General features: G+C 40.1%; 2 protein-coding genes across 2 annotated transcripts in view; both read left to right on the top strand.

The window, feature by feature from the left end:
- The first annotated feature begins 40,371 nt into the window (after window positions 1-40,371).
- Window positions 40,372-137,590, top strand: LOC146368075 (neuropilin-1a-like). The gene is made up of 18 exons (XM_084913277.1): window positions 40,372-41,233; window positions 42,156-42,330; window positions 69,472-69,653; window positions 79,049-79,276; window positions 84,577-84,747; window positions 90,938-91,104; window positions 104,306-104,461; window positions 105,506-105,650; window positions 110,529-110,704; window positions 111,236-111,391; window positions 116,496-116,640; window positions 125,669-125,842; window positions 126,389-126,430; window positions 129,224-129,361; window positions 131,350-131,651; window positions 132,027-132,123; window positions 132,696-132,740; window positions 134,358-137,590. The coding sequence occupies exons 1-18, from the start codon at window positions 41,140-41,142 to the stop codon at window positions 134,630-134,632; spliced, it is 2,868 nt and encodes a 955-aa protein (XP_084769403.1). The 5' UTR covers window positions 40,372-41,139; the 3' UTR covers window positions 134,633-137,590.
- Window positions 137,591-142,186: 4,596 nt separating this feature from the next.
- LOC146368074 (integrin beta-1-like) overlaps window positions 142,187-144,179 on the top strand; it is a 27,386-nt gene continuing 25,393 nt past the window's right edge. Inside the window, exon 1 of the mRNA XM_084912048.1 lies at window positions 142,187-142,564. The gene's annotated coding sequence lies outside the window, so the exon portion shown is untranslated. The remainder of the gene's footprint in view (window positions 142,565-144,179) is intronic.

Here is a 144,179-nt window from a genome sequence, read left to right as displayed (position 1 = left end):
TTTGAAATGTTTTCACATTGACTGGATTTGTTTGTTTAGTTGTGTGTTCTTAGCCTTTGTATATATGCTCTTACACCTGGGATATTACACAGGATAACCACACTGCTGCTGTTCTAAGTAATTCAGCAGGGTCAAAATGTTAATTGAAGTCTTGCTTCTTAAAGCAACTGTCAATTTAGGAGAAGTGAAGTGTTACAGCTTTGCTTTTTCAGCCAAGTACCTGCAGCCCGTTATCACTGCACTGAGGCTACCAATAGTATAGCTTCACTGTTATGAGCTGCACAGGCTGACTGCAAAGTACAATTTATTAAAGCTTTGTTGAAAACAGATGTGTTCTGAAAACTCAAGTCAGTAGAAAGTCTGCCAACCATATTATATCAGGCAGATTAAATAACTACGTTTTTTGATAACTGATTAAATCTTTTGAAGGACTATCAATTACAGGAAAGTGTTGTTGATCAATGTTCTCTCTGAGATGGTGAATTATTGATCTATTTTATTGTGGCCACTTTGCTGATTTTAGGAAATGAATTAATTTAAAGCAAGCGTAAAAGTTAAATACACGGAAACAGGAGGCTGTGGAAAACAATTTAGGAATTGAATTTTATTTTATTTTTTTTACGGTACCTAAAGGTTATCTTTGGATAATTTTGATTTGTAGGCATTTTCAGTAGGAGCTCTTGATTCCAACAGATGGGTTTGGGGTTTTTTTGTAATGTGGTGAGGGGTTGTCAGAGGAACAGGACTGGCACCAGCTTAACAGATAATTGTTAAATATTCACTAAATCAGCCTTCCAGAGTTTGCCCAGCTTCTAATCAAAAAGCGTGGTGGGCATCTTGAGTAATTGATGCATAGCTAATGACTTGGTGATTAATAGCTTGGCACAGGCTTGCATAAATGCGGCTGATCCAAAGATGAGAAAAGGGGGGGGGGGGGACCTGAAGACAAAGACCCTGCAATGTTCTGTGACGCATCGGAGGCCGTGGAACATTGTCGAGGCATCGCTTTTATAAAAGCCATCTAATTAGCGGAATAAAGCTCAGTGCTGGTTGTGTTAATAAGTGATGGGTGTTAATTAGGTTTGTCCAGGCATATGGAGATTTGCTCCCTGGATTAGCATGCCTGTGAATGACAACAAAGAGGGAAGACACAGTTGGTTAAGTCTGCTGACTCTCATTGACTATAGGGCTTCTGTGATGGCTGAGCATCCAATCTCCGGTTTGTGTTTTGATTAATAATATTCAGTTAAAGGTCTTTTGGGTTTTGTAAAGGTCATAGTTTCGTTCCGTTTGACAGTGAGGTGACTGTTTCTGATCGGTTTCACCCTCCACTCCACAAGTACCAGCCAGGAGATGAAAAGACACTAATTACTGACCTCTGTTCACACTAATACCGTTCTCATTTAAATGAGGGTCAGTGGATTCCTCATCTGCATGCAAGCTACACCAAGCAGTTATTAAATACCAAGAGACTTTCTTTCCCAGGTCACGAGAGCTGATAAATGAAATCTGCAGCTGCATCTAAGGATCCTCCGGATGTGAGAAACAGCAGTGCATGATGCCATTATCCCATACTGTGCGCCTAACTAAGACAGATGGTCCTGGGGGACCAGCAAAGCATCGCCATCAACCTCCCTCCTCTCAGCGAAGAGGCGATTGGTGGAACCAGCCTTGTACTGGGCTAATATTAGCCACAGATAAGGACACCTACAGAGTGGGGACATTTGGCATCAGCTAGGGATGTAGGGAAACCTTCAGTAGTTATACGTAGCCTGGAAAAATGAGAAAGGGATGGCTACACGCTACATGATCTTTCACTTATTTCGAGGTCTTGAAAAATATCTCTGTACAAATTGATTCCCCTTCACAGCGTTTTTAAAACACTGGCATCTTTAATTTGAAGTGATTTTTTTAATTGTACAAGGGTGAAAGGTATATCTGTTACTGTAAGTCGATTCATTTAAAAGTGTTACTGTTCGTGTCTGATGTATATCAAACACAAGAAGATTCAAAACATGCACCGGCTTTTGAATTTGGCTGGTCTCCCTTTCAAGATTGTCTCCTTTTGCATCCCTGGACCCTTTTTTTTAATTTAACCTTTATTTAACCAGGAAGATCCCATTGAGATTAAAAACCTCTTTTTCAAGGGCGACCTGGCCAAGATAGGCAGCAGCAAGTGTCTCACAGTTACAGAAATTACTCAAATAAACACAGGCAGCAACAACAAACATGCAAAAATAAATGGAAAAAAATACAATAAAATAAAAAATTCAATAAAATTCAAATAAAAAATTAAAAAAAAAAAGAGTTAAATTGACAATCAATCTAATTGAAACAGTTGCATGTTATGGACACTTAATGAAATGAATTCAGTCATTTTTCAGTCGTTCTGCAGATTATTCCAAGCCAAGGATGCTAAATGGACAAAAGCTCTTTTCACTTTGAAAATGGAACAGAAAGCAACAGGCAACCATGCGGACAAAGAGAATACCGACCAGCGTGCTCCATTGCAAGCAGGGAACATATATAAGAAGGTAGCAACCCAAGTATTGCCTTATATATAAAACTGTATAAATGAGAGATCGTCCGACTTTCCCAAGCAGGCCATCCTACCTGAGAGTAGAATTCACAGTGGTGAGTCTGAGATTTACGGTTAGTGATGAACCTCAGAGAAGCACAATACAAAGTATCAACCAACCGTTTCTGGGCCTCTCTGGAAACCCTGTTCACTTTCATGCAGATATCTGAAATGTAACCATCAACCTCAAAACAGCAGCTTCTGTATCAAATTGATCAGCCTTTAATGATGACTGATGTAACTGCTGATGAAAGCAGTGACTTAGCCTGGACGTGGCACATTAGGTTACAGCTAAAATACGGTTGACATTCACAGGGTTATGAAGCATAAACGTATCTCCAGGAATAAGGCTCATCTCAGACTTCTACAACTCTGTCCTGGGGCATTTTTGGAAAGGCCTACAACTTCCCAAATGTCCACTTCTCCTTCACACTGGCCTCAACTTCCATCTATCCTAATCTCAGTCCTTAAATTTCTTGTGCCTCATTTTCAGATACTAAATACTGCCAGAGACATGGTTGTCATCTGTAGCTTTTCCTGCAATGTTCAGTGTTTGTTTTTCTTATTTCAAAGAAGAACCATATGATAAATAAGAACTGTGACTTCCTAGCCACTTTTGTCAGTCACTCAAGAGATTTTGGCTCAGTTGCAAGTATCTCTTGTGCTTTTGCTTATACTTATACACCCTGAGCGGCTCATTACAGGCAATAAATGCATATGAGGAATCAAAATGGATGAAATCCTGGTTTGGTGTCAAGTGAGTCATTCGGCCATAGAAGGGAAAAGACTATCAGACATTTTTTTTAACCATAAGCTTTAGTCTTTGAGTGTCAGCCAATATAAATTTTAAGCAGTTGTTACTCATTAGGAGTTGTTGGTACAAAGTGACTTTACATGCAGCTCTCAGTCCTGAGGTTAGCTTCAAGAGAAGTACAAATTTCCCTTCAGTGTCACATTATTGCAGACAGTTATTTGGACAGTCGCGCATTTTTGTTCTTTACTCAATGTTGACATTAACCATCTCAAATTAAAGTGAGGCCTGACAATTTAATGTAGCATGTTTTATTTTATTTCAAAATGAATGTGCTGAAGCACAAACCGTGAAGAACACACATTGCGTTGGGCTGACAATTAGGGTGAAGAACAGCATACGTCAGATAAATGTCCTTTCGTTGTTGTACTATCCTTAAGACACGTCACTCACAATGCACTTTTCATTACAAAATCACCTGGCTGTAGTTTCTAAGGTTGTGAGTAAGGCCTCATGGATTAGACTGCAGTCTGCAAATAAATGATGAGGCTGGAATTGAGCAACATGGTGCGGCAGGCAGCTGCTGTGAAAGGCCACTGCACTCTGTAGTTTAGTTGATCTGTAACTAACATGCACATGGATGCCAAGGTTTCCTGCCAGGACATTAGATTGTAATCGGCTGATCAATGTTTAATGTTGTCTGTTTAATGTTATGGCTCATGGGTGTACTTGATATTTGTTTTCTCTCACAGCCTGTTTAGTAGCTGTCAGTTTTAGTTCTTTCCTCGAGTGTGTGATTCACATGAGTGTGCCTCCCATCTTATATGTTATCAGTACCCCTGAGGGTTTACGTGTGTGCTGGGAATGAGGCAACCTTTCTTGTCGGTATGATTTAGAAGGTGTCTAAGTGAGAAATGGGTATGGATTATGACTTGGTTTTCCAAATAAACTGCTATTAAATTTTTTTGTGGTTTTGGCAAGATTGTGTGTAGTTCGGGCAGAACAACAGAACGATTGGATCCTGAAAACCTAATATTAATAATAATCATCATCATCAAAGTGGTGGAAATTAAAGAAATGTTACTGTAATAACAGATACGCTCCTAATTTGTTGTTTTAATATTGTTCGTCTGTAAAACCGAGTACATGGCTGAGGAGAGCTAAAGAATATATATAATGATATTATATTAAAGTCTGTAAAATGACAGAAGTGACAAAAGGCAAAAAGGCAGCACAGTAAATAAAAACTTTTTTACAAAAAAAACAAATCTCGAACCTGCCAATTCTGTGACTACATAAAGTCAACAAGTAATGTAATAATATCTAAGTTTAAAAGTTTTGTCATCCCAAAATCGGACATTTCTTTAAAACAATCGCTATTAAGATGCTGTTAAGTATAACAAAACTGGTTTGTGTGTACTTGCGTCGTGCTGTTCACATCATGGCTACACATCTTTAGAGGCAGCTAAGTAGTCTTATGGTGTCATCTTAGTCGCAGATGTATGTAAACACACGCACACATAGACACACACACACTCCGTCTGCTCACCGGCTGCTGTCATCTGCTGGCACGAACACACACCAGCTCGTGTCCTGCGGGGGGGCTGGAGGGTCGTGGGTGGTAGGGCAGGTTTTCTGGCAGGCCTTCGGCTCTTCACCCCGCACACTGGCCTGTCTGTCTGAGCCTCTTTTCTTGTCAGCTCAAGGACTCCTCTATCAAGTGTCTGTCACTACCGCTGTCTGTCTCTGCAGATAGCTAACAGATGTCTAAGTCAGAGTTGAGTGAGTGACATGGCATCACGTTGAGGGTGGTCGGATTATGCAGCATGTAAAAGGATTACAAGTGAAATGCTAGCGGATGTCTGCTGCTGTTGATGCGGCAGAAGACACAGTAACCATCTCAGATTATCAGTAATGTCAAGAGCATTTCACTGCTTTTGAGTCAAATCTACATTGACAGCCTTTTAGGGATGAATATGCCTTTTGTAAAATGCAAAGCTAATACCTTTTGAAGGGATTCCTGAATCCCTAAAGGGCCATGTAAACCTTTAAGGTTAAAAAAACCTCTCTCCTACACCCACTGCTATTTAGCTCTACATATAGGCAGAAAGACCTCTTCACAGTGCATCTCTTTCTTCAATTTGTTCAGGTATTTGTTGTAGTCACAAACCTGTCACTTCCAGCATATCACATATTGTTGATCTTCAATTAAAATCAGTCCCAGAAATTCCATCATGAAAAAATGCCACTTCTCCCACCTCTCTTCCTAAAGAGCCAATCAAAAGCCAAACTGGAAAATAAAACGTGCTGCATTGAAATTTGAGCCATGGCTAAATCCACATTCATTCAGACAGAGGATTTACAGTAACTGGTTAAATAACTACTGCCGAATGCCAAGACGTACTTCCTCCCTTCCTTCCACAATCCTGGACGCATGCATGCAGCACATCTAACAGTCATATCATAGCCTGAGATCCATGGATGTTATCAGCTAAATTTAACTGAATAATATCAAATGTCTTCCTTTTTTTTTTAACTCTTTTTTTGGTTTAAAAAAGAAAAGAGACGAAAGTTTTTTCCTATAATGAGTCTTGTAAGAGTTGTCCTTGATATTTAACCTGATATCCACTTACGAGGACATTATACTGCAACTGTTCTATCGGATTTTAAAGCGAATGTCCTCATGTGTGGATCTAATTTTTCTCAGAAACAAAAGTCAGGTGGTAAAAAATAAATAAATCTGGTAATTCTTTATTTTTACATTCATCAGGTCTCAATCAGCCCAAATAGCAAAGACAAATTTAAAATGCATGCCATGACAGAGTTCAGGTCTTAGGAGGTTAAGGCAAAGTACACACATGTTACCCTGGTACTGCTGCAATTTACATGATAAAGAGGAACGCTTTAGCAATTATAATCTGATCTATTTTACTTACTGATTATAAAGCACCAGTAAACTTGGGGTCTTTGGTATATTCTTAGAAAATAGAGGAGTAGAGACAAATATGAAAAAAAGACATGATGTAGAGCAGTTTTCATTAAACCCAACAAGCTCATACAGTGGATTATTAATAATTTTACTACTCACAGTTGCTCTATCTCTTTGGGAATTTTCTAATAGTTTTAAAAAGGCAATATTTGAGCCTGAAACCAGTTTCCATCAAATTAAATTTATAATCACAGTTTAAGTGTTGAGTTCCAAGTTTTCTCTTAAAGAGGGGAAGCAACACGAAGATATTCTAATTAAATTGTTACACATTAGCGGAGATTACAAGAAAAACAGATGAAAATCAGGATACGCTTCCCCAAATTCCAGAAACGCTTAGCATCAAGTACAGTAACAGTTGTTTTCTGTTCTTTGATGCTGTTATCTGTTGTTTTACTGGAGGGACACTGAGCATAAATATGTGGATCAAGTATGAAGGCACAACAACATATTTACCCCTAGTGTTCATTTGCTAAGAAACTGCCCATTTTTAATAAAAACGTTTTTATTTTTTTAAATACCGTGCAGTATAAATCACATTCGCTCATGTTTCATTAACTCTGTGCTTATGCAGTGCATGATTTCCAGGTTTTCTGTATTATCAGTCATTACACTCTACAAAACTGCAGATAATGGCTAAAATGTAAAAACTAAATGTCGAGTCGTTGTTATCTCTTCTGCAGAAGCTTTTCTTTGCCTGATTTTGACATTAATGCTTCATAACTATTGTGCTGATAATCTTTATGAAACCTATAATTATGTTTTGAATGGATCTTTACTCCGCTGGGGAAATCACTTAAATCTCAAAGGCTTTTTGTTTAATTTATGAGCGATGGGACTTTAATTCCACTGGCTAATGAAAACTAATGAAAACTTACATTCAGATTTCAGTCATAGATCAGCATATCAATAGCGCTGATGCAAGGCATTTTAATTCATTTACCAGCCTAGGATAAGGATCCTTTATTAAATATTACTCTCTGGCTTTTAACTTTGCATACTTTCTGCATCACTGTTTACATTTCAGGCATCCAATCCAAGCTTATACTGATAAATCTTGCCATAAATGTGAAGAGATCCTTTAGGATCTTTGATGGGCATGTTTGTGGTTGCAAGGTTTGAACTTCCAGGTCACAGCGTTACCCTCTAACCACAAACCCAACCTTTAAAGGAGTGCATTTCAAAAGAACCAATAATCTTCAACAACAAGTGTAATTTATGGGTCAGTGTAGCCAAGTCACGGTAGATTAATTCGCAGACTTGATGCAGGGCATTGCCAGTGACTGAGCTGAATGAAATGTTGAATGGACTCCCCTCGCTTGGCGGTGGGGGAAGTGAATTCTAATTCAGCCATAGTGCTGCACAGCCTACTAATACACCATTCAGAGTGCAGGATGGAGGCCACGTACGGTGAGCAGTGAATAAAGACTAGAATCAAGGCCAAACCAGACACTAAGGTTCCGACCTTGAGGTTGCAAAGTCTCCACATGTACTGACTGAGAATAATGATAACTTGCCTGTACACTGTATATGTGTAGGTCTCATTGTTGCAAGGTCTTCTGTAGTGCTGCTCTTACTTGTTTAACTAAACTGTTAACTGTCCTTGTGTGAACAAGTCTCATGCTGAATCATAACAAACCTATTCTGAGACTCCAATAGACTGTAAGAAATGTTTAACTTTAAGTGGGATGAAGATAAAAGAATGAAATAATATTGAGTGGACTCGAACCAGGGACATCACAGTTATGATCCCTAAAACAAAGATGGCCAGAAGAACTCATATGCTTTGCATGGCAGCTCCACAACCATTGGTATGTGAGTAATGAGCAGCCCATTGCAAAGCATTGTGAAGAACCACTAAAGTTAAAAGGTGCGATAAGTGCAGGACTGCTTACCATTTATTATTGTTGATGTTGTATATGCATTATTATAGAAGTTGAATGGAATCAACTGGTGAAGACCTTCTCCAGTTCACATCCCCATAAACAGAAATTTGGATTAAAAATTAATTTTTCGTAAGAATGTTTTAATTAATAATCCACATCCATTTTTTCATATTATATAATTATTAGTAATTATTCATTATTATTGTTATTATTATTATTACCAATAATAAAAAATATATATAGTTTTATGGTCGAGCATGTTTGTAGATTCCATTGTGATCTGTAGTGAGAGTAGCGAGCAGGTGGACAACAACCTGGATAGGTGTAGGCATGCTTTGAAGAGAGGTGAAATGAAAGTCATTAGACACAAGACAGTTATAACAGTACAGCTACAAGGAGTAGAGGTAGTGAAGGTGGATAAGATTAAATATCTGGGGTCAACCATCCCAAGGACAGTACATCCTCTTCCTAACCTCTCTTGTGCCCTGACCCCAGGTATTTAATCTTATCCACCTTCATAACATGCATGCATTCTGTCTTACGTCTTCTAACTTTTTTTCCTGATTGATTTGTGACAGAAAGATAGCAGCAAGAGTGAAATTGATTCACAAGATGGTAGGGATCTGCTTTGAAACGTGGTTTCGAGATGGTGACACTGACAAAAGAGAGGCAGAGCTGAAGGTGGAAGAACTGAGATTTTGTGACCAGGATGGACAGGATTAGAAATGAGTACATCATACAGACAGCTCAGGTCCAGCACTCTGGAGATAAGTTGGCGAGGCAAGGTTGAGATGGTTTGGATATGTACAGAGAAACGATAGTGAATACGGTGGACCAAGGAGAAGAAAAAGAGGAAGACCTTAGAAGATGTGATGGACGAGATGCAGAGGGTTGGTGTGACAGAGGAGGATCCTAGGCATAGTGTGAAATGATCCGCTGTGTCAGCCCCTAAAGGCAGCAGCCAAAAGAAGAAGAGAAAGAAGCAGTTACAGTTATGTAAGGGAAACGACTATCTCTATGGAGTTTAAACACTTGGAGTAATAAAATAATTAGTCCTGTCAGCGTTAATCTAGTTAAAATGAAGTTAACGCCATAACGCTATTAGCTCGTTATTAGCTTGTTAGCTTTTGGTTAGCTATTAGCTCGTTAGCTAGCATTAATGAGCTAACAGCGCTAACGCGTTGACGCCGTGCAGCCCCACGAACGGGGCAATCCGCATTAACTCGCTAACGGAGATTTGCCCCGTTAATGCGGTTATGGCGTTAACGTCATTTTAACGAGATTGACGCTGACAGCACTAAAAATAATACACATTTTCCTTGTAAAATCTATTTTCTTTCCACATTCTGACTTAAAAGCATGTGAACACCCTGAAGTCAAAGAGAATGGCTTCCCCACTTGGGAAACGGCAATGCAGGAGTTTTATCCCAGTTCCTTCAGTAAATGAACTTAGATATTATTGAGTTCACTTATAATAATTAACTTACCCATCTCATAAACAAAAAATGCTAATATGTTGCTAATATAATACCTATCTTTTATCATGCCAGAGTTGAAATGACAGAGTACCATCACACAGGATTGCAAAGCACTCAGAAAATCAGGGTAAAACTCTGTAAGCAAACAGTGTGGCACACATAAAGAAGGTCTATAACATATTTTTATTAAACCCTATTGTGATATGCTGATAATTCAAACAGTGAATTTACTTCACGTAAGCAAAAATTGATGGTATTTCTTTCAAGTCATGTGTGAAAAGCTTTTTTACATGTACATCCTGTTTCCACATGCCAGTAGCGTGCAATAGCGTAGGTAAAGAATTGCCACCACATTCATTCATGTTGCATGTTTGCACAAAATATTTTCTGCAGTAAAGCCTGAAGCAAATACCTTCAGCTTCTTGCCAGTACCTAGTGACAACATTTCTCTTCGTGTTTTCATTGTGTGCACAAATTTATCTGTGATAACCATGCCCACATGTGCTGGATGATTTCAATACAGAATCCATGTGTGTTTGTGCAAAAACGTGCAGACGCATATTTTTTTTTTTTTTTTTAGCCATTCACAGTTTCCAGCAAAAATACGTTGACATATTATACTTGACAGTCATATCTCATAAAAAAATGTGTATTTTTGTTTAATACCTGTGACATTTGTTTGCCATTTGAAGCCGCCTCCACATCGTTCTCACACAGGACGTACAGGAATCAGATCAGCCATTTATGGATTTAAATCCCAGGATCAGAGTGTTCCTCTTAAAACACCCTTGAGTTGAATTCTCAATGACATTTACATCTTGTGATTGCTATTTTAGATAGGCCTGGCCCCTAGCACATTATTTAGATGTCACTGGGATAGTGGATAGCATTTCAGCTGAAATTTCCCTTTGCCTCTTCCAGATAACGTTGAGGAAATATGAGCTTCCCTAAAGCTGCCTGGCAGAGTGACATTTCCATTACGGGTAGTGTTGTGACAGTGGGGAGTTGGGTGCAAATGAGAGCACGCATATGTGAGACTTGATCATGTACATGTGGATTTGGACAAGGCTCAGAGAGTGTAAGAAGTGTGCATGTGTTTGGATCTTGTAGCAGGTGTTTGTGTGTTTGTTCATGCCTTTATTTGTGTTTACATGTCCGTGTCGTGACAAATTATTTGAAACATGCACAAGCCTGTTCACATGTCCATTACTCTCACACCAATGGAAATGCGCATTCGCCCAATGGCAGAGCAAACTGACACTTTTCTTTTTTTGTGGTTCATCTATTTCTTGAATGGCAACTAATTTTTTGACTTTATTTTGTTAATAGCGAGAATACAAAAAACATAGATTTTGTTATTTTATTAACAAAATGTGTGGATGTGTATCTATGAGTAAAATACCTGCCCTGCCCACACTTAAAATGTGTGTCAGTTTAAGCCATTCAGTTGTTTCTTGGCAAGTATTTTGTAACAGAAGAAGAGACGAAAGGACTCAGTACACTACAGGCAGGCTAAAGTTCAGACTTACAGTCCTGAATCAACAGTCTAAGGCTTCGTCCACACTAATACGTTTTCGTTTGAAGACTCATCTTTTTCTCTCCGTTTTGGCCTTCCGTCCACACTGAGACGGCGTTTTTGGTCAAGGATAACGGAGCTTTTTGAAAACGCTCTCCAAAGCGGATATATTTGAAAACACTGTTTTCACTTCGCAGCATAGACTGCGTAAACGGAGCCTTTAGGAAACGATGACGCATTTAAGACACATGATGCAGTCATGTGACCAATTAAACTAAGAAGGCAGAGGGCATTACACAGCAGTTGTTTTGTTTACAGCCCTATTAAAGATTAATATCAGTCTGTACATGCTCCAGATAGCCTTTCTTCAAATTCTTTAATTCTCTCTCGCTTTTGCAGCTTTGTACTTTTGTGTTACTCGCAGCAACAACTCCACCTCATTGTCAGTCCATTTAAAAAATTCGGTGCTTTTCCTCAACATTTTTGCTGCAAAGTTTCAGAGAGCCGCAAAGTAAATAAACGGCAGACAGAAATGACGCAGGTCAAATCGTCTTACGTTTCACGCATGCGTAATACAGGAACGTAAGCGTTTTCAGTTGTTTCAGTGTCGATGAACAACTGTTCGGAAACGATTGAAAACGAGAGTGTGGACGTGGAGCGTTTTTAGACAAAAACGCTGTTTTTAAATTTATCTGGATTAGTGTAGACGTAGCCCAAGGTCATCCACACGTTGGCAGTCAGCAAAGAAGAAACAGAAACTAGAAAGTCCAACAAGGAAAACTGAAATTTGTCAAATTCAATGAGACAAAAGATACATAAAATAAGAAAACAAACGAAAATGCCTGGAAAGTATGACTATTCAGGGCCCAAGCTAAATCTTCACTGGAATAAAAGAGTGCAAGAAAGTGTATAAAGTGAGAGGGCTGATTGAATAATTGAACATACTGATCCACAGCAGAGCAAGTAATCACAAAAGGCAGGATGTGAAACAGACTGGCAGCAAAATGAGTGAAATGACCCAGAAGGCTCCGGCACGACAGCCATAAAAAGACCCGATCAAATTCTCCAAATGCAAAGGAAAGGTGCTTCACTGTTTTTAATTAGCAGGGGATCACTTTAATTTTAGCTAAGCACAGGATCACTGAATGCATGAAAAGGAAAGGAGACAATGCCACCACACAATTCAAAGCACCATCTGCAACTACATCATTAGCCTAATTGATTATATATAAAGTAACACAGATAATCATGTAAAGTACTGCTGCTTCCATCCTAGGCCATAACTGCTAATATGCAGACATGTTTTTGAACTTCTGAACTTGTTTAACTAACAGGCAATCTACGTATGAAGGCTCATAGCTACTTTATTAATATCTGCATGTTGTAGCGTGATAATTAGCCAGGTTTAAATTATCAAAGTGAAGGTTTTAGTAGACTTGTGTTTGTGCAGGTAGATTCCCTGAGCACTGTGGTCCCTTTGAATCTTCCATTACACCTTTTAGCCACCTCAGAGGTCTTTCCCTAATCACTTTTCTTTACCCTCAGAGGAAAACCTTAAGTTTCTTTTTTAATGCAACCATGCAAATAAATGGAACACAACACTAGACTTGGGGACAGCATGGTGGAGCAGTTAGCACTGTTGTCTCACGGAAAGAAGTTATCGTGCTTCCTCCCACAGTCCAAAGACAGGTAGGTGGTTAATGGTAGTTAGTGGGGTTAGGTTAATTGGTGATTGCAAATTGGCCGTAGGCGTAAATTTAAGCGTGAATGCTTATCTGTTTCTCTGTGTTAGCCGACAGCCTGGCAACCTGTCCAGGGTGTATCCCGCCTTTCATACAGTGGCAGCTGGGCTAGACTCCAGTCTCCACCACCCTCACAACCCTGAATTGGATAAGCGGAGGAAAATTGATGTATGGCAATGGACAGAGCCATACTCTAAACCGGCCTCACTTGTATCACTAACCATGATAAATGTACAAAGATCCATCATACTTATGATATGGTTGATGACAATACATCATACAGGGACTGCAAGGTGTCGCAGGCAGAGTTCATAAACGGCGTGCACAGAAGACCGTCTCTATCACAAACATAGTTTTTAGATGAAACCATCAGTTTTACAGCATTTCCCAAATCCAACAGATGATGGACGAGTACCCAGAGGATCAACCCAATAAATTAGCAGAACGGCAGCCTAATCATGTTAGCAACACCCACAGACATCTGGTAAACACTTCAGCTGGAACCATGCAAATGAACTCTGGCATAATGGTCGCCCAATTATGGATTTGACTAATGGGGGGAGCACAGGGTGGTGGGTGATATGTTTGTGACTGAAATGATGACTGCGATAGTGTGTATATGTTTGTTTTTTCTAATAAAAAAAACCCCATACTGCATTTATTTTTACATGTGCATTGAATGCTTGCATGTAGCATGTAGGAGGTGTTTGTCTGTTTTCATCTATGCTTCTTTTTTTGTGTCTGAGGCTCATTCTGTTTGTTCATATCCATTTATATTACATTCTTTCATGCATGTGTGATTATGCAAATCTGCATCGTTACACATATGTGTTCATATTTTTTTTGTCTCGATATATTCAGAGAGGACCTTTTGTGCATTTTCTCTATGTGGGTGTACACATGTGCTCCCCCCTGCGGACTCCCCCCATCTCTGCCTGACAGCGTGACAAATTTACATTACGGAGCTCACCTGTTGACATGCAGGGGGCATGAAAGATAACTATCGATATTGCCATGGTAACTGTGGCCCTGCTGTTACCAGAGACCTACAATGCCACGATGCAGTGTATGCCTGAGTGTGTGTGTGTTTGTTTGTGCCAAAGTGTATGTATTTGTGTGAAAGAGATGGAGTGGGGGGTAGCTGTTGCTTACAGGGGTTGGATGTTCTTTTCCAGAGGTATAGTCGGCGACACAGCGGGTAGGTGACAGGGATTACAGCCGCAGCCAGAGGTAAATAATATGACCACGCTGCTCGTCCCTGTGCAGAAAAGCCTCTATATTTCTGAGTGGTTGCCTTGGCAACTAGGAGCAGAGAGTGGCCCTAATTTTGTGTTGGACTCCCTGATACAGATGAGCTGTTCAGCGTTTTGCAGAAGGTTCTTATTGAATGTTTTTTGTTTGTTTGGCAAAAGGAAAAGATAGTGAGAGATACAGACTTTGTGTTCGGTGAGCTCTGCTGCTACTAAGTGAATATACTATATGCATGATGCCAAAATCCTTCTAGAAGTAAGTCTTGCCACTTGGCAGCCATCCCACCATTTGAAGTGGGCTAGCAAAACCAAACCCTTAATTAAATGCAGTTTGGTACAATATACATTATAAACCACCACTCGTATCTGATGAGCAGTGCTTTAAAATGCTGATGACATATACCAGAATAAGATTTAAAAAAACTTTTCTTGTGGGACAGTTGTACTTATACTCTGAATGCACAACATTTCACAACATTGCTGCTTCATTTCAGGTAAACGCCCTGCTGATTGACATTACAGGTACAGTAAGCCAAGAAAACAAAACATACATTAACCGACATGTTTCTGATGACATCATCTATGTGGCTGCGTCTGTGCAAGAGCACGATTGCCAAATATGTTTTGCAGCTAACCTACCTTAAAACAAATGACTTCTTCTTTTTGGGAAGAGGCAGGACCACCACCATCACAATTTGTCTTGTGATGCTTTATTTTGAATGAAATTTTTATTTTCACCCATACTTAGAGCTCACTAGTCACTAGTCTGGCTATAGCTAAGTGGGACTAGAATTCAATTCAGTTAAATTTATAAGGTACCAGTTAGCAACCAGTTGCCTCAAGTCAGAGTGAAAACCCAAAAGATCCAATGAGCAGCAGTTGGTGATGGCGTGGAGGAAACCACCTTTTAACAGGAAGAAACCTCCAAAGAATGAGACTCAGGAAGAGAGTAGATAAGTTAATGAGTTGATGGGGAGTGAAAAGACTAACATTACACTTAAATATTCTACTCAGAGTGGTGTGTTGTTTGTGCTTTTTGATTAAATAATGCTTCTTTCTCACTTTAATTATTAAGGCTCAACTAATAAAAGTGAAACTGCATAAAAATGCAAAATAAATGGGTGGCAATGGGTTACTCTATTCACAGAACCTGGATCCTACTGAAGTGTCCATGAGCAAAGCAACATAAAATAACAAAATAAAATGGGAGAATGGTGCATTCCTAAAGCCCCATCATCATGCTGCCTTGGCACACTGCTGAGCTTTATAGACGCACTTTTAATGTTTTTTGTTGTTTTTTTTAAAAAGCAACTCAAACACTGAAAATGCATGAACTACTCTTGTTCCTGTTTTTGGTTCCTGAGCTTTGCCCTCAGAAGACAGATAAAAATCACAAAATCAAATAAAACCGTCCAATGTACCCACTCTGTGTCTCAAGTCACATAATTGCAGACTTCACTGGCTATTTTGAGTGCACGAGTGTGGTCGTGCTGACATTGACAGCGATATAATGCACTCATAACACACTTACAAAGCTTATTTTGGATTACTGTATGCTTCTAACCCTCAATGGTCATCATACTGCCAATGAAGAAGAAGGACATGAACCACAGAGCAATTTTCTGTTAATCAGTGAGGAGTTGTCGTCTCTGAGAGCAATTCCAATACTACTTACAGTATTTTTTCTTTTTTTTGTTTTTTGGTCAGGCTTTAATGGTACATGTGTTAAATTTTTGGGGTGTTTGTGTGCTGAATTGCCATCTGTAACATAGAAGATGTGTGGTCAGAGGCTCAGCAGATTGTAAATGCTCACAAAATGTGGCATCTTAAATGTGAGAATTTCTGCGCAACTTGCCATGTTTGGTTTTAAACAACACCTGTTCCCAATGCACGTAGAGCGGTACAAATATGACTGTATGCAGTTTACTGCATGGAAATGTACAAAGTGAATTATCTAGATTGAGACACAATGATTATTCTTATCATTTGTGCATGTTTAATGTTTGATTTTTGTGCTTCTTTTGGATGTCACCCAGAAAACAGCTACTGTTTTGCAGCACATCAAGTGATGTATGAGTGCTAGCTGCAAAACGTCTTATGGTGGCATAACAGACATAAAGAATGCATCATTGCTTTTCATCTGTCTCACTAAAAGGACTGTGAGGCATAACAAAATCACAGATTTACATGTGTTTTTGCACAAGTAAACACAATGTGATGCCATGCTTGTGCATGTTTGTTATGCGCACAGGTACATCCTCAACAGGAGTTGTGAGGTCCCTAAAACAAAAACAAATATGCTAAATAAGATAATGATCCACATGCTGAGCCTAAACTGAAAGTGTAAAGGCGTGCACAGAAAGATAAACCGTTTTGCTGCTCTCGTCTTCTGTTACGGGTGATCAGATAGAGAAGCCATCCCTTCCATAGAGACTAATTAGGATTCTGTAAACGAAGAATGACCTTCATCACATTTTTGTCCAAATGACTGAAAAAAGCAAACTAAAAAAATGTATGCCTAATTTAATTTTCAGAAAAGTCAATATGTTGCAGAGACAGTAATGCACTGCCCAGCATCTCATCTCCCACACTCAGTAATTCATTTGCTTTATAGTCATTAACAAATGACCTCTGAAAACTCTGAGTTGGAAGTGAGTCATTCTCTCAGTTCATCATTTCAAAAATGTGGACTTTGTGTACTTTTAGAGGTGTTTTTTCCCCCCTATATTGTTTTTACACTCCATACATGCTCAAAAAACAAATACAGTCAAGTTCTGACGATGACAACAGCAACAACAAACCGTTCAGGAACATTAATAACATCTTTCAGTTTCTGTCTCTCTTTCCTGGCTCGATATCTTTTTGTCCCTTTTTCAGCATCTTTCACTCGGTCTCACTGTCATGTGGTGGACAATAAATCAATACGGCATCATTGAAGGAGACGTCTGTGGGAAAGTGAGGAAATAGGAGACCTCAGGGTTGAGAGAGGAAGGAGGCCGGGCTGTTGGATTGTCAAATGAAGTCTGTCCCTCTCCCACTGGGTTACTGTGTGTACGTGTGTCTGCATCAGTGTGTGTGTCTGTCAGGGTGAGCCATAAACTGTCTCAATAAGATATGAGATAAAAATTTTACTGGTGTGTGTGTGTGTGTAAAAGGGAGAGAGTGTGAGAGACACCGACCCTCTGTGGCACAAACATGAGCCAAAACTGTCAAACTGAGAGATGAGTTAAAAATTTTACTGCTGCATCTGTGTGAGCATGTGTGCATATACTGGTATGTCTGCATTTGTGGGGACCATTGAGTTTTATACTATCAGAGAGAGGATATTTGAGGAGTATGAGGACATTTTATGCCAGTTTTTATTTTAAAGTATTGTTTGAGGGTCAAGACTTGATTTTACAATTAGGTTACCATTTTACATTTAGATACGAGGGGAAAGTACGCTTAGCCTGGAACATTTGTTTTAAAGAAATATAAATTTTATATTTTGTTGTTGAGAAATACTGCATGCACATCCACACGTTACTCTGTGTCCATGCAACTGATATGCCTTTCTGTGTTATTTTTTTTTTTTTAATGGAAGGTGGGCTTCATTCATAATGTATCATGGAGACGAGTGCGTATAAAACATTACCAGACTCCATCAAATTCCAGACAGTAAACTGTCTGGCAACTGTCCCACTAGCACTGCCCAAGGCAGCCTGACACACACACACACACACACACACACACACACACACACACACACACACACACACACACACACACGCATGCATGTGAGGAAACTCACATGTGAGTAAACCAAAGCACTCCTATTCAAATATTGATCCGCAGCCTTCTGTTTTCAATTCAGCCTCACTTATGAAATTCTCTTACAAATCTACTTCAAAGGCAGCAAGTGGCCGAGGGTGACGGTCTGCAACAAGACTGGCAAAATTATGCTGCTTAAAATGTGGGTGTGTACTGTATGTGCAGGTTTTTACTTTAATTTGACTTTGCATTTATGAGCGGAGCAGCCCTTTGTCTACTTTTTTGTTAATCCTTTGTCTCTGATATGTAAAATATTAATATAACCTCTGTTTTAAGCAATTTGCCTGATGTGTTGACACTGAGTTTGTGTGGCTATAAAAAAGTGTCATAAGCTTTTTCTTTCTTTCTTTCCAAAACCAAAAATATACAAAAGTCAAAATCAATGAATCTTATTGTGTGTGGTTTTGGTTAAAATTGACCAAGATCATTGTATATCAGAGTACCGATAGCAGTCCTTTTATTCTTTTCTTACTCAGTATAATTCATCATGCCTGAAATCCTTCTCTTTTGCAAAAAAGAAATGCATTGAATATGTGAAATAATGTGCCTGGAACAGATAATGATGTATTATATTTAATTAAAAAGCAAATCACTAAGCATACTAATTGTACATTTAATTTTAAGCTAGTATATATAAATATATTAGAGATTAAGTTAAAAATGTGAAAAAATAAAGCTCCTGGTGTTGATTGGGTAGATATAACACTGTTTACAATAGTTGCTAAGTTGATAGCTGTCTGGCTATCTGTCATATTGTAAAACATTATTGAAGGAATTTGCCCATAAAGCATGGAAATGTGCTTAGTATTTCAGCAGCAGAAAAATAGTATGTCATGTTTTTGTGGATCTAATAGTCATCCGATAAGTTTGCTACCTGTTTTGAGTAAGATTATAGAAAGAGTTGTTTATGAGCAGATTAATTGTTATTTTTGTGGGTATACTAACAACTGAATTTCAGCATGTTCATAGAAAAAGATATTCTACAACTACTGCTTTAACTCAATTGACAGATAATTGGCAAATTATAGAAGACAAGAAAATGGTTGGTGTGGTACTGCTGGACTTCACAACAGCCTTTTAAATAATTGGTCATGATTTACTGTTGAAGAAATTAGAATGTGGATGAGGAGTTATTTGAGTGATTGGAAAAAATCTGTTTATTAATATGAGTAATTTTTAGATCTTAAAGCTGTAGACTGTGGAGTACCTTAAGAAAGTTGTCTTGACCATTGTTGCATACATTACATAGTTTCTGTAGTGTATTAGTGTAGTGTGTAGTGTACCCCAATTGGTCGTGGCAGATGGCCACCCGTCCCTAAGCCGGGTTCCGCCGGAGGTTTCTTCCTGTTAAAAGGGAGTTTGTCCTTCCCACTGTCGCCAAAGTGCAAAGTCATAGATGTTGTATGATTGTTGGGTTTTTCCTCTGTATTATTATTGTAGGGCCTACGTTACAATATAAAGCACGTTCTACGGAGCACTTTTTACAATGACCCCAGAAAGAATGACTGCAGCTAATGGGGATCATAATGAAATTAACTGAACTAACAGCCATTATATGCTGTTATTTAGAATTACAAGGTGATCTATCTCTTCTTAGTAATATAAAAATGTTTGTGCTCTTCCATTTGTATATCTTCTACGGATTATCAACCAATTACTAAACTAACTTTGGACTAGCAAATATACACCTTAAGCCTCACCCTGCTTATGTTAAAAGAAAGTTCCAGCAATGACTCCATAAAATTAACCAATCGTAGCTGATCTTCCTTTCAAGATCACTTTCAGTGTTTCACTTCTTTCTCCTTGCACCTTCTCCTAGTGCTAGATTAACAAGCCAGGACATAGGGAACGAAGAAGAGGAAAGCTAACAAGCCCCTGTTAGCTTTCCTGTACCAGGAATGGCATGCTAACTTTGTGAAGAAAATGTAGCTATGAAAGGCACTTGCAGGTAGTTAATCTCAAAGAAATTAGTAGGCAATTAGATGATTCATCTTTCATTCATCAGATCAGTAGCTCCTCACAGAACATTTAGCAATTAAGTCAACTGCAAGGCTCATACCTTTAAGTCTCTTAATCTTGTGAGAATCCAGATGCAAATTTTCAACCATTTGAGGAAGTTTCCTGAATAATACCTTCAATCTAAATAAACCCAAAACAGAAGACTCTCAGGAATAATGACCCTAATGAGTTTTGTTTTGCTAAGTAGTTTTAATTATTTCAGCTTTGTTTCTCTCACATTATGTTTTGCCTGCCGTTAATGGACCTAAATAGAAATTACCCATCAGTTTACACACACCATGGCAACTAGTGCAACTCATACTGATGTGTGGACAAACATGTACCTTGCATATACAGGGGATTATTTAATCAATATAGTCAGGCACAAGCAAATATAAATACATAAATAGAAAGTTAACCAGCAGCAGCAGCTTTCCATAAAATAACAATTAATCCAAGAGTCATAAAGGACATTTCATAATAAAGCTTTAATTTTTCCAAAGGGAATAAATAGCTTGAGGGTTGTTTGCAGTTCATTTAATTTAAAAGATGCATAAATCCTGTCCCACTTAGATTGTTTTATATATAAAGTGAATTTAGTATTGGATTGAATTAAACTAATGAAATTAAGATTTAAATGAGAGTGAGAGATGTAAGTTAAGCTCTAGATGATAATGAGGTGTATACTGATAAAGTGTTGAATTTTATTGAATGGTAACACACACATATGATTGTGTAGTGTTGGACATTTTGATATGGTGAAATATGTTTTGGATTATGTTCACTCCCACACACAAGCTGACCTGTTTTAGATGTGTATTATACGTCTGTGTATAGATTCATGCAAGGTTGTGCGTGACCACACTTCCTAAAATTCCAGACTGACCAGAATATGAGACTGTTTCCATTCATGTGTGTGGGTGAGCTGTGACTATATTTCGCACTAACTATTGATTTGGCCTGTAAACAATCATCAACTCTGATTACATAATCAATATGATGGATTGACAGTGTGTCCACTGACAGACCGGGGAGTTTCTGAATGAGTCATTCTGGTCTGCTTGGGCCACAGAGCACAAAGACGACATTGCAGTAAATCTGTTTTGCTCTTGTTGCACCTGCAGCAAGACCTCTGCAGGTGGACTCATATGTTTCAGCTGCTTTACCGACTTTTAAAAAGCTGTCCACATTGAACGATACTGCGATTCAAATACATTTAATGCTGTTATTCTACAAGTATGTTAGAGGGAAACTGCCTCTGATGCCTTTTAATGATGTTAACAGTGTGGCCTTGGATTGTAAAGATCAAATAATTCACAATCACTGGATGAATTGCCTTAAAAATTGGTACACACATTTATAGTATACATAGGGTAATCATACTTTTACTTGAAGTGACACAATAACTATTGACTGTAATGCGCCAAATTTTTATATTTATGAGGAAACATTGGTTTTACCTAAACTTTTTACAAAACCCTATAATCAGAATCATCAGAATACTTTAATAATCCCTAAGGAAATTATGTGGGTTACAGTTGCAGACTAACAGTAACAGACTAAACTAATTAAATACTATAATATATATACCACATTAATATTAGTGGTATAGTTTTTCTTTTTTCCTTTCCTTTCTTTTTCCCCCTAATGAATACAAGTAGTGGGAAGCCAAACAATTTTACAGGGGTGGCCAAGCTGAGATGATTACTTATATTAAAGTAATATTTATTTATTTATTTCTATAGCAAATTTCTATACTTCCAATACTCCTATTTTATTAGTCCGCCAAAACAAATATGTAATTAGTTCCCATTTCTTTTGATTAACCTACAAAGACTGACAATTTAGTAAAAAGCTGTCAGTTTCCAAAGAGTTATTGTATATAACATATTTTTATGTGACACTTAATTGTTTAAAAAATAGCTGTTACATTTATTCTTTTACTATTGGTAAAGCTCCCAAAATGGTTAAAATTTAAATTTATGGTAGCACTGGTAAAATGTGTCCTCGTGAGAAGCACAGCCAAAGAGAAATGGTTCAACAGGGCTCTAGAGTGCAACCAATTTGGTCGCAAATGCGACCAAATTTTTCAGTGGTGCGACTAAAAAAAAATATTTGGTTGCACCTGTGCAACCAACTGTTCGGGTAGCGAAAAAAAAAAAAATCTGCAACCTTCCCTGTGGTCAACAACAGACACACATTTTGCCCCTATCGTGGACTAAACCAATCAGAGATAGGAAGGGGCGGGACCTCTCTGATTGGCCGTGGTCCAGTTGAAAGTGCAGGTGGAAGTGGGAGGTGAGTAGCTTGAATAAAGCGATATCAATTCATTAAATCCTGAATCGACTTTTAAATATAACTGTGTTTTGCCAGAAACGCCAGATTCTCAGATCAAAGCTCACAAAACCATTTCAACAACAACCAAACAGCAGATGAGAGCAGGTACACGGATTCCACACAAAGACGTAAACACGGAGCGGAACCGACGCATCAGAATCAGCTTTGTCTTTCTCGGCTTTCTCACCCGACGGCCCGTAGACGGACACGCTGTCGGAGCTTAGCGATTCTGATGCGTCCGGTCCGTGCTGTGATTACGTCTTTTTGCGCTGATTCTGAGCTGCAGGTTTTGTCTCTCTCCAACCAAAATTCACCGAGCCAGCAGCAAAAGAAGCAGCAAACTGCGCTTCACATTTGATCAATGTCGTCATGAATTTTGCTGTTTTTCTTCCACGACAATTAAAATCACACTTCATGCACAGCTAGCTCTCTCTCTATCTCTCTCTGTACTTCAAGAACAGTTTCCCATCTCCAATCTCTGTTTTCTGTATTATTCATTCGCTTATTACCCACCAGTCTACCGTTGTTTACAGCGCTGTCGGCTGCTGTCTTTTTCTTTTTCTTTTCTTTTTTTCACTTAAATGACCTCGGACAAGAAAGCCTATTTTTTCTGTTGTTCAATACTGAAGAAATTTAAACTTTATATGCAGAACATTGTAGAATATTTTTAAGGTTATCTGCTATAAAAAGCCAGACCAGGAAAATCTCCTTCATGTTTTTCTGTGTTTTATTCTCAGTTACTTTCACACAAAGGCATCTGCTGTGATGTTCACAATTCTGATGAAGTCAGTACTGATAAATGATCAGAATTATAATATTTCTGACTGTCTGAGGCTAAGTTGAATCGAATCGGGACTTTGAAAACCGGAATCGAATGGATTATAGAAATCAGTGATGATACCCAGCCCTAGTGAGCAGCCTAGGCACGACAGAAGTGGATGTAGCTGTAATAGGAAAAGAACTATTGCTAACTTTTCTGTTAAGTTAAGGCCTGATCCTTCTGAAATTCATAGCCAGTGCTCTGACACGGTGTCATCAATCTTTGAATGCTGAAAAAGCACAGTGTATCCAGAAAAACACATTATATTCTAAATTATTATAAAATTTGTGTGCGCCTAACTTTTGTGCCGGTACGCCTAACTTTTTAAAGTTAGGCGTACCGGTACGCGGCAAAAAGTTAGTCTAGAGCCCTGTTCAACACAAAATGTCATGAAAAACTCCTTAGATAATACTTGTCTGCTGACCATAAATTCAGTTATTTTAGTATCTGCATAACGCTCTGAAAGGCGAGGGGGCAAGACCTCCTCTGACTTAAAGTATGTGTAGCTCTTCCCCAAATGCGGAGCTACAGCTCTGCTCCACAATAGAAAAATTAGGCATAAATTTTAACTTATTAATGGTTTGCCAAAAGCAAGCCATTAATAATTAATTTGTGAATGTCAGTTTGTGAATGTCAACCAGAAATACTGTGAGAAACTGTTCGGTTTTCTCAGTAATTCAGCCTCGATTTATAATGAAAGAAGTGGAGCCATGTCCTCCATCTTTTATACAGTCACTGATATTAGCATGTTAATGTCAGCATTTAACTAAATGCACCTTGTTGCAATCTGATTTTTCTTTTTTTTTTTTATGACATGACCAAATTAAAGACCATATGTATGGAAGCCCGTTTCCGCCACCAAATAAAAACAAAAAAGCTAGTATCCATAACTCGAAATTTCGAGAAATATAACTCAAAATTTCGAGTTACTTTTCTCGAAATTTCGAGTTAGCTCTGCCAATCAAAAATATATGTGAATGAGGTCGCTTTCTTGTTACCCGGAAGCATATGGCGCAGAGGAACGCGCTCTCAAAAACGGATCCCAACAAATTGGCGCTTTCGCGAGTACGTTTGCTGATAGTAACACCATGTGATTCAGCTAATAACACAGGGATTTCATCATTTGTGAAGCCAGGCTGAAAACACTCAGCAATCTGTGCATTCACGACTGGATGTAATACCGGTAGCTTAGCTGTAGCATTTGTAGCTGAGGGCTTCAGCTTCCGGGTAACAAGGAAATGACGTCATTCACATAGATTACTGATTGGCAGCGCTAACTCGAAATTTCGAGTTACTTTTCTCAAAATTTTGAGTTAATAAATCGAAATTTCAAGTTAATATGTCGAAATTTCGAGAAAGTAACTCGAAATTTCAAGAAAATAACTCGGAATTTTGAGAAAATAACTCGGAATTTTGAGAAAATAATTCGAAATTTTGAGTTATGGATCCTTTTTTTTTTTTTTAGTGGCGGAAACGGGCTTCCATACATATGGCAGTGTGTTGGAGCAGACTGGTGGTGTGGTGGTTGACACTGAAGTTCTTGGGTTCAAATCCACCATCCAGGCTCGCACCTTTCAGTGTAGAGTTTACCTGTTCTCTCCAAGTACTCTGGCTTCCTCCCACAGTCCAAGGACGTAGTTAGTGGGTTACCTGATGATTCTAAATTGCCCATTGGTGCGAATGACTGTCTGTATTGGCTCTTCAATAGACTGGTGATGTGTCCAGGGTGTGCTGCACCTCTCACCCTATCACAACTGGGATTGGCTTTAGCCCCCGCCCCCCCTGCAACCCTAAATTGAATAAGTGGAAGAGAATGGCTGGTTATCCACCTTCATACAGTAAATTTATGTTTGCGTCTCTGTAGGTAAATTGAACATTGAACTCCCCTTTATAAAAATGTCTGGATTTAATCTGAGATACTTTTGTTGCCTTGTTGGCACTTTGTAAGAAACCCCTGCTGTTTTGCTTAAATTCCTTTCAGACAGTGGTGTCAGATGATTTATAGTGCTCTCCATCCACCTCCAACAACCTCTACTGTTTCCCATCAATCCACATGTTGCACCTCTCTGCACTGCAAAACTTGTCAACAGGCCATTAAGTGTTAAGCCTCCAAATCCATTTTTAATTAAAGAGTTTACTAAATTAAAATGCAAATCATCTTTCAAGACAAAATAAATGAACAATGCTTACTTGAAAAACCAAATCATGAAAACAAGCTGTACTGTTGGGCGATCCAAATTTTTTTCACCGTTTATTTGTTTCTAATTCAACACCATGTTTCCAGAATTGGCTTTAATCAAATGGGGAAAGGTCTGAATGGAGGTCTGTGGAGTGATCTGTTTGTTTAATGTAAATGATGCTGAAGAAATCTGCATTTACATGTGTCCCCCCCCCCCCCAAGACAAATGTAAACGATACCAGATTAAATGACTTGTTAAGATGGATTTTTTTTCGCGAGGAGTGCAGGCTAGCTAAATCCAGAGCCTGTCTTGGGGAGGAGAACAAATCGGCTCCTTCATGGCCCAGTGAACCATCGACTCTGTAACCAGCGGAGTCCTTCAGATAGAAAAGATGCATGGTGCTTTAAACCATCGCAGGCTTCTGCTGCTCAGCCCCTCCTCCTCTCCTTTTCATTCCTTTTGCTTGGGCTTGAAACCGCTGCTCCATGACACTGGACATTACACATAGAATAAAAATGAGGTGAGGCAGCTGGAAAATTGAACATGTTGTCAGGCTGAAGTAGCTGTTTTCACTGATTTAGGAATGGTAGGCCACACTCGATTAGGGTCATTTATTTTGGGTAATGTAAATACAGTGATAGTGGGGTTGGCCATGTGAAGAATGGGAGTGTGTTGCTGAGTTTATTGGTAAATGGAAAGTTACAGCATGGTATTTTTAAAAACAGGGGACGATGGCTTTTCCGTCTACTGACTGTGATGATTATTGCAGTGTAGCATTTTGAGATATAACCGCAAACAAGTGATAAATGCTGTTCATAGCTGCCATTCTGTTGGATGACTTCAGTTAAACGCTACAGAGGGGTGCATGCAACCCTGGCAAAGTTAATGTTTGTTCAAGTGAACGGCTCAGCATATTACATACAGGTCTTACTGATCTATGACATGTACATTGTCATTTATCCTTATTCAAGCTGAGACTCCAAGCAAAGGAGGTGCAAAAGAATTATTGTCTTTTTCATCTTTAGTGGTTTTTTTGTTTAAACTCTCATTGTGCCACAAGTACAAGCAAATATCAGAAGATTATCTCAAAGCGATGGCTGAAAGGCAAGCGGCTTAGCTCCCATGCAATCTTTGATCTCTGCTTTGAATTGCTGCCTCAGTTTAACGGAAGAAAAAAAAAAAAAGAGTATTCAAAAGCCACATGTAATAAATTTCTGAGAGAAAGCTGCAGATTTGCATGCTGCCTGTGTGTTCTGCAAACATTTGGCATATGTGAACTTATCATGTTTAAGAGGTGAACAACAAGAGGTCACAACGTTAGAGGCGCATTTACCAAGACCATCAGGTAGTCATGTGACTTATATAGGTCTAAAGTAGATACAACCATCATTTTTTCAGATGAATTTTTTTTTATAGATTCTGCAAATATAAATATAAACTGACTGAATATAAAACAGGGGTGATTAATTTCAAATATTATTTGCGGATATGCTCCAACTGTTTTGTCCTTTTAATCTGTTTCATCCAGCAGATCTAAACTGTACTAACCTGCATGAAAGGTGCTACGTAAATAAAGAGCATTTTACTAAAGGCTGATAATTTTTCAGTATTTTTCAGTACAAAAACAGCAATTTGCACAATTTACTTATATATCTCTCTTCTTTTGCTAAAAAATCATTTCATTTAAAAAAAAACCATTATGATGTTTGAAGACACGTGCAACTTCACTGCCCTTAATGATGTAAAAATTATGATGATTTTTAGTCATTATCATGAAGCTTTTAAGAACTTTCCCCACTCTTTAAAGATTTTTTTTTTTACTTTATTACTTTGTATTGTTCTGCTACTAGATTTAACTTTTTCCTTTTTACGATATTGTTGCCAAATTGGTTCAGTTTCTGCATTATTTTAGGGACAGTGTAGTTTTATCCTGTTTTGTTTAGTCCTGGTTGATTTATGTGAGTTGGGCTTTTATTCAGTTGATTATACATTTATCTGATCACCAAAACAAATAAATCAGAGAGATTTGCACTACAAACAATGCAAAGAAAAGCTATTCAACAAAACAAAACTATATTTGCAAGCCTTACTTGCCTTGTCTTAACAGAAGGAGCACAGCGTGTTGTAATAGTTTCCCTAAATGCCAAACTTTAAAGGAAGGTAAATAACCTCCGCATAGCTGAAGTGACGTCTAATAAAACAACAGCCGGTGGCCACGGCTTTCGCTCCCTCGCTGATTAACGGCTCAGGTCGTTAGAAGTCAACCGAGGTGACCTCGCTGCTCTTTGACCTCTGTTAGTCAGTATGCTGTAATTGCCATGTCCTTGTCTCAGGCTGGCTGGAGCATGTTTTAAAAGGATGGCGATAATAACTAACGCACATAAACACGCACAAGCAGTCATTTCTCTCACAGTTTCCCTTCTCGTAAATCACAGGCTCAAACGCTCACACTTTCATTCTTGCACATCTCGCTCACACGCTTCCCTGCATCCGTGTTTGCAAACTGTCACGATTAGTGCAAGAGACCGAAGGAGCTGAACGTTGTAGAAAAAGTTCAAAGACCTTAATTTACACTTTTGAATTCACAACAGGTATGAATTTGCAGCTTTTCAGAAAGTTAGTAAAGTCGATATTCAAACAGTGGCTTTCAGTTTTTGTAAGTCCAGGTGCCACAGGGTCATGTGACAGGAAAGTCTTCACTGTTCCCACTGGTTGCAGCTACAGGTTGGTTATGGTTACTTTCACATGTGGAATTGCATGTAAGTCTACTTTGTTTTCCACAGATGTATTTTCTGACAACTATTCTCTCTTTCTCCACAGTCTCTGGTGCAGGTAAGGTCTCCGAATATGAGTATTTGTTTGTGTGCGAGAGGAGCCGGGCAACTTCACACCAGGACAGAATTTGCGACAAAGAGGAAAACCAGACGGCAGGTCAACCTGAGAGGACGCGGGGATCACGGCACACGCATTCCCAGCCATCTCATTTCCTAATTTTAGTTTCAGTCCTATATAAAGTAGCTACAAAGAGATACAGTAACAAAAAACAGTGTTTCCATGACATTAGAAGATGTTACTTTGACTTGCATTCATTTCCTGGAGACTTCTAACCATAACTGCTGCTTGTGTAACCCTTTCCAACACCTTAAGTCAGCTCTTCATGATTGTATTTAACCAAATTACTGTTCACACAAGGAATTTGCATACACACACACACACACAGACACACACACACACAGGCACTCCCCCTGACTGTGTAATGGACTTCCTTTTGCCTACAGCTCCAGGTCACTGATCGCACTCTGTGTGACCTTTAGGCCATGATACTCTCAGTATCCTATTTGCTTCCATTTAGAGCCATTTTCATTAGTTCAATGCCAAATTTCCTCCCATTAATACCTCTTAATGGTGTTTCTGAAAAGCATCAGCAAACATTATAATTGTGCTGAAATTAAATTGAAAGAATTATTTGTAACCATTTGTAGTTATTAATTTAAAGCGAAGGCCCAAAGAAAATGAGGGTTTTTTTTCTTTTTATGTTTTGTTTTCATTACACAACAAAATTGGTTTATTTTAACCAGGGTCAGGAAGGAAAGGTCACTTTTCAACAGCAGCTCAGTCAAGTTGGCAAAAAAATAGTAATTTTTGTTAATCTGGGGTCATTTTTTATAATAATATTTGCAGCTAAATATCACATTTTCATTTCAGCGAGCTTATTTGAAACAGGCAAATCCACATCTTTAGGACTCTTTGATCAGTGCTGGCAAGATTCCCAAACAACCGCGATAAGTCGTTCCATCCATTTACTTAACTGCTTATCCAGTTTTGGGTTGCTGGGAGCTGTAGCCTATCCCAGCTGTCATGGGGTGAGAGGGAGATACACTCATGACAGGTCAGCAGTCCATCACAGGGCTGACACAAAGACAGCTAACACACCTGCAGCCAATTTAGAATCAACTTAACAACCTATTATTCGGACTGTGTTAGGAAGCTGAAGTACCCAAAGAAAACCCACACAGGCACAGGGAGAACATGCAAAGTCCACACAGAACATGCAGGATTAATGCCATTATGGTCCCAGTAACGTCTTGCAAGCTTAGGTAAGATAAAAATAGGAATAAAAACATTCATATAGCAAGAATTTTTCTTGTTTTTATGTAGCTTTGATGATTTTTGTGTGTGTGTGTGTTATTGCATGTGGACCACAGACTGTGCGGTGTACAGAATGATGTAGTGGTCGTTTCTTTGTCAGCTGATGTAATACAACACCACAAACTGCGCCATCCCGCTTCTCACCCACGCAGAGGGAGATGTGGGACAGTGTTCTTTTCTTGACAAGCAGCTCTTCATATCACTTGACAAAGTATCAGGGTGCCTGGAAGTGTTAGATGCTGGCATTTGCACTTAAAGCCTTCGTGAATAGCTGCTCCGTGCCAAGCGAGGGCTTAGGCTAAATCGATGATGACTGTGCCAAGAGAGAGAATGAAAGGGTAAATTTTGCACAGCTGTCCCTAAAAATAATGGAGGCAAATATCATTCTGAGGAGAAGCATGTGAGTGGTCTTAGTTTCACTCAAAAACATGATTTGGATATTTTAAGAGGATCAGAACTGTGTTGGGGCAACTTTACTAAAAGCTGGGAAAAGTCACAACAAAATATGTTTCTGGTAACCTAAAAAAAGGTTTACAGAACAAATTAAATGCAGTAAACTGATTGATGTTAAGTAGAAACACAATGTGTTTGTGCTTTCTACTTTTTTCCATTAATGACATGCAATAGTAGCAGCTGAAATGCCTCATTCGATGCTTACTGCGTGACTCGGTGCATTTTGCACACATGTGGTCATCATTATTTATCAATCAGTTAAAGCAATGGGTTCTCACGTCCGTGTGTCAACAAATAAAATCTGAAACTCGGAAAGTTTTTTTTTTTCTTTGGTTGGTTTTTGTTGGAATGGGTGGATCTTAATGATGAATTAACGACACAAATATATTACACACGAAAAACGATAAATAAAATGCATCTAAATTTCACGTGTTTGCTTTGTTTATATACCTTTTGCTTAAGTTGCGTGGTAGAGCATTGGAGTGAATTATGGTCATTGCTTCACTTATTGGCTTTGACTTCATCTGATAAACACTGAATCATCCTACTGTTGCTGCTCTTGGATGAAAAACTTGCACGTGTGGCACTGTGAACCAGCTGGGCTCAAATCTTACTGAAAGGTATGACTTTCAGATGTTTCTGACGCAGTAATGACTCAGCATTTAATATCGGGGCTCTTTAAATAAGGGACGCATTAATAGACATCAGATTTTTACTGTCACGGAAATTTCTGATTTGTTCTGCCGTGGGAAATGTGAAGTTTGGTAACATCTGAAGTCAGAAAGGTTAAGTTTCAGCATTTGCGTTTACTTTTAGAGCCACATGCTATGTAGATTTTAAGCAAAGTTGACAGGTCAAAAACTTGTATACAAATCATGCTGATAACTACCATATGTCAGTACGCCAAATGTGCTACATTTTAGCAGCAAATTGCTTCACTACTGTAAGCTTTCTACCTTATTTTCTCTTGTTTAGTGATGTTTAATAGTAGACCTTGCTGCTGAGAGCTGTACATTAGTTTTGTAGGTTTCACGTTAAATAATTATAATCTCTATTATTCAGTTTCAGAAAATGTCTTTAGTCGTGGTGAAACAACTTCTAACTAAAACAAACAAATCATGTGGAGTACTTGTAGATGTATTATTATTACTAGTTATATTACTGGGTAGAGTACTCTGGGCGTAGAATCTGCTGGAGAAATCATGTATCTCATCTGGCCTGCTGAGAAGGATCTGGAACTGGTGCCTCTGTGACCCCATCACGGACTGATGGCCGGATGAGTTGCTGCTGTTAATGTTGTCATTATCAGTGTGGCCAACTCCTCAGTAAGGAAAATCGCTATTGGTTGTCCTAAAAGTCGCTAGAAGTTGCTAAATGACATCATTGCCTAATTTGCATAATTGATCATGCATATGTAGAAGAAGACATAAAGTGAGTAAAACACACCCTAAATGCATTTAGAATATATTTAGAACTGCAAATTAAATAATTTTAGCAATTATTTAAGAGGATGCAATTTCAATTGTATTGAAATATTCTAGCATAGACTTTGTCAATAAAAGGTTTCTCTTTGAGATTCCACAGGGTTTCATCTTGGGTCCTCTGATGTTTATATTTAGTTTTAATCATAATCATCTTTACCTCCAACTGTTTTTTTTATTGACTTATTTATTTTGTATTGCTTCTGTATGTACATTTCAGTAAGTTTCACTTTTATTTTACATTAAACTATGATGACTACTTCTCTGGCAGTAATAGTGCACAAACTGTAAATAAAGCATTTCTGTTCTGTTGAGTGAAAATAACCATTTAATCAGTTCTTTGTGAACTAGCGCTGAAAACCTCTGATATGGCTGTCAAGTGCGGTGGAACGTCAGTAGTGGTCTGCAGTGAAAGGTTTGAAGTTTCAAACCATGTTTTTTGCTTTAATACTAAATGCATGTACCACTTGGATTATGTGAAGGAGCCATCTGTCTAGTAAATGTTTTGTTTTAGTTGAATTTTGTACATTGATCATAGAAAGCAGCGCCCTGCTGCACATTGGCAACTTGAAGTTTTGCAACTTCTTAACTTTTTCCAGCAAACCAAAATGCTTTTGGGCAGCCCATCAACGTAGTAGCTGAAATGAGCTGGGGTTTACCCACTCTTTTATTTACAGCTGGACGATTACTATGGCGTCCTTTTTCAAATCGCCTCCTTGGTAATGACAGTAATTATCACAATCCAAGTCCTCAAACAAGGCGTTTTTGGCCAGCTTCGTCCATTTCACTCCCCAATCCAGACTCTCATCATTAGGTCCTTTGGGAAGTATAACTGGCATGCCTGCTGCAAAGCTATGTGTGTGTGTGTGTGGAGGGGGGGGTCTCACATTGTGTACCATAACCAGCTTGGCTCATTGCCAGGCAGTGAGACCTGATCATCAGTGTCATGACCTTGTGTTGTGTTGAAACATCTTCTCACTGTGTGTGTGTGTGTGTGTGTGTGTGTGTGTGTGCTGCCGTTAATCTGCACATGTATACGTGTGTGTGGAAAAAGGAGGGAGGGGGGGGATCAACACTATGAGAGTGTTTTGGTTTCACTGGTTTGTTTTCTGAAGGAAAGCTTTTGAAAAATCTGAGAGGAGTGTGTGAAGTCGAGCTGAGGGTTGCATGTGCCTCGGATATTGATATGTACTTGAGCACATTAATGCATGTGATCTTTCATGCGATTGCTTTTGCAAATTCTGCAGCATTTTTAGATGTAGGAAATAAAATTAAATCAATCAATAAGTGTGCATGTGAATAAAAATCACAAGTGGTTGCCCTGCGCTTAAACTTTTACTGAAAGTGCAAAACCATCAACATAAATAAGGATAAGAACCACAAGATGGCAATAAATGAATGGAAGAAATGGCACCATTTGCATGTGACCATATCCTTGAACCTGGGAACACCAAATGTCCTTGCCAGATGGCTCAATGATCCAGGTGTTGACTGGTCAGCTATGGCAGACTGTAAAAATTAATTGTATGTAAATGTTACTGTTTGTTTTTTGAGAAGATATTCTCACTGCAAGTATTAGCATTAATATCTGTATGCATTAACTGAAACTGTGAGTTGTGTGTTGCTTGAACCTGTTGGTCTGATCGGGTCATTCTCTCTCCACTTTGCATTTTTGCTCCATGCTTGTACGGGCTTTATCCAGGTGCTCTATTTTCTACCCACAAGACATGCATGCAGTTTAACTGGTGATTCAAAATTGGCTTGTGTGGATTTTAGCATGAAAGGGCCCTTAGATTTCCATGCCTTTGATGGACTGGCATTCTGTCCAGGGTGTACCCTACCTATCAGCTGCCAAATATCTGCTGGGACAGGCTCCAATCACCCATCCACCAGTGTGACCAGCACTACTCCTATGCAGCCACAGCTGAATATTCAGTCATGAGAATGGTCTGAACCGCATTCGTGTGTCAGAAATGCATGCATCAGAATATAAAGAGTTATAATTAGCTGTATTAATGAGTGTGTTATGGTACACGCAGATAAAAAAACTGTTGAAATAACATTGCCAGACTGTGTTTCAGATACGTGACTATCACTGCATTACACTTCTTTGTACATGTGCCCTTGAACATGTGCTCTCTGAATGCGGCATATATAGAAGCTATGTTTTATTACATGTGAACGGTAAGTGCATAATAATAGGATGTGTCTACCAGAAGCCCAGTGTTAGCCAGTACGTAGCTGCTGTTGCTCTCAGCCCACCACGGCAGACTAATGGATCACTGTCAGTTTCTCCTGTAATTACTGAGATATGACTGTGTCATTATAGAAATACCACCCCCTCCTCCATCATTCCACAGCCGTTAAATGCATGGGTGTTATTGTGTGTGGGTGTGCATGTTCCCGCTCCAGTATGCACATACACATTCAACTATACATCCAGTGAAATAAAGGGTTATTTTTGGGAATGCTTTAAACCTTTTGTGAAAGTTTGCTCTGCAAGTATCTCATCCATCAGTTCTGTAACTTCACAGGTTTTCTCATAGAAGTTCCATTGCATCGTTTAATTAATTTAATTAAAAGTGACAAATTGCAGTTTTCTGCATTATAAGATAGATGAAGGCTAAACTATTACTACCATAAATACAAAGAATCTAGTTGCAGCAATATGTTTGTGATTGAAGCTTGTTATTTGTACACTACTTATTGGTGAGCCTACTTCCTGACACTGTGCTTTAATTTAGGGTTAAATCATTCCTCTAAACATTTGTTGAAATAACGTAACTGGATTTCATTTTTTAGCATGAGGATTAATCCTAATGAATCTCCTTTAAAATATCAGAAGTGTATAATTAAAGCTCATCTAGGGTATTTTCATCACAGTAATTTCAAATTTTCAAAAAAAATGTTATCTTCATTGATGAAACATGGCAGTTTCCTGAATAATGTACATGTGCTTTGTTTATTTTATTTTATTTTTTTGACTTATTTCAGTTATTTCAACAACGATTCTAAGAAACCAGGATTTTTTTCCCCACCATCTTGAAAGGGAAAATGGTATCTCATGACCCTCAGTCAGGGAAATACCCAGTCACAATCACAGTGCTATGAAAAAACATCAGGGTTTCATTGTTGTGGTTTACAATAAAACATTGTACAGCTCCTGCTGAACAGCTGAATATTTTATTTATATTACTTGTTTATTTTTTTACAGTATTATCTTTAAGCTTATCTTAAATTAAATGACAATGACTAATTGAAATTTTACACTTTAAAACCAAATGATTTGATATATCTCACAAAAACGTGTTCATTCAAAGTCAACATTTAGTTTTCTCCCATTTTTTTATAGACACAAACGTTTTTATCTACGGCTGTTGTTCAGATAAACAGCACAGTTATCTTAACCCCTGACACAGTTACACATCGTGTAGTGATGATTTATTCTGGAGAGTTTTATATCCAACTACACCTTGGAAGCGATCCAACTTATGGTCATCTACAGTTAAAGTGCTCATAATTAAATTACCTTAACTTTGTTTTCTTTAAAACTTGCACATGCAAAACAGCAGAATTACCAGCGTGTGCAATATATGACAACCATCAAAAAAGAGATGAATATCCAAAAGATTTAGTTCAGTATATTTCAACTGAAAAAAACCCTGCATAGCAAAGTAGATTAAGCGTATTATATAACAGCTATATGCCCAAAACACATTACATTATCATATTAAGAAATGATACAAAATAACGTAACTACTGTGAATGAATACGGCACAGATTGGGAAATCACTTCATCAAAAGATGAAGGCAGCTAAGAAGGTGCTCGATGAGCTCGTTCATGGAGTGATAAATACGCCCATTGTGTTAAAGCTTTTACACAGATGAGTGTGTGGCGTCCTTTGGTGTTCTGCTATGATACACACAGTTTAACCAATAGTGAGGAGGGTCTCTTACTCCTGACTTATCACACGAAGGACACTGTAGTTTCAAACTTAGATGCATGGCATATGCATCACCTTATAATATCCATCCATCTTTCTATTTTATTAACCGCTTATCCAGTTTACAATCACAAGGGCACTGAAGCCTATCCTAGCTGTCATGGAGTGAGAGGTGGAGAACACCTTGGACAGGTCACCAATCTACTGCTTGGCTAACTCAGAGAGGCAGACAATCGCTCACCCTCACATTCACAACAATGGTCAAATTAGAGTCACCAGTTCAGTTAATGTTCATGTGTCTTGACTGAGAGGAAGCTGGAGTAACTGGGAAGAACCCGCACAGGCACAAAAGATGCAAACTCCACACAGAAACACCCTATCCTGTGTTCAGATCCACTGGTCGTTTATCAAAATATGGGGTGTAATCTTTGCTTAAGCCTAATCAACTGCCTAAACTTCATCAAACAGCAGCAAAAATAACCACAGTAAAAGACAGAAAATCTCTCTCCGCAACACCAGCAGCATCTGACAAAGCATCAGTATTTGATGAGAACATGTAGGTCAGAGGGGAGGAGCCTAGAGATTGGTTTGTAGAATGAGGAAGTTCAGGAAAATGTATGGAAGAAGAGGCTGATGAAAAGAAGTGGAGTAGTGAAAGAAGAAAGCTGACAAGAGTACAAACAGTTGTGGGATAAGGTGGGGAATGAAAAGGACGAGGTATTGTGTAAGTGGTCCGAGGATGTGCACAAAGGATGTGTCACAGGTTAGAGAGATTAAAGATGGAAACTGACAAGAAAAGAGAAGAAGGATAAGGAGTGTTTTGAGGGGATAATGAATAAAGAATTACAGGCTGCATTGTGAAGAGATGGTGGAGCTGGGAGTGTAAGTAAAGGATGAGTATAAAAAATGGGACGGTGGTTAGTCCATATGAAAGACATTGAGAGACAAAGAGGTCAACAGGCGAGATGACGGTGAAGTTTCTAAATAGAGTGTTTCGCTGTTTTGGAAATGAAGTGGATGAAGAGAGGAAATGGGCTAGTATGCTTGCAGTTCTGAAGAATAAGGGTTATGTGCAGAGCTGTAGTAAATATACAAATAATCAGCCATAGTGGGGGAGTTAGTTGTGGAAAGTATTGGAAGCTACGCTAGGATTAGTGAGATGCAGCCAAGAAGTGGGCTACAGATGCAGTGCTTGCTTTGACTTTGAGAGTACTGCTAGACAAACAGTCTTTGAGGACTTGGAGAAAGCATATGATAAAGTGCTGTGACAGGAGGTGTGGTACTGGGTAAAGAAGTCAGGAGTGTGTGACATTGGTTTATTATATGTATGAGTGTCGTGGGACTATAGTGAGGTGTGTGACAGATGGTTTTTAGGTGGAGGTGGGAATACGCCAAGGGTTGGCTCCGAGCCCTTTTCTGTTTGCAGTTTTGATAGACAGGCTGACAGGGAAGATCAGGCGAGAGTCTCTGTGGATATTTGCAGATGACATTGTGATTTGTAGTGAGATTGGGGTGACTTGCCTGGAAAGTTCAGGGAATGCTGTGGAGACAAGGTGTAATAAAATACAGCAGAAGAAGGGCAGAATAGTTGTGCACGAGTAAGAAGAAGGAATGTGGGATCACGAGGATGCAAGGAGTAGAGGGTTCAAAGAAAGTTTAAAGTTTGGGAGATGTACCGGGTCCGAATCCCGGATAAGCCCCCATATGTCTATGAAACAGCTGGGAAAGACAGACGGGTTTGGGAAGGTATATCACAGGGGCAACTCAGGTTAGTTGGTTCAGGGACACAGTAAGACAGGCAAGATGGAGCAGCCAAGCAAAAGGAAAAAAGGAATGCCAAAAAGGTTGTTTATGGATGTGGCGAGAGAGAGTGCAGGCGGTAGGCGTAATAAAGAGCAGAACAAAATGGAAATAGATATTCAGCTGTGGCGTCGCCTAATAGAAGAGGAAGATATTGTTATTCTTATTATAAATATATCTTTATATTAACACATAAACATATGGCTTCACTTTTAATAGCGCTCTCAACACTTTCTATATGTCACTCCTCCATCTTTTCACACTCACCTACATGCTGAAATTCACTTTAATGAAGCCACACTCCCCACCATTAGTACACATGAACTAGCATTAGAGTGATTTATTAGGCTGTTATTGGTCTTTTATTAAATCCTGATGAATGGCTCTGAATTCCTGGAAGCACTTTGCATTAAAATAGGAAAATGTCAAGTTGTCAAAAAATATCAACAGGCGTCAATACAGCAGAAAACAGTTGTGATCAGTCTTCAAAAGCTTGACTCTGTTGTCATAACACAAACACAAGTTCTGTTCTCGCTTTACAATCTGCGTCACTAACATGTACTTTGCCACCGATGCTATTTCAGTCATGCTTGGCAGTGTTATGAGTGCATCGTGCTGCCAACGATTTTTTATTGTCTCCACTCCGGCATGTACTGGTGCGGAAAAAATAATCAGAAGACTAAAACTAGAAACTAAATCAGATTTGAACACTGACTGGAAACATTAAAGTCTATCGGGATCTTTGGATTGTAATACAAACTGTTGAGATGAGAGTCTTGTGTCTCCTCACTCTCTGCCAGACCCACTCAGCTGCTCATTTGCTGATCTCTTACTGTGTTTTTATGTCACTCAATCACTCGTTCTGCTCGCTCTCGCTAACACTCGCTCACCCCATCGTCCTTTGTGTTTACATTGCAGGATCCATTTCTGCATGCGATTATGTTCAAGCAGGTGCGTGTAGTGCAAATTTAGTAACTGGTGAAACTGTAGGAACAATTACTTTACGTAGGCTCGAGGGTGTTTTTTGAGGCCCTTTCCCAAAAGGGAGTTTCAGTTATTTCTTTTGCTAACCTCCTGGAAGTCTAATAGTTTTAATTTTTATAGACCTGTTGCTCCTCTTGCTGTTTTTAATGGTTGCTGAATTGAAAAATAAACTTGTTTTGCATTAAAACTGGTGTTTCGGAGCACTACACTATCGCTACATGCTAAAATTAAAACTTAACCACTTAAATCCCTAAAACAGTCAAATGAATTCACATTTTTGCTGTTGTACGTTTTTTTTTTTGTTTTGTTTTTTTTAACCTCCTAAGACCCGAACTCTTCCACGGCATGCATTTTTAATTTCTCTTTGATGTTTTGGCATATTGGGGCCCGATGAATGTAAAAACAAAGAATTACCAGATTTTTTTTTTTTTACCTTATTTTTGTTTTTAAGAAAAATAAGAGCCACATATGAGGATATTTGTTTAAAAATTTGATAGAACAGTAGCAGTATAATGTCCTCGTAAGTGGATATCAGGCCCTTGTAGAGCAAAATGTAGTATTTTGGTCTAAATAACCCAAAATGTGATGTCCACATATGTGGACGCCAGGTCCTAGGAGGTTAAATTTAAATTGTTCACCATGAGCATTCATTGTGCACACAGTGCTAGAAACCCCAAGTGCAAGACTGGCATGTGTACATTTAATTTGAAACATACTTTACTGCTATTGTTATTTTTTAAATCTTCTCCAGGGACACTGACCTTAATCTAAGCAACTGCTGAAGAGATTAAATTGCACACAGCAGCTCATCAGCGAGGATGACAAACGCTGATGTTGAGGGAAACTAAACTCTTGTTTGCAAAGAGCAGAAGATTGCAAAAGTGTTTTCTTTAAGCATACAGTTGTTCAGAATTACGCTGCAGTGCGTAATTAGCCCCTCTTATAAGTGTCTAATAATCACATTTTTATCTTTATTTAGCCAGGGATGATGTGCTGAACAAGCAAGCTCTCATTAATTATAGGCAGCTCCACCTAGGACTGTTCTCCTGTTTACCACTGAGAGACTCCTGCAGGCCCAGGATATTAGAAAGGTCATGAGGTTTGAGCTATGACTTTTATTCTTCATGCATGTTTTGTAACTGTTATGCACTAGACGGTAATATCCAAAGGGCACATTCTCTGCTCCTCCAAAAGACTCAGTCGGTGCTCTTAACTCCTTCATAAGCTTTTGGAGAAAAGAGAAATGGAGTTTGTGTTCTTGTCGTAAGTTTAAGATATTCTCATTAGTCTCAATGTCTAGTGCAATGATGAAAGTCATTTTGTTGGAGAACTCCAGTGCAAAGGACTAAACATGAATGCATTAATCACAGGAGACCAGCAGTGCAGCACTAATGTTTTCTGTCTTGTGGTCAACTTGTGATTGACAGTTTAGTCAGTGCAGTGCGTCTATTATTGTAATTAAAGTGTTGTTTATCCTGAATGTTGTTACTGTAACCACGATTTGAATAGAACAAGAATGCTATAGCTAATGGCCCCTGAAATTCCACACTCTGTCCTCGTGTGCCATGACCCTGCGCTTTGTTTTAGGCCTATTGTTGCTCTTTCGTTGTCAACATTGCCTTATTCTCATTCAAAGTATTTATTTTCCTACAAGTTTGGACATGTTCTCTGGGGATTCCATGAAAGGCATTGTGGGAACTGTAGGACGTCATGCTTTACTAGATAAGACCTTTTAAAGACGTGATCACAAACTCCTGTAATGGACTTGAGTTTAATCTGAGACAGTAGTGAAGTTTCACTATATGTTGAATACTATTATACATTAGCATAGATCCATAGATATTAGTGTATATACTACTAACACAAAAATTAGGGTATAATATATTAACAGACAAAAGAACAACAAAAAACCACTCCAGATAACGCAGTTCTCTCCCCAGTCAGCTCTCTTTTCACTGAACAAGTTCAGTCTTTGTCAGTGTTATTTCCATCCACCCAAACCACCCTCATTAATAACGAAAATAGGCTAAATATGCAATAGACCTGTCCCCAATATACTTGTAATTATTTTCAGAGGAAAGACGTGTAATTTAACAATTCAAGTATCTAATATATTTCATGAACGTATCTGGTCATTGGAGCAAACTATTAAATGTGGGATGTAGGTCGCCAACAAAGGACCGAATAAACCTCCCTCCAATACTTTTCTCCTCGTGACTACGTGTCAGATGGTGATTCTCGTTGGCTCATATGGTCGCTGTCCACACCTCACCTTACACCAGACCCACATGCCAGCCTGAGTTTGCGTGCGCATTTATCCCCGCGAGCACGCGTTGGGAGCGCAAAGAGGGCGCACCGGTGTCAGTTTGCTCAAGCCCCTTTGTAGCGGTCGGTCGCTGGTGGCTGCGCGCAAGGCGTCTAGAAGCAGAAATTTGGGGAGTGGAAATTCCGCTGTTACTTTCACGTCTTCCTGACATTTCTGCTGCGGCGGTCAGTCAGTCGCTGAGAGCGGAGAGAGGCGGAGAAAGAGCTGAGCTGAAATAAGGAGTGAAAATCTGGAGAGCGGCGCTCCGATGTTCCCCGCGGCTGGGTTTCCTCTGAATACCGTTTAACTAGTGATTTCTCTTTTTCCATTTCCCACTTGGAAGTATGTCTGTCGCTCCCGTTTGGTGTCAGGAGTGAGAGGTCTGAGCAAGAGTCGCAAGCTCACGGCTGCCACTTTTGACGATCGGATTTTTCCTTTTGATTCTTCGTCTTGTTTTCTGCATTTGGATTATTTTTTTTCCAGGAGATGCCAAGTTGTTCCCTGACAGACGCAGGGCTGTGCTGCTGAAGCTCACAGGATGCTGGGGACCCTACAACAACCAGATTTCTTACTTTGAGACAAATCTCTGTTATTTTTCCTGTGTGGACGTAAACTCTGGACGTTTACCCACCCGTTTGCCTTTATTTTTTAATTTTTAATTTTTATGTTCTTTATTTTTTCATTTTAACAAATGTCTGTCTTGTGCTATCTAATAAGGATGCGTAGTGGATTGCTATTGTTCCTTTTCGCCCAAGTCTTCTTGGTTGCTTCGTTGACACAGACTGGTAGGTGTTGACGGGTTGAATGAATACATGTGGCTTGACAACAGGCAGTCTAGCTGAACGTTGATCCGTTTTACATCGTTTTGCACCATTGTTGCCTCTCACCTGTTATGCTTCGGCTCTCCCTTTGAGAGCACGTCCGCGGGGCTTCAAGTTAGACCACGCAAATACCGTTTTCAGTAGAATTCCTCCAACAGATGGAGGGGAAACGGCAATATGGATAAACCACAAAATACACGGAAACCGGATTATACTAATGTATAATATAGCGACGGAGGCGCAAATTACCTTGCAGCTGCAAACTAATACATACAGTCACTGAGGCACAACAATTCACTGTAATAAGTTTCCTTATTATAATAGAAAAATTAAACAATTTGTCTTTGAGGTCTGTTGGCTTCATCCATTCAGAGACGCATTTTGGAGCTTGGCGCTTGTTGTCATTGAAGCATGATCTTGGCTACAAGCAATTCATTAAATCATTCAGAGAGAAAATTAAATTTAATCATCCTGCCTGATTGCTGGCAAAGCAGCCCACCTCACCTTCATGGGCGTAATCACACCTTATGGTGCGGATGCAAAGGAACCTCACTTTATCCAACACCTTTTCTAAAAAAGTGTACGAGTGTAAAGTTTTAGAGAATTCTAGTGTGTGGATTTATAGTTCCGATGTGTGCCTGGCTTCTTGGCGCAAAAAAATATGTGTAATTTCTTTTTTTTTTAATTTCTGCTCTAGCGGTGGATATTTGGATTTATGTGCCCAAGCTGGAGTTGTTAGTGTCCTCCTCACTCCCACCCCTGCGGTTGCACTTAAATCTTTTACACCAGAATGCGCAATCAGTCAACATTACAGTGCAGCCTAGTGCCCAGAAATTCAATTTATCTCCTCTAACTGAACAACTTTCTTGCTTTTTTTGCGTTGTAGATAAATGCGGGGGGAGCATAGAGATGCACGCCGCGGACTACCTGACCTCCCCGGGCTATCCCAGCGCCTACCCACCGTCCCAGCAGTGCGTATGGGTGATTACCGCCCCTGAAGCGGGTCAGAAGATCCTCATCAACTTCAATCCGCATTTTGATCTGGAGGACAGAGACTGCAAGTAAGAGTTAACTCCTCTCGCTCTTCTCTCTCTGCCTCTCCCACCCTTCTTTGCTCTCTCTCCTCAATTCTGCCTGGATACAGTGTGAAACTGTGCCACCTATTGGTCAAGGAGATAGTTGTACATCTGTTCCCAGGAAACGGGGGTGCAGGGATGAGATATGGCGCTGAAGGTGCTGGCAATTACTTCAGAGGAAATGGGCTTTGATGGGTTTAGTAATTCATACATGATAAGGAGGCAGGCTGGACGGGCTTTTAGCATGATTTTAGGGGGGAGCAAACTCTGCAAAACTGGCTGCATCCGCTTTTGATTAATGAAGTTCACTTTGCTCATTGCTGAAATGGAGAAAGTGTTTACTTTTCATTTGGAAGTAGAGTTTACCTGTTTGTACTTGAAGAAGAAACGCTTTGTGTGCCTTTTTGTATGCAGCATTGGAATAATGATCAAATTTGATTTTTAAAATGGGTGGAAGGGCTGCTGTGTTGGCTTTTCTGAGGAAGATGTTGAAAGATAAACACGAGTCAGTTAATGCTTTTATCTGTAATCATGCTTCCTCTCCTGCTTTTTCTTGCGCTATTTATGAATCACAGTAACAAAAGAATACACCAGTGCATCCTGATATCTAACAAAAACATTTATTTCTTTAGGAAAGTTGCAGTTTTTGAGTTACTGTGAAGCTTTTGTGCTTTTCTTTGTCTTCCATCATAGTTAAGGAAATATATTCGAGTTTGGGAGCACTGGTCAGACAAAACAACGTAAGTGACGGGATGTTGTTTCCTGAGAACTTGTATTTTATATTTTTTATTTGTTTTTTTTTTGTTTTCCTTTTTGTGAAAATGATCATCAAAAGATAAATAAAGGTCTATTCAGCCTTATCGCTGTCACTGGAGGCAGTTTGGGTTATCGACTTTTTGAAAAAACATTCTTATAATGATACACACACGCTGGAATCATTCATGTGTGCGTCTCATGGTGCTTTCCTTTGAATTACTGTTCAGAACCTGTGAGCAAGCACCCATGCAGACACCCTTAAGCCACCCTCTTTGACAAAGAAACACACACTCAATTGTGCACGGCCGCACCACAACCCATGTGTTGCTGTTGTCCATAAATAAGCTTGTTTTTATGTCGGCTCCTCTGCCTTTTTTAAAAGCTCCATAAATGGCTCCTGTGTAAATCATGACTAGCTGTCCAGTGCTGTCTCACAGATGGGGTCCACCAATACTATTGGATCATGTTTCAGCACCAAGGGACTAATAAACCATTAGCGCTCGGGACAGATAGTGGATATCGTGTGTCTTTCGGGGGAATATACTCCGTCCACCGTGCTGAAAGCAAACAAGCTGAAAAGAATCTCCTTTGGAAGCTAATTCTGCAGTGACCCTATTTTGTGTGATAACCCAGGGAGCAGTATAAGCATGCAATAATGCTATTTAAGTACTTAATGAAATGTAATAAATCATGGCGATAAAATTTTCGACAGTGGCTGGCTGGCACTGCAGTAGATCTCGAACTGAACGTTATTGTCTCCCTAAATGACTTTTCCATAGGTTAATGTGCTGAAATAAGGCAGTTGTAAAATAAAATATTACAGTTTAATCAGGTTTTATCATGAGCAAATGGTTTTAATATTAACTAGAGACCATCTGGCTTCTGGTGTCGAGCAAAGCACCAACAGAGTGTGTTCAGGTTTTCGAAGATCAAGTTTTTTATGTCCAAAAGGTGGAAAAGTGTGAAACCAGGGGGGAAATGGAAGCATGAGCTGTATTGATCGTGTTGCTCTTCAGTGTTATGGGATTGTTCATTTTAGCCACACGTGCCTGATTCCATGTCTCGCAGTCAAGAGAGCCAACGTTTCCACATTATGATTGACGCGCCTGTGCCCGCTGAACAGCCTGACCACCCTGCAGCCACCTCAACATGTCATTTGGCTGTTTACTTAGGGGCCTCTCCGCTTTCCTTGATTGGTTTCATTATTTGTTGTGTGAGTTTATGTTGGATGATGATGGGGTGCAGCTCGTAGCTCTCTGACTTGGCAGGAGCGGTGTTGTTTTTGGGAACGAGTCAAATCTTCGAAATATGCCCGTCGAGGGGGGCCTTAAGCCTTTGGCAGCGCTGCGGTCCCACTTAAAAATTTCCTGAGATGATATCTTAGTTTTATTTCACTGGATGGATGGCACAGCGTCAGCTCCGGAGTATGATACGGCAGTTGGCGGGGGCATGAGTGGAAACAGGAACAGAATATAATGTTTTACTGTGAACTGAATGTCTGAAAAGTTGTGCGTTAATCTCTGTTGATAGACGAAGGCGGATGAGGCATTACACACCTGTTGTAGAACACCTGGGACAGCTACTGCTCACCTGAACGCCCTGTAGGTGCCATACATCACCCAGAAACAGTTTCGATTATTCATAAAATCATGTTTAAGCTAAAAATGTGAAAATGTATAAACCTGGAAGTATTTCAGACTATCACTTTAAGACTCTGTTTTACAGTAGTGAGTAACATGCTATTAAACTAAAAGCTGTAACAACAGCAATTTAACACCTTTTATCAGCCCAGTCAATAGCTGTCATCAGCTGTTATCAGTCCAATACATATGGTCAGTAGCTCTGAGCTAGCAGGCTTAGTTTGCTCTTATAATTGATTGTATTCAATGATTAGTAGATAAAAAGACACGTTATACAAGAGACCTCAGGCAGGATGCAGTGAATATGGAATTTATACAATGGTAAATATGGTGAGCTAACAAACAGAGCTTTGTAACATGTGCTTTATGATGTGAAAGGAAGCAATTTACACAAACAGTACTGTTTTTCTCACCTTAGTCTATTAGCTTTGCTGCCTTAATGCATCCAAGTGCTTTTGTTGCCAAAGCCTACCAAAGTGCTCTGACGCCTGACATTTTTTTTAAAAAGCCCCCTAACCCAAAAGACAGGTCTCAAACTCATGACTCAGTTTAAACTTGAATTGTTTATGCCTCTGCAGACTGTTTATAAGCTGGCAACACAATTCACATTACCTCTACTCAGCAGAAAGACGATCTAGAAGCAGGCAGCTTACAACAAGTACTAACAGCTACGAAAACTGATCATTGATTTAGGTCTCGTAACACACAACAATAGTAAATGTATTTTGGCTAATAAACTGATTAATTTGAAATGGTGCAAATTGCCAATTTCATCTTCAAAGAAGCCAAGATGATGCATTTGAATGGTCTGCTATGCCTAATCAATAGTCCAGAGAGCAAATTTAGTTAACTCTTAGAGGAAACAGGAAATCATCCAGTCTGAGAAGCTAAAAAGAACAAAAACGTGTTTTTCCATCTTTTTTTGTCTGATTAATGGCATAAATTAAACTATTGTCACTTACTTGTCTGCTAATCAACCAGTGTTTCAGTTTCCAAAGCACTACAATCATCAGTAACCTTCACAGCACCTTCACAGTGCTGGTTTGAAGTGTCTCGCTAACACACATTTGGAAATCCTACAAGGAAAATCAAGCCAGTGGCATTTAGGTTACAGTTTCTCAAATATCCCTGATTTTAAGATACTCTCCAAATTGAAATTCATTGTTGGAATGACAATCCCACCTCCTCCGTCATAGCATGTAGCCACTTGCCCATTTCTCCCAGTCCCATAATTAAATTATTGGACCAAAACAGAACAAACATGTTCCACTGCTGTGAAGCATGTCTGCAGTTAACTAGCCAAGCAGAGAAACCATAGCAGTGCTGTTCCACGAGCGAACGCCGGCTACATTTCCGACATCTGTGTCACAAAATATCTTCCCCGTGCAGCCTCATGACCCACGGTTTGTAATTATGATCCCTAATTACAGCATATGTAAAAATATATGTTTGTGAGCCTTGTTTTCTACAGGGGTGATTCATGAAGAAAGAAATCTGGGAGGAGCTGTGCACTAGATTTAGATGATCCATCAGTTTGGAAACAATGTACCTTTATCTGAAAAATAACACAAGTGTAACACACACCATTATAAGCTGCTGTTATTTAAAAAGAAATAAAAATGGAAGCATCTTTTTTTGTGGACTTTGAGGTCAAATAGATGGATCTGTGGTTCACGAGGCCATCGCAAGCTTCAGAAAAACAGTCAGTCTGTGGAAGTAAAAGGTCGTTGTTGGAATTATCACCCAACCTCTCAAGTGACAAATTCTGTGCTCGGTGAACAGACGAGAAGCAGTAACACTTTTTTTTCAGACACATTAAGATCCGTCGGCTCTTCTTCTGTAGCCAATCTGGAGCCGCACCAGAACAAGACTTGTCTCACGTCCACGTCTGAAATAGCGTGGCCGACAAAGTGAATCCCCGTGGAGCGTGGTAAAATAGAGCAGAGGCATGGGTAAGGAACATGCGTCGGTGGCCGGATAATTTGGGACATCTTTTTAGGAGTTGGCTGAACTGTTGCCTCCTACATGAGGCTGAACTGGCACAGCGTGCACCTCACACATACACAGCACGCACACAAACACAGGCAGCCTAAACTTTCTGTCACTTACATTAAGCCTCGTGTTCAGACGTCGATGCACGCTGCTACAGTACGCACAAACCACACATCCTCATGCGCACATTCATACTGATGCATTAAAGGTAACTTCAAAAGGAAATCTGCCATTTCTATCTCCTTTCAGTGATGGATATTGTCTTTGAGCAATTTTGTTGTTCGGCTCTCATCTTTCTTTCATGTAGATAAATGTCCAAATGCATAAAGAAAAATCACGCGCATAAAATGAAATAAATGATAGATTAAAGGGAAAATGTGAACCTAAAATCCTGGATAAGCATAAAAAGTGGGAAGGTTAAAGGCAACATACTGGGGCTCTAATTCAGTTTTGATCATTCGGATAGCAGGTAAGTGAATATCGTTTGGAAGGACAGAGTACTGAACGTGACTCACTGAATACAAAAAAGCACTGAAGCGATTCTGAGGCCTCTTTGTGAAACAACAGTTTCAAAGATTTGTTGAGTTTTGCTTCTGTCACCAACATTTTTTTTTGGTTACCAGCCACATCAAAGAAGAGACAAAGAAGAGGTCTGTCGTGGATTTCATAGCCCAATTTGGCTCAAATACATCTACAGTTATATGAAAGGGACTCACATGATTCTTTGCAGTTCTGTGAAAAAGTATGACGATGCAATGCAGTAACTTGAAGTGATTGTTTACTGTATGATTTTTTTTTTTTTTTGGCCCATTTTGCTTTACAACTTTTCAATTCAATTCAATTCAATTCAATTTTATTTATATAGCGCCAAATCACAACAAAAGTCGCCTCAAGGCGCTTCATAGATACAGAGAAAAACCCAACAATCATATGACCCCCTATGAGCAAGCACTTTGGCGACAGTGGGAAGGAAAAACTCCCTTTTAACAGGAAGAAACCTCCGGCAGAACCAGGCTCAGGGAGGGGCGGCCATCTGCTGCGACCGGTTGGGGTGAGAGAAGGAAGACAGGATAAAAGACATGCTGTGGAAGAGAGACAGAGGTTAATAACAGATATGATTCAATGCAGAGAGGTCTATTAATACATAGTGAGTGAGAAAGGTGACTGGAAAGGAAAAACTCAATGCATCATGGGAATCCCCCGGCAGCCTACGTCTATTGCAGCATAACTAAGGGAGGATTCAGGGTCACCTGGTCCAGCCCTAACTATATGCTTTAGCAAAAAGGAAAGTTTTAAGCCTAATCTTAAAAGTAGAGATAGTTTCTGTCTCCCGAATCCAAACTGGAAGCTGGTTCCACAGAAGAGGGGCCTGAAAACTGAAGGCTCTGCCTCCCATTCTACTTTTAAATACTCTAGGAACAACAAGTAGGCCTGCAGAGCGAGAGCGAAGTGCTCTAATAGGGTGATATGGTACTACAAGGTCATTAAGATAAGATGGGGCCTGATTATTTAAGACCTTGTATGTGAGGAGCAGGATTTTGAATTCAATTCTGGATTTAACAGGAAGCCAATGAAGGGAAGCCAAAACAGGAGAAATATGCTCTCTCCTTCTAGTCCCTGTCAGTACTCTTGCTGCAGCATTCTGGATTAGCTGAAGGCTTTTCAGTGAGTTTTTTGGACATCCTGATAATAATGAATTACAGTAGTCCAGCCTGGAAGTAATAAATGCATGAACTAGTTTTTCAGCATCACTCTGAGACAGGATATTTCTAATATATTTAATATATCTAATATTTTCTTCAGGTCATTGTACTTTGTGGGCATTTGTTTATGCACGGCTCTCTCTGAGGTCTGGACTTCGACTGGGCCACTTCTTCACTTAATTCTTTTCTTTCTCAGCCGTTCTGTTGTAGATTTGCTGCTGTGGTTGGGATCATTGTCCCAACCACAGCAGCATAGGATGTGCTGCAGTATCAGCCAAGTTTTAGCTGTTGGACAGACATCCTCACATTTGACTCTAAAATACTTTGGTATGCAGAGGACTTCATGGTTGATTAAGTAACAGCAAAGTGCCAGGTCCTATGGCTGGGAGGAAAAAGCCCAAATCATCACCCGTCCACCACCATGCTTGATAATGAGGTGTTTGTGCTGATTTGCTGTCTTTCGTTTTTGCCAAATATGGTGCTGCACATTAAGGCCAAACATCTCTAATTTGGTCTCATCTGTCCAAAGGACATTGTTCCAGCAGTCTTATGTTCAGATGCAGCTTTGCAAACCTGAGCTGTGCTGCAAGGTTGTTTTTAGAGAGAGGAGGCTTTTACCTGGTAACCTTTCCAAACAAGCCCTACTTGTTCAGTCTTTTTGTAATTGCACTGTCACAACATTTAACAGTCAACATCATAACTGAGGCCTCTAGTTTTTTGCAGTTTCCCTGAGCGCTGAACGGTCTGACTTTGGAGTGAATTTGATGAGATATCCACTCCTGGGAAGATTATGGCTTGTGTCACAATAAACCTGAATACTCCAGACCAGCGAACTGATAAAACTTCTGCTTTTATAGAGGTGCCCACACTTGATGATGATCAATTAATCAAATGCATTTCATTAGCAGCACCTGGCAGCTACCTGGCCTCTTAATTCTGGTTGAAGCAGGAAGGTGCAAATAAAGAGAATTCAGAGTTGGGATTTTGTGAAGTTCAGCTAGTCGCTGTTTCAGTTGGTGAACAGTTATAAACAGTCTTAACAATGCTGAGCTTAGAGAGAACAGAGAGAACCAGAAAATCCAAAACAGAGGAAGCTATCAAAGCTGTGTCACATGACCTCAAGGCTTTCCAGCACCACCAGTTTAATAAACATACAAGTGGATTTCAGTGTGATTCATATGTGGAAAAACACTGGGGTTCTTTGTTTTAGAACTGGGTTACACTCCACATCACATGCACCCTGCTGCCAGGTTTTTATCATCATGTAGATTTTTTAAGTGTGATTTACTACAAGTTCGTCGTATCGGTCTGCATTAACATGGGTTAAAAAAAATAAATGAGTGTAAAATACACAAGTAAAAACTCTCCTTTCGGTGATGGAGATGAAACAGGGTATAGGGTCCGTTTGAGTAAAAGTAGGCACGGCTAAGAAGATAATTAGAGTAGTTAATCACAGCTGCAATTTGTGGACTGCCTCGTGATAATAAATAACATTATAAGGATATCTATGTTTTTTTTCCCCTTTTCTCTACCCAGCAACACATTTAAATTTGATGCAGCTTGACATTTCAGGAACATACAGCGAACTCGTCATCGTACAGAGGAGAGGCTGGAGGGGGAGAGGAAAAAAGGAAAAAGGGAGAAAAATAGAGTTCCTCCAGAGTGTGACGGAAGGACCAGTTGCTCCTTACAGTTTGTCTCGAGGCAAAGCGCTTCATGATAAGTTAGAAAAATGCCCCAGCAGAGACACAGTCACAGGACCGACATCTCGTAGCCCGGAGGTGTCACATGAATGGAAACGTACTGTTAGAGGGCATTTGTGTTGCGTGTGTAATGGTTGGTGGAGCTCGTGTTTTCAAAGTTGATTTCATGTTCTCATTTCTATTATTATTCCCAGTATGTCTCACTTATTTATATATATATTTTGCTGAGGCATGGTGTGATGTGAAGAAATGAAGAATGGATCATTGGAAAAGCTTGTTTCTTTTCTATTTTGCAGTAACATTTATTTCAATGAGGAGAGATCACTTGGAGGAATTGAACATGATTTATTAAGATAGAGAAAATAAAGTATTTGGGGATTAGACTCCGATGGCCCATCATGGCTGAAAGGAATCCCAGCGGTGATAGGATTTAGAACAGGACCCCACGGAGTCGAGACGCTGGTGGTGGTGGAGAAGATGGAGATTATGGGTTGAATAGAGCTCTGGCTGAGGTTTCTGAGGTGGAGATGGGGAGGATGTGAAAATGACGGAGAGCACAGATTTAAACCCTGCGACGCTGAGCCTGATTGGCTCAAAGAAGGCGGACAACTAGATGATCGGACTAGAGTAATGGTGTCGGTATTGATTCAAGATTCAAGATTCTTTATTCGCCACATGCATAGTTATACAAGTATAACACTCAGCGAAATGTAACCTGACTCGCTCCTCGACTTGTGCAAAAGTACATTAAGTGAATTAAATAAGAATAGACAATCTGAACATTTTACAAAATAGACAATATGAACATATTTCAAATTAAAAGAATTTGAAATGTACATTGTGCCGGTGGGTTTAGAGTGTCTAGAAGAGAGTCTTGTCTCAGTCACTTATGGATGATGTGAGAGGGCGGGCGTGTGTGGTGTTGGGGGGGATGTTATGGTTTAGGGCCCAGATGGCTTGGGGATAGAAGCTCCTCTTGAGTCTCTCTGTCCTTGCCCGGATGATGCGGAACCTTCTACCGGATTGCAGAAGTTGGAACCGTTTGTTGCCAGGATGGGACGGGTCCTTCAGGATCTGCGCTGCTCTAGTCCGGCATTGGAAAGCCGTAGCACAAAAGCAGCCAGGAAAGCAGGCAGATCAGTGATTGTTCAGTGATTCCTTACTGAACTTATGCATAAGCTTCATTTAGTTGACCCCAGTGTTTTAGGCAACAACGAAGAAGAGTCAGCAAAACTAATATAGCTTTAAGGCAAGACCAGTAAGAGTTATATATAAGATTTAAGCTAGATCAGACAATATTATTGTCGCTTTGCAACCCACATTTTCACTCCACTTCTTCCTTTACGTGGCGTGTCCTACTTAATCATTGTCATGTCTGTCGTTACTGATACTTGCTCCATCCTGTAATGAGGTCTTGCCGCTGCTATCTCCTTCTGCATCTTTCCATTTATATGTATGCACATGGAACGGCTGGGAGGTATGCTCTCCTCCCGTAATGGAGGGTCAGGGAGGCCCCAGGACAGAGCTAGGCAGCCAGATATAAATTACTGCAGATGGAAATAACTATAGAGGTCCTGACTGAAATACACTTTATTGCAAAATAAAATAAGAGAAGAAAGTGTGATGGGCAGCGACACTGTTACACAGACTGAAGGAGTGTAGGAGAAGCTTGTTTGGGCTTTTTATTAGGTGCTTTGAGGACCTCCACAGGAAACAAACCCTGGTATAAAATAGATGGTAGAATCAAATTAATGGACGCACGCGTTTATGGATGGGCCGATAAAAGGATGGAATTCAGTGTGATGGGAATAAATGTCAGAATGGATGGATAGATTGACAAATGATTGGCAAGATATGAGTGTTTTTGATGAAAAATTACATATAGGCGACTGGGTGACTGAGAGAAGCATGACACGATTAGTGGATAAAAGGGTGTTTACCGAATATATGAATACATTTGAACGAACTTTGTTCCCTCCTCTTCTGAAAGTGTGCGTTTATACCACATCAAAACACGTCGTCTTGAATGTCATCCTTTGTTTTGTGGCTTTAGACCGAGGCGTCGCTTCACCCGCCCCGCGCTCTGAATTCTCAGCATTCACTCTGACTTTGCCATTTTCAGAGGAAAAATAAAAGCCTCCCTTCCAGATGGTTGTACTTTTCAGCTCCACAGCGACCACACAAAACAGGAAGGCTGAATGTGCTGCTGTCACTCCACGAGTGACTTGTGGCCCAAAAAATTGAGGCGGGAGCCTTCAAAAATAATTTAGCTGTTTGTTTTGTGTTTTTCTTCTATCTGTAACTTTAAAGCACAAAAGCACAATGAGGATTAAGTCAGCGTCATCGTGTTTGCATTCTGAATGAACAGTTGTAGTGTCTTATGTAATATCATTTCCATTTTTTTCAGTAATGCACAAACAAATTTGTGATTTCTCGAGTACATTTGTAAAAATAGCAGGCACACCGGGACTATTTAAACTTGTAAAGCAGACCACCTTAAAGCTTTCCTTTTACGCATCCATGTCTGGCAGTGGTTTGACTGCAGGCTGGTGGTTGTTTTTGACTGTAAAGCCAATCTCATAGTGGCCCCTGACAGCCCTCAGCCTCCACTGCAGGATGCCTGTGGGTGCAGATGGGGGCAACAAGAGGCCCCGGGAGCAGTGGACTCGCGTGCCTCGGTAGAGTTGCGTGGTAGCTACACAGAGAGTGACAGAGAGCCGAAGCCGACAACCAACACCGTGATTGCATGCCGAGAGATCCTCAGCGATACAGAGACAAAGACTTAATGTTCCTTCTACAGATCTAACAATAGCTGCAATCATAAAAACCTGCATGCTTTCTCCTTTTTTAAAAATGAGCACTAAGCTTCAATAGAAATAGAAATACACACTGAGGACTGAAGTTTGATCGTTTAATCCTGTGTGGTCAGAAAAAACGTTCAGCTTTTTATAGAAAAGGGAAAATCTGCTTCATAAGAAGAGATGAAGATTAAGCCAAAGGTTAGAGAGTGAAGTGATAAAAGCAAAGAAGGATGAAAAAGAGATCAGAAGGGCACTAATATCCTCAGAGAGACAGCGAGCGTCATGCTGGTTGGCACGGTCAGTCTGATCCTGACCTCAGCGACAGACCTCTCACTGTTTCTCTCCACCTCCTCCACCCTCAGGCTGTCCTGTCACTTGTTTGATCCAGTCGCCTCCTGCCATTACTTTCTTTTTCTCTGTCCGTCGTCTTGCTCTCTTCTCCCTGTGAACTCAGTGTGCACTTGCTATGTTTTCATCCCACGTTCTCCCCTGCTCGCCATATGCTCTCCCTCTCTGCTTGATTTGACAAATGATGGTGAACTTTAAACCGTGTGCAACCTGAGCTCTCGGCCCTGTTTGACAAAAAACAAACACAAAACGATAACTGGCCAAATTACAGCCTACCAGCATTTGCTTTTGTCTGAACCACATTATCATAGAAGACGATATTTGCGAAGGTGTAAGAATCGGCTTTTTAAAAAAGGGTCGGTGAGCACCCAGAATAACTGAGATGTAGTGGCCTTAGATAGAAATGTGTGCATACACAACCAGAAAACAGAGTCCTTATCTCTGTTGTTTACCAGATATTGCACGTAACTTCTCAAAGATCTCATATATCCATTAACTGCAAGCCATGAGAGAACTAGCAGGGGTAATCTGACAACCTAGGGTGAAACTGAGTTTTCTGTTTTCATGCCTCCTAATTAGGAGCTTAAGATTAAATTTATAAGATTATGAAGGATTTAGAAGTTTTGATAAGCTCATAGGAATCGTGCAAAATATGTGACAGCTTTAAGGACACCCTGCACTCAAAATAAAGTCATGCAGGAAAAAATACAAGGAAACCTCTACAAAGAGCATAAGGAGACACCTCAATCAAAGAACTCAGAGCTTTGAGTTATTTAATGGTGATTGTTTGGTTGATTGGATCTTTTTGAGGCCCTTAAAAGAAAAAATAAATATTTCTTTTAGGAAAAACACACCGAATGAAAGCACTTTACAATAACTGACAGTTAGATTTACAGATCTGGCTGGTGCGAGGTTTTTAGAATTTATTTAGCCGTGAATGCAATAATTGACATCCACCATTTAGTACGAACAGAGGTTAAACACTGGCGAACAAACAGACTTTCACCAGCTGACTTCACTCTTTCAGCAGCAAATATTTGTGTAAAAGGAGGAAGGGTGAACTCTGAATCCTGCTATTGTTTCTCTTATGTAAGTTAATATTGTTTAGATTTGCCTTTTTTAAACAATTACAGGCCCCGAATTCTGTGAATCAGCTCTCACATATGGAAACACTGATTCACACTGAGGCAGGCATTAAACAATAGCGCACATACCAGCTAAGCAAACACAAAGTCAAGTGCATGCACACACACACGCGCGCGCAATAAAACTAACAATGTGTTGTGAATGTAATCACAGCCATTGTGGACTCATCAGTGAACTACACACACAGACAGACACTCACACTTTCACACACAAATGAAAACACATGTCAGATTAGATCCTTAACGAGCAGATTAGCAGGGAGAGAGCTTGCAGGGGGGAGAAAGGGGGAACCTAGTCGACAATGTCACACACACACACAGCTGCAATCATAGGATTTACAGGACACACTCGCTGATACACTCCAGATGTCCTCAAAGCAACACACACTCACACACTTATACATCAGAGGGCATCAGAGGGCATCCATCAGAGTAAACAGCTGGATTTAACGGTGATGATAAAGCTTGTTTTGAACTCTTTTTTTCTTTTTTTTTCAAGCTTCCATTGGTTGTTATCTAATCTTCTGTTCAACTTCAATATAACTGATACACAGTAAGCACTAAAATGACAGATGGTAGTGAATAAATGTTTCATAAATTGCTGGATGGGTTGAATAAGTTTGGTGATTTTTATCCGAAGAGGCGTTTAAGTATAAGCATCGCCTTTAGGATTATATTTCATGTGGTGCTGGTTGGATATGGCTTCCTTTAAATCTTAAGAGGTTTTCAGGTTTTAGCTTGGCTTAAGTGATTATTCAGGTTTGTTTTGATACACAAGACTCTTCTCTGAAATGTTGGTTGCAACATAGAATTGTGTTGCAATCAAAGTTGAAATCTGCTGCTCTGTATTTTTGTACAAATGCAATACACAGTCTCTTCATTTTTGCCCTTTACTTCTGGATTATTTGTTCCTGATAGCACATAAGAATCTACTTAAGACAGTTTTTCTGGATTGAAGTCCAGCCAGAGCAGCTTTCACACTTCAGCAAAGCTCTCAGGGAAAACGGGGTCTGGCCCAGCAGTTGGCTGTGGTGTAAAAATGCCCCTGTGTGAACTTTGAGACACCTCTAAAATAGGATTCCCAGACATGTCTTTAGAGAGAGAAAAGAATCCTTGTGATTTGTTTGTTAAATGCATAAAAATCAAAGCGACCACACTGCTCCTCATCACCAAACGTAACGACTTCACTCCTCGTGCTTCAGTTTCGATCCGACTTCTGTGAAAACAAGGACAGGTCAGGCTCGGGATATGAGGGTTAGAGGTCGGTCAAGGGGTCAAACTGTGTTTTGACCCCCTTCAGGGAGGACGAGCAGCTTGAGGGGCTTTTAAATATGCGTAACAGGGAACCAGCCCTCAGTGCAGTCTGAATGGCAGTTCAGTTGCGGGATGGACAACAGCCTTTTTCTTCTTTAGCTTGTAAAGGAATGTGTTGTATCTGTCTGGGTAGAAACATCCAGAGTGACCTCTGAATGAGACACGCAGGCAGAACATACACATGCATACACATCTTGCGGGCAGATGATAAACAGACGGAAATGTGTGGGAGGCATAAGCAAAAACACACAGATATATGCACAAATTAAAAATTAGACCAATGCATGCATGTATGAATGAATGCATTCATTGTGTTGACCCAGCCCAGCTAACAGACACATTTGGGCCTAATCTGAGCTACGTGTTGCACTTACAGCTCATTTGCAGCCCAAAAGTCTTGAGCTATGTTTGACGTGAACAACAGCAAATATTTTGTGAGCTACCTTCATAAGCTACCTGACATTTGGCCAATATAAGGTGAACCTGCGGCTGAGTTAAAGCAGCCAGACCAGAATCAATGCCACCATTCAAGTTCAAATGTGGCCCCAAAGAAAACCAGTGATTTCTCCCAATACTAGTTGCTACTATCTAGAAAAACTTTGAGAATAACTTGATACTTTACTTTCATGTGAATAAACTTTAGTGCAGTGTGTCTGTGTCTTTCTTAGTTTAACTTTTGCATACATTGCAAAGCACAGTGAGTGGGGGTAGGTGACTCTGCATAATGAGCTGTAAGTAGTTTTGAATTAGACTGATGAATCAAGGAAACTCCCCAGGAAATGCTGCATTAGTCACCAGAGATATTTTGTGCTGTTCTTTGCTAACATTTAGTATAGTGCACATTTATTTGAGCAATAACAGGAAATAGTCGGTGTGTTTAGATGAACAGATAAGACACATCGGTTATAACTGCCGAACATTTTTATTATGAGAAATGGCGATTAGTGTTAATTGAATGAGGAGAATGTAGTTCTGTTTGGCTCTTTGGAGAATGTGCATCAACTTTTTGGTTGTTGAATGATGAGAAATGTTTCAGCTTTCCAATTAGAACATGCTGTTGTTTTAAAAACTCTAATCCTATTGTTATTCATCTTGCTAAAGTGTTAGCGTGGAGCTCCAGAAACAGTAATCCTCAAATAATACGAGACTCATTTGGGTGTTTATGTTTTTATTACTGAAAAGCCAATTTTGCAAATGGGCTAATCTCCATATAACTTGGTTTATTTTCCAAATGTTAGTCATTAAGTCCCAACACCAGGAGGCAGTTCTGCTCGGTATCATCTTTCTGTCAGAATGAAGACTGTTTCGCAGCCTCTGAGTGTTTGCTCTTTATCTCTCTATCTGCCTCCATGTCTGTCTGTCAGCAAGCGTCCATCGCTGCACACTGAACAATCCCTGCTAGAGTTTCTATATTTGTGTCTGAATAGGGTTGGATAATTAATCTCACATGTTTTTGGAAACTAGAGAGGAGAATGTATAGCGGGGAAAGCCTCTCTGTGAATGCAAATGAACTTGTCGAGTGCTAACGCATGTCAAAGTGCAGTGGAAGTGACAGTGTGTTTATTGCTTTGACCCTGGATCACTTCAGAGAGGTGAGGATTGAGTGTCGGTTGACAAAGGGTCTTTTTCCTCCCAAATCTCTCAGGTACAAAGTGAGAAGTTTGGAGTTTTTCAGGATTCAGACTCAGAAACGCCCTGCTGTGTTTATTGAAGTCTAAAGTTACCCAGGCATACTCAGGATGTAGCAAATTTTATGAAGCTGATTAAACTTTATCTCATTTTCTGCGCTCACAGGAAACACCTGGATTTTTATTACTTGTATAAAACATACAGGCTTTAGCTCATCTTTTTTTTTTTTTCATAAAACAAAAGCACTTTGAGCAACGGAATAACTTTCCAACTCTCCAAAATGTCGACTCTGACGTTCGTTCTTTTCACCTTTTCCACATTAAACACCGACGAGTTTGCAGCAAATCTCATTTCATCCTTCTGGGTCCCTAAACAGTCTGTCTAAGAAAGCGGAGGGGAAAACGGTGTTCTCTTTCCCCTTTCTGCTGGATTAAGGCTTCCTAAATGAGAACAAATTCCACCTCCTCCTCGCCTCCGTTTTAATTTCCCAGAAGGATTGCGCTGCCGTGGCTTTGTATCTGCACGGCCGAGGTGAAGGATGAGGATATTCATACTTTGGCTGCTTGGCCCAATTTATTTTTTGGGAAAACTTCTTGTGACTGTTTAATCCTATTGGCTTAAATTGGATTTGCTTTAATATGTTTTCTCAGTTTTTGAGATTCATCATCATACCTCAGTTACAGAGTCTCATGAACAATTTATCTAGGACCAAATTTGCATGTAGGTTCAGGGTATTTGATTAGCAGCCATGGTCATTGATCATCTAAGTCTGTTAGATGTGAAATGACTGTTGTGTGTGATAAGTGTGTCCTTAACTGCTGAATTTGAGAGTTAGGTCATTTTTTCTGATGCTATTCTTAATCTCAAGGCTGGCATAAGCTGCTGGGTCGGGTAGAAGTGATGAATTATGTGACACCACATATTTTACTTGTCACTGTAGACTTGCCAACCGCTTTCTCTAAACCCTTACATGCATAATCTTTGGACCATGTAAAAACAGGATATTCAAGAAGCAATGATACACGTTTATCAACACATCTGGTGAAGAACCAGCACAGTCTCACAGCCAGGCAATTTTCTCCTAGCTGGAGTCCTCTGCTGATGCACTGTAACACTGAGAGCAGCTTTTGTCCTGGTTAGCACAGCTTGGCATCACATTTGAACACCTTCAGCACCACTATAGCACCATCTTTCCACGTGCAGTTTGTCTATTGTAGAGTCAGCTAAAGAAGCCCCGTTAGGAAGCTTCGAGCTGAGCATTCATAGCCTAACCAGCTTAGTGACTGTCAAACTGAGGACATTGGGATTGACAAGTTGCTAGCCAATGAGCACTGCCTGGATAATCCTCATTTCTGACTCTAAAGACTTCTGACTCGACTCCAAAGTCTTCTATGCAACCAGAACTCTTTTGGCACCAAAGAAGGCGCTTCAACATTTGCTTCACTTATCACACCCAGAAAGTTCATCGTTTTCTATCAAATATCAGGTTCGAATGAAAGGAAACGGTGAAAACAAATGGTCTCTCTGTCGATAGCCGACGACACCACTATTCTGTTACGGTGAACGGATGGGAGTCGGGCGCAGACTGAAAGACTGAATTCTGCACCTGGTATTTTTATTCACAAAAATACCAGGTGCAGAATATATACAGGTGGGGAGAAGTCGGGGGTGCCAGGGTCCACAGGTCCTCTCACACTCATATTCCAAACACAGTTCCACACGCTCCTTCCACACTCGCTCGCTCCGCTGGGGGGAAATCTTCACACAGCCACGCCAAACAACTCACTCTCAGGGTTCCAAAAGGCAGGGTTAGAGGTTTACAAGAGACGGAGGTCACAACCAGGAAACAAACTCGCGGAGGAAAGCTTTTCTAATTTTCACAAAGCTGGGATTTTACACTAACGTGTCTAGCATCCAGCGAGAAGAGGCTCCAAGTCCCGGCCTTAAGACGTGGCATAGAAAGACTCAAGATCTTTCATGTATCATGTGCATAGTTATACAAGTACAACACACAGTGAAATGTGTCCTGATACGCGCCTTGACTGTGCAAAAAGAGAGAGAAAACATTATATACAGTAAGTAAGTAAATATATACAAAGAGGACATTATGTGCAGGCAGTGAATGAATTATATACATTAAGATAATTAAATTAAATAAACAATCTGGAAATTTACAGTTCAAATTTGGGAATGTACATTGTGTGAGTGGGGTGTTAAAGTGACTTGTGCCGCAGCGAAGCCAGAGGATCAGGCGTGATATGAGAATGTGATAACAACGAGTCTCGTCTCGGTCAGTTATGGTTGATTGGGGAGGGGGCATGTCCTGATTTAACACACGGATGGCCTGAGGGCATCTTGCCCAGATGGTGCCAAACCTTCTGCCTGATTGCAGAAGTTGGAACAGTTTATTGCTGGGGTGGAACGGGTCCTTCAATATCTGAGCTGCTCTGGACCAGCATCTCCTGGTGTGAATGTCCTGAAGGGAGGGGAGAGCAGTCCTGCAGCAGCGTTCTGCTGTACGGATCACTCTCTGAAGAGCTTTTTGTCCTTGACACAGCTGTTCCCAAACCAGGATGTGATGTTCTGTGTGAGGATGCTCTCCACAGCGCCTGTATAGAAAGTCCTGAGGATCTCTGGTGAGACCCTGAACTTCCCTAGTTGTCGTAGGTGGTACAGGCGCTGCCTAGCCTTTTTGGACTAACATGATAGATGCGTGATTGGAAACAGGTGTGTGGGGAAGGCAGAGTGACGAGAGAGAAAAACTTTAAAACAAACACGTCGCCTTGTAGGGCTGACCGGGCAGACACAGGGACCATGACATATTCTTTTTGTTCTACTTACTGTCTTGCATATTTTGTCAGTTTTTCGAACAGAACCATTAGCTTTGATCGTTCCAGGCATCCCCGGTGGATCAAGGCATTGACGCCGGAGCTCGAGCTTCTCTCTGTGACACTAATGGCTACTGAAAGATTACAGCGTTTGATGCACTGGGTTGAGAATACGTTAGAAGGCCAGTGGTTTGCATGCCTGAAAGGATTTGGTGGCATCTACCAGTCATGTTGCAGTTGTACCGAGTCAGTCTGTGACAGTGGGGCTGTTAAGGAATATATTGTGTCAGTTAGGGAGAACCCAATTTTTTAAAATGGACACGTGTGTTGTGAGTAATTGGATGGCATGAATGCAAGTGAGTATTTATGCAAAATACGTGAGCATGAGTAGAAGAATGACTAAGAGTATTGTAAGGAGATGAGTTGAGCTGCAGCGAGTGAGTAAGACAGCGAGCAGGAGATGATGTCGATTTCTTGATGAACACGGAGGAGGTGATAAACGCAGAGGGATGGACTGGTGTGTGTTTGTGATGACAGGTGGCATCGTAGTGTGTTTTCTGCTCACGCGCTCAGACACTACACACACGCACACACATGTGCCATCTGTAGCCTCCCAGCAGAGCGACTGGTCAGGCTGAGTTTATCGGTTAAACACAGAAACCACTCATGTATTACAAAATCGGAACATTGTAGCCTTCAGCATCCCCCTGTGTGCGCGTGCGAGTGTGTGCGCATTACTCACAAGGACAAAAATGTGTTCACAGAGTCACACTGGGAGCTTGGCTTGCATTTAGGGACGAAAGCTGTTATCAATAAGGAAAGCCATTAAATTAGTTGACTCAGTTTAGAGTTGAGGGTCAGACGTGTAATTTAGAGATTCGAGGTCAGTTTAAATCCTGGGAGAATGAGCGTAAGTCTGTTTTCTGAAGCAACAAAAACACTTGAGAAAACAATGTTTCAATGGACAGTTTTGAGTTTGTTTATTCAAGAAGCTTGTTATTGACAGACGTTCAATGGTATGCACAAAATCCGAGAGAATTTGGGGACCACGTTAGAACATTTATGTCCTTCCTCACATATTATTTTTCCAGTCAAGCTTAGACAGCACTGTGTGGTGCCCCCATTGTTGAACCAACAGGGAAGTTCTTCAATTGGCCACTTAACCTCCTAGGACCTGACGTCCACATACCAAAATACTAAATTTTGCTCTACAAGGGCCTGATATCCATTTACGAGGACATTATACTGCTACTGTTCTATTGAAATTCTAAATGAATATCCTCATATGTGGCTCCCATTTTTCTTAGAAACAAAAATCAGGTTAAAAAAAATCTGGTAATTCTTTGTTTTTATATTCATTGGGTCCCAATATGTCCAAATATCAAAGAGAAATTAAAAATGTATGCCACGGAAGAGTTCGGGTCTTAGGAGGTTAAAGTTGGTTTTGCAAATCACACAATCCATTGACTCCCATGTTAAACTGTCCACAGCAGAAACGGTCATTCTCCTTGCTTGGTACAAAAACAAGTTTAGCTTCCACAGTTTTGTTCTCACTCCATATGTTTTCTTAATGTACACGTCAACAATAATTAATAGACTTAATTTTTCTATGATTAGGCGTGTAGCCTGTTTGTTAAGTGGTATTTGGTGGGCAAACGCACTCTCACTCTCAAAGCGTAACATTTTACGCTAGGTGACAAATAGTCGGTATATTACGCTTCCGGCCACCCAACATGTCCCTATATTACGAGTTCAGAAAAATGAACATGAGAACCGTTTGGAATGAATCTACATGTACGTTTATTTTACTTCAATCACTTTGGAAAACACTATCTAACACGATTAAGGTGGTGGTTAAGATTAGGGATAAGGTTAGGGCTGGAATAAATCTATTCGATTTCATCCACAGTCCGGCGCGTAGCATAGGAACGCGGAAGGTCACCTTTCGCGTTCTCATGGAATGCCTTGGGACGTGACGAATCGTCAGTATATTACGCGTTGGGAGTGAGAACCTGTTAGGTGGGCATAAACTGTGCTAATTCAAGTCATACATCTGTATGTGATTTATATGAATGTGCAATATGAATATTACCAAATTATTTGAATTCTATGGTGGAGGAAACTATGGCTGCACCTTGCTAAACAAACTAGCATGCATTAGCTCATAATTTATTCACCTTCTTCAAGTATGCTGACTTCTGGCTCCATAAAGACAAAACAACATCAGCCAAAATGCTAAAATCAATGTGGAACTTCACAAACCAGTGAGCAACATCCATTATTTACACCTAGTTTAACTAGATACACCTCTCTGCTTTGTGAGGAAATGATGCACAGATCAAATGTAGCATTCAAGGTGTGTGCGCCATCGTTTCTGGCGTAAAAAGTTGTGAGTCCTAAATGACTCATGAACAGGAAACAGGATGTAATAGAAGAGAACTTCTGATATAAAGGCTGCTGACAATTTTGCCTATTATTCAGTGCAGTTCTTGTTTACAAAGGCAAAGGAATTTGTATTGACGGATTTTCGGGTAATTATTCAGGATATACAGTTTGGCAGCTTTAGCTGCTTAATACATTAAAAGTAGACTTGTTTGGGTGTGAAAGAAAAAATGTTGCATTATGCAATTTTTTTTAGGCCCGTTGGACAATGATGCATGACAATACCTGTTAAATTTAGAGAATAGGGCATGATACCCTTTTAAAAACAGAGTACTGTCTTAGTGTTATTGACACAATGGCTCTCAGTCTGCTGCTGAGTCCAAAAATATTTTGCTGAGGTTGTTAAAAGGCTAATGAAGGAAATCACTGGATGAGACAGGAGTAGATGGGTGCTGTCGGAGAAAAGTGGGCATGCCAAAAAGTTTATTACAGTACTTGATCAAACTTTACCACCTGAAAATGACTGAAAGAGAAGCTTTTGGAAGAACCTTTAATGTCTGGAGAGGAAGGTGGAGCGCAGACGGTGTTTGCACAGAGGGATCCAGACGAAAGGAAAGGGATCTGGTTAAAATAAAGGGATGTCAAAGAAGAAGGCGTGATGGCGCTCTGCAGAAACACTGAGTCATTCCCAGCTTCAGCTTCGCCTTGCAGGAGGTGAATGTAGCAACAGCTCAAAGTTCACTCTGTAAATGCTCCTGTGATATGTTCCAGATGTGCTGTAAGAAGTTAGCCACAGGGGTAATGCAATACAACACAGCACCATGAGCATGTTAATGAGTTGTAATGCATTTGGAGAGCAGAACGAGGGTGCATGCTTACAATTCAGCACTCCAGTAGCTTGGGAAAGAGGTGAGAAGGAATTCGGGGCTGTGTGAAAAATTCCCATTCCATGTCTGGATCTTATTTATTTTAAGTGGTAATCTGCCACATCCTCATTTGTGTTAAATTTGGCAGCACTGGAAGAACTAAATGGTCACTGTTCTCAACAGTTTTCTTTGCACTTACCGTAACAGAGATTACTTATATGCAAGGGTGATACTGTGACACGTTTATTTGTTTTGCTTTAGCTGGTTTCTCAACTGAATGGAAATTATTTCTAATCAGTGAAATCGCATCTTTGTTTTCCCAGTTAGGCCTGTTAGAAATTTTGCTAGCCGCCCCGTTTCCATAGACTGTACAGAAAAAAATGCAAGTGCATGTTGTTATTGCACATAAATAATAGACATATGGGACTAGCATAGGCCAAGCTATCCATTTTAGCTGCTGCCTGTGTTGACACGCCCAGACTTTAATCTTTAACTAAATCCACACAGATGAGCTATAACAGCAGATCACCCCCCATACGAGTGTTATAAAGGGAGAAATTAGCTACTTTGTACTAAACCTTTGTACCAAGCTGTAAACATGTTATTTTGTTGAAGTTGGGGATTTTAACAGAGGCACACATGAGAATTGTCTTAGAGCCTCTAGTGGCCACTGGAGTAACTGCAGTTTTTGACACCTCTGCATAATCGTTATTTTTTTTAGTTGCCCATTTCTCATCATTTAAAATATAGCGTTATTGTTACTGCTGTTAGGTTAAGACCACACGTTAGGTCTCAACTTTGTTTAGTTTTAAAGCCAAAAGGTGGAAAAAATAGAGAAGGGGATGCCACACCGCAAAGGGCCATAGGTCGGACTCAAACCCTACTGCACTCCGACCGTGTGGCATATGGTCACCTGCTCACCCAGCGAGCTGAACTGGCACTCACAGTCTCACCGCTTAGTCATTTTCTTTTGCAGTTAAGACTGTAGCGTCCTCGCCATATAGATTTTGTCAGGTGGTTATATATGTAAGATGAATATCTGTAAAGACTTTTCAAATGAATTCATAAACTTTCAATAATCATAGTCTCCAAACATATTTAGAAACTTGAGAAAGTGCATCCAAAATAGAGATGCAGACCAGTTTAATCTTAACCTTCAGCTTCTTTCATCTTGTAACTTTTGCAATCAAATCAAACCGTAATTATAAAAGTGACAGACCTGGCTCCTTGGGGCACACTCCCTTAATTTTCTGAGGGGGAAACTGCACAAGTATTAGCTTACACTGAATTTTGTTAAATTATGAGTTCTTTGTGCTATAGAGTGGACAAAAAAAATCGCACATTTCTTATGAAACTGTTTAATTCTTGAAGCTCCTGCGACTTTATTATCCACCTCTTCACCTCTTCCTCTGCTCTTCTTCTACTTGCTTATTAACCTTCACATGCACTTCCTGTTCTATACATGACGGTCAGTAAGTGCATCCATTAATTGCATAAAATGTTAATTTAAACATCTGCTCTTGGGCCTCCAGATGGAATGCCAAGCATTTTTGCCCTTGAGCAAGGCATTTGCCACGGACAGCTGCATTTGGAGGGCATGAATAGCCGGTGTGGTTAATGAGTGATGTGAGGGGATGGAGAGGAGGCTGCAGGGCTGAAGACTGAGAGACTCTCCTTAACTAGAGTGTGAAGAGACAGACCCACTTCATTAAACGGGCTGTCTGTGCAAACACTCACTGCCTGCAGGACTGGCTGCAGTGACTGAGGGAGTGAGTGTAGCCATCTGCATGCAGCCACACACACCAGACACACACAGTTACTGTGCGCCTCACTCTCCCTGTTATTTTATGAGCCTTTCTAGGACAAGGGAGGGAGAGGTGGAGGAGCTGGGTGGAAGTTTGATGCTATGAATAAAAATGCCATCACCTACACATCACCGTCGGCACTAAGACTTTACAAGTGAGCACTTAAGTCCATTTCTCACCGGGCATGTAAAAGCCGTCTGCGAACGCATGCAGAGTAAGACCAGAGACAAAAGGAAAATAAGTCAGAAAAGGAGAAACAGCAGATTTTGTACACCCAAGGCGAACGTATCCCTGTTTAAACACAGAAAACATCATCTGACCCCTGAGCTGTCTGAGAGCTACTGTAAATTTCACAACATTAAAATTAAAAGCATTTTTTTTAATAAAATGCTGCTGTCTTTTCATAATCATGTTTTTAGAGGTTTTTGCTGCCGTAATAGGCGTATTAGTTAAATAACTTGGGGCCTGTTAATTCACTGAGCTTAGAGAGTCTGCATCTGGGCAGCTTTGGGCTTTGACTGCGTTTCTACTTTGCCTACTGGTGTAAAATTCTGAATTTTGTGGCATTTCTTTGGCAGCTGATCCTGTATGATTTCTTTAGAAATGTGTTATTGTTAGGTGGATGAAAGTACAAAGCCAATGTCCTTAAATGTTTGCGGATTTAAACGTGTCCTGGGAGAGCCTGGTCTAAAATGAGCCTTTATTTTACCTTGTTATGCTGTGTCTCTGTATTTCCACTTTTAACCATCTAATAAAGGCAAGAAAAGCTGTTCAATAAATCCAGTTTACACTGTTAGAAAATAAAATATCCAAATGGTATTTTTTCATAATTTACTAAATTACTTTTGCTCACCTGTTCAAGACCTTACCTATAATCACCGCTATGATTTGCAAGATTAGATCTAGAAACATCCTCACATCTGTGCACACTGATACACAGCTTTGTTTTTCCCTCACCGTAAAGACAAAGAGACCAAAACAACTTTAAATCAAGTTGTCTGCATCAGATACAGGAGAGAAAACAAAGCCCTGCTGTCAGACTCACGGGGAGGCTCTTTGAAAACTACTACCTAACAAGCTCTCTGCCTGCACGCTAATGCTGTTAGCCATCAGGAAAATCATCAGTCAGCAGTCTGAGTCAAGCTAACCGTCTAGACGAGCTCCAGTCAAAACCCACCGATTGAGTTTCTGTGCGAAAGCCATAGGTGTGTTTATCGTTTCTGGTTCAAATGCATTAAACCGGTCATGGTTATCTGGGGAAGCTTGTTTTTGTTTTAAATATGCATCACTGTGGGGAAGAACTCTCATTAATGTGACTGTTATCTACAAGCTTCTGACCAACAAGCTGCTAAAGGAATATTTTCATATTCTTTCCAGCTTCCTCACGAAAACTTGTCTGATAGGTCAGAGGTCAAACTTTGCTTCAAAACAGAAACCCTAGAGCTCTTATGGATTTTCTGTCTTACTCAAGGACGGCACAGCCAATCACGTCCCACTTCTGCCGCTCTTTTATTTTACACGTATCAGCTCCGATTCTTATTATCCCAAATTGCCTCCATCGCTGCCTCGAAAGGATGAGGCTTTGTACATCATATATTACTGCTGTGCGAAATATTTGTAAAGCACTAATCAAAACAGCTACTAACACTTTCAGACACTGTAGAAATAATAAGAGATACATGTCAAAACAAGGACATGAAGAGCAGAATATAAAAAGGCCAACAAGTGAATAGTGAGTAATGATTTTTTTTTCTTTCACATCCTACATGTTCTGAGTGCCGATGCTGGAGGCAATCTGAGCAGTATAGCTGATTTCCAGTGGGTTTTCCCGCCACAACAGCCAGACAGGAAATTTAACAGTGTTTCCCACACAATTAGATTGTGTTTGTGGCGTTTAGGATGAGGCCGACCTCTGTGTGCAGCATCCACGCGCTCTTAAATTATTATTAAATCCCTTCTTTAAACAGGTTGTTTCCTTGAGTTCAGGATCTATTCCTAGAGAGAGAAACAAACTGACTTATAGATAATATAGATGCGATATACAGCTTCAGGAAGTGATAAATCAGGAATATGATTGGTAATATCCATACATATTATCATTTTAAAAACCTGTGAAATGAATAGTTAATTCCAAACTGGGTGTGAATGCCAGGTACAGAGAGTATCCGGTGTCCTGATATTCTTAATGCTATATTGGAAATCTTTGCCGAAGAGCTTCATAATGTTTCTTTTTTTCTGATGTAAAGAGGCCCATCAAACCTTTGCAAACAAGAAATCCAGTGCACACAACATTACACAGCTTCCAGGTGCACAGAGATGAATGTATAATGATGATATTAGAACTATAATAAAGTGCTGACAAAATGTGTAGATTAAACAACAATTTTACAAGTAATAAAAAAGAAAAAAAATTAAATAATACCATAAAATCTCCTCTGTCTCAGCCTGAGGCATTTCAGCAAACACTGGAGCTGGACCTTGACCCTACAGCACTCACTTTTTGGATTATCTGCTTTCTTAGGCAGTGAATTAATAATCAAGGCGTAACTGTTTTCTAGCACGCAAGGACAAAATGTTTTATTCAACAACGACTAAATCCAGTATTTTTGTGCACTATAGCTTACTCTAATCTGATCTGAAAGCAATCAAGTTGATATGAATAGAAAATGTTTCATTTTCAAACCCTGTTTTGACGATGGGCTCGTCACATTTGGTGTATGTGGTCTTGAATCTGTTCAACCAGCTTGCATCTGAGCAGACAACCTGTGCAGCTTCTTCAGGCCCAGTTATTTATTTTAGCTCCTGCATAGCACAAAGAGATGATTATCATCACATACACACACTTACAAGTGTATTCATATAGCCAGACATCCACTTTTTACTCATTTCGACCCTTAGAAGTGTAGTTAAGATGTGCAGAGTATTTCACAACATGGCCTTGGATAAACAAAAACACACGTATTACTGATTACACACTCACACACAGAGATGTTGTAAAGCGGACGATGGGTGGACAGAAGGGTATCGGCTGGTAAAGGATGAGTCTGCAGCGGTGGTGGGAGGTCCACGCTGAGGGCAGAGACTGATGAAGTCTCTCGGTGCGCTCGGTGGGATCCCTGCAGCCTCCCGGTGCTTCATCCTGCCATGTGTTCATATTCCTGTTATCTCTGCCTCTCTCTTTCTCTCTGTGGTGTCCCTCTGACTCCCAGACGGAGAAGCCTCATGTCCGATCTCATAGATTCTGTTCACGCTACAGTTTCCTGCATCTGATTCTCTTTTCATTTACCCACACATACTTGAGACAGAGCTGATGTTTTCTTATCATCGTGAAAAGAAACAACATGCGCAGTCTTTCGTTTTTTTACTCTAGATGAAGTCCAGTGACTATATGGATTGCAATGTAGGGTTAGATTTAAGTAAAGATCATTTTTATATGAATGTGCAGACGTTCTAGAGTCACACAAGTCTGATCCATACGCCGTTTTTGAGGTTGAGTTGTTTAAAATCATACTGCCTTGTGAGCTACCTATTGTTGCACAGCCCATCCAGATACCGGCTCTAAATCTAGGCAAACAGTTACATTCCTCATTAATTACAATGCTGCATCAGAGCACATTATCCAGCTGAGACCGTTTAATCCTACAACAGTATTAGTTATAAGGACAAAAACCCCAAACATTTCAAACATAGCCAGCCAGCTGAGGTGGTATTTGGGGAAACGCCTCGATTCAGTCGAAATCCAGAAGCTCAACAAAACATGTTTGAGAACGACAAATATGCTCTTCCTTTGTTGTGGTTTCACAGTATGGGCGTGTCCCCTCAGCTCCTCGAGCAGTCGGAATCAAAGTATTTATGAAAATGCATTCAGAATAGATAAATCTGTCTCAGCAACACAAGGCAGGACCTGTTCTTGCATTGTGGGAGTTTTTATTTCTGTTCCTTTTTACAGTTCCTTTTAGAGTTACTATTGTGTGCCAAACAGCAAGGAGGGGAAGCGAAGACAAATTCACTTCCCCTCCTCATTAAACATTTGCAGTAAGCTGGCAGTCCCACCTATAATCAGTAAAAAGACTCAAATCACTAATAAGCAAATCAACAGGAACATAAAAATCATCCTCGGTCTCAACAATTCAAAGTCAAAGTCGCGCACAGCTGCTGATGTTGTTTTGCAGGATCATAAATCTGAACGTGCATCTCCTCTGATTCCCCCACAGGTACGACTATGTGGAAGTTTACAATGGCGGCGATGAGTCTTCGCCCATGTTGGGAAAGTTTTGCGGGAAAATCGCGCCATCTCCGATCATCTCCACCGGCGGCCAGCTCCTCATCAAGTTTGTCTCCGACTACGAGACCCACGGGGCGGGATTCTCTGTTCGCTATGAGGTCTTCAAGACAGGTGTGTAGTTTCAAACAGAACTGCTTTGATGTCCTTGCTTTATCTGCTCAGCAGCAGTAAAAGCATGAGCTGAATGGCTCTGCTGTTTTACATAAATCCATAAATGAATGTGCTGAATACGCCTGGTGAAAAATGGCTCCTTTAAATTCAAATGTAGTTTTAGATATCCAGGTGATTGTTCTGTTGCTCTTGGATCAGTTTTATATATCACCTTGTCATACATAATGGGAAAAAGTCTGAATTGAACACCATTTTAGCCATTTAACATATTATTAGGGCGGAAAAATGCAGGAGCAGATGACAAATTGAACAAAATCGCTATACCTGCCCTCTGTGACTGAAAGGCAAATACAGCCTATATTTTATGGTAGTTATGGTAGCCACTTATCGCAGTAATTTTGCAAACGTAGTCGAATTTTAAGCTCCATTGAAGCAATCATATTATCTGAGATTGTATATAAAAAAGACCACAATCATGTGACCTGTGTGTTTGCTAAAATCATCTTGACTACGAATTTATGCTTTTGGTAGATGAATGTAGCAAGTGAGGGACACAGTGACTTTTCAGTAACAATGTAGCCATGCCCTGTGGCATACCCTGCGTCTCCTCTGTTTTACTCTAAATTAGTGCGGTCAGCGTTAATCTCGTTAAAATGACGTTAACGCCATAACGGCATTAACGCGGCAAATCTCCATTAGCGAGTTAGCACGGATCGCCCCGTAGGTGGGGCTGCACGGTGTTAATGTATTAGCGGGGTTAGCTTGTTAACGCATTAGCGCCATCCAGCCCCAGGCACGGGGCAATCTGCGCTAACTTGCAAACGGAGATTTACCGCATTGATTCGGTTATGGTGTTAACGTCATTTTAACAAGATAAACACTGATGGCACTACTCTAAATTTAACTATAATTTAGCAAATGAACATCAGATTGTATTTAATAGGATGTAAAACTAGCAACTCAGACCCTTAAACCCATTAGGAGAATATTTTTTAACATTGTAAATTAAGTAATGCACTCAGGTTTTTTGTGTATCCACATTAGTAGCCATTAGTTACCCCCTGGTGGCCTTTAGTAGGAATGCAGATTCGAGTAAGTTTTACACTGGCTCCACTTTTCAGACCCAGAGGTTATTTTTATATAATCTATGGATTACTGAAAGGAAGTAAAACGGGAAGAAGTTGGTCAAGAAACCATAGCAACCACAAGTAACACAAAAAAGCTTCCCGGTTAAAGAAACATACTTGGAAGAGAAAATAAAAGTAAGCCATTATGACCCCAACCTTGACCTAAACTTAAAACTGGACAGGAAAGCACAGTGAGTGGAGTGACCTTTAAATGAAGTGATTTACCAAAAACTCTGGAAAAAACACTTTTTTTTAATAGTGGTGTCAACATGTTTGTGACACTTGCTTTGTAAAGTTGATAAATTATAAAATCAGGAAAGTCTATTCTTACTGTGATGATTGTGTAGATGCTTCATGTGTATTATTTTTGCAGTGAGTAAATAACAATTTATATGTTAATGTAATCATGACAGTAACAGAGATAAGAAATGACCTGAAAATAATCAAAAGTATGGAAGTGCATCTATTATTAACACCAATAAGCATTAAAAGGCGTGCAACTTCACTAACCTGCTGCAACGTCAACAGTCAATAAAACCTGGAATTCACTCCCCGCAAGAGGCTTTCTCTAAAATTAGGGTTTAACAATATTTTTGTGTTTGTCTGCCTGACAGCTGTAGCTGAACCTCTGGTACAGTGACCTCTATAGCTGCAGGCCAAACAAACTCAAAGACCCAGAATTCATTGGAGGAACACCAAGTCCCAGATGGGCAGGATGCTAGCAGGATAGACCTACATAAACACTCCCTCTCAAGGAAGGAACCTTGCTCCATGTCCTACATTTGTATCTGGTCTTTCCTCCAGGGTCCATTTGAGTAGCCGCCAAAATGACAAGTCTCCTGTGACCACTTCAATTTTCACCAGTGGGGACTGGAGATAAATCAGATAAAAAGGGAACATGTGTGAGATTCCCCTTCGTTTTTTGTTTGTACCCAAGAGAGCAATAACCATTCAGAAAATAACGGCATCCAGAAATAACAATCCCCAGGTGGATTTAAGTTAGCAAGTGCTCCATTGTACTGTGAAAAATGGATAGGCAAGTGCTCTTTTGTTCTTTAACGAGGTGCACGGCAGTACTATGAGGGGAGGTTAGAGGCCCAGCTCCAACTGAAGCTCCTCCAGGCTCTTCACTTGTCTCTTCTCTAAACTACAAAGTGCGCCCCGACTCCTGACTCTGAAACTTAAAAAATATGCTCGTATCAACTTTAATTTCAGGGTACAAAGTGTAGCCGTGACTGATGAATGACAGGATGTCATTAGAGAGTCGGTGTAATAAATCTTTAAAAGTGGGTCAGCAAAGTATTAGCATGGAAGGAACACTGGTCCTGAGCATTTTTCTTTAAGGATCTTTTCAAAGATCCACAAAAAAATTGTGCTTTGATCTTAAATAAAGTGAAGATTGGGATTCGCAGGCTCTTATGAGCCGACTGCTTGAAGAACAGATACAACTTCTTATAATTTTATCTGAGATGGATGGTGGTAATGTTTTGGTTAAAAACAGGCTAGTTTTTAACACAGTAGCCGTGCGATGTCACCTATTTCTGCCTTTTGGCCGTTGCCCTCTTTTTTTTGTGAAACCAGGCATCGTGACTGAAACCAGCTTCTTGCTCATTTATTTTACACTAAAAGGCAATTTTCTTGTATTCATTCAATTAAATGTAATAACAGCCTATTTATATAGGCTGTTATTATATATCACAACAACAGTCACCTCAAGGCACGTTATATTGCATGGTAAAGACCCTGCAATAATACAGCTGCATAATAATACAGTTGGCGACAGTGGGAAGGAAAACCTCTGGCAGAACCAGGAGCAAGGGAGGAAGAATATTAAATAAGACTTAAAACTAATGAGAGAGGCTATAAACTCATTAGGTCATAATTAGGTCTTATTATGAGGCCATAAATCAAGTGAGAAGTCGAAACCGTCTCATAGGCTTCTTTTTTTGTTCCCTACTGAACATTAGAATGAACGCTGGGTTTAGCTAAACTTTGTAACTAATAACCCCAAATATATATGCCATTTAATTAAACAGACCCTTTAAAAATGGTTTGAAAAGTCTTGCACTTTGCACTGGAAACAGCTGCAGAGACGTTTCACCACAAGGTCTATTTAGTATTTCTTCTGCGGGTGATTGATCTTAATCATCACCGCTCTTCATCGCTAGGTTTTCATGGAACTGTGCCAAGAGTTTAATTTAGACAAATCATAAATCACTACCAGAAAACTGCTCGCCATCGTTAAAGAACGTGATCAGAATCTTCTCAGCAGCTACTAAACGCACCTTGCGGTGAGTATCTGAAAGACCGTTTTTCAAAATAAAATTGCTCCGATTTTTCTCATATTACTGTTACTTGTCGATTAAAAAAATGAGGGTTTAACTGTGTGATGTATGAAGCGTAGTTGTCAGATCTGTGAGTGTTGCCATGCTGCTGTTGTCCCACCTTTTAACTGTCAGAGAAACTGTTGTTGTTGTTGAACACGTCCAGCTGCCGTGTCTCGTCTGCAAGCTACTGTTCAGCACCAAGACGAATGCTTCAGAACAAGCTGTTTCAATGTTATGTTATTGCACAGCCTGCACATGCACGTGTTAACATCTTATATTACTTTTTTTGCTTCTGCGTGTGTGAAAATCAGTCTTTGTTGGTAACGCGGTGCATTCATTTGGTTTCCTTTGTGCGTATGAAACAGACAGGTGTGTGGGACCCCAGGCTCATTTAGCTAATGGGCTGTTTGTCCTTGGAGGCAACAGGGGTGACCTGCAGATGAGATGGATGCTCTGGCATAGAAGAGGGCCTGTGAAACTAGGGCACAATACGCGTGTGGGTGGGAGCATGTGTTTGTGTGTGTGTGGGTGTGCTGGCCTCAATATGGGTCCTCTACCTCCTAACAAGTTAAAAACAGCACTTGTACTCACTCAGGTAATCCCCCTGCCATGTCGCTGCCTGGCTCCTCACCACATTTAAAATCCATTACAGTCAGAGCAGCATATTGTGACTCACTGCTAAATGGAGCCACTGCTCCGAGCACTGCTCTTCTTTGTTTTCAATGCACGATTATCTCTCTCTGTTTTTGTCCTTTGAGCGCAGATCTTTTCAGATCTGTGCACCCTAAAGTATCAGAGGGACTAGATTAGGCAAAGGTTTTGGATATTATATGTAATGTAAGATGTTTTTTTCTCGCTGCTGTTATGTGCACTTCTTCATCCTCACACAATAAAATATGTGAGGATTAAAAAGGAAAAGTGACGGAGATGACGAGGTCTCTTTGGAAAGCACTGCTCCTGTTGCATTTGAATTACTCCCTGTTATAAACGTTGACCAGTAGCCAGTATTAAGTGTTCTGTGTTAAAACCTTTCAACCCAAGGTTCATTTTGAGAAAGAGGATGGGGTTTGAATGAGAGAAAATTTGAGAACAAGCTGCTGTGGTCAAAAAAATATTTTTAATGCACTCTGAGCAGCTGACACACAAAGTTCAGGTCGTTTGCTCCACATGTTCTTCCTCAGATGCCTCGGGATGTTGCAGCCTCATCCTGGGGGAAGAATTCATGGTGCACAACCTCATGACTGATTGAAAAAGCGACACTCATGACCTTATGTGCCACCTTCAGACTGCAGGTTCTCTCTCAAGCCATCCCTCAGCACCGGTGGTGATCCTGAAAGTTGCTTCAGTTTGACGCTGAAGTTGTTGTTTGCCGTCCTTGTTGGAATCACATGTTTTAGGGGATTTTCATTATGTGTTTTAGTTGCAGGAAGGTTGGAAATGGTGCAGAATTATTGACTATTTTAAATCAGCTGTGCTACTCGCACCCATGAGCTTTTTTCAGGCTTTTTTCTACAAGAGTGAAGACTAACAAGATTAACTAACAAGCTAACAAGCTGTTTGGTTCCATTTATAGTCCAAAGCCTTAACCATACCTTCAAAAACTTCAATTCTATCATGTTAATCTCAGTTTCTCTTTTATATTTAAGCAGTATTTGCATTTGAATTAAGAAAAGCATATGAAGTCTGTAAAAACAGGGGAGCATTAGCTGTTTGTCTGAACACCATGAATGGCATGTTTTTCTTTTCTTGCAAAAAAGTCCTTGTGGGTGTTCTCCGAATGACTGATTTTATCTGGATAAAAGGCAGCAGTGATGCAGTGTTGCTATATCATCATAAAAACCATTCGTGTGCAATCTGCAATGTGGGAATTTCACACAGGAAACTGAAGTTCCCTTTTTTAACCGACATCAGCGTTATTTTCTTGCACCCATGACCACCGGAGCTACTCAACATTATTAAATGTGACTTTTTTTTAAGCCAAGCAAATTAAATGAAAATAAAACACTGGGTTTTAGTATTTTCCCTTTATATGAGAGCCTTTTTGCTAGATTTGACATATGTCTCCACTTACCTTTGCCTAATTCTGTGTATCAGTCTGTGGCTTCGTCCCTCATCTCCAGCCCTCTTTCCCCCCTGTCATTAGTACAAGAAAATCACTAAACACTGCCACAAAAAGCACCAACCCTCATTCAGATGACATGTTCTGTTTGGCTTTAAAGATGGCACTAATGAGTGCTGGGCTGAAAGCTCGGTCGCATCCGTCTTTTGTAACCATAACCATAACTCCACCCTCTGCAGACCGCACAGTGCATTTCATTTAGAAATGATAGCCAAGTGAGGCCTCTTCAGTGTCCTGGAACTATATTTGTCCCAACTCTCCTGTTTCACTACAGCTTTTTCAAACCAGAAACACATGTTTGTCTTTGTGGTTTGGTAGACAAGAGGGGGGGCGATTTCTTTCCTCTCTCTCTTTCTGATGTGACCTCAAGCCGCAGCTGATTGAAGGGTCATTGATTGAAAAGAAGATGAAAGTAAGAAGAAGATGGATGGACAGAGGATGGATAAATGGGAAATGAGAGCACCATGTTTTTAAAGGAAAGAATGCACTCGTGTCAGTAACGTAGCACAGTAACACATATGCTTTTCACCAAAACATTGTTAAATATGGAAATATACACATACTGAAGGGTGCAAGGGGTTTTTGTCTTTTTTTGTCTATTTGATTGTTTGTTTAAGATGGGGTTTTCTCATTTTCAAGACATAATAGTCAAGACAACATCCAGAACTGAAAAATACAAAAAAAAAAACCTGAAGTACCAAAAACTGTAGTTCCTCAAGTGGCCACTTGAGGCTGCTTCCATGTCTGTGCAAGTAGACAACCATATATATATATATATATATATATATATATATATATATATATATATACATATATATATATGGGGGTTTTTTTTGGTCTCCCTAGCCTATTTCTGCCTCCACAATAAAAGCACGGTGGGTGAAAAATTAGAGGCATGCCCATTTTAACTGACAGCGCCATCTACAGGGCCTCGCACCCACTGAAATGATCTGACACATAATTTGATTCACTGTGTAATGCAGCCCATCCAAAAGGTTTGTGCTCTACTGTTTAATTAGTCCTTTACTAATGCACCCATACGGTTTAACAATGGCGCTTGCTAATCAAGCTCGCTAACCTCAGCTGATAACTTCACCCTCTCATGTAAAAAAAAAAAAAAAAAAAAAAAAAAAAAAGCAAATTGATGATGTCATAGTCATAGGGACTTTGCCCATCTTTTATATACAGTCTATGGTTAAGTCATATTTATTCAAACGGGTACAGATTTGGAATTTGTTTGGTTGTAAATTTGATTTTTTAACATGAGGAAATCTTAAACTCAAAGAGCACAACAGTGCACAGAGGCAGAGGAGGAGAGGTGAAAAGAGGCTTGTAAACAAAAAGGCTGGTGGTAATGGGGAAACACAGGACTAAATACTCTGAGAACTCACTGACTAATAAAACAGAAGTGAAATAAGTCAGGTTGTGGAAAACCATCTTAAAGGCAGGAAATACAACAAACGCATGCAGTAACAGAACAAAACACACTAACATAGGTGAACATAGGGAAGCGGTGAGAAGAAAAGATGGGGCGGCAGGGAAAAGTAAAAGAAAAGCAACACAAAAACACCAGAAAAATAATCACAGGCATTGCATACCATGGCAATTAAAAATAACCCACATTGATTGATGAACAAACAAGTTGCATTATTCATTTTTATCTTCATTAAATCAGATTAATTTCTGTCCTTGATCGACATACCGCAGCACAGATTTCTCAACCTAGATTTGAGAAACCCATCTGCACATTTCACACAGACACACACATAACTCATGCGCGCACACACACAATCCAAAGTGTGCCAGCTGAGCAGGAGTGAAGCCTCCCTCATCCCTCGCCGCCCATCTTTCCTCATCATTTATCATGTCGGCCTTTTAATGACACCACCTGTGTCAACAGCGAGGGGACCACTTCAGTGTGTGCGTGCCTCTCCTTGTGTTTCTATCAGTGTGTGGATTCGCGTTTGCAGGCATGCTCAGATAACATGCAGGTCACATCTGGACTGGCAACACGAGAAGCCCCCCGCGCCGCAACACACTCACGCTAACACACACACACACTTTGTTCCTGCCTCCGAGCAACGCTTGACCCGCGTCCACGCCTCGTGTCCTCCTGTCTCGCTCGGAGATCAGTCACTGTCTCGTAACCTCGCTCATGTCACTTTGCAACAAGCAAGGTGTGAACCTCCCCGCCGCGTTGACCGATGCAAGCCGACGCAGAGATTTTACATGAGCAGTGTAAACATTGCGGATGTGACTGTGGAGAAAACAGCTTGTGTACAAAAGATGGCACTGACATAACAGCTGCCAAGCTGGCCCGCTGGTCTGTTTGGATGAGCCTTGTGTCACGTGTTATTACTTTGAACTGGGTCGTCTGTGTTAAAAAAAGGTTTGTCTAGATAATGTGAAGATCTAACAGAGCATGTGATGTTTTCATGCAACTGTTGTGGGTCAGACTCTGAGGCTTCATTGTCCAGTAGACAAGAATCATACTTTCTAAAAACATCTTCCAGGAATTTAATTTGTAGTCAAAGCTTTGCTCAAATCAAATGTTTCTATTTTCCCTTTAGCTTGTAGCATTTTTCATCCTTCTAGACTATTTTGGTCGGTGTTAGCCAGTTTTGTTCTCACTTTAGATACAGTAACTGCAAAGACAGCTAAGTTAACTAAGAATAAATATAAGGACTTTAACTATTAATTAAAGCTTATTACCAGGAACTTATTGTAAAGCGTTGCTCTTTCTTAAAACCTCTTTGTCTAAATGTCAGTACTCAATATATTTATGTACTGTATGTGATTTGTGCTTGAAAATATCCACAAATGCTGTTTGCAAAACTTAAAATTAATGCATGCACTAAAAGCTTTACACATAAAACAGAAGGTAAGCAAATATGTTTAAGAAATAGAATCATAGGCTCATTATGACTTCCTCGAAAAACCCATAAAGTAAATTTAACATCTGCGTCCTGACCGTGCAAGTTTCATTATGTTATTAGTTGTGATTGCAAGATTAGTATTGTGTTGTCTGTTAGTGTGTCTCTGGGTGCGTTGCTGTTTGTTTGCCATGATCAGTCTCACATGGTCTGGGATCTTAAATAAATTCCAGTCAAACAACCCCACCCCAGTCACAACTCAGACTCAGTGGGCTCCGACAAGGGAGGGGACCAATCACGACGGAGCGCAGCAAATTGGATGGAAATTGCATGAATTTTGTCAACAAACCAAGGGGTTTGTTTTTTTCTCTCTCATTAAGAAACAGCGTGTGTGTGAGTGGGGGGCTTTTTCAGATTCTCCTCATTTTTGAAAATCATTTCCGGTCTTAGAACTTATTACTTCCTTTTTAAGATGTTAAAGCTGCAAAAGTGTTTGGAACTGCCAAAGTTTCAGACACAGGAAAAGGTCAAAAGCAAATATATTCAGTTGATTTCCAACATGTCTATCCGTTTTTTGCCACAGTAACAACTGAAAAGGTCAGAAATCCAAACTGCTGAGGATTTTGTAAACCGTGCCAACACAAACAGACCAAAAAACCACCTCAAAAGGCCCTCTGTTGAAGCTCGCGTGGAGTGATTTTGAAGCAGATGAAAAACATTCTGACATTTTGCTTCTCATTCTGTAAATGTTTCATTTTTTCTTTCTACGTTGCAAAAACATGAATTTTATTGTAAGAAATAAACTACAAAACCAACGTAAGGGCGGACACATCATGACCCCTGACTGCCTTACTGCCCCTTAACTCCACAGAGTTTACGCCGTCGTTTAGCTGAGAATTGGTCACCTCTTGACATTTTAAAGCTTCATCTGTATCTTCTCACCTCGCAGGTCCTGAATGTTCCAGAAACTTCACGGCTCCCAGTGGAGTCATCAAGACACCGGGCTTCCCTGAGAAGTATCCCAACAACCTGGAATGTACCTTTATGATCTTTGCCCCCAAGATGACAGAGATCGTGGTGGAGTTTGATAGCTTCGACATGGAGCCTGACACCACGCCGCCACCGGGCGCCCTCTGCCGATACGACTGGCTGGAGATCTGGGACGGCTTCCCTGCAGGTGAGCGGAGGGCTGGGGTGCAACGGGCAAATGTTAGTTGAAACCTTAGAGGTTAAAACATGACTGAAAAGGAATTTAAAACTGAACTAGTGCAGAGATGAAGAGAAGAGAGAGGATGATGCTTACAGCTTCAAAATAGTAATCATAAAAGAGCATTTTCTTAACTAGTCAGAAATTGTAAATGCATATATATAAAAAATGATTACCTGATAAATAATTTCTAAAGGGCATAAAGGATTTTTAATGTTTTATGAATTTCCAAGCAAGCACTCTTTTTACGCATTCATACACTTAACTTAAATGCCAGAAAATGGTCTTGTTTATGAATTAAAACATGCAAAATAATCTGGAAAAGATTTTTTTTTAAATTTACTGATAAATGTGAAAAGATGAAAGTAAAAAAAGAAAAAGCAGGGCTTTTTCTCTGCAGATGTGAAGCAAAGTTACAAAAAAAGGGGCGCAGATGTAGAAGGAGGTGAGGAAATTGGGAGGAGAAGGGACGGAGAAGTGAAGGAAGAATATAGAGAGTTGTGAAGCAGAGGAGAGGAGGATGAAAAAGGTTTGAGACAGCTTCCCCCTGTGGATGCTGACAGAAAACAGACAGAAAACAGGCAGAGACATGTGGATGTGAAGGGGAGGAGGACCGTGGAAAACAAGTATGGATGCCTTCCCTGCTGGTGAGATGAGTCGGGATTGAGTGACAGAGGTGAAAAATAGGTGGATAATTGCAAAAGCGAGATGCGGGATGAGCAAGGGGAGCAAGAACAGCAGACAGGGATACCTACAGGATATGCAGAGTGCACGTGTGTGTGTGTTTTTCTTGATTGGCTCATTTAAAAACATATTTTTTAGGCTACAGGATGAAAACCTCATTGGCCTTAACATTTAATTTCCAGTTTGTGTAGAAACACTAATTTTCACCTAGCAAAATCCAAGAATTGTCTGCAGTAGATTGTCTCATCACTTCAAAACAAAACAAGTTTCACTCACCCACGAAAAATCTTCAAAGTCACTGAGAAGTCGCTGAGTGTTAAGCCTGAGCTTAAATATGTTTAAAATTAAACCCCTCATACTCGTTGTTTTGCTGTTGCAGTTTGGTGAATCACTCTCTGTGACCTCATGCTCCCCAGCAACAAAACACATGTTGCAATGCTTCAGTACACTACAAATTATCTTCATATGAAGTACGTGTCCGAGCTTGTTCTCCTGCTTTGCACATCCCAAGTCCGGTCAGGATGATGATTATGCATTAAAGGAATAGTTTGATGAATAAAATTATTAAATCAATCTGGAGTGGCAGATAGCACCCCTGATTGAAAAAAATCTATCTATGAGTGTCATTAAACCTCAAAGGGAGGTGTATCCAGGTGTCATAGACATGCAGAAATATGAGGAACATGCAGAAGGTGACGCTTATTTGCATCTTTTGCACTGAGAGTGAATGATGCAGAGACTCCCACACATTGTTCCTTTCACATTTGTAAAATCAGCTCAGGCACAACCTGCTCTACCCTTTATTCGCGCTCCTCCCCTCGCTTTGGACAGCATTTCTCAGCTTCTATTGTTGTCTAATTAGCCGTGCAGCGTGCATATAATCGTGAGAGCTACATACCTTGGACAGGCCTGTTCCGGCTGCCAGGATGCCCACAATACTTGCTGCTGTGCCCAAAGCTTTGCCTGATTATTGCCAAGGAGGAGACTGGCATGAGGACGTGAGGGACACAAAGACTGGCACAGGTATACAGGCAGTGACATGCACTTTTAAGCGGTGCCAGTATACATAACATGCCAGGGCTTTTCCTGTCAAATGATCTGTGCGTATATTCGTGTGTTCAGGTGTCTGTTTGCATGAATGCATGTGGATGTGTGTGTGAGAGACTATCTGTGGGTGATGTTAAAGCCGAGCCGACAACAAAGCGTCTCTGCAGCAGGGTTGAGACCGGCATGTAGCTCTACATCCCAACAAACGTTCATGCGCACATCAAAGGTTCTCATTAGCCACGTTTTTTTCGTCTTTGAGGGCTATAAATCAATTCTTCAAAAAGAAGCTCTTTCTTCTGACTGGACTTAATTAGAAAAACATTCAATGGTCTTTTGTTTGTTTTTTTGTTTTCCTATTTTATTCTTCAGAAAAGATTCTTTACAAGAGATTTTTCACATATTATCTCACCAGAACAATGCAACCATTACCAAGTAAATATCTCGATCAAAGCTTTTCATCTTTATGATGAAAAATTCCTACTTTCTTAGTTTTGCCAAAGCTTTAAACACATTTCATGGCTTTCATTAGTTCCTGGGGTTTGTCCGATTGTTTTAGAAAGGCTACAAGATGTGCCTCTTTGAAAACCTATAAAAACTATGATGCAGTTTATCCATTTTATGATTCTAATGCACTGCCTGCAGTTAGTGCTTGCAGGAGAATTTGATTTATACGAGCCACATCCACCCATTCATGCAGCACTTTTTCTCTGTCAGAGACATGTGATGTGTGGTGCAGGGAATAGAAACTTCAATACGTGGGCCCAGAGATCAGTCTACCAGCCTTATGATTAGTAGACCACCAGCTGTACCTCCTGAGCCAGCTGTCAGAGCTTTACATGTGCATATTTATGTTAGATTGTTTCTTTAATTTCTTGTATTACTTGACAAATTCTTGAGAAGATTGGTGGCTGAATACCAAAACACACAATTTGAGAACTAACATCTGTACATACTCACGCATCCAAAGTGCAATTTTTTTGCAACTTCAGATTTTCTGTGATGGTTCTACGCATTCATTATTTTATAAACGTATTATTTTGGGTTACTTCAGTTTGTCGGAGAGCACAGATCATATAAAAAACTTAGAGAAACTTTGAAATAAATATTATAAAGTTGTACAAAGCTCTATTTATTTTGGTGGCTTGGATTCTCAAACTTTACAAACTGATAGCTTAATGTCAAGAGTGCTGAAATGTAATTTTCTTCCTCACTTTTCCTCGGCGTTTGCTTCAGATATAACCATTTCCTTAGATGTATATGGAGCCATATCGCCTGCAGGAGTTTCTGCTTCCAGGGGGCTGATTGCATCAACTGACAGCCTTGCAGCAAAACCATTTTCACAACACCTCCGATAAGGCTGAAGTAGTTTTAAAAAGTAATCCATCAAAGATTGTCGACTACCTGCTTTAAACTGTAACTGATAAACATAAACCATCTGAGTAGTGCAGCTCAGCATTCCTGCTGTGACCGCCTCGTGTTTCTGTTTAGCTGGTTTGCCTTTAAAAGCTGAAGGAAATTGTTAGAGAAGTATAATTTTTGTAACATATAAAACTGAATCTTGCTCCGTGGGTCTCTGGGAGATCGCTGGCGCAGTATCTCCTCAAAGCAGCAGGCAAGACTCACATTGTTTCTCACAGATAAGAAGAGGATGCAACAGGGGACCACCTGTGGATGTGGAACTCAAAGTCTTCAGACATGAGACAGTCTGTGACTGTGTGCTGTGCATAAAAACACATGATGTTACAGCGGGCGTTCCTGTGATGCTCTCATATTTTATCTTTAACTGTAAACGTCTCCTTTACTGAAAGAGGAATCCCCGAGTATGCTGGTTCTGCCTGTTGCCCAAGTAAAAACAATAGTTTTTAATGGTTTTCAGGAGCTTTAACCTCCTCAGGTCTGAATTGTTGTCACTTAAGACCCCAAACCCACCTTAACTGTAACTAGTCAATCAGAATATATCATGTTTGTTATTATTAAATTCTTCTTCTATGTCTTTGTAGTCAGGGAATAAAGAAAATGGTCATTCTAACTGGAAACCCCCCCAAAAAAGAAGAAAGTATTCACATTTTTTCCCTAAAAATAAAAATGTATAATATATTTATTTTCTGCTGACCAACTATGATAACACAAACCTAACAAAATTACACCACTTTGCATTATTAGCATTATTATTATTATTTAAAACTCACACTGTTGACTGTATCTGCATTTTTTTTCATTATTTGCCTGACTGAACGTGGTGATTAGCTACAGCACTTTTAAAGTGACAGTTTACTTTAAATATACGTATTTTTCATTGTTTATCCATCTAGATTCTGGTGTTACCTGATATTGCTTTTATAATTTAATTCTTTATACTGAAGTACACCCACCAACCAGGTAAATAGAAGGACTGGAGACTCAGTCCAGTGACATTGTAAAAGCATATAAACATGAATGGTGCTAAACATAATTCCTTCAGTAGTTCCCTAATACTTTGTGTTTCTCAAACAAGCTCAAACATGTGTTTTGTACAGAGCACACAGAGTTTGCATTTCTGTTATTACTTGTATGCATAAATCAGGGAACAGCAAACCAGCTGAACATATTTTTAAAAAGTTAAATTTTTATGCAAGCAAGGAATTGATTCAGCAAATTGAAGGCAAAGTTTCTAATTATAAATAAATGTAAATTGATTAGATGGTAAATTCAATAGATGGTTGTTTGCTGTATATGTTTCCTCATAATTAGTGTTGGTAATTACACTGTACTTTGTAGGAAATTTGTACAAAGAAGCTTAAACAAATCATTTACATTTCATGTTGTAAAATGGATGTTTAGTTTTGTGGCATGAATGTTTTAAAGTCAGCTTTTATTTATTTATTTGCTTTTTAACATGGAAGAAGAAACAGGTAACTCTTCCTCAATCTGTTCTTGGACCCTTCAAAATATATTTTTTAATATATCTGCCATATTTTGCTCCTCCCACAAAACTACAGGTAAAAGAAAGTTTTTGCATGGATTGTTATAATTTGATGTCATGCGATAGGAGTTTAAAACTTAATCAAGGTGTGATATCAGAATAAAATACCTTGCACTCACTTGATACAAAGGTTATTCATTGCTGCGCCTGATATGATCCTGTATACACACTTTACTTGGAGTGTTAGGGTAGGGAGTGTCAAAACAATACGTGGTGGGAATGAGCGTTTCTGCTGCCTGCCATCTCACCTTTATTTTTGCCCCTAAGGTGTCACATCACTCCTGAGAGGTGGGAGATTGTTGCTGACAGGAGATCAGCTCCAAACTTTGTTTGTTCAGAGCAGACTCGAGTTTTTCTCAATCTAAATCAGAACTTTTCAATCTTGGGTTCCATGCAAGATTTAACAAGTAGATTTAATTGATGTCACGTAATATTTCCCACGATAACAAGGGAAGTGTAGGACAGAGCGTATAATCAAAGAAAAAACACTCTCTGGTCGGGTGATGAGTGATGAAGCTGACATCTCCTTTTCTTTCTCCCTCCCTGTTGCCCATACTCTTCCCCCTTCTCCTCCCAGTGGGCCCTCACATTGGCAGATACTGTGGCCAGACGTCCCCGGGCCGAGTGATCTCCTACACAGGCATCCTGTCCATGACCATCACCACTGACAACGCCATCGCCAGAGAGGGATTCTCTGCCAACTACACCATCCGCGAGAGGACCCTCCCCTCAGGACACGAAGACGAGGGTGAGCAGCTGGATTAGTGAAAGGACTGCGCGATGCGGAGGGCAAAGCTGTCATCTGGTTCACTTCTTTGATATTTCTGGTCTCATAGAGAATGAAAACAGAGTAAATATGAGCCAGTCTGTAGTTTCAACTCAACCTAGTTGTCCTTGAGCACGAGGCAGTAGCTCCTCCAGCTCTACAGAAGCCGGACTCTATCCGCTGTCTGACCTCTGGCCTCTGTGTTCCAGTCAATAAAAGCCCCAAAAGACACTGCGTTATAAAATAACTATTAATGAACTATTAATGCAGTTGAATAATTAAGTTAATGGTTGATGATCAATATTTGCTATAGTCAGCTGTTGCATTTTACAGCTTAAAGTCCATTTGTTGTGGTTGAAGTCTAACAAATGGACCAAAAATACTGCTTGCCAACCTTTGGGCTTATTTTATGATAAAGCAATTTATTCTCCTGACAGCTCATTCAAATAGTGTTCCCATCTAAGACCCGTTTATTTTAATACATGATAGCCTCCTGAAACTCGGCAGTATTTAACAAGAGTGGTGCATAGATGTGGGTAAGATTATATATTACATGCTGTGTAGCTTAGATATATTTTCTTTCCTTTTAATCATCCTACAACGCCTGGGATTTACGCACGACTTTGTAGGGTGTGGTTGGAGATGCTGCAGAATTGTCGATAGCTGTTTTCTTTTTTTTTTCTTTTTTTTTCTCTTTTTTTTTTTGTGTCCCGTTTGGATCTTTAGCCATCAGAATTGTTGTCTTAAGGCCAAGAAAGATGCCAAGCGGATTTATTTTACCAAGTGGATCATCATGGCCTTGCCATATTGGTCCATTTGATTGACCTTTATTATAATTATGTATTTATTTTATTTTCGGTTGCTACAAACGGGACAGACGTGACTGGGGGATAGGACAGGGAGAAAGAATGAAAGAAAGAGAGGGAGAGAAAGAGATAGCTGTTTTCTGAGTGACTGAAAGGACAAATTTGAGTCTTTAGAATAAATACAACCAATCTTGCATATTGTTTTTGTAAGTGATAACTTACCAGAGAGGTGTTTTCTGAGAGATAAAACCAATAGTTCTATGAGTTATTTGCAACAGCTGTGCTTAAACGACTCAACTTTAAATGAACCGTTACCATCAGACACGTGAATGTAATCTTATCACATAGTTGCTTTTAAATTAATTTCGTTTAGCTTTTATCTCCAATTCACTTGATCAATTTCCCCCATGAGGATACTATCACGAGGCAAAAGTTCCTCATGCTTGGTTATTGTCTTTTTCGTGTTTGTTCATGTCCACGTGTTCGGGACAGAAGCCGTTTGTCTGCATCGGTTGACTGTATGACCTTGCTGGAATGCCTTTAGAGGTTTAAGTTATGCTGGCCTGTATGCTAACTGCACTCTGGTAACCCTGACCCCGGTCACCCCTCTGTAGGAATGTGTGTGTGTGTTCAAAGGTGAGTTTCCTTAAGGTCCCTCAGTGGCGCTTTAGGAGAAACCAATGTAAAATACTCAGTTTGCTCTTCCAAATCGATCTTTAAGTGTTTTTTAGGGTAAGATTACCGGCAGCTGCACACAGAGGCCGGTGTTATTTTTTTATATAAAACCTAAATGATTGGTTATGTCAAGACAGGAAATATAAACAGACTTGGAAATGGTCAGACACAAATAGTTTTTGGGCAAAATCACAAGCCAATTATTAGATATTTTGGAACTTTTGAGAAAATGAAATTATCGATACAGAGAAAAGTCAGAGCAATGTCCGTGTCTACACGTAAATGTTAAATATTTGAATTTTTAAGAGAAAAAGCACAAAGTCTCTCAGTTTATTGTTCTAAATGTTGAGGATAGTCTTGTTTTAAACCCCTTTAACTCCAAAGGTGATATCATGATGAACAGATCACACTCACTCTAAGGGAAATATTTCTGTAACCAAACATGTAAATCTCGAATTTCACCAGAGGGTCAAAGTTGTTATCACCATTTTTTTATTTTTTCACTCCTGTTTGTTTTTGCTGTGGGCGGAAGATGTGGGTGTTGTCAGCTTGTATCTGATGTTGATGGTGAGCATTCGAGACAGTGCGATAATGCGCTGATGTGCATGTATCAGATATGTCAATTGGTATTTAAACAGTAACGATAAGTCGCTTTACTAGCCGAATTTTCTTTTTTAGGATGTCTAACAACTGCCCTGGGTTTAGAAAAAGGCTCACACACAAATATACACATACACATGGGAAATTACTTTGCCTGCAGACCGTTGGCTAGGCTCAGCAGATTGAATCAAAGCTTCTCACCAAACCAAATCACATTGTCTTTTCTGCAGTTTTATACAACCAGGGTTAGCTACTCCTGCAGCAGGGGGTAATTCAGCAGTTGCCAAAGGGTGCGTGGACACATTTTAGGGTAGCTCAACTGCTCTGACACTAAGAAAGATTTGCACTAAATAAACCTTGTGATACAGGCGAGAACACCAGCTGAGAAACAGTTGTTGATTTTTTTTGTTTTTGATTCTATTTCACCTCTATTTAACCAGGAAGAGATCAAAATATCTTTTTCAATGAGATCTACCCAAGACAGCGCACTGTTACGAGGTTAAAAGAGTATTAAATCAAATGTAACATGAGCAGGCGTGGGATAAAAGTAAAGCAAATCAGGGAAAGCAAGTAACATGACACAAAATGCAAATTCCAGCTTAGAATTAGCAATTCTTTAGAGCTTTACAACATAGCAAAATAAAGTCCTGGCTACCTATTATTAAAAAGAAGATATCCAGAGGAGCGAAGGCTGTGGAATAATCTGCCACTACAGCTACTGTTAGTTGACTCTGTGGACTCAAGCAGACAATTAGGATTATTATGATTTTTTTAATTAAACTATCAGTTAAATTTATGGTGTCTTTTTAAAAGGCTGTAATGCCAAAGGAGTTTAGCCAGTCTGGCTTTGTAAATAAAAATATGTCAGTGTTAATGAAGATCAGGAAATCAGACTAGTCTGGATAATGAAGTGTCGGAGAAGCAGCAGGCATGTAAATAATGTCAGAGAGATAATGAAATAGCTGAAATGTGAATAAACAGTCAGTTAAAATGCACACATTTGAAACAACTGTCAGATTAGAAGCTACAGCTTTAAATGTTTTATGTTGTTTTTATGCAGATTTTCACACCAGTGCTTCGCTTCAGTTTCGTAAAACAATCCACAGAGAAGTTTTCTCCAAGCAAAATGCTTACAGTCTTAGAGGAAGCAAATGCTGACGTCCTGCAGTGAATTTGTGGGTTTCTCTCACTCTGTCCCTGCCATCAGCAGTGGCCTCCAGCAGAGCTTTTGATCAGCTGAAGCATTGGCGGGGGCTTCAGTTTGCATCCTTTCTTTCTTTTTAGATAGTGGGGTACAGGGACAGGCTGGATGTTTGTCCCTCGTATACCTGCTGCGGCGGGGACGCAGGGGCTGTCTCATGAATAAAAATACGTTTGATGAGACGGGAGCTGAGCTGAGATGGAAAGCAGAAAAAGCGAGAGAACTGGAGAGCTGTTGGGGATAAGCTTGTGTTTCAGCTGTATGAGAGTGCTTTCTTATGGTCTAGTTGTAGTTTCAGAGCATTTTCTGGCAAGATGATTCTTCTGGGGAAAGCTGAATTAGAGGATTTGGGCCTGAAAATTGTCAATTTAAAAAAATAAATAAATAAAAGATGATGAGCACAATATCCAGCTTTCTGCAGGCTTTAGGAGATGTCGCAAGCAAACTTTCTCCCTGGTTTATTTGTGGGACTTGGAATGATGTAGTGTGTTTGTGTCAGTCTGGCAGACCTTGTGTCTCCAGACAGCCCTCCCACACACACAGTCACACACACAAACACACATTTCTTTACGGCCACCCTCCCTCTTCCTTCCCCACACTCTCCTGCTGTTACAGAGTGGACACTCATGCCTAACAGATACAGATGTGCTGCTTGACATTGTCCAAGCTGCTGTTTTTGGTCCGTTTCGTAAGACCAGCGGATTGCAGAGCTCTCTAAACCCACCGAGGAGTGGATCATCCTTCTGATAAAGATTAAAACTGAAAGTCACAGAGTGTTAAAGCTGAACCAAACACAACAATAGCTGCAATATCTGCCTGCTTGGGTTTGTATGCATTTATATCTGTTTGTAGCTGAGCACATATGCATAATAGCACCTCAACAAACATTTTATTATTGGAATTATTGTCAATTTACTTAACAAAACATGTATAATATTTTCTCTAACAAACATCAGAAAGCCAGAATTATTTTACTTTAACAATCATAGGTCACAAAGAAAAGCAGCAAATTATTTTAGAAGCTGAGAATAGCAAATATACTTGAAGAGAACATTGCCCATGTCTGCAATCACTCACTGCTCACTATAATGGACTATTTAGTTTCCTTTGAGTGCTTCTGAATGTATAATGAGTATGCTACACTTGACTATAAGCATCCCACAATACATCTCTAAAGGCAGAGTACAAAAAAGTGGTTCCTAGACAAGTGTCGTATATCATCGTGCACAAATAGCAGGGAAAGCAGTGAATCACAACAAAACTACCGCATTTATTAATTAACAAAAAATCTGTTGGTATGAGGTGAATTAAAATTTTGTGTTAGTAAGTACGAATTTATTCATCGGAAAACGCCCAAATCGTCCCAACGACCTCACTATATGGTTATAAGAGGGTTTTGTTTTCATTGTTAAAGATGCATTTTGTAAGAATCTCTGCAAATTGCAACTAAAACTTTCACCACTAGAGAAGTGGCGTTATCCACTTTTTTATCGTTAATAATTTTATTTTTTGCCCTGCCTCCATTTTTTAATTTTTTTTTATTTGTTTTTGTCGCCATCTAAATAAAGGTCACTTTGACTCACTGCACCATCTTGTTGTACAGCGAGTGTACAGTGTTGTACTTTTCAGTATGTAGCCATGCCCTGTGGCATACCCTGCGTCTCCTCTGTTTTACTCTAAATTAGTGCTGTCAGCGTTAATCTCGTTAAAATGACAATAACGGCATAACTGCACAAATCTCCGTTAGCGAGTTGGTGCGGATTGCCCCGTGCGTGGGGCTGGCAGGCGCTAACGCATTAACGAGCTAACGTTAGCTTAGCCTCACGCGCCAACTCGCTAACGGAGATTTGCGGCGTTAATGCAGTTACGGCTTTAACATAATTTTAACGAGATTATTGCTGACAGCACTACTACAAACACATTCGTTTACAATAAGAACTTTGCCATTGCTATACATGGCCCATGAAAAATTTTGATTCACAGCGATGGTAAAGTACACAGCAGAAAATCAAAATTTAGTTGCAGATGTGATTAAAATGTGTTTATCGAAAATAGTAACGCCACCTGAATCCAGCTTTTAAAATGCAAGGATTTATTTAATCTGTAAATTGATTTATAGTTAGATTTTGAGTTACTTTGGACCCAGTTAGCAATATCATCTGCTTCTGTGCCATTTTCCACTATTTTGTTACATTTTATAACTTTTTTGACATGCTGAAGCTTCCAAAGCTTCACAGTAACCCTCCGTGGCCCGGACTAAAGCAAAAACACATTGATTGTTCAGTCAGATAGATTTTTATATATTTTGCTGGCTCCATATGTCTGCACATGGAGTATAGCCTGTGAATGTGTGGATGCTGCATAGACATATCAAACCAGTGCAGCAGCTCTTTGTAATGACCTCTTACTGACTTCTCTGCAGGCAGCAGGAAGCTGGGACAGACTACTTCACATTGTCTGGGCGACACTCTAATCACACTCAGGCTCACTTGTTTTCCTGCCTGACACAAACTCAAACTTGAGTAGTTGTTTTTTTTTCCAACTCAGATTTATGACTCTAACTTTCAGAGCCCGGTTCTGGAGTTTAATGATAAATTCAATCCATTAGTAATGACTGCATGCAAGAGCAAAATACCAAAAATTCAGTTCATCCAGCTGATGATGTGTGTAATAGACTTTTTAAACTCATATTATAGAAGCCGTTGGTATGATTTTGACAAACAAACATTTTCCCATCTAACCTGATGATAATTTATAGGCAAAAGAATTAATGCGTCTCTTGATTCAAAACAGTAACTTGATGATTATTTTCTCGTTGGGGGTGTTTTGATGTATACCTGTGCTGTGGAGCTTTTTATCTGAAGGATTTCTGTCTTTTTCGTCTCGTCAGATTTTGCTTGTATGGAGCCACTGGGCATGGAGTCTGGGGAAATTTCCTCTGACCAGATCACCGCTTCCTCCCAGTATAACTCCAACTGGTCCCCTGAACGTTCCCGCCTCAACTACCAGGAAAATGGCTGGACACCCTCAGATGACAACATGCGGGAGTGGATACAGGTGAGTAAATTTGTCCTTATTTTTAACTGTCATTCATCATTCATTATCGTTATGGGTTAGAGTTACTCACGTTTATATCTTTAGGTAATGTAGCGATAATTACTGCTATAATTCCACATTTGAAGGCTCAGAATAGGTTAGAGGGATTGAAATTATGTCACATTGGCTTAATTTTCAGAGTCTGATCTCAGACTGAAAGCATCCTTGTATCTCTGTGGAAAGAGTGTTCCTCAGTTTGAACTTCACTGTACCACTGAGACCATGCTCACATCTGGTCTGAATATTGTTCACTCATATGTACCACTTCTGTGCATTTTATGGGGACACTCGACAGTGAAAAAATAAACCAGTCTGCATTATTCATTGGAGCGTGCCTCTCCAGCAGAGCTGACATCTCTTATTCATAGTGAAATCTGATAAACTAGCATCCAGCAATCCCTGAATGAAGGAGCAAAACATTCTTGTGTTGAAGTTTGGGTTTTTTGACCCTTTAAAGAAGATAGAACTGTTGGGTAAATTTGTTTGGTTCAATAGTTGATCAATTTGTTCACGCTTGTGGAACATTTGACATAAAATGAATATAAACTGGTGAGGAGAAACTATTAATGCTTAGTGTGTATTCTTAAGATGACATTAGATTGGTAAATGGACTGGTTCTTATAAAGCGCTTATCTACTCTGAGAGCTTAAAATGCTTTTAAACAACTTGCCTCAATCACCCATTTATACAAACACTTTTCTATGCTTTTCCTATCTAAGTGCTTTCTAACTAAAACTCAGCAACTTGGGGTTAGCTTCTTGCCCAAGGATATTTAGCATGCAGACTGGAGCAGACGGGGATCAAACCACCAAGCTTTCTGCTTTACCTCCTGAGCCACAGCCACCCCAGATTAAAGATTTATATACAACTAATGCTGTAGGATGGTTAATGGCAGTTATTTACCACGGTATAGTGAGTTATTTTATGAAAATACCACAAAACTATGCTAACTTGTTGTGAAAATTAAGCTAGCAGCTACCCTGTAGCTACTATACTAAGCCTTTTAGTTGTTTTTTTTCCCCATATCATGAAAAAATATATATTATTATTTCTTACTTGTTTTGTTCTGCATATAAAATAATCTAAATTTTGATTCACCACCTGATATTTTTTCCACAGAGACAGTATTAAGGGTTAAAAATAGCTGCAGCTAGCTTATTACTTTACCTGTAGCTACCATTAGTTCTTTTGTGTTGCCTTCACTAAGAGACAGCCAAGTCAAAGCCTACTTTTTTTAAACATATCAATATAAATGTAGGTACTATTTTTGTACGGAAGAATACAAAAACAAGGTGAGATGAGCCACAAATGTGTGAGTCCTCAGGACAAAAGCTGTTTTTCCCTTATTTTCTAAAGAAAAATGTGGTAAATCAAATTTAGGTTTTTAACTATGATTACAGGAACTAAAATCTAATTTATTTACATTCATATTAGAACCCATTAAAGTATCATACCCAACAGACGCTCAAATTAGTAAAACTCAAGGGACCTTTTTATAATTAGCAATTGCAAAACAAAACCAGCCTGTGAATTTCCTAATATGGGTTGAACCAATAAAAACAAAATCTACTTTACATAAACAGTCCCAGTGCTGAGGTGCGGCCAGAGTCCAGCACTGTCCCATTGTCCGGGACAGGAACTTATAGAGGAAGACTCACAATGCCCCTCGCAATAAGAGCAGACCCTCACTTCCCTCCTGTGAGGCTTACAACAGGAAGCAGACAGGAAGACGGCCTCAGCAGTGGATTAGTATTAGTGGCCCTCTATTGTCTGTCTTGGGACTTGTTTTAGGTAGTGGCTCATTGCTGAGCCCTCTGGGGTGTTAGGATATGAAGGACAGTGTTTTAATAGAGGTCAATGGGTAAAATAAGAAGAGGCTAAATTTAATTGAGCGTCACTTTAAATACTACATAAAATATGTAGTATTTAAAGGTTTGCCTTAAGAGATGTTAAATATTTATTTTTCCTGATGGTACCAATTACTTTGAAGGATGTTTCATTTAGTGACAAAGTAGAAAGATGCTTGGAAATGCACTGTTAATGAGTTAAAGCCCCTTTTATATGTTTCTTAGTTTTTTTTAGGGTTTCCATCCATCCATCCATCCATTTTCTTCTGCTAATCTGGGGCCGGGTTGCAGGAGCAACTATAAATGCATTGGCTTTCCCAGGCCAGCCAAGAGAGATAATTTCTCCAGCGTGTCCAGGGTCTGCCCCGGGGCTTCCTCCCTCACCTAGGACGCATCCTTGTCAGATGCCCGAACCACCTCATCTGGCTCCTTTCGATCCTCATTTCCGCTGCTTGTATCCACGATCTCGTTCTTTCGGTCACTACCCAAAGCTCGCAACTATAGGTGAGGGTAGGGATGAAGATCTACCAGTATCTGATCGCTTTTTACACCATGAAGGACCGGTACAGTGCCCGCATCACTGCAGCCGCAGCACCAATCTGTCTGTCAATCTCCCGCTCCCTGAACAACACCCGTATATTTAAACACCTCCACTTGGTGGCGTACCTCATCCCTGACCCAGAGTGGGCACTCCACCCTTTCCTGCTTGAGGATCATGGTCTCAGACTTGGAGGTGCTGATTCTCATTTGTGCTGCTTCACACTCGACTCGGAAACGCTCCACTGTTAGCTGACCTTTAAGGTTTATTATCATTAAGTAGGCACTTGGCATCATCTTGTTGGTCAGTCTTACTGGAAAATCTCATTTATAATGTGTTACTTGAAAATGAACATAGAAACCTAGAAGATTTACTAAGAAATTATCTCTTTTTTCCATTGAGGAAAAAATTACCAGATTTAACTTGTTTTTGACTCTTAACTAAATACAATGAGCTCCCTTCACTAAAGTTTTAAATCACCAAAGAAGACTAGGTTGGCAACAGTTGTCACTTTAACCACATATGCACTGTGGCAGATCTACTAACATTATAGATGGAGGATAATATTCCTGCAGAGGAGAACTGGTTTGTTTCTGAGCCTCTGGGCAAAGTATTACAAGGCTGCCATCTGCACGGTGCAGATTACTTATTATACACACAGTGGACAGACAATGGGAGTGCAATTTGTTTATAAGTAATATGCATGTGTGGTGTATTGCTTAATTTATTTCCTTTGTTTTATTGCACACTCCTCTGTGCAGTTAGATGCTAATTTTAATATCTCAGAGAAGAAATTGGCAGTTGTTTAATGAATCATTTCTCTTTAAAGAGAATATGGTATGCTTCTGTCACATTTATGCTGCAACATTGGTGAAGTTGTATTAAGGTTTAAAAACTCTGTTTTAGACAATTTATTCAACTCTTGGCTCCGTATGATGTCTAGGGCTGCCACGATTAGTCGACTAGTCACGATTACGTCAACTATCAAAATTGTCGACTAATTGACGACTAATTAAATAGTCAACGCGTCATTTGAAGCTTTGTAAGATCTTGAAAGACGCAGGATTAAGTAGTAGGATTTAAGAGTGTAATAAAGGACTGAAGCAGAAGATGGCAGCAATGCATCTAACAAGGATGCCAGCTGCCGTTAAACACCAAAGAAGAAGAAGAAGAAGCAGTCTCCAGCATTGTAGCTGTGTCCAGCATTTGTAGGCCAATTACGTGACAGCGATGCAAGGCTGTCCAAATTCAGAAACTCCTCCAAATGCATCCGACAAATGTGTCCTCCTTTTCCCTAGATTTGAAGGATAGGTTGGGTGTATCCTTCGTGGCCCAACCTGTCCCAGAATTCATAGCGCGGCCCAGCCAATTCCAGTTTCCAACAATGGCGGCAGCTATTTAGTTTTAATATTATTCTTTCTAGGTTACAAAATAAACTTTTAAGATGTTTTCAGGCAAAAATGTAGCTGTGTAAACTTCAAATAGCTGCGCGATTTATCAAGACATCAAATATTTGCAAAAGTGATCTGACGTAAACATGATATATAAGTCACATAGATAACTTAAGAATGTTATTGAGAAAAATGTCACAGAGAGTGGATTTCCCTAATATGGTAATTACACAGCTCACTGAGAGTACAGAAGACCCTCCCACCAGATGTTCAAACCAAATGTTTACCAATACTAAACTGTGACTCATGCAAAGCTATTTCTGCATGGACTGAAAATGCATAAAAGTCGTTTTGATACAAGTGATCAAAAATACTGTTCTAATCTCATTAAAGGTTAAAACATAAAATTTGCTGATATAACAAATTTGTTTTGACACCTCTCCGGGAAGTTTGCACAATTAATGCAGAACAAGCCTGAAGCGTCAGTTCAGGTGATGTTATACACGAGTGCAATTAATCAAATAATTATTAACTGACACACTGTGAAAATGGCGCTTAGCTTTCTTAGTAATGTAGGCTTTTTAGGCAGCATGGTGGCTCCAGGAGGTACTGCTGACAATCTGAGCCTAGAAAAATTCATGTCGCTCACTTTGACACAAACACCCATCTGTGCAGCTGCAGTGCAGAGACACTGGCATTTTTCTTATTCCCATCAATTAATCTATAAAATCTGCAGGTTTTTTTCTCGATAACAAAAAAATGCAGCGGTAAAACACCTGGCTTGAATGTGCCTTTTCAGCAACATTGCTTCTCCTGTGTTTCCACCTCAGAGCAGTCTGATTGTAGGTACTGCAGGAGATGACGACACTCCTTGTGTCAGAAAGCTCTGAGAACTCTGAAAGCTACCAGGTCCAGTTTGGTGTGTGCAAGCAGCTTTCTGCACGTGTGTTCATCCGTTGCTCACATAAAGAAACATGAAGAAACGGCAGACCATCCCCCTGCCACGGTGATTTATAGCCTCCAAACCAATGCTGTTGCTTGCCCCTCTGACTCTGTGAGGTATTTGAGTTATGACTGGTGGTTTTTGTGAGGAGAATTTTCCCATTTTATTTGATTAAGTGTGGTGCGTGGCCAAGTCTGCACAGCATGGTTTGCCTTACGGCTTTCAATTCATCTTATTTGAAAAAAAGGAATTATGACTTAGTTAATTCTTGCATGCCTGCCTCCACCACTGCAAACACCTCTATTATTCATTTAAAGGCATTTATATTTTATTGATACTATTTTCAGGTTCCTACTCATAATGTGATCGGGGTGATGTTACCCGGTGGCAGTGTGGATGGCGACACACCATGAGCTCATTATCTAGCTGTATGATAAATATGTAATCATATTTTGCAGTGCCGCGTAGTGACCCATTTCATCAACATGCTGGATATTTGCAATTAAATGAGGCCCAACTCCTACAACCACATTTGCTCAAGAAGACATGCTGAAGTTTTACTTGTGCTGCAGTAAAATTAACCAAGCAGGAACTTTGCAGTCAAATGAGCTTTAAAAACAACTTTTAATAAAAAAAATTATAAACTATGAGTCTGCACTCACAACTCGTGCAAGCCCTCCAATCTCATCATGTAGGCCTTTGGCACTCTTTCAAAGTGGAAGCACACCAATATGTCTCCAACCACCATCAACAAATGAAGTGATAGCACTGGGTGGAGGGGCCCATCTACTGGCAAGATTTATAGATTTGATAACATTTGATAACTGCCATTTAATGGGCTGATAAGATTCTGCATAGGTGCATATGGGGACATTATGATCTGATTCACATGTTTTTGAATTAAATTTTAAATGAGGAAAATGCAGATAGATATCTACCTCTTATAGATAAATAACTAGTTTTGGTTTAAGCGATTAAAGTTGAAATAGTTGGAAAGCAAACATTTTAATAACTGACTGTATTTATTTTAATTTCTGGAAAACTTTTACAAAAAAATCACTACTTGGGTAAGTTTAATTAGCTCTAAATTTACTATTTATTATGGTTGTTATAAATATTTTATTGTTTACACATGTTTAAATTGGGCTCCACTATTAGAGCGGAGCCACAGCACAATGGCGCCAAAGTAATTTGTTGGATACTTGAGATTAAAAGACACTATATATGTGCAGAGCATTAAATAATTAAAAGCTACAAACAATATGTTGAGCATATTAAGAACATGTACTCGAACATGTATTCGATACATTCCTAATTCTTATAATTACTACTTACTCTATTATTAATAGAAAAATTCCAAGGCAGTTATATTGAAGTCCAAAATAAGAATCATTCATAAATAAAACAAGAAGTTATTAATGGTAAATGGAAATTCTTGAGTTGTGTTGAATTTCCTTGCCATATGGGAAACATGGTTAGTAGGTGCATCTTTACAATTGACCTGTTATTGAGGGCAGTGATGTAAACCCAGGAAAGGTTTCCTTCCCCTCCTGGCTTCAGGTATTTATAGAACCCCTGCTGTTTGTCTTCAGGATCTCTTTGACGCCACCAGGAAGAGCATCTGGAGAACTCATTTAGACATCTCGCAAGTGAGGTGTGTTACTGAAACCGGGGCATTAGGGAAGCGGAAAGACAAAAAATCATCCACAGAATGTTAACGGGTCGGCCTATCCAGAGCAGACCTCTGGAGGAATGCCACAGTGAACTTCCAAACCTGGGAAATATCATTAACCGAGACAAATAATCAGTGCACGTCAGACTTGTTAACATAGAAACATGTCCAAAAGTTGTGATGAACAGACTGAAGAGCCTTCGCACTGATTATAAATGTAATTTCTCAATTAGTGAGAGAGGAGAGGTCGAAAAAGGTGATGTTCTCATCAGTTATGTCAATCATTCATCAAAGAAAATAATGCCCCCAAACCATGTAGATCTAATTAGTCTGTTCATTAGCTCATTTTGACTGGAAACCCAAAGCTGCTAAAAGAAAAAAGAAAGAAAAGATGTAGTTGGACAGTGAGAACAAAATATATTTCTTTTTAAGCAATGCCAAGTAGTCATGCTGTAATAAGATTTTAAGGACCCCGTGGTTCTAAATGGCACTCAGTACATGCATAATTGCATTCAAACAAAAAACATTTAAAAGTGACTTTTTTTCCCCCTCCAGCAACAATTAGGGCCATTAATGATTTTGCCATTTAATGATTTTAACACTGTAAAAGCAAGCCACATGCCACAGCTTTACAAAGCATTATTTGCAGCATTAGTATAATTTAATAGTAGAATTTTAGCTGTTTGGACATCACTTCAAATTCACTTCCTCGCAGCATGAAAATCAATGAGCAGTTAATGAGAATTCGCTGTTATTTTATTATTTTAGAAGGAAACCCTGTAGTTCCAGAAATATATTTAAAATTAGAAACTAACAACATAACTTAAGAAGTGGAATTGGACGTCAACAGATGCAGCTTTATTTCAACATTTGAATATAATGTGAATATAAAAGGCCATAATAAAATTCTTTGCAACTCTTTACCGTAAATACAGCGTCAGTTTTTCACTGCTTTTTAAATCATTCTGTATTCATATACTGGACTATCTTCTCCAATTGTTCCAGGCAGCCCTTGATTTCCAATATTATCCATGTAGCATTAAGCTCAAAATAGGTCAGGATGTGCTACATGCTAAACAAGCTAGCATGTAGCTAAAGAAGCTACATGCTGTAGCTAAACAAGCTAGCATGTAGCTCGTTTAGTTACATGCTAAACAAGCATGTAGCTAAACAAGCTATCTATTGGATAAACTTTAATACATGCATTTTGGTCTGACAGATTGTTACGTTCCCCTAAAAGGGTCCAGGCGATGAGGGAAAGTAAAAAAAAAAGTGCTATAAGTGAAATACTATATAAAAACGGCTGTATGCTAATAATCTAGCCCAATCTCACCACAATTCTTGCAGGACTCTTAGTCTTGCTTGCTTTGTAATATTATGGCCATCTGATAAAGCTGAAAGTATTGGTTTTATAAGCATATTGGTTTCAATGTAGAAGGCTGTCTAAAATGAAAGTTACGCCTTCCAAAATCAAATGACTTCCCAGAAGTGAGAGATTCTCTCGCTAGCTCAGTAACAGTTTTATGAGTAAGAAGAATCTATGGGTTGTTGGGCTATGTAACCTTTATCACAGCTTCCATATGCGCTGTAAATCACAGAATAAACGTGTTACTCATTGTTGTTTGATTTGACAAATAATCAGCCTAATAAAATATCAGCTGTATGGACAAAACCTTATGCTAAATATATGAAAATAAAATTAATATTTAGGTCGTTGTGTAGTTTTCCACGCGTTCCAACCATCTAATTATTTTTTTTATCCATAAAAACAAACTGCAATCAGCTGCATCACCTCAGGCCTCCACTTTCCTAAGTAAAAACTAAAAACTTCAGATGACAATGGAGTAATTGAGGCTCATTCTTTCTCTATCACTCTAAAAGCAGTATCCTGTTTTGGCAGGAAGTAACAGAGTTTCTGTTCAATCTCATTTAGCCACACTTCAGCTCGAGTTATGTCCCCTTCCTGCATTTTGTTCCCTTCATTAAAAAGCTCTAAGTGTGACCATTTTCTGTGGCATAAATGGTAGGCACTGCCAAGTGTTGAATAATTAGAAGATGGAAGAGCAATTACCCTCGGTCGCTTGATGGAGGAAGTCTGGAGAATGGAGTTATGGCCGACCGCTGCAGAAAACATGTAATGACAGCAATGGCTGGCCAAAGGATGGCTGTAAATGGTTTTCCTGAAACACTTTGTTTAACCTTAAGTAAACGGTCTCCCTTTTCTTTAAAAGCTCTTGTGTCAAATATTGTTTTTGCCACAGGAAAAACTTTAGCACTACAGGGAAATAGCAGTCCCTCCAACCCGTTGTTATACCCAAGATGTTTGGTCAGGACCCACAGACATCATATTTTAACATGCTGTAGCATCATTTTTGAACATGCATGGTCACCAGATGGAGTTCATTACGAGTCCCTCGGAGATACAGACGCAATGAGACCGCAGCCAAAAGTGGTCTGGCAGTGTTTTCACTGCAGGACATGAAGTCACTTGTAGTGTAGATAGAAGTTTACCTTTTAACATGTGATTAAAGTTGTGAAAGGGTGTACTTTAATTCAAACCATGTACTTTCATGGGCTTACGAAAGTAAAAACAAAAGTAAAATCCCAGACAGGATTCAGACTTTTGTCTTCTGGTTGGAGGCTGTGGGATTGTCCCGTCCACCACTCCAAAAGCCAACTACTGCAAACTACTGTAGGTTCTGGTACTTCCTCCCTCACAGTGGAAATTGACACTAAGGGGGCACTTTTTGTGTAAAACTATGATGAAAAATGGCAACGTTTCCGTAATATGATTAGTTGGGAATGAGAATATGTTGATTTCTCAAGTCAGGTTTTTACAAAACGTATTGATATCTATTATGTTACACTAGAATTAACATTAAAGTTACTCTAAAATGAATCCTTTTTTCCTATTTCTGAATCAGGTCTTTATCCTACACGCAGTATTCACGACTTACCTCCTCACCTCCCAGTGTACTGACTTACCTTCTGTTTTTATTACAAGACCAGCCTTTCTTAATTTAAGCCTTTATTTAATCAGAAAGTTTCTTGAGATTGAAATCTCCTTTCTAAGGGACGCCTGGCCAAGAAAGCACACCATTAACTGCAGGCTGCTGTGGCAAAATCTCAGATAAATTTCTCCATATATGAGTGTCCATTAAGTACAAAATCACAGCTCCAGAAACACAGAAATGACTGTGACACCTACTATTGATAGTTTAGCAGAAATTAATATTTTTAAAATCCTTTCAGCACTAGCAATTTTTTTTAAAACATCTAGCTAAAATGAGCTTTGTTAAAACAAACCTTCTTTTAGGGTTATGCATTTCCTAATAATTTTAAATTGGTACCAGTTTTTCTAGTTAAGGGTGCCCTCTGACTTAACCTTCCCCGACTTGCTTCACTTCTTAAATCACAGCAGATCTGGTAGCCTGTTTGTGATTTCACAACAAAATCCTGCTGTGTAAAGCTTCTCGGTCACATACAGTATGCATAGTGTATGTGGGTGAGACGTCTCGTGGGAATTTAGATGAGAACAGAGCTGGGAGCGCCGTCAAGTAATCCCACAAAGTATCGTTTCCCAGGGGTCTCCCTGTCAGTTACACATCCCACAAAGACCTGCGGGAAGCTATTCTCTGCTCTTCTCCTTAAAAGGAAACAGTGGGAGAAGTCAAATCCTGACTTCTGGGGTCTTCCCATGTACAATATCACAGCTGCAGTGTCTCTATGGTAATATAATTACACACCATATATTATAGCCATCCCACATATAGCTTAGAGTGTATTTTGGTATGCAACTGATAATTTAGAAACTCAACAAACAAGCGACTGAGTTTAAGAGGAATTAAATGGACGCCCCATTGAAAGTCTTTATTACACATTTAAATCGTTTCCAAACTTTGGAGAAAGTCGATGTGACGAACACGAATCTGTGTGTTGGTGAAATAAGAAATCTTAATTTAAGATAAGCGTTAGTGTGGACATTTATAGACCACTGTGAGGCTTTCTGTTATCACTGCTGCTCTCTTTGATGATAACTATCACTTCTTAATCTCCTTTTTTATCATTTCCTTTTTCAGCACTTTGAACAGCCGTGTTTCTGGACGCTGCTGTGCTGCATTGAGATAAAAAAAAAACCTTCCGCCATCTGAAAAATTATTTTTATCTGTTTTTTTAGCCCTTAGATCATAATTTCGTGAAAGAAACTTGGGGGAAACGTATTGCCAGGAGATCCGTTTTGATCGAGTAAAATGTTCGGTTGAAAAAAGATGATCGCTTCTGAGATTCTTGCTAATAATTTGAGAAATCTGCATATAGCTGTCCTACTGTCTGTTTAGGTCGACAAATGCTTATCTGATCCTCTTCGAACTCGTTGGATGTGTTGCTCCTTATCATAGCGAACACGGTGCTGAATCTGAAGTTGTCTGGATGAGCTGTTTTTATGTTTTAATGTGTTCTGTGTGGCCAGTGTTGCCCCTACAGCAGGTGTCTTGAATCTGACGTAGCCACTTTTATTTTTTATATGTCTAAGCTTTAAGTGATTCTTTCCATTCTCCAGCTGCAAAAAAATGTGTAACCTTTAAACTACATTTAATTTAAATCTACGTCATACCCTACATTTATCGCCAAGCGCCTTATCTCTCAATTTAGCTATTCCCTGAGAAAGCTACAACCCCAGGTCTGCACACTCTGTGCAGCCACATTTGAACAGACCAATTACACGCATGCATTCAGTGAGCGTTTCTTCATGAGTCCTCTTGTCAAAACTATAAACTTAATGACTGCGTGCACGTTAAGGACATCTGTACGTCATAGTTACAATCTCTCAGAACAGACTCTGTACTAGTTAAAAGGAAAAATTGAGTTACACAATATTATGTTCCCATTTGGGGGATTTTCAAGCATAATTGAATCATTTTCATTTCACATTCTTTTCTGTTTTTAGGATTTCTGGGAAGTTTGTCGTTGTTTGCTATACTGGATAATTTAACTCAGACAGACACATGACAGTAAGCTTAGTCAGTCTAGCCTCAGAGTCAATCTGAGAAAGCCCCAGACACATCATGCGTTTTTTTAAAACTGCTACTGCAAATCGCCTTGTTGTCGGCCAAGGTCTCAGTTTTTAAGAATTCAAGTGTCGGAAAAGGGGAATTGAGATCAAGGTGGATCAAGAACTTTACTGTTAACAACAAGACAGCTCCCAAAAAGAAAGTGTTTTAGCTAACTCCCTTATATTTCCTGACTGGTCTTTATTTTGCTATTTAGTCCAAAAAACATCTTCAGCACCTATTGTAGTAGGTTTGAGTAATACAGCAGTTTAGCCCTGGATCGCGTCGCAGGGATTCCCTTCGAGCTGACATGCCCCTCAGCCCGCCCGTGGTCGAGTTACATATTTATTCTTTGCTTTCAGTTGTTGGTTCAACACAATCTCTTAAAACCAACCCCGCATGTCACACACTAGTTAGTAGTAATGCAGACTGACGACCATAAAAGTAGTCATGAGCTCCTACAAACACACACTGTCACGCGTGTGGACAGTTTTAGACGTAAATCGTGTATCATGCTGAATTTCTTCGTGGGGAAATTTTACATTGTTGTTAATGAGAAAGCTCTGACATGTTGCATCTAACAGTCAAATTCAATCAAACAATAAATGAAAGAAATGTCAAAATCTGAAGTCACATCTGGGATTAATAGCTAAAACAAGAGAGATGATTTCAGCCATCGATGCCTCCTCTCACTGTCTTTAAGTGCATATTTGTAGAAAGTGAGTATTCATTACTTATAACACTTGCCAGCGTTTTTACTCATAGAAACAAGTGGCAGCTTAATGTTTCTGTAAACTCTTTCTCATTAGGTTATGTGTCTGAGTTTACAAATGGGGTGGCATATCTCTCCAGCATCCTCCTCTGATTTTTCACCATCTAGTTAATGATGAATCACAGTGTAATTAATGAGGTCTGAGTCCTTGTTTCCCATATGCCTCAAGTAAAACAGAGCAAGACACTGTAGCCTATCCAGTCAGTGCTGCTTTCATATTATGTCCTTATTGTATATTTTCTACAAGATACAAGAACTAACCTGCAGAAAATGCTTGAATTCTGCAAAAACAAGTTGCTTTATTTCACTACAGGCACATTTTGACACTTTAAGTTGTTCCCAAAGAAACACAATCTTATGCTTGAGTGCACTGGGGTTAAATCGGGCCTCAAAACTCAGAACTTTTGAATCTACAGGCTTTCATTTCCTTGCTTAAGTGCTCTTTGACAGTAATTGTTGTTCAGTGGAAAAGCATCTGCTGTTGGATTTTCTGTCACAAATCCACTCCTTTAATCGCCGCTCCTAAAATATTTTTGTCTCTGATGTCCCCCACGGCTTTCACCCACACACTTTTTACTTTTACTCTTTTAACAGTTTGTACAATACTTCTAAAACGGTTTCATTTTTAGCTACTTTTGATTTTTACCCATTTCAACAACCTTAATGCATTTACATTTCCACTGTTTATGTACTGTATTCACATGTTTTTTTTTTTCACCTTTACTGATTGCTTTTATTACTGTTTATCCATCACATAAGTAACAGTTTAAAAATTTGTAGGCAAATCTTCTTCAAACCCAACTCTTAATGGTCTCGTATTTGTCATTATCAGCCACAGATTATACATAAAGACAGTCTGGGGTTTCGGCATGTTGGAATGTTGGAATTTCCACTTGGTTACAGTTGTAGAATTCAGTCGTTTCCCGTCATTGGACTTTGTTGTCTCTACAGGTGGACTTGGGGTTCCTACGATTCGTCAAAGCCATCGGGACGCAGGGTGCCATCTCAAAAGAAACCAAGAAGCACTACTACGTTCGCACATACAAAGTGGACCTGAGCTCCAACGGAGAGGACTGGGTCGCCGTGAAGGACGGCTCAAAGCAGAAGGTAATGATGAGTCACTTATTCTCTTACAATGATCATCTACCCAATGCTGACAAGTAACGAAGGACCCTGCATTCTAATCAATGAGGTAAATGGCTGAATCAATGTTTTCCAAGGCTACAGCAGCTGGCTGCATGCCTAAACTAAAGTGTGCACTGAAGGTCTGCTTTGCATCCCACTTCTTTTAACACGTTTAGAATTCATTTATTCTGGCACTGGAAGTTGTTGGTGCAGAAATAAACTTCTAGGGACTGAATTTAGGCAACATACTGACAAACTGTGTAACACGAAGCTTCAAAAGAAAGTCTCGTCTACTCTACGCTAAATCTGCATCACGCTGAACATTCGTGGTTTATTGTTTCAGGTGTTATTTGTTGTTTTTCCCAAATTCTAATTACTCTGATAGTACAGTATTATCCAAAGTCATGCAAAAACACACTGAAAGCTCAGTTCTTAAAGGTCTGCATAACCACAAGGCCGCAGCTCAGGCAGTTGTACCAGTAGTATCAATACAGTTTGCTGTAGTCATGTGCAACAAATAAATAATTTTCAATAAGGCAGCTGTGGTGTTACTGTAGTAGCAGCTGTATTATTGGGAAGAACAGTCATTTCTACTGTCGATCGTGGAGATGCTAGCAGCCGAAGCTTTATTTGCACTTTTGGTGGGAGTAGCAAACACTTACAGTGTTACAGTGCATAGCTGTACTGATTAGCAGCGACTGTGATGAATAGCAGTAAACATTCCTGCCAGCGCTGCTGTTTTGCCCAGGTTTTCTCCTTCTATTTAAAGACCATCCCCTGCACCCTCACGCTTTAATCTTTCTCCCAGCAAAATCACCTAATTTAGGAGTAACTGTGATGCATGCATACATAACGTTTGTGCATTTCTTTAATGTTACCTGAGTTCCAAAGTCATGTATGGAAGCCAGTCTGGAAACAGTCCACACACTGCGTACAGTTTTAAACCCATCAGTCACTGCAGCGGCCCGGTTGAAGTGGGTAAATATGAGTAAAGTAACAGATGCTCTTCTGTGCCTGTATTTTTAGATCTTTCTGGGGAACTACAACCCCACAGATGAAGTTCGCAGCCATCTTCCCAAACCCACTCTGGCTCGCTACATTCGTATCCGCCCTATGTCCTGGGAGCAAGGCATCTGTATGCGCTTCGAGATCTACGGCTGCAGAACATCAGGTACACAAACTCATACATACTGATGTGGGACCTCACTCCCAGCTTCAACTCCTGATGTATAGATTTATGTTCCACAGCTACTCCGCCGCATACCGTTAGTGCTGAAGTCCGTGTTTTTACATATTCCATTCATACATTTTCTTCTTAATTAACTTTCCCTGTCCCCTCGGGGATTAATGAAGTTTAATGTAATCATTTTTCCCCCCTTATCTAACATATACATATGCAGCGTATGCATCTGCTAATACTCACTGGATTGCTTTTTTCCCTATTTTCTAATATAGTAAGCCAAACAGACTGTATATACAGAAATTTCCAGCTCACTTTACCATCTCCATAATTTTTCTCCATGCTCAGTAATCTCTTGCAAATATTCTGCATTTTTCCCCAAACACAAAAAGAAAGATTTATCATTTATTAAATGTTTTATGAAATTTTAATTAAGAAAAATGTTCAGTTCTTTTCCGTTTTTATAGACCATTCGTGCTCTTCTCCAAACCTGAGCTGAAATTTTTAACATAGCCTCTCTTTAAAAGATGGATAGAGCCCCCGCAGCCTTGTTTCAGAGCCACAACGTGCTAGAAAATTAGTAACTTTTAAGCTTTCGAAAATCCACCAGGGTAAAGTTGTGATGAAGGTGGTGATTACAGGCTGTAATCATGATTGTTTTCTGCTGTAAAGTTAGCGTTTTATGATGCGAGTCTTACTCATAGTCTTACTCGAGTGACCATTAGAGGAACTGCATTAATTGCCAAAAACAAAAAGCCACTGATCTCTTAAAGAAATGACTAACATTTCACCAGCTCGTCAGTTCTTTTTTCTTTCTTTTACTTTTTCCTCACTTTTGTTCATCATGAATCAAACTAACATCTTTTCGCTTTGTGGATGAGAAACCCCCGCCGCTCTCTGTTGATTTAAAATAATCACTGCTTCCAAAGCGAGCGCAAACTCCCACAGAAGGATGCCGTTATTCATTACAGTGGAGCAGAGGAAAATCATGGTGCCTCATTACTCATCCCCTAACATTACATAAACCTCAGTCCTTGATGTGCTACAAACAACTCTCAGTAGGAGGGCCTCATGAATTGGATATCAGGCTCTTACTCATTGGAGAACTGGATATAGAGTGCCGGACAGGTGATTCGGGAGATATAGTGACGCAGTTTGGAGAGTGTATATGTGTGCTGTATGCAGGTAATGCACTTGAAGGAGAGCCATCATTTACTTCAGAGCACAAAAGTTTTTATCTACATTTTTGCAATTTAAAGAAGTGATAAAAACATGAATGCACGTTATCGTTTGCTGTCCCTGGGAGGACATTTGGTTCTTATAAGCTCAGCAACATCAAAACGTACACTGGCAGCCCTGTAGGAGGTTTCCATAAAGGAGTCTGAATAGCTTTATACTTTCACACTGTGCAAGAATTTACATCCCCAAGAGCTGTTGTTGTTGTTAAACGGCAGATACAACTGTGGGAGCATTTGTCAAATGCAAATATCATGACTGTTTGGGCCCGGATATTAGCTCTAGCTTGTTGTGGATAATGGATTTAACTTAGCCTTGCAATGACTAGACCATGCTGTGCAAGTATTATTAAGAGTTCACATTCCAGGCAAGCTTATCCAGTCATTATCCCAGAATATTTTCCAATACTTAAACACTGTAATGAAAATGGAAGCATTCGAAAAAGCAGCCTGGCCCGGTTGTTGAACAGATTGTACTGTAACCTCAAGGTCGCAGGTTTTCCACACACGTCGATGAGTCTGTCAGCGTCATGATGCCCGTGAGGCGAGACTTTAAACCTCCAACATGTTGCTAAGATTCTGCTGCGAGCCGCCTCTTGACCTCTGATGATGTGAGGCAGATTTGTATTTGTAAACTTTTCTCTCCTTCTTCATTTGAATCAGAGATCCGTCCAGTTTTGCTTAATGAGGCAAATTTGTCATTTTGGTTTATATAAATTATTTTTAAAACTCAACTTGACTTCACTGCAATAGGAGTGAAACTTTCCAAGCCTTCTATGTGCTGAAAGAAAGCTTTGTTTAGACCAACTTTAGCTCTGCATGAATAATGCAGCCTCTTCATTTATTTCGGTGGAGTGTTCAGTGGAGGCTCGGTATCATCTGGCAAGGTGCTGTCAAGTGTATAATGCAACTAAATTACCTTTTACCCTGAATGCAGAATTTCTCCTATCCCCTCTCATGCTCATCAAGAGAAAATAAAATCATTTCCACTGTGACAACTTCCCCCTCCTCGTCCTAATGTATTAACTTTGCAGTGTTTTGGTGTCTGGTAACTCTTCATACTTGAGGATCTGTTAAATCCCGAATCATTTTTCATCATCTAGCTCAGCGGTCCCCAACCTTTTTTGCGCCACGGACCGGTTTATGCCCGACAATATTTTCACGGACCGGCCTTTAAGGTGTCGCGGATAAATACAACAATATAAAACTAGTACCGGTACCGAGAAAAAGAAGATTTATTCGTAACACACGTGAAAAGACCCAGGAAAACAGAGTAAACGATAAAAACTATAACAAAATAACGCTAAAACCGATAAAAACCCTGAAAACCATACATTTCACACCTGAGCCTCAACTCTCGCGGCCCGGTACCAAACGACTCACGGACCGGTACCGGTCCGAGGCCCAGGGGTTGGGGACCGCTGATCTAGCTGGTACTTGAGACTATGCAGCAGAGCAGGGCGATATGACCAAAAGTATTTATCACGATATATATTTGAAAATTTGCGATAACGATATAACTGCAATATAATTGACACTAGACAAAATACACTACAACTCCACAACTTTATTAGTGCAAAAAAAACCATCAATGTATTTTCACTTAAACAAGCAGCTGTTTTTTATGTGCATTAAAGTTATATAGAAAAATGTAACAGTGCAAATGCAAATTCCTTGCTGACAGTTTAACCAAAAGGCATTTCCAGTGGGAATTGGCCGACATATCCTCAGCATAACCATGTAGAATATCCACAAAACTTAAAAAGAGGTCATACACACACAATACGGTAATATTATGTTGAAGCACAGCATGTATCACTCCGCGAGGCTCCTGCCTACGGTAGCCGTAATGCGCCGACAATCCATCAAGCGGTGCGGGTTCGTAGCTTAGCAAAGTCGTACTAAAACATTTGACAGATTTTTGAGCGCCGTGTACGACATAAAATCGTTTCGAGGTCAGTAAACACAACCAGAATTCATACATAAGGCACACGGGATTATAAGGGGCACTGTCGACTTTCAGAAAAATCAAAGGATTGATTTGAAGTGTGCCGTATTTTCCAAACAACAGGGTAATAACGACGGCCCACTAGCATGCGCTACCAAAAATAGTGCTTTGTTGTGTATCTGACGGACGAAAGCTAAACCAGTTCCACACCACTGAAGTTGCAGCATTTTTACGAACCAATTCTGGTTCATCCGTTTCATTCAACTATTATCTTTCGCCATTCTCCGTCACCGCCATGCTTTTTCCGCCACGTGCGTATGAAAACAAAGGCACTGCGCATGCGCGTTTTACCCATATTCTATTGCGATATTTCATTTTCTTATCGTTGCCCAACATTATACCAGTATTACCGTGAACGGTACGATATGGCCCAGCCCTACTATGCGGCAACACGATGAATGCTTTGGATCTAACAGTCACAAAGAAGGAGGCATATTCCTCTTTTTTCCCTTTAATGTTGGCCTGAACATAGAGGGCACAGACATGTTCATACCTAACAACCTTTGTCTTATAGGTGTTGGAGTATATCCAGCCATCATAGTGACATCAGTAATGGCAGGAGAAATATAAAAAGAAGCACTTATTTTAGTTCAAAACACAGCTGAGACACAGACTTTGGATGTTTGGGTTCTTATCCATCACAATCATGTTGCTATCAGGGAGCTTTCTAATCTGCCCGTTTTCATTCTGTTTAATGTCAGTGACCATAAACTTACAGTCGCAGTCAAAAAGAATTAACGACAAGAACAAGGAGTCCTGAAAAAGATGTTGTGGCAGCTCACATCACCCTGATCTCAATATTATGGAGTCAGCGTGAGACTGAAATCCCGCTGGTGCCTCAATCCACAGAAGACGCTCGGAAAAACATACCCGCAAAGTCAAATCTGTGCTTGCGTACAAGAAGGAGAATAGTTGCTGATAGTCAAACCCCTCAGAATCAGAGAGACTCGACTCGGGAGGCAGACACCCTCTTTAAGATTCAACTCACAGCTTTGCTTTTTGATAAAGTTTTTAGTTTGAGCTCGATCAGTTGACCCTGAATATCCACTGCTAAAGGCTCAGGCTCCTGGAGGACTTTCAAGTGATGCACTGAGCACTTATTTTCCACTCACGTCTTTTCACTCCCCACCTGTTTATACACCACTGCTGCATTTTTGTCTTATCTCTCCATCCGCCTCTATTTCGTCTTGTTTCTCCATCATCTCTGCTGGAGATTTCTTCCTGTTAAAATTGAGTTTTTCCTTCCCACCATCACAAAGTCCTTGCTGATAGGTTTTCTCACAAACACCTTACTGTCCCTTGTGGCGACTGTTGTTGTGATTTGGTGCTATGCAAAAAGGATACTGAATCCCTGCTTCGTCTACAGAGCAGCAGCGTACACACACTAAAAGTTTAGTAATTCCTCGTTTATTCAAACAAACCCATCCTGGGGATTAAAGATGGCTCTTTGATATTTTTACCAAAGCGTTTAAACACTGCTCCAGCACCCAGAGGGCCTCAACTAAAACCGCTGACTTAAGCAGTGACAAGATAATGATGGCCGTGGCATTTCTTATCGTACTTTATGCCTTTCAAAAGTTTCCTACCCACTGTTCACTGTCTGCTCATCGTTCTCCTGCTGTACAGACTACCCGTGTGCAGGGATGTTGGGGATGGTGTCTGGCCAGATCTCAGATGCTCAGATCAGTGCCTCGTCCTACGCTGACCGGGGCTGGGTGGCTGAGAACGCGCGTTTATTGACGGGAAGGTCGGGCTGGACCGGACAGTCGACAAAGCAGCCTTTCAAGAATGAGTGGCTGCAGGTGGGTTCACAAACACAGCTGAGTTTAGAGATGAAACAGGCAGATCATGACCTCATGTGTGTTTTATTTGTTTACAGTATTAGAAAGTTCAGTTATGCATCCAGCAGCCACAAGCACATCCTTAACTACTGCACTGTTAACTGAAACAGTGCTTCCCAAAGTTTCTGGCTGGTGATGAAGACAGTGTCTGCTCACTCATATGGCCACGAGTGCTTTTATAAACAGTTTAAAATAGAGTATACAGTTTATTTTTCCTGTTCCCCACTCAGATGGGAAGCATCAGGCAAGAGAAATATCTGCCTTTTGACTAGCAAATATCTAAATAGTCTAAAGATTTCTCAAATTATCCTGATTCCCACCTGCAGGGACCCCTGTTCCCCAGAGTGGAAACCACTCGTCCGCACCAATCCAAGCCAGTTCTTTTTAAATGAAACCACAGTCATCTTTGTCAGTTTTATAATCTATCACAGAGTGACAAGGTTTATTTTTCATTCAGATCATAGGTGTAGACAGTATTTTGCTCCTTCACAGGTGGATCTGGGCCAGGACAAGATAGTGACCGGTGTGGTGATCCAAGGAGGGAAACACCGTGACAGGAATGTCTTCATGAAGAAGTTTAAGGTGGGCCACAGCCTGGACGGAGAGGAGTGGACCATGGTGAAGGAGGAGAACACCACCAGGGTCAAGGTTGGCTCACTTACACATGTAACAGCAAAATGTCACTTTTTATTAGTCTGTGTTTGCGGTGCCTGGCAGCCAGAAGGTCAGGTTGTGTAACGTGAGTGCTGAAAAAAACATCTATTTATCTGTTTGAGATGCAGATTAATTAGTTCGCACGCAAAGACAGAGTAAAACAGAAAAGGACCAAAGACATGACGGCCAACATAGAAATGAGGAAACGCAGTCAGGAAATTGCCCGAGAGGCTAAAAATGAAAACTGCACATCACCAAAACAACAATTAAATCCAAACAGGGACAAAAATTCAAAAATATCAAAAGAACTGAGGTTCAGCATGACTGGAATAATTAAATCAAAACAGCGATCCGATTAAACGAGAATCCAAAACTCAAAAACAACACAGAACCATAAGACTGTGACTAAATGTGCTTAATATGACTTCAAATGAGCACATCTGAAGGTGGTGCTCGAGGCTCTGAAAGGACCACGTGTGCACATCAGATGAAAGTGGTTTTACTTTTTCTTTTGGCTTCTATTCCTCTTCTTTCTTTATTCCTCCCCGTGTCTCATTCGGCAGGCTAGAAGAAGAAAGAAGAACTGTGGGTAAAAAAACTGAAGCGGCATTATTGGGGTGTGTGAAATCATCACAGTAGGATTCGGTGACACAAAAAAGTGTGGCGGGAGTTGCTGCTCGACCACCCACGCATTTATTTATTTTTCACATTCGCCCAAGCTTTGTGCTGAGGTCCCTCGCTTCTCTCTGCACCAGAGCCTCTGAGACGCGTATTGATCAAACGTGTCGATACGTCTGAGTTACAAAAATATTAGTGGTCATACCTTACTGATTCTCTCATCGATCGGCTTTCTAGCACTTTCTTGGCTTAATGACACCACAAAACTGCTGCAACTAAATGAAGTTTTATTGCTCTAGAACAGAGTGCAGGGTGTAGTCCTGAACTGAAGCCGATAAAAACATTAATATACAAGTAACTTTAAGTTGTTAAGTATATTTCACGTTGCTGGGCTTTTTTGTTTTTGTCCTTTAGATGACAGAAAACATAACAAGTCACGATTTTGGTGTAATTTTCTGTCTCTGTAAACATAACTGTAATTCCAATCTGCAAAAAGGAAATGCATGTCGTTGCTCTCGAGACCCTTCTTCCCCTCCTCGGCTGGCCCTGCTGGTGCGACATCCTCCTCTATGTTTTCCAGATGGCAGGGCGGAGGGCGAAGCTGGCCATCAGACTCCTGCTGATTTACTGCAGACGGAGATCTAGATGCTCCCGCCAGCCTCTCCGCTCTGTTTCCTGTAGCTTTTTATAAAAAACCCTTCAAAAGACGAGGCAGGAAGGCTCAGTGGTATGTGTGTTTAAAGGTGCCTGGGCACAAGCACGTACTCTGTACGTACAGTGCATGTTCGTGCATAAAGATGAGCGTATATAGAGTTGTATAACGTGTGCATGTGGGTTATTCTGTCTAATCACAAACAGAAGTCCTGGAAGATGCACAACAAGAACAACAACAACACACAAGTAAGAGACGATTAGCTTTCAGGAACCACATTTGTAATGGATTTTAAGATTACAATTACAGTGGTAACAGTGTAACCTCCCAGCATGCAAATTCAAATCACGCATTTTATGAGTGTAAAAGTGCCACAGTGTTGTCTAAAGAAACTAAAAGGCTACTGTAATTTCCTAAGATTTTCCCTAATACTGGAGGACAGGCTGAAAAATTTGTGGCACTATTCTTTAAAGAGGACCAGAAGCTAATTTCCGGATCCATTTTTTTTATTCTTTACCAGAAAATCTTTCCATGATTCTCAATTTAAAATAATCCTTATTCTTCTTGAATTTCCCCTGTGCAGCCCCTTACTTTGTCCTTTTTTAAACTCCTCCTTCTTTCTTCTTCTTCTGCTGATTGACTACCCCTCTGAAAGTTTGAACAGCATGTGGGCGGGGCTTCTGTGCCTGACATGACCATATAAGGATACCCTCTCTGACAGGAATTTTTTTTAAAAAATTAGCAGGTTCGTATACTCATCAGATATATGTTGGATTTTATGCGTACCTGCAGACAAACATAACATTTGTGTTATGGAACGGCTGTGTGCAGGCAGGAAAAGGACCCAAAGTGCAGACTCCGGAGACAGACATGAACTCAAAAAACAGCTTTAATGTTGAACTTAAAAGGGTAACAAAACTGAGAATACAAAAGAAGCTTACACAGACAGAACACACAGCAAGATAAGGGTAGATCGCAACACGGACACAGAGAAACACAGGGCTTAAATACACGGAGGGAGCAATCAGGGAATGGGAAACAGGAGGGAAACACAGCTGGGGCAACTCAGGCCTAACAAGACAAAGGAAGCAAAACCAGACACATTAACATAAGACATGGACCTTCAAAGTAAAACAGGAAACATAACACAGAGACGCAGACTTGACACGGGGCTACAGCAGACAGGGGAGACAGCAACTATGGATCACAGACAGAAAACCAGAACACTAAAACTCTAACAAAACCCACATAGAAAACCTAAACTAATAATAAACCTATAACCCATAATATAATAAAATAAACAAAATCAAAGAACCAAAACCACAAAACACTGGGTCGATGACCCAGGCACCCTAACAATTTGTGCATTTGCACATGTAGACATTAAGAGCTGCAACAGTTTTGCCTTTAGTTTCTTATGAAAGGCCACTTTTAGTCAGCACATACCAGAACATGCTAAGGTGTTAGCAAAGATGGAACAGCTTTAGTGTAACAGTTATGTCCATACACAAACTTTTCATATTACAGGGAGTGCAGAATTATTAGGCAAGTTGTATTTTTGAGGAATAATTTTATTATTGAACAACAACCATGTTCTCAATGAACCCAAAAAACTCATTAATATCAAAGCTGAATGTTTTTGGAAGTAGTTTTTAGTTTGTTTTTAGTTTTAGCTATTTTAGGGGGATATCTGTGTGTGCAGGTGACTATTACTGTGCATAATTATTAGGCAACTTAACAAAAAACAAATATATACCCATTTCAATTATTTATTTTTACCAGTGAAACCAATATAACATCTCCACATTCACAAATATACATTTCTGACATTCAAAAACAAAACAAAAACAAATCAGCGACCAATATAGCCACCTTTCTTGGCAAGGACACTCAAAAGCCTGCCATCCATGCATTCTGTCAGTGTTTTGATCTGTTCACCATCAACATTGCGTGCAGCAGCAACCACAGCCTCCCAGACACTGTTCAGAGAGGTGTACTGTTTTCCCTCCTTGTAAATCTCACATTTGATGATGGACCACAGGTTCTCAATGGGGTTCAGATCAGGTGAACAAGGAGGCCATGTCATTAGTTTTTCTTCTTTTATACCCTTTCTTGCCAGCCACGCTGTGGAGTACTTGGACGCGTGTGATGGAGCATTGTCCTGCATGAAAATCATGTTTTTCTTGAAGGATGCAGACTTCTTCCTGTACCACTGCTTGAAGAAGGTGTCTTCCAGAAACTGGCAGTAGGACTGGGAGTTGAGCTTGACTCCATCCTCAACCCGAAAAGGCCCCACAAGCTCATCTTTGATGATACCAGCCCAAACCAGTACTCCACCTCCACCTTGCTGGCGTCTGAGTCGGACTGGAGCTCTCTGCCCTTTACCAATCCAGCCACGGGCCCATCCATCTGGCCCATCAAGACTCACTCTCATTTCATCAGTCCATAAAACCTTAGAAAAATCAGTCTTGAGATATTTCTTGGCCCAGTCTTGACGTTTCAGCTTGTGTGTCTTGTTCAGTGGTGGTCGTCTTTCAGCCTTTCTTACCTTGGCCATGTCTCTGAGTATTGCACACCTTGTGCTTTTGGGCACTCCAGTGATGTTGCAGCTCTGAAATATGGCCAAACTGGTGGCAAGTGGCATCTTGGCAGCTGCACGCTTGACTTTTCTCAGTTCATGGGCAGTTGTTTTGCGCCTTGGTTTTTCCACACGCTTCTTGCGACCCTGTTGACTATTTTGAATGAAACGCTTGATTGTTCGATGATCACGCTTCAGAAGCTTTGCAATTTTGAGACTGCTGCATCCCTCTGCAACATATCTCACTATTTTTGACTTTTCTGAGCCTGTCAAGTCCTTCTTTTGACCCATATTTGCCAAAGGAAAGGATGTTGCCTAATAATTATGCACACCTGATATAGGGTGTTGATGTCATTAGACCACACCCCTTCTCATTACAGAGTTGCACATCACCTAATATGCTTAATTGGTAGTAGGCTTTCGAGCCTATACAGCTTGGAGTAAGACAACATGCATGAAGAGGATGATGTGGACAAAATACTCATTTGCCTAATAATTCTGCACTCCCTGTATAATTCCAGCTATACTGCCACTCTGCAGCCTTTAATAAATCAGGCACGAGGAAACCGCAGCGCTTCAGACATGCAGGCGTGCGTTTGGTGTTTGGTGTCCCGCCACTTGGTTCCCGGTGTGACTGTAACCATTTTCATCTGTGCTGCTTCCATGCTGAAAATATGAAAGGATGGCCTCTGGATCTGATTTCCTCCTTTCATTTTGTTTCAGCTCCTTGTCAAACAGAGTAATGCCTGATCAGAGACGGCACACGCTGTTTTTTTTCTGTTATTCTTATCAAAGCCCCGAGGATGGGGCTTTACAGCAGTGAGTGCTGCAGAGTGTTCAGAATAGCTTGGTTGTATTAGTTATACTGGTACCTTCCTCTATAAATGACAGAGCTTTCATACCAGTTTCATACATTTACTTCTTTGACGCAATTTCATGCATCTCATATCAGAAAGATCCTTAGACTCTATACGCTGGTGATAATTACAGGTAAAATTATGAACGACTTAACTATAAAGCTGCACAAGTTAGATCAGAAAGCATGCTTTCCAACTTTATGGTCATTTGATTTAGGGATACAAACATATATCCACCAAAAATCTATATCAGCTTATGTAGGGCTGCAGATCAGATGATGTTTACCGCTGTCAGTGGTCTATATTTATCAGCTGTATCGCATTCATTTCATAATCACATCCCTTGTTTATATGTAAAGGCCTAAATCTGTGCAATACCTTTATTTTCTTCAGGTATTTTTGGGGAATCAGAACCATGACACCCCGGAGCTGAGATCCATGGGTCCACTTATTACCCGCTTGATCAGGATCTATCCGGAGAGAGCCACCAACGAGGGCGTGGGCCTCCGTTTAGAGCTACTGGGCTGCGAACTGGAGGGTGAGTCCCTTTTACCACAAACAGATCTATCAGTCCGTCGTTCTGCATTATGCCACAAAGATATAAAGAATGGCATTAAGCCTGTGATGTGGAGCAAGTTTTAACTGGATCAGATTACACTGGAAAACTTAACAGCATGTTGCAGTTTAATATCCTGATATTACACACTCCTGTGGTTTCTGGCTTTGGCAGGCTTGGTCTTGCTTGAAACTGGCACTGAGCTTTCATAAACCATAGCAAATAGCATGCAGAAAAAAAGAAGGTGAATTCCAGAAACTCGTTGCAGGAAGATGGAATTTACCGTTAGGGTTGTTGACAGAAGGAAACAAAAAACCCACAGTGAGGCACAATGGGACACACACACAGTAAATGTTTTGTATCTGGGCTGAGTCTTAGATCTCAGTCATCACACTCACAAACATTCAGACTACATCTCTAGGCCGCATGTTTTATCTCATGTTTAAAACATCGTACTAACAAGAAAGCTCAAACTTTACGCCTCTGTTGTTGTGCATCGTTCTCTCACATTTTCTGTTATTCAGTTTACTTTAAGGTGTTAAATGAAATAAAGCAGACAAACATAAAAACAGCAGGTATATTTAAAGTTTGCTAGGTTTTTTCCTCAAATGAAGTTCACCGTTAAACACATCACTTGAATCCTTTTTTTTTCTTCAGCCTCTTTAAGAGAGAGCAGGTGACGTGCTGCGGCACTTCTAAATCTATTGATCTGCAGTTTTTGCTTCTTTTAAATCGCACATGACTCTTGAAAACCATTTGCCTTAGATTACATTACAGTAATCCATGTGAGTCAAAAGCTTTAAACACTTGATTTCAAGCATGATTTTGTCACCATAGACGGAAAAGGTTGGAAAAATTAAGCCAGTGTGAAAGTGCCTCAAACCTGCATTTTGCCTGATGGCCACCAGAGGGCGATACCTGTGGTTGGAAAAAGACTTCAAGTCCGATAGAGGTGTATGAGAAAACAGCTTTCTGTCTGGACCTCTGTAAACACCTTCCTGATGAGTTTTTGGGCTTAGTTACTCATTTTGGGTCATATTGACTGAAAAATAAAGTCTGTGTGGCAAATCTTGGCCATACTGTGTTTCAAAATTGAGGATTATCTGTGGTATGAAACCGCACGCTCATTGGCTAACAAAATGTCACCCCTCCTTGGCACAGCTGTTTTTTTGCAACCTAGATGGTAACAATGTAAAGATGTATATGGTTATTTTAGCGACAGATACCTCACTCAAACTGCTTGTCGAATCTTTTTGTTTGCGAGGGGCAGCCAATCAGAAGAAAGCTTCCTCAGAAAGAGGGAAAGGGAGCTAAAGCAGCTCGTTTCAGACTGAAGGCACGCACAAAAGCCCAAGATAAGATAAATAAGGATAATTTATAACAGTGACTCAGGCAAACGCTAATGAAATCTTTGAAAACGTTCGACATGCAAACAGTATTTGGCCTCAGTCAGCCGTTAAACAGTAAACTGCTTACACTTCACGCTGGTTGGTGTAATGAGAGGCAGAAAGAGAGTGTGAGCACATGAAAAGGCTGACGCATGCCATGGCAGGGTACTATCTCTGCTGTTGCAGTGGTCAGAGCTTGACGGGTGTGTGGGAGAAAAAGGGAGAGGAAGAGAGGGAGGAAGGGTTTGACCTCTCACAGTAGGTGAGGAAGGAACAGATGAAGGGAGGAAGCAGGCTCTCTGATGGAGTATCTGGTTGCACTGTAGGGAGAATGATAAGAATCAGCAAAACCACGCAGGACTGTGCGTGAGAGCCCGAGAGAGGAGAAGACTGATTAAAGGACGGAGAAGACAAAGAGATGAGAGAAGTACGCAGGGCGTCTTGGATCTGTCAACTCAATTAAATCAACCATGTTAAACGGAATTTTTGAAAACCTTAAAATCTCTCAACAGCTAATTGTTTTTTCTTTGTATTCACGTTCACTTCAAAGAAAAATGTCTCCCAGTCGACAGGGAAGCAGCTCGGAGACAGCGACAGTACCTGCACACCTAATTGTGCAAACCATTAACTTTAATACTGCTCCTCAACTAAAATCCAGTAAAAGTAAGCAGCTCATATGCAAAACAAACATCCTACTCTTCCCCAGATGAAAACAGTAAACACACTTTCTTGTGCGGAGTCCAACCTACAGTAATATCCGCAGCTGACACATACTCTAGTGATATGCTTGTGAATGCAACAGTTTGTGACTCATGTTACAGATGGACTGTGACTCATTGTTTTTGACAAATGATCTACCATGTAGGTCTGTTTGCATGTGGGCATATGTGGGTCATATTAAAGGAAAAGCATTAATCCTTGACCCTTACAGCAAGGGGCTGAGTTCCTTCTGTTCCACTCTGGGGGCATTTTACTGGCATTGTTGGGGTGCACTTGTTTTTTTTTGGCCGGAAAAATCACAGCAAATCGGTTTGGGTTTCTTTTTTAAGTTGTTCTGAGTGGGAGTGGAAGATGGCAGTGCCCACCTTAATAAGAAATAAACCGTCACTGAGCAGTTTTGGGAGTGCAGCAGTGATGTAAATCATCTTCAATCTTTGGAGTCACCAGATCTTAACTAGTCTAAAAACCTGAAGCCACTGTGAAAGTGCCTCAAACCTGCATTTTGTCTGATGGCCATGAGAGGGCGATACCTGTGGTTGGAAAAAGACTTCCAGTCCTATTGAGGTGTATGAGAAAACAGCTTTCTGTCTGGACCTCTGTAAACACGTTCCTGATGAGTTTTAGGGGTTAGTTACTTATTTTGGGTTCATATTGACTGAAAAATAAAGTCTGTGTGGCAAAGTCACACAAGCTTGTCGATTATCAGGTTGGAGAGGTAGGATGGGTCCATCCATCCATCTTCATCCGCTTTATCCGAGGCCGGGTCGCGGGGGCAGCAGCCTAAGCAGAGAGGCCCAGACCTCCCTCTCCCCAGCCACCTCCTCCAGCTTATCCGGGGGAACGCCAAGGCGTTCCCAGGCCAGCCGAGAGATATAATCTCTCCGTGAATCGCTACCTTATCGTGGTGGAGGGGTTTGTGTGTCCCAGGGATCCCAGGGGCTATGTTGTCTGGGGGCTTTTGCCCCCTGGTAGGGTCTCCCATGGCAAATTGGTCCTGGGTGAGGGACCAAACAAAGAGCGATTCAGAAGACCCTTATGAAGAGAACATCGAGGGAACAGTTTACCCTGCCTGGGATAGGGTTACCGGGGCCCTGCCCTGGAGCCAGGCCCGGGGAGGGTGCCCGAGGGCGAGCGTCTGGTGGCCGGGCCTTAGTCCATGGGGCCCGGCCGGGCACAGCCCGAAGAGGAGACATGGGCCCATCCTCCCGCAGGCCCACCACCCGCAGGAGGCGCCATAGGGGTCGGGTGCATTGTGTGCCAGGTGGCGGCCAGGAGCGGAGTAGTGACCGAAAGAACGAGATCACGGATACAAGCAGCAGAAATGAGCTTCCTCCGAAGGGTGGCTGGCCTCTCCCTTAGAGATAGGGTGAGAAGTTCGGCCATCCGGGAGGGGCTCAGAGTAGAGCCGCTGCTGCTCCACATCGAAAGGAGCCAGCTGAGGTGGTTCGGGCATCTGACAAGGATGCCTCCTGGGCGCCTCCTAGGTGAGGTGTTCCGGGCATGTCCCACCGGGAGGAGGCCCCGGGGCAGACCCAGGTAGGATGGGTCGATGGACGGATTTCTTTTATCAATGAAAGACACAGTCTTGGTCATTCCTTAAAAGCAGAGGTCACTCAGTGAGAAAGGCAACAGTTTTGCAGCCAAAGTAAATTAAATTAGGACGCTCATCTGCCAGAATAACTGCTGCTGAAGCTCACATTTATGAACCAACCAATCGGAATACAGCGTGAAATGATGCGGATGAACTCTATGCACTTGTAGGAAAAAAAAGCCAAACAAACTTGAACAGAGTAGATGCAAAACAGAATTTGTCTTGTTTCTGAGATGCTTCCTCCAGCTGTTATCGTGACTGCAACAACGAGAGCGTAGCAGGGAAACAAACATAGACTGCAGTTTTGGAGTTATTATCATGAAACAGTCTGATGTCCTCCCCAAGTTCGAGTCCCACAAAATTGATTTCCACTTTTTCCTTTAATTTGTCACTCCTCCACTTATGTAGACTTTGCTGGGAGATAATCGCACAAAAAACTCCTCACACTTTTACATGTGTTTTTAAACAACACTGTGTACAGTATGTGGTGGATGATGGTGTGGCATTATTAAGTTAAACTGATACTTTTGTGTAATTTTAGTTAAAGGGAAGGTCACTGCAATACACACTGCAGTAGGAGACATGACACAGACACTTTAATCCCACTGCTTGCAGCACGTGCACACATACATAATAAAATTCATGCAAACCATGTGGATACATATAAAAACGTGTTACATAGACATTCACAGTCATATCCAATTATCCAAATCACAGCTTTCTTGTAGGAACAGAGATGCTCGCTGAGGCAGTTTGGTGCTTCATAAATGTGCATAATGACATCAAGTGGTCCTTAAAGGACTAAACAAGCAAAATTTGTGCTATTAAATAAATAAAATGTGCTAAAGCTATTGTCGAAAGCTTTAGAAATGTACGGTGTCAGATATACCAAGCATCAACCAGCAGTTCATTTATAACTGAAAACAGGTTTTTGTTAATTAGACCGAGAGCCGCGCTTCATTAATGAGTCTCCCTCTCTTTTCACGAGAACATCAAGATGCCAACTCGAGCCCAGACAAACACAAGCGAAGAGAAACTAACAAGCTCAACGATATTCCTGCGGATCACTTTCAGCAGCTTAATCAGATGTTTTGCCTCGAGCTCCGAGTTAAATCAGCTCGACGCTTACATCCACGCTGCTGTAAGAGCAAACCTCCATCCCAGTCGAAATGTCGCAGACACATTTCCTTACAAAGTTTAATTATATGCAGACCATCTGTGGTTTTCACATAGTCTGCATACGCTTAATGCAAGTTCAATTTGTTTAATTTACATAAAAACACATCACCACACATTGACTGCAGAGTAGAATTTAACAAGATACAAGAGTTTCTGTCATTATTACTCTGGTACTTGATGGGGGGAAAAGTGCCAGCTCTCAACCTTCCGAGAAATCAAGACACTTGAGTTTTGCAGTTAATGAGAGCGCTGTATCCAACCTTATATCACTTTTCATCAAAGGGGAACCTATTATGCTTATTTCTAACTCCATATTTTCATCTGGAGAGTCTACTAGAGTAGCTCTGCATGATTCACAAGTCAAAATCATCTTTATTTAAACTTATGCTGGGTGTTGATGCAGCCCTTCAGTTCATCCTCTGTGTTAGCTTTCTTCGCTCTCCCTTTAACTTTCTTCTGACTGGCCTGTTGTAAACTAAAGATCATGTTAATGACCATATTAAGAGCATCCTGTTATGTTATTGGGTCTTTGCCCCTGCATTTTGGACTTATGATTCATTCTTTTGGATTTGAGTATTTCCTAGAGCCTCGTAGTTTTGCTATTTATATTAATAATTCTTGTTTCTTGTTTATGTTTGTTCCCTTTTTTGCGTCCAGTCGGTCTTCAGTGTCTATGTGTTTGTTTGCCTTCGGTCTCCCCAGTCCTGTCTCCTGTGTTCTCAAGTTCCTTCATCTTTTGTCCACATGTCTTAGGCTGTATCCCAATTCAGGGTCTGCAGCCTTAAAGTACGCAGCCTCAACGATCCTCAAGGGCCGTGTACTTAAAGACCGCTAAGGCCGGAAGTGCGAGGCTTGTGAAATGGGACGGTCTAGCCTCCGTTGCGCTGCCCAGGTTGCCTAGCAACCATGATACTAACAGCTGGAAACGTTTCATACAGCATTGTTTGACAGAAATGAAGGAGAAAATCTTTTGTTCATTTGTTTGTTTGTTTCTACATGAGCTTTGATCATTGTCTGTAAGATTAAGCTCAGCTATTGAACGGCGTATATTTTAAAGTAAAGGCTGTAAAACCAAGTTTGTACAAACATCACTATTGTCACATAACTTTGCCGACATGTGGCCAACAGTAATGTTTTCATGTTCTTCGTTATTAAACATTTGCACATAAATAAGTGACATAATATTCAGCACTTACTTAAAGTTTACTCTTCGGGCGCCCCTCGTCCGCCGTTTTTTTTCGGCAAAATTATCCACACCCACCGCCGCGCTATGCATTCTGGGATATGTTGGGCCACAGAGTCTACACCGCCACGTCCTTAAAATTCAGGGAAATGAAGGACGCATTTGAGGGCCGCATTTCGAGCAGCCTTCGAATTGGGACAGCCTTCGGCGCGTCGCAGTGACGTAATCGGCCTTAAAATGCGGCCTTTAAGTTTGCAGACCCTGAATTGGGATACAGCCTTTGTCTGACTCTCAGTGTGTGTGTTACTTCCTGTTTTATTTTGAAACTGCCCTGGTCAGGGGGATTCCATTCAGCTGTGTTCGCAGGTATGTTCACTCTGCCCAATTCCTATGGCGTTATTTTTGTGCCGCTATTCTGAGCGCACGTAAAAAAAAATAGCAGGTGCAAGTGTTGCATTTTGAGGAGAAATTTATTTTGAGCGAAGAAAAGCTAAATTTGAGTGAACAAAATTCATTGCTGCGTGCAAAAAATGTATTTCAGTGTTTGCTATTATCCATACACACACACACACACACACACACAATAGCAGCCCCTCTCGCTCAGTTTTTGCATTTGCGCTCGCTCGCAATGTGTTGCTCGCGCTCTCAACATTTCTGCCCGTGCGCGCTCAACTCTTTCTGTACACTATTATATTTGTGCCACAAAACCAGCCAATCACAGACTTGGATGCAAAAAAAAATCTGATTGGCTGTTCTGGTCTCCAATCAGCTCGAAATGACGAAATGCAATATCCCAGAATCCATTTCGTCCAAAACTCAAACAAGGCAGTGGCGGAGGAACACAGAGTGGCGGAGTTTGAAATATTATTCTGTCTGGGTCACAAAATAAACTTTAAAGATATTTTCATGTGAGAATGGTGCTGTGTAAACTTCAAATATCTGCTCGATTTATCAAGACATCACATATTTGCATAAGTGCTCTAACGTTTTTGGAGACTCTTTCAGGTTTTTGTTTCTTGATTACCAGCAATAATTTTATGATTTGGAGTTTTACATCTGTATGCTGAGTCCTGCGTTCTGGGTCCACTCCCTGCCTGCCACACGCCCGGCAACAGACAGAGCAAACATAAAAGAAAAAACTGTCTGCAACTCGGCATTGAAAGCAGTCTGAGGCCTGAGCATTAGACTCACAGGGATTACTTTTATGTTTTGTCATGTTTAATAGGAGGAACACTATTTGTAACAGTATATATGGAAAAGCGTAATAGGTCCGCTATAATGACTCTGAATTCTCATATAAAAGAGACAAAATGTGTTAGTTGTTTGGATTCATAGATGACTCTTAAGAGAGAGACGTCTGTTTTCTCTGTCAAGATATAAATGATCTGACTTTTCTCCTAAGTATTCTCCTTTCTAGACCCAAAATCCTCTGAAACTTTCTTTTCAGTCATTTTCTTTTTCGAGCTCACTGCAAAAAATGACATTAAAGTTAATTAGACCGACTATATTGTCAAAAGCTTTTAATGCATGTAGCTACTTTTCTTCTTTGTAAATCTGTCTGCAGAGTAGACGCGATCTGCCAAGCTCCATGTTATTTTTAATCTTCATTTTTTAAGAAGCACCGTGAAATGAATCAGAAAATCAAAAAGTCCTTTGTGCCCATTCCTGTTTGCGTTTCCACCACGATCGCAAAACTGTGAAAATCAACTTAATTAGACTGATAGCAGATGAAAAAGCAACAGGTTTTCAACAGTTTTCCCCCAGTGGGTATCTGACAAGACCGAGACACAGTGGCATCCCACTGAGAACGCCTGTCTCCGCAGTAGGAGGTGATTGGGTCCTCTTACTTGTTAGTTACCAAATAAAAGTTAAGTTTTGTTTTTCTTTGGCATCTTTGTCAGCAGTGTTTCTCAGACACTAATTCAGCCCCAGTAGTTTTCCTCCATTTTAAAACAAGTTCAAGCAGCTTTCATATTAGAGCTATTAAGTTAGATTTTCAGACTATAACTCTCTTTGATTTGTACACTAGAATATACGTGAATTGTAAACTGCATCTAAGGCAGGATTACAAACAGAGCAAACTAAGCAAATGCTCAGGAACCCACAACTCCAGGGGGACTCATAAGTCTGTCACCGATGATCGGTCCTGCATCCTTCGAGTTTGGCTCCAGTAAATGAGAGGGACTCAGACTGGAACCAAACTGTTTTAGTTTTGCTTCTTTCCATCAGCGCTTTGTGTAATTATCAAGCAGAAACCCGAGGAAAGAACTGTAAGACAGCAGCAAAATATTTTTGGTCTCAGTATGTCTTTAGCAGTTAACGAATCACTAAAGGCGGATCATTATTCACTGAGTGTTTTAAGACTTTTTTTTCTCTGCCCAGTAGATGATGAGTTCGCTGTCAAAGAAAAATTGCTAGCTTTTAATTAGCTTTGAGAAATCAGTGAATTATTTCGGCTTTGGTTTCAGCTTTGGATTGGTGCTTATGTAGCACTTTTCTACTTAAGCTACATTCACTCATTCACACACACAGTCATACACTTCTTCTTCTTTTTTTAGTGCTTTTTAATAACTAGCATCCTCACATTTGTTGGATGCCCAAGGGCTTCTTCAATGTCCACACATGTGGATACTGGAGAAGCACTTCTGATTGGTAGATGAGCCCCCCACCTCCTGGGCCTCAGTCGCCTGTGATGACACAACTTTGGAGGTGTCTGAGTAATTAAAAAAATGAAACTAGTATAGTTGTGCCACAGGGCCTCATATGAGATCACCCTAGCGATTACTGAGCCAAACAGGCTATATCCCTTTGACACTCACACTGCATTTAAACGTGCATGAAGGGCAATGATAGGGCGAGAGGTGGGGTCAGTTCTTGACACTCTTTCATCTCCTTTTTTTAATCCATTCTAGTCACTCACACTTCCTGTCTCTTCATCTTCATCCACAGAAATAACAACTACAGCACTTCCCACCACCCCACTCGCATCTACGCCTCCCATGACCACATTTGGTGCGACCACCACAGCACCGATCACCAACCCCGGCACTACAGCAGTTATAGAGTGTGAAGATGGACGGCTGGACTGCATCACTGAAACCGAGACCCCCGAATACGACGAAGGTAAACCACGGAAACTCGGTTCCTTTTAGTACGCTCTCCGTCTCGGTGTGTGTACCGCTCGCCAAATTAAAATGCAAAGCAATAAAAGGTAAAAGGATTGAACGCAGGAATAAAAGCCTTTCTTCTTTCTTCCTTTAAATGTTATTGATTTAATTTCTGCTTTAATGAAGCCCAGTTGGAATTGGATCATCAGAAATTCTCCCTTATCTTCTCACTAGCTGCTACAGTTTTGACTGAATTGGTCTTTTTCTGTTCAGCCTTATTTATTTATTAGCTTTTCTTTAGCGCTGTCTGACTATCCTTGTTTCCGATTCTCCTTTATCCTCTCTTTTATTTACAGCCAGGTTAAGCATTAGGCCTCTTTTCTAGGATTTAAAAAGCTAAAGAAAAAAATCTAAAACCTTAAAGTTAAACTGTTTGGCTTGAATGCCTGGTACTAGTTTTTCATAAAAGCAGGTATGTTGTGTTTGTGCTGGCATCTGTGTGGGTGAGAAATCCCTCTCTGACCTTTGACCTCAAACTGACTGCCCCATCTGTCTTTCGCAGGAGGCACCACGTCCACCAACCCCATTATGGAGTTCATGCCAGGTGAGCATTTCCGCCCCAATCTGCTCCCATGTTTCCCCGTACAATGTGTTTCATTTAAAGCAAAGTTGAACCATTTCACAGGCAGCTGTAGATGTGAAAGCGCTGCTCGGGGTTTGCCAGATCGGTGCATTAATTCAGCCAATGGACCCATTATTCAGTGTCACCAACGGTACTGACCACGGTCGCGAAGAACAATGAAGCTGACCTCCATTAGAGTTAATAGCTTTTTCATGGCCCCACTTCACAAATGAACCTGACACTGCTGAACCCTGACACTAGCGGACTACAGAGAGAGACAGAACAGACACACGTGCTATTAGGTTATATATTTACAGAGAGAGAGAGAGAGGAAGAGGGTGAAAGAGAGAGCAAAGACTTTTTTTTCGTCAGTGTTTTTCATCTTTGATGCCAGACCAGCTGTAGTCAAAAGACGATTATTTCCCTGTGTAGTAATTTGCACAGCACAGATCGCGGAGGCTTGAAGATGCACAACACCTGTAGGCAAGCTTAAATGCTGCGCCACATCTGCCAGCTAGATGCAACTGGAAGGCTATCAGCTGATCAGAAGGATACCAGCTGAGCTTGTATTTGTAGCTTGCCTCTATGCTCAGTTTTTAAATGTAACACAAAAAATCTGTTTAATCAAAGTTTTCATGAAGTGCTGTACACAAAAAATGAATAAATATGTTGAAAAATCATAAAAGAAATAGTTAAAACTCAAAAATAGAACATTTTAAGCTATGCTGGACATATGGGTGGGGCATCCACTACTTTTACTGGTACTGGATTCACTAGTAGATTTCTATAGTCTGATTCTTGAGGTGCCATCGCTATATATTTCTCTGGGTTAAATCTTCTTACATCGATGAAAAGGTTTCTACAGGTTTCAACAGCAAGGGGAAGGATAAAGGAAAGGAAAGAAGGAAAGAAAATAGGAAAAAAAGTCAAGATATTTGTGCATAAATGTCATTTTTTCATGTTCCTTTCCCTGCAGATTTCTCTTAAACCCCACTGGAAACATTTAAATAGCGTTTTGTTATAAAGAAACAACTTAAAACTTTCTAAGAGTGTCTGAGGTTGAAACTCATGATCATTCATCTATAAAACTGCACTTTACAGATGTGGAAACAACAGCAGAAAAGAGAGTGGCATTAGACTCGTGAGATAGTGTGAAAAAACTGCAGGTGTTAATGGAACGAGAAACATTGATGTTGTGATTCTGCACATGCATTTAAAATCAACTGCAGTGCTCTGTTTTGGTCATTTATGGCTTTATTTTCTGGGTGAACATTTTAGCACCACATCACAGTTCACCCTCCCTTGTGAGTACACCGAATTCAACTCATTTGGAGCAAACAGGCTGAGAAGAAGAGGAATGAATAGGCAGAAAGGTTAAAAAAATGGCAGCTCTGACAGGGGGGGAAAAGAAATAAAGCGGGGGGGGGGGGGGAACGGAGGCTGGGTGAGGAGGATAAAGAGGCAAAAAGAGAAAGGGAGAGTGCAGGTAAAAGAGAGGAACAGAGGGAGGTGAAGTGAGAGCAGCGGAGGAAGAATAAAGGCCTCTTGGGTCTCAATTAGCTGAGCTGAAGCATCGCGTGAAGACAGCTTGGGGTTGCTGGATGGTGGGTGGGTGGGTAAGGTGGGTATTACTGTGTAGCTCCATGGTCATCTCTGCATCCTATTAGCCTCTCAGAAACATGTCCACTGTTGAGAGATTTCTGCATTTATTTGGATGCTGCGGTGAAGCGATACTGCTGGCAGAGGCAGAGGAAAAAGGGAGGGTTTTTTCTGTTTGGGGTTTTAAGGGGGCCACATCCGTTGATGTTGGTGGCACCGCGCCCTGCTCCATGGTCCCTCCACTCTTCGGTTTCTCTCTCCCAAAGTGCTGATCCCAAACATATGTACGTGCTTGGTACTGTTTTCTATCAGGGCTGACATCTTGCTGAGGATGTGGAGGAAAATGCCCTCCAGCGCTGCACATTGTACATACAGTCACAACGGTCTCTCTGTTTGTCTCACCACATCCTATCTGTACAAGCCTTTTGTAGGCTGCACAATTTATACTCGGAGAGCACACGACAGCAGGAACAGCTTCCTGATAGGAATGCTACGAGACTTGCTGTCCTTTTTTTCAGGCCATCTTCCCTTACCTCCTCCTGAATGACACTGATTGGTCAGTGAACACAGCACCAGATTGTAGCTGTACGCCTCTTCACTTAAAAACCTAAGCAGTTTGTCACATAGCATAGCAGCTTTTCAGGGACTTGATTCAGTTCTCAGGAAGGGTTTACAGGAGCAGATAGGAGCTGTTTACTTCAGTATTTGGGATTCAAATGAAGGGCTACTGTTTCCTTAAGGTTGTCTTTAAAGTGCTTGACGTACCAGCAAAGATAGAAATAAATATAGTTAAGACACGCGTCTTAGAGGCTCGCCTCCCTGAGCCTGGTTCTGCTGGAGGTTTCTTCCTGTTAAAAGGGAGTTTTTCCTTCCCACTGTCGCCAAAGTGCTTGCTCATAGGGGGTCATATGATTGTTGGGTTTTTTCTCTGTATGTATTATTGTAGGCTCTACCTTACAATATATATTCCCTTAGATTGAGGGACTGCTGTTGTAATTTGGCGCTATATAAATAAAATTGAATTGAATTAAATTGAATAGAGGACCTTCCAAGACTAGGACTGAACTCACAAAAACTGTGCTTACTAATAGCTGATTATTGATTACAGGGAAAATTTTCAGTTATATTTTGTAGATACGAGATTCTTAGGAGTGTTTTTGTGTCTCTTTGCTACAGCTTACTTGTGGTTCGCCTGTAACTTTGACTTCTCGTCGTTCTGCGGCTGGACCAGAGAGACCGGTACGGGAGCTGAGTGGATCATCCAGGCCAACGGGGCTCCTGCTGTCCACAGAGGACCACCCCTTGACCACATGGGTAGGTGATGAGTGCTGACTTTTTTTTTCTCTTTCTTTGAACTAGTGGCACTCGACAGATGCTCTGGGAGAGTGCTCCGTAGCTCTCGATGTTACTATGCATCTGCTGAAAAGTCTGTTGAAACCTCTTGTGCTACAAATGGGAATATTTTCAACAAAGCTTTAAATAACACTATACAGTCCCCGTGCTGCTGTAAATTCACAACTCTGCCTTTTTTCTGTTTAAAGAAATGAGGAAAAACATGCCTATGATGTAAAAAGAAATTCCCACTGGACACCCAACCTTGTTCTTACTTTGAAGGACAAAAACTTTGTGAATATGGAAATATATCACAAAGCTAAGTAGGCCTGATGCTCTATGAGCTGTTATACACATGAAAAGGCTCAAGCCACTCACTCATGCCACAATGTTAAGTCCCTGTAAGGTCCAAAAGGACATATTTGGGTAATAATTACTGTAAGAGGTCCATCCTGTAAAGTGTATCTGGCAGAAGCCTAGGGAGAGATGCCCAAACTTCTTTCTTTTGGTCACCTTGCGAAGCGCAAACAACTGACCAAATGACCATTATCCCAAGGTTGTGACCACACACCCTCAGAAGGAATCTCACTTTCACTGCTTGCATCCAAGAGCTTATTCTTTTGGTCACTACCAGCACCTTCTGGCCCCAGGTGTGGGTGGGAAAATAACTCAACCTCCCACCTCCAAAACGCTGAGATGCTTGAACTTCTCCACTTGAGGCAGTAACCCATCCATAAATATCAAAACTATACTCATCATGGAGCACAGCCGGCAAACATTTTCTGGATCTGAACTGACCCAACCTTCCCAATAAGGATCTTTTCCTGATGATGGCAGCATCTCTCACCGGGTTTGACAATGGAACAGTCCAGAGTGTTCACAGCTGAAAGCAGAGGATCTAATCATAAGCAGAATCAGACGCATGCTGTTCTGCTGTAGCTTCCTGATGGGTTTGATGGAGAAGAGTTGTCAAAAATGGTACAAATTGTTGTGCATGTCATCGTGTGCATTCACACAGTGAGAGTATTCTGGCTGCACCAACGAAATCGTTGCTTACTACCCGGCCCTACTCACCAGAATGTTTGCCTGCAGCTTCTTCCTCTTCAAAAAAAATTATCTTCAAGTTGAAAAGTTGCTGTTATGAGACAGTGGAAGAAACCCAAAAATAGTAGCCATGTTTGAAAAAGATAAGAAGAGATGGTGTGAATTTAAATCAACTTATTTTTGTTTTGCTTTGTTTTTTAAGAACAAAAGATGCAATTGCATCTTGTGCCTTTTTCTAACAAAACATATGTTTGTATGGGCGTATTTTAATGTTATGTGCTGTAATACAATTTGAAGAAGGAACGAACAGCCTTGAAATCCTTGACTTTTAAAAGACATATAGCACTGAAATTCATCAACATGCCTCGGCTCTCTGTCCTTCTCTCCATTCAAGCTTGATGGATGTGATGGATGTTTCTGTGGAGACGGGAGCAGCAGTAGCAGCAGCTCTAAAATGAATGATTTCACCTTGATTTCTTGACTTAACCAGATCGCTAATAAAAAATGAGTATTTTGTGATGTCAAGTCAGATTTTTCTCCTGAAGCGAGAGCCCTTTGTTTTCACGAGAAAACCTTGTGAGGTCCTTGAATCTGATGTCTGTGGGAGTTTCGAAAGCTTGATGCTAAGCAGTATCACAGACATTATCAAGTACTCGCTTTATGAAAAGAAGGTAATCAGCTGAATGCAGTCAAATGAATGTACTGTAATGAAGGCTTGGGAGATTTATAAGTCCTTTATTGTCACACTGATGTTTGCGCTCAGTCATATTAAGGCGTGTATTCATTAAAGATGTATAGATATCAGCATATTTACATTCAGGGATGTATTTAAAAGAATAATATCAGCAGTAACGCATTGGAAAAGCTTTCAGGAGTCCTCTAATGTCACAATCACCTCTTACCTTGTCTTCTGCTGCCCCCTGCAGGCCAACCTGGGAACTTCATTTACGTGCAGGTGACTGACTCGGACACACCGAGTAAAACTGGTGAAGATGAGGACAAAGAAGAGAAGGTGGCGAGGTTGGCCAGCCTGCCCATCACCTCTCCAGACTCTGACCTGTGCATGGCGTTCTGGTATCACATGGTTGGTGAACACGCAGGAGCGCTTCACATCAAACACAGGAAGGAGACAGAGGAGGGGCAGATCCTGTGGACACTCAGTGGCCATCAGGGCAGTCGGTGGAGGGAGGGACGAGTTATACTGCCACACTCAAGCATCCCCTATCAGGTAATATAAATCTGGATGTAATGACTCTTAAAATGACAGCAGGGAGAGATTGTAAATTCACTACTACTGATAACTATAAGACAGAACATTCTTTCCTTATAAGCTCACTATTAGGATGGATTTTCAGGGTTATTTTTGCCGTCATTATGTGCAAACAGAAAGAAAGTATGTTAAGGGCAGAGAAAGAAAGGTATGATTTGGAACAAAAGAATAAACTCTGGATGTTGGGATTACAGTTTGCACCTTAACAATTTAGCCAAAAAATAAATAAAAATTTTTACTTATATACAGCAAAGTTTCTGGATGATTAACCTTCTCTTTTTGTTGTCCTGTATGAGAAAATGCATGTAAAAGACTTTGTGTTGTTTTTTGCAGGTGGTGGTGGAAGGCGTCGCAGACCGACGCAGCTTAGGCTACATAGCTGTGGACAACATCCAGATCATGGATGGAGTCAGAGCTGAGGACTGCAAAGGTGTGTATTTCAATGTTACTTAACATCGTCATCATTGCTGTTTTGTGCTTCGCTTTTTCTGTGCGAGGCCAGTGTAGCTATGGTTGAGGTGTGGGATCGGCCCAGTTAAATATGTGATCAGAATTTAAGAGTCAATATTTTAGTTAAGCCAAAAAAAGTGGAATGTCACTACCGTGTGAATGTGCAGTATCCCTTGGTTTTTTTAGTCAGATCCATCCCTCGTGGCCTGTTTAAAAGCACCAAGATGAAAAAAACTCTGCTCTTTATTTAGCAGGAAAAGTCCTTTTGTCCTTTTTCAACAACTACAGTGAAAAAAGAACCGCTGTTGGTGGAACAAATAACCTACCCTAACACATATCTTGTTCCAATAAATGCAAGAAATGGAACGAATCAGCGCTTTAAATATTAGCTCAACTTTGGTTATTTTTTGTCTAATATTCTTATTTTTGTCTGGGACATCATCCAAAATGTGTAGAAAGAAAGATATGAAATGCCAGCATCTGGCAATATAGATTAATAGTAGACCTGCTTCTGCATTGTATGCAAACAGAGAATCTTTTTTTATCCTCCAGATCCCAAACCTCCTACATCTCCACCAACAGAGATCTTCATTCTGCGTAAGTATTGAACATAATATCTTGGTGCCCGGTATATAAGTGCATGCAGTTTTTATTGGACATTTCTCCGCTTTACATCCTTGTCTCTGTCTCTGCAAAGTAGAATTGGTAAAGAAAAACAGTTAGTCAATGCCAGAATAAGAATCAGACTTGTGTTAGCATGTTATTTTGTTTGGTTTTACTTATGTCAAAGAACTACATCTGTTGTTGTTGTTGTTGTTGTTTTTTCCTTTTTAAAATTATTCATAACCGGAATGCTCCCATATACCAAATGAACAAGCTTATTCATTACTGTACTGCTGTAAATGTGATATTTATATAATAATTGTGGTCTTCAAGTAAGCAACCTCAGAAACAAAACAGTCCCAGATTTTACAAGAATATTTGAACATAATTCTAATGTAATTAATATGCGCAATATTCTGTCTCACATTTTCCTCTTCAGATATCTGTGGCCTTTCCATGTATCGCTATTATAATCTAAAATTTCAATAACACAAAATGCTGTCAATTGACAAAATAGCAAATAAATATTACGCTCCAGTAGATTCTGACATATCAGAAGTAGAAAACAGCCGAGTTTGATGATTTCTACTTTCTGCTCTTTCGCCCACATCTGCAAATCTCCGTATGGAGAAGAAGGCAACTCTGATACATTTAGTCAGATCAGGAGCTAGTGTTTCTAATTGGGAGTGTGGCTGCTCCTCTCTATCAACCCAACAAATTGTGTATATAATTTCTTCAGAGATATTGTTAATAACAGCAGGATGCAGCAAACCGCAACCTTAGTGCATAGCTAAAAGCTAAGATTTCATTTTTATGTTGACCAGGAATAAAGAAATAATTAGCAAGGCAGTGACATATAGGTCACAGGGGGGAATTTTCACCATCCCTCTTGGCAAATATACATATTTTCCTCATGGTAATCGGAAAACTCGGGTCAGAGACCGCTCGAATTGGGTGAATGGGTCCAGCAGATTCAACACATTCCAGGAAATACCTCCGAGATCTCTGTCCAAAAGAGTGCAGTCCTAGAAACATCAAAAATACTATAAGGACCCTCAAGCTCCTCTAGTAAAGCCTCTAGTAAAGGACCCGCACATGCATTGATTCTGTTTCAGACGTAGTTTATCATCAAGACACACTTTACCAAAGAACAAGACGTACGCATGAATATATATTTGCAGCTTCCTCCCTGGTTATAACATAGTAAGAATACTATAAGTTTAGTAGCCATCGAAGTTACATCAGCTTTCCCTACATAAATCTAAGAAAGGAGATTCAAACTCAATAAAATTATGAACATTTACACTTGATATATTAATTATTCAGTTATCAGGCACAATGAGGCAGCGATTAACCTAGTAAACAAGAGTCAGCCTCTTTTAGGGCTTTCCAACCAAAGAAATTAAATTAAAAAATGTCTTTCGTTAAAAATTAAGAATTCAGAGTTTAGGACAATCAGGGAGTAGATTTAGGATCATTTGAGAGACACATTTTAAAACTTTCCATCCACTGAAGTGACTTTTTTGACGTTACATTTGACACTGGCATCAGGGTCAGAATCTGTTTCTATTGTGAATATTTTAAATGGAATCTTTTTTTAATCTTTTGCAGCCATGGACACCTACTCACAAGAAAACAGTCCACTTGGCAGCCCAGGAAACATGCTGAAGACCCTGGACCCGATCCTCATCACAATCATTGCCATGTCAGCTCTGGGTGTCTTCCTGGGCGCCATCTGCGGTGTTGTCCTGTACTGTGCCTGCTCACAGGGCAGCATGACAGACAGGAACTTATCTGCCCTTGAAAACTATAACTTTGAGCTGGTAGATGGTGTGAAACTAAAGAAGGACAAGATAAATGGACAGACTAACTACTCAGAGGCGTGAGTTAGAAACGGGGACGGAGCTGCAGTTGCTCCGCATGGACACGTTCGATGCAGCCAATCAAGAAAGTGGAACACAGGGCTGAAGCCACCAATGGGACGGCAGGGTGGGCTGAAAAGTGAGCCGATGTAATTTTATTTCTCAGGAGCAGCAGTGGAAGGGACTCACCAATAGGGGGCACTGTGTATAAAGAATCTGTACAGCAAAAAAAAAAAGAGAAAAAAGAAGAAAACTAAGGATTCTATTTGTTTTTCGGTGTGCTTTGTTGATTTCATGTAATCACATGCTGGTGTTGAGACCAATTCAGATGAAAGTATTATTTGGAAAGATAAAATCAGTTTGTTTTTTTTTGTTTTCGTTTGTTTGTTTGCTTGGTTTTTTGTTTTGTTTTTTCCTCTTTTGTTGTTTCAGATGTCATTGTTACACAGAACAGGCAGACTATTTGAAATATGCTATTGTGATATCTGGCTCTTGTTGGCCGTATGTCCCCGTCCCCATGTGTGCATGAAAGTGTTTATGAGTGTGTGTGTGTGTGTCACATTCATACACATCTGTATATAAGGTGTGTATGGGTAGTAGTCTGACTGTAGAGGTGTGTATCATTACAGTCATGTTTGTGTACATGATCAGCATGCATCTGTATGTGTGTGTGTGTGTGTGTGTGTGTGTGTGTGTGTGTTTGTGAGAAGCGGGGACCCGTCCCTGCCTGTTGACCTGCGTCTAGTTCCGACAGTGCCTTTTTTTTTCCTCCAGTTTTTCTGTTGCCTTTTTTTTCTGCTGGTTGTTTTCCCATCAGCTAATGTCCCATCTGGGGTTCCTACACGGATGTGAAAAAAAAATGGAAAAAAATAACTTTTCCACATTGTGATAATAAACCTACAAACTTTTTAATGTTGTAGTGTGTTGTCAAATATCACATGTGTTGGTGTAGCTCTGTAGATCCTCATGCCTCAATGACAGTGGCACTGACACACTTTTAAAATCTAGGTGACATTTAGGAAAACTTGTGAAATCTATGGAATTTTCCAGATGGAAAATGTGTAGGAGCCCCGAATGCCTCATTTTCATGACACATCCAACATATTGTACATAGGTTTTAATATATTTGAGCGCCCTCTTTATAGAGAAAGACACCAGTGCTGCAGCATCCTTTCTATGCTGAAAGAAATGTCACTGTTTATCATTTGGATTTTGATAATGTATAGAAAAACAAAGAGATACACACCTGTGGTTTTTGAATTTAATTGTTCCCTGGTTTTAACTTATGTTTTTACAGACATGGAAATGAGAGTAAGGAGAAAAGCATCAGATATGCCTTGAAAGAAGAGATGATGGATTTTTTTGTACAGGGTAACCTCAGTACCATAAAGATGCTGACAACAAGTTGAGGATGGATTGTTAAGATTATTTTTGAACTCCACTGGCACACAATGAGGCTGCTAGAGCTTTAAGCAGAAGGGTGCCCAGTGGTCTGGGAGCCTTGTGATGGACTTCAAGCATCACTTTCAGTCTCTTTAGGGTCTAACAGCATCTATTATTGAGCAGACAGGTTTCATTTTCAGATAGGACTGAATAATTAAGAACAGCTGGAAATTTAAAATTGTTTTCACTTAAAAAAAAAACTTAAAATGAGTTTATTTTGTGAGATTTGGTTTTGTATTTCTATTTCATGTGGTTTGTACTTGGTCTTTAATTTGCTCGAGCATTTTAATGCCTTATTTACTGTAAACCATAGTAAACCTTTACACTTACCAACTTTGGTGTTTGTGAAATATAAAGTCGGGGTATTTATCTTCGAAAACTGGTTAAAAACTAAGAACAGCAAGTGTTCAACAAAGACTGCTTTGTTGTGCTTTAGCTTTTTAGCTGAACTTGTTGTTATATGGTTCTCTTCTTTAAAACACCGTAAAAAGAAAATGTTGGTGAAAACTTTTTACTACTCTCTAACTATCTGACAACCTCCAACAGATGTTTGTTTTAAATGGGAACATTCTGACTTATTGCTCCTTAAGTTGGGGCAAAATATACATGCACAAAACTTATTGAAACCCAGTAGTGTGGTTGACTGACATTTTGCCTTGTTTATTTTCTGTTTTTACTGCACCATGAGTGGTAACTCTACCTATTTTTAATGTAGCATTATGAGACATCACCCAGCTCAAACTGAGAAGTGCTCACCTAAGTATGAGTTCTCCATCTTTAACTGTCTTTTCTCTGTAGCCATTCAGTAAGCATCCACAATCAAATAAAGTGTGCTGACTGTTGAGGCATTCATGTTTTATTCTTCCACGTAACTCTTCATCTTCTTGCTAAAGTTTAACCTGTACATTCATAACAGGAAAAATAACCAGATAAGATATCCTCCCCCTTTAAACTTACAAGGATGCTGCAGCACTCAACGTGAAAACAAATGTTGCACTGATATATTTAAAAAAATAAATAAATAATCTATGTGTTTATGATGTTGATTTGCAAAAAGAGAGGAAGGAGGGAAGAGAGGACAGTGTTATTGTTGCTTCTTTTTAACACGGTTTCAGAAGACTACGTTATAATTCTGAAATGTACAATTTACAGAGATGTTTTTCATTCTTGAAAAAGCTTATATGCGTCTCTTTGAAAAGTAACAATTTTATTTACTTGGTATAATATCACCTTGTGTTTTTGTACTGTCACTGATGTACGTGCCAATGTTTTATTTTTTTTTCTTTGTATGACAAAAAAAATGTTTTATTTTCAGTACCGTTTTCTGTAATTTTGCTGTCTCAAATCTAGAAAAAGAAAGGAAATGAGGAAGTTAAAAAAAAAACATTGGAAAGCAGTGAGGCCTTACGTGACTAATAGTATTGTTTGTACTTTGACTTTCTGGTCAACACTCAGACTCATCTGTCTCTGTTGTCTCAGACTCTCATCATTGACTATTACATTCCAAAGAATTGGATCAAATAAATGTTTTAATTAAAAGCTGAGCTGCTTTTTCTTTCTAACATCAAAGATATATTTTCTATTCATTACATAAAGCTTTATTTCTATTTAAAAGGGTTTTCACTGCAGCAATTTTGTCATATGCAGATGTTACTTTAAAATATTTTGGCATCACTATGTGACAAGGACCGGATACCTCAGATGATGGAAAATCCTCGGTCAGTGTTTCTCCTTACTTTTTAACTTTGTTTGGGAGACTTTTGACTACCTACGGGACACTTTAGGGGTTACCAAGACGGTTTAGCATGTTGCTGCCAACACACCAGGCACGGGACATTCAAGGTTTCAGGGATGGTTTAAAATTTCTGGCTTTTATTCTTTTTTTCTGGACAAATTGTGATTAAGCTAAAGCTACAGCTGGATGAAGGTCAGTTTATCAAAAATACTGGACACAAATCCTGGCATTGTAGAAAAGTAACCACAAATGTTGCCTACAAAATTTCCTATTTTCCTATTGGTCTGTGAGACCCCTCTCTAAATGATGTGTAAGTTTTGCTTTGCCTGTCTTATTATTGCTCAAGACATGTAATGCGGTTTGGCACACTGAAGCACAAGATTGTCAATTATCCGGCTTGTACAAAAAATGAAAATCTTAAAAAGCACAAAGCAACCTAGAAACAAAGAAAGTTCACCTTCAAACTAAAGGTTGTTCCTTTTGAACACAGTGTAGCAGAATATAAAACAGTGAAAAAAACTTTCCCAATCAGATTTTTTGGTGTGTATTTTCAAACTGGGACTTTAATGATATCTCATTTTAGAAACATCTAGTCATATTGTATTTTCTATGAACAATAAAAAAGGCAATGTATCACTATCTTTTGGCAAAAGTACACAAATTTGTCACAGGTAGAAGTACAAATACTCGTGTTACAAAAATACTGTATTAGAAGTTGAAGTGCCACACTTCTTTACTCAAGTGAAAGTGGAAAAAGTACAGATGGTGAAATGTACTCAAAGTAGGACTGTTCGATATAACGATATATATCGCCTGACGATATAAAAATGTCTGTTTCATTTTACGCTATGTGTTTCTTGGTGTCGCAAAATAAACTGTTTACAGCAATATTTTTTCATCGTTTTGATGGTCACTGTAGTTGCTATATTAATTTCTTAAAGTTCTCTCTTTCTCTTATATTTAATATAACCACACTACAGACGGACAAGCGCCTGTTTTTATGCATTATGGTTAGCAACAACGACGGTAACACCATCGTGTGTCCGCTTGTTTATGTTCCACATAAACCTTTCACAATAAAGCTCAAGATCCTGTTGAGACTTTTCAAAATAAACTGAATCACGTGAAAGAGCAGATTATTTATGGATGAGAAGCAAAAAAGAGCCGCCAGGTGCTAAAAAATAGACCTTAGACTCAAACGTTAAAACAGGCTTTTCCCCGCAGCACGCTGTGTAATAAATACTCACAAAGAAAACGGCGGCCCTTACAACTTATGTCTAAAAATGTATCGTTTCATGCATCGGTTAAAACACTCGACTCCAGGTACATGACGCGCAGCTGGAAACACTTCCCGCAAGTCGAGCTGCCCGAGATTCACAGAATTTACAGAAAATGTTACATTTTTGTGATTTATATCGTTATGGGACGATAGAATTCTTATATTGGGATATGAGATTTTGGTCATATTGCACAGCCCTAACTCAAAGTATAAAACTGAAAAGCTCTTTGGAGGACATTTCTACCAACAACTTTGGTGCAAATCTCAATATAATAATTAAATATTAACACAAGGAAATAGAAACTTTATTTCAACTTAAATTTGAATTCCAATTAATGTAGTCAGCTTGAACGTCCGCTTTTGTGGAAAAAAAGAAGGGAAAACAATGTGAATTCTAAAAAATGAATTATCTGTTGTTGCCTTCATTGCAGACGGATGACGTTACCTTCACACCTAAACAGAAAAACCAGTAAATTGAGATTCAGCAGGTGGGTGAATGTTAGATTGGTTGTAGTGGTGCAGCGTGGGAAAAATAGTAACTTATAATCATTTATATAGAGAAATAAGCCACAACAACTGTGCTGCTGCTCTTTGTGAATTTTAGCTAAATATTTGTACTTTGCTTTTTTTCAACCCTCGGCTTATAAATAAAATAATGTCATTCATATCATGTTGTGCAACTAATCTGTTTTCAGAATGATTTAGGTACCAGTATTCAAGAGCCTCTGGTCTACTCCACCCAAAACCCTGAACTGGTTTATAGAAAGACAAAAATTTCATGGATGGATGTTTGTTTTTTCCCAGTAATTTCAAGCATCCCTTTGCTATGTTGTGTTTTGCCCACAAAGAGGCAGCATTGACCCTATTAATACTATATGTGACACGATCATATGCCAGATGCAAAAACTAAATGCATTTCTATGGCCTGTATTTGTATAGCGCTTTACTAGTCCCTAAGGACCCCAAAGTGCTTTACACAACCAGTCATCCACACACTGGTGATGGTAAGCTACATTGTAGCCACAGCCACCCTGCGGCGCACTGACAGAGGCGAGGCTGCCACCGGGCCCTCTGACCACCACCAGTAGGCAACAGGTGAAGTGTCTCGCCCAAGGACACAACGACCGAGACTATCCAAGCCGGGGCTCGAACCGGCAACCTTCCAATTACAAGGTGAACTCCCAACTCTTGAGCCACGATTGCCCCGTTTCTATTCTCATACATTTTGACCTGCATAAATGACAACATCTTTCTCACACCAGCTAAGTCTGATTTCGTGTGAACTTCAGTTTGTGGCTTTGTTTCAACTTAGGTTTCCTGCCCAAATCGGACCCACTTCACCACTTTCTCACCCTCTTTTTTTTTTTGCATCCGCAGTTTTATTTTCTGGAGTAACACTATACTGTGGTTTGCACTGATGCCTCACAGCAAGCAGGTTCTGAGTTCGAACCCCTGCTGTGGCCTTTACCCGTATAGCCTGCATGCCTGTGTGGTTTCTCTTGGTTATTCTACATGACATCTATGTTAGGTTAATGGGTAATTCTAGAGTGGCTATGGATGCGATGCAAATAAAGTGCCGAAATTATAGAATATGGTTATGCCGTATGGTTAAAATGTGTCTTTTAGTCTTAAGGGCATTAACTGGCCAGTAATACTTCAACTCTATTTGTGCAAGTGCATTTTAAATCTATGCTAGACATCTAACATTGATGGTACTCGACCTTAACATTATCCTTATCATCTTATCATGCAAACTAACCGTCATGCATACAATGCAAATAATGAATGATTCAAAATGTAGTTTTCTTCTGGTGTTCATTTCTCATATATATATAAGGATGAAGTAAGTGTGTTCATCCTGCTACTATGAATCCTCCAGACTGGTTCAGCAAATGCAAACATCGCCAATTTTCTTTGCATTCCTCTGTGGTGCCCCAATAAGCCAAGAAAAACAAATTACAGAAGACTGTGGTCATGTTAGATTCCCCCCCCCACCCCCCACATATGAATCAGAGACTGAAATAGAGCACCAAGTGAACTCTTCCTGAATGGATTATCAAAGGTACGAAGCAAGATGAGTGTGCAGTGGTGACAAGATGTTTAATAAAGCTGGTGACTTCATGAGTCAGTTTTCTAGCTGGCAGCATCAGCTGCTATACACCAATATAAGACTTGTTTAATTTAAGAAGTAACTGCTAAAACTGCCAGTGAGAGGTCATCAAAGCTGAAAAGTTGAACTGCTATGACCTAAAGCACAGTAGCTGTTAGCATTCTTTTTTATTTATTTGTTTTTCTAGGTCTAGGTGACAAATGACTTAATCATTATACTGTTCACAGAGGAAGTGAAGAATGTGGGAAACTAAGTGCAGCAGAGCTAAAAACAAACAAACAAAAACCCTCAGATGAACTTCCTAGTTGTTCCACTGAGATAGTTTGGTGGAAGGTATCTTAATAACAGCACTTGCAATATGTTTAGATTACATTTCAAATAAATAAATTATTGCATGAGCCTATAAAATTCTGTGTTTGCTCTTAAAATCTTTTTTGTAAAATAACGCTATAACTGAGTATTTACCTTTACAGTATAGTGCAGAACTACTAAGTAGCCTGAAATAGAAGTTATAAAGCAATTATTTTAAAAATACTGTGTATATAATTCTGTTGAATGAATACACTATCATTACAAAACATTGTTTAAACTATTGCATTGTGTCACTTTTCATTGTGATTCATGCCTAAATATTGCACACAATGTTCTATACATAAATTTTTTTACATACGTATTAATTTCTTTTTCAAATATTCAGATTTCCTGTGGTGCTTCTCTGCTTTGTTCTTAGTCCACCCAGTGCCACCCCATTGAAAAATTCCTCGAAACGCCCCTGGTATCGGCATATCAAAAGCGAAAAACAAACAAACAAAAATCTAAAAAATGTATCTTATGTGAAAATTAAAAACGATATTTGCTTTTGAATATAATTCTTTGAGTGTAAATTACTTGTACAGTGTGCATATGTGTGTGTATGAGTGTTTACTTCAAAGGCTACAGCCTGCGAGGTTGTGCTTGTGACTTTTCACCGCATCGAGGGTGAAAAAGGGTTCACTGCTCTCTCCTGTGTGGTTGTTCGTTTTCCCTCTGCGTGCCGCAGTTGTTCCTGTGTAGGCGGAGCTAGATAAGAAGAGGTTTATGAAGTAGGGGCATAGAAAAGAACCCAGCGGCACCAAATTCACGGCGGTAACGTGTTGGTTGAGCGGGGTCTCAAAGATCCTTATCTATTATTGAGAAGGCTCACATGAATAAACGTTAACTCCGCCCGTTTTTAATCGCTAACGTTACGTCCGAGCGGTGCGGCTTATTAGCTAAAACAAAGCGGACCCTCAGAACAGTTCTAGCTAGTCTTCGCTTCAGTTACCGGTTATATTCCGTTTGACGAGGACACTTTTTGGAAGCAAATGTTACTGTAAATCTACACAGACATCACAAAGGTATCGGCTTAAGGTGAGTGGTTTTATTTTAACCGACATTTGTGACATTTACCGGCCTGCCATGGCTGAAATCACAATGACGATGGGGGAGAAGCAAAGAATGTGTGTCTTGAGGCTAAAAAAAAGTTTGGGTGTGGATTAACGGCAACTCTAGCTAGCGGTTTAGTTTTTAGTTCAGTGTTGGTTCCTTTGTTTGTTCAGCTCTGTAGCATGTGAAATGTTGGCTTGTTTAAAGCTACACCTCAAGCAGGCTCCTCGATAAAATCTCAAATTGAGCTTTGTGCTGAAAGTAGGCCAAAAAGTAGCCGCTTTGTACTACTAAAGAGGGCAGTGTGGGAGGCTAAACTGTGAGTGGACAGTGGGATTTGTCCCTCAAAGGGAGCTGCTAACAAAGCTTAATCTTGTTGAATCAAATCAGATATTTAGCAGAGGCTTAAATTGTTTTCCAGTTTTTTACTTGGCTTCTTGTTATACAAAGTTGTAGTAGTTATTGTGGTGTTGTGAAGTCATCAGATTTGTAAAATAATTGCTTTTAATTCCCAAGTTATCAATCAGAAACTGCCTGGTTTGAATAAACAATGTGGTCATTTGGCTCAAAGTTTAAAGCCACCCCCACTGTGTCCTAAACAGCCTTTAAGTTTAGTCTGATGTCCTGAGAATAGAACTTCCCTTTTGTAGACCCACACCACCCTGGGAGACTTGTAAAGAATATCTTGAAGAGACCACAGCTGGACTATGGTTTGGTTAGACTGCATTATGGACTGTAACCTGTGGTTGAGGATATAGTAAGAACCAGGACGTCTTAAATCTAGGTCAGCTTGGTTAACCAGATTCTTAAGAACCTCTTGTTCAGCCTTGGCCACAGCTGTGATTCAGATATGTTGACGCCAGCACTCCAGTTGGACAAGATTGGTCTTGCTTGCATCTTCCTGTAAAGGAATAGCAGCCTCGGGCTGTGTTTTGTCTTCCCTGAGCAAGCTGAGTTGGTTGAAGTAGTAGTTGGTGGCCATCTAGTTGTTGCTTTAATAAAGTGACTCGTGTTAATTACTGACCAGTCTTGGCTTGTAGACAGCATTATAATGACATGGTAACGGTGTCATATGGAGGTGTGACAAACACATATGTATTTGATCTTGTACAGCAGTAGAGCACAGATAATGTTCACCAGGCATGTTAATTCCAGACATGCCTGCAGACTGTAGCCAAATGTGCACCAGTGAGTCACTTCCTTAGTTACATTGTTGTGCTGTTTAGGCAAGGCCCTGCAAGTATCCGGGGGAGTTTTGGAGGGTCATTTAACCTTACTCAGTGCCTTAGCCTGCTTCTGACTGGTCAGATGTGAGTCACAGATTACAGGACCTCCAGTGACGGCAAGACGAAGCAACTGGGAGTGTTTGTTTGAGGAGATATAATCACGATCCTTTCATAGATATTATGAGGCTTGAGTCAGTTGTAAAATGTGGTAGTTCTCACATCTAAGAGGAGAAAAGTTTCATAACACTTCAGATGTGCAGAAAGAAACACACGAAGGTTGGTAGATGGACCCGAGGCCAATTTTACAGTGGATTTGTACTTCTGCGTTAACTCAATGCTCATAGGTATAGTGTTACCACAGACCCTTCTGTAAC

Source organism: Perissodus microlepis, chromosome 18 (assembly GCF_051167445.1).
Source record: "Perissodus microlepis isolate ML-2025 ecotype Zambia chromosome 18, ASM5116744v1, whole genome shotgun sequence".
Classification (NCBI taxonomy): Eukaryota; Metazoa; Chordata; class Actinopteri; order Cichliformes; family Cichlidae; genus Perissodus; species Perissodus microlepis.
This window is presented reverse-complemented; position numbering and strand designations above follow the sequence as displayed.

What these genes read in the sequence shown, in the direction of transcription:
- LOC146368075 (XM_084913277.1), top strand. Translation starts at nt 41,140, where the DNA reads ATGTCTGTCTTGTGCTATCTAATAAGGATGCGTAGTGGATTGCTATTG. An exon ending in GACCCCCGAATACGACGAAG is followed by an intron (nt 125,843 to 126,388) that starts GTAAACCACGGA and finishes TGTCTTTCGCAG; the next exon opens with GAGGCACCACGTCCACCAAC. An exon ending in CATTATGGAGTTCATGCCAG is followed by an intron (nt 126,431 to 129,223) that starts GTGAGCATTTCC and finishes TCTTTGCTACAG; the next exon opens with CTTACTTGTGGTTCGCCTGT.